Source organism: Monodelphis domestica, chromosome 1 (genome assembly GCF_027887165.1).
Source record: "Monodelphis domestica isolate mMonDom1 chromosome 1, mMonDom1.pri, whole genome shotgun sequence".
Lineage (NCBI taxonomy): Eukaryota > Metazoa > Chordata > Mammalia > Didelphimorphia > Didelphidae > Monodelphis > Monodelphis domestica.
This window is the reverse complement of record NC_077227.1, coordinates 390,250,555-390,352,953: the sequence shown is the minus strand read 5'-3', so window position 1 is coordinate 390,352,953 and position 102,399 is coordinate 390,250,555. Positions and strand designations below refer to the sequence as shown.

General features: G+C 43.1%; 2 protein-coding genes and 1 long non-coding RNA gene across 4 annotated transcripts in view; 2 read left to right on the top strand and 1 right to left on the bottom strand.

Moving 5' to 3' along the window:
* The first annotated feature begins 2,888 nt into the window (after positions 1 to 2,888).
* RGS14 (regulator of G protein signaling 14) lies at positions 2,889 to 31,751 on the top strand. 2 transcript variants are annotated; one of them, XM_056811699.1, is made up of 15 exons: positions 2,889 to 3,385; positions 17,582 to 17,603; positions 17,900 to 18,078; positions 18,187 to 18,279; positions 18,432 to 18,575; positions 19,426 to 19,572; positions 20,024 to 20,132; positions 21,430 to 21,542; positions 21,792 to 22,001; positions 22,825 to 22,901; positions 23,277 to 23,403; positions 24,304 to 24,385; positions 30,332 to 30,378; positions 30,464 to 30,575; positions 30,869 to 31,751. In XM_056811699.1, the coding sequence occupies exons 1-15, from the start codon at positions 3,341 to 3,343 to the stop codon at positions 31,099 to 31,101; spliced, it is 1,740 nt and encodes a 579-aa protein (XP_056667677.1). In that variant the 5' UTR covers positions 2,889 to 3,340; the 3' UTR covers positions 31,102 to 31,751. The 2 variants fall into 2 exon arrangements, with proteins under 2 accessions (XP_056667677.1, XP_056667676.1); XM_056811698.1 differs by having other exon boundaries at positions 3,092 to 3,385; positions 19,426 to 19,578.
* Positions 31,752 to 36,845: 5,094 nt separating this feature from the next.
* On the bottom strand, positions 36,846 to 68,819 carry LOC103105408 (uncharacterized). Its single transcript, XR_008915195.1, has 3 exons — positions 64,035 to 68,819; positions 59,560 to 59,664; positions 36,846 to 42,821 (listed from the first exon to the last, which is right to left on the bottom strand). It is a non-coding gene; the product is annotated as an uncharacterized LOC103105408 (long non-coding RNA).
* A 19,006-nt stretch (positions 68,820 to 87,825) lies between these two features.
* SLC34A1 (solute carrier family 34 member 1) overlaps positions 87,826 to 102,399 on the top strand; it is a 16,477-nt gene continuing 1,903 nt past the window's right edge. Inside the window, 15 exon segments of the mRNA XM_056811697.1 lie at positions 87,826 to 87,932; positions 88,391 to 88,503; positions 88,773 to 88,935; positions 90,171 to 90,225; positions 90,227 to 90,293; positions 90,553 to 90,603; positions 90,606 to 90,695; positions 92,946 to 92,975; positions 92,978 to 93,058; positions 93,874 to 93,914; positions 93,916 to 94,045; positions 94,048 to 94,067; positions 96,453 to 96,551; positions 100,252 to 100,321; positions 100,764 to 100,935. Coding sequence (XP_056667675.1) covers positions 88,392 to 88,503; positions 88,773 to 88,935; positions 90,171 to 90,225; positions 90,227 to 90,293; positions 90,553 to 90,603; positions 90,606 to 90,695; positions 92,946 to 92,975; positions 92,978 to 93,058; positions 93,874 to 93,914; positions 93,916 to 94,045; positions 94,048 to 94,067; positions 96,453 to 96,551; positions 100,252 to 100,321; positions 100,764 to 100,935 — 1,181 coding nt within the window. The 5' untranslated portion in view covers positions 87,826 to 87,932; position 88,391.

Sequence of the window (102,399 nt, the reverse complement as noted above, 5' to 3'; positions counted from 1 at the left end):
TGAAGATTTTTTTATACCAAGGAGTAACAAGATCACAACTATACATAAGAAAGGTTATTCTGTAAGTGTTCTAAAGTCTACACTTGGAGGCGTGGAGGAGCATGAAGATGGGCAGACCTAGAAGGAAAGTATTACATTCGTTTTAGGTGGGTAGAAATGAGAGTTCATACAAGGATCCTGGCATCTGGATCAGAGATGAAGGAGACATTTAAAAGAGGTTTCAGAGTAAAACCAGAAGGACTTGGTAACTGATTGCATGCTTGAAAAATGGATTGGGGAGAGTAAAAGATAACTGCAGGTTAGGAATATGGGAGATTGAGTAAATGGTGGTATCACAGACAAATAGAAAAGTACGAAGGAAGAGTGGGTTTGGAGGGAAAGAAATGGTTTGTTTTGAACACATTGAATTTGAACTTTAGGTAGGTAGCATGTCCAAGTTCATCGGCAGTGGAGACTAGTTAAGAGCTTAACAGAAGACTGGAAATGAGTATTTAGCAATCACTGGCATAGAGGTCATGGGTTAAAACTGTGGGTGGGAGTGAAATTTCTGAGGAAGGGAATGTAGAGTCAGTGAGTCAGACCATAAGCATTTTTTTAAATCACCAAATAACTGTGCTAACCACTGCAGATAGGGAAGAGAAGAGGACCAAGGACAGATCCTTGTGGAATATCCACTTTGAGGGATAAGGAAAAGAATGATAAGCCCGGTAAGAGAAATGGAAGGCTTCTTTAGAGAAATAGAACTGGGTAAGTGTGGTGAAGTCAAAGGAGGAAAGCATATTCAGGTCTCTAGATGGTCCATAGTGTCAGAAACTGCAGAAAGTTCCAAGAAGAAGAGAAAACCAAAAATGTTAAGGCATTGGATTTAACTATTGGGAAGTTATTTTTGACTTTAAGGAGAGCTGGGAAAGATGGCAAAGAATTGAGGGAGTGAGTCAGGAGGAAGTAGAGGCATTTTGTGAGGAAGACTTTTTTGTCAGCTAGTTTGCCAGTAGGAAAGGGGAAGAGAAAGAGGATGGGGTAGAATGATGGATGGGCTAGAATAGTTATTGGAAGGCATTTTTGGACATGGAAGACCTAAGAATGTTTACCTGAAGATAGAATAAGAATGAGTTAGTAGTTAGAGCTTAAAATATGCATGAGTGAAATGAAAATTGACTTCTACAGGGAGATCCCAGAGGGGATCAGGGTCCCAGGGAGAGGGACTGTCCCCAGGAAGCACTATTGTCTCTTCTCTGGTGCTTTGTTGGGAGAATGAACAAAAGGGTGATAACATGGGAAAGGTTTGAGGATTGAATGTAGGAAGTTGAGGGAATTCATTTGGCAAACCTCAGTCTTCTCAGTGGAGCAGAATCAGAGGTTATTTGCTTCTGGTATCAGGTTGTGGGTATAGTTGATGAGGCAGGAAGGAAAGAAAGATTTGGGATAGCTGTTGTGGGGAATGAGAAGATAAAAGAGCTGATTTTAAAAGGTTGGGAGAAGTGAGTGGGTAAAAACCCTATGGTCGAATAAAATGTAATGAATAACCTGACCCTGGTCAGCCTCTGGCATATCCTGGCTTTATGACACTAGGCAGGTTACTTAACCTCACTTCTGCTCTAGGCATCTCATCTTATAGGTGGCAGAATAAAGGTGCTGCCTTGCATTATTAGTAAAAGTTTCCTCACCTGGAAATTCCTCATTTCAATGACATTACACATTGTTGTTCAGTCATGCTCAATTCTCCATCAACCCATTTGGGTTTTTCTTGGCAAAGATACTGAAGTGGTTTGCCCTTTCCTTGTCCGTCTCACTTTACAGATAAGAAAACTGAGGCAAGCAGGGTTATGTGATCTGCCCAGGGGTATGACTAGGAAGTGTCTGAGGCCAGATCTGAATTCAGACTTCCTGACTCCAGGCCTGGTGATCTGTCCACTTCACCATCTAGCTGCCCCAGTCCTCCTGAGGGCCTTGCAGCAGCATTCTCCCCTGGCATAGATTTTCCAGTAATGGAGGAGGAAAGCTACTTTGTTTGCCAAGGTTATGGAAGGGGCCAGAGGAAAGGGAAATAGCAAGCCTCTATTCCGGGCCAGGTGACTCCCCTGCTGGCTGGCTGTTTCCCACAGACTCCTGGCAGGCTTTGGTCCCCCATGGAAAGGCAGGAGGCTTGGGGAACTGAGAAGAATGTTGTTTTCTGGCTGTGATACAGGTCAAAGGCCAGGAAGCTTCTGGGAAGGGAAAGGAGAGGCTAGGAGCTAAGAACCTGGTCCAGGCTTCCTGGATTGGGCGGTTTTATGCTCAGGGACAAAATGTCCATTTGTGTTGAGTTTTTTCTCAGAGTGCATATGTGTATGTCTGCATGGCACCATGTGCCAATGTTTGTGTGTGCATGTGCCCAAGAATGCATAGACTACAGTGAAGAGAGTCTTAGAATATCTGGGTTCAAATTCCAGATTATTCTGTCACTTCCTGAGTGACTTTGAAACAGTCCCTTGATCTGTGTGGGCCTCTGTTTTATTAGAATCTGAGAGGTTTGGACTGGGCACCCTTTAAGATCCCACAAAGTATTCAAGAAACTCTGTGTGTCTGTCCCTGCCTGGCATGTGTATGCTTGTGTGTATGCATCCACATCCCCATCCATCCAGAGGGGCGCCTGAAGGCGGATGTGTGCATTTAGGAGATGGGGAAGGTCACTGGGTGTGGGAAGGGCAGGGAGTTATCCCTGCCGCTGGTAAGGATTGGTTTAGTAGAAGTTGCTAAATGTGTAAGTGTGTGGGAAGGGGGAGTGGGGCTTGACTGAGTGTGTGCCCATGAACACAGAAGGGGAATTGATCTGAGTATGAGTGTGTGTGTGTGTGTGTGTGTGTGTGTGTGTGTGTGTGTGTGTGAGAGAGAGAGAGAGAGAGAGAGAGAGAGAGAGAGAGAGAGAGAGAGAGAGGGAGGGAGAAAGAGGAAGAGAGGGAGAGAGAGAGAGAGAGAGAGAGAAAGAGAGAGAGAGGGACAGAAAGAGAGAGAGAGAGAGAGAGAGAGAGAGAGAGAGAGAGAGAGAGAGAGAGAGAGAGAGAGAGAGAGAGAGAGAGGAAGGGAGGGAGGGAGAGAGAGAGAGAGGGAGGGAGGGAAGGAGGGAGAGTGTGTAGGAAGAGGCATTCTCTTCAGAGCCTACTTCTTTCTGTGGTTTTCGTCTCCATAGATACACTTCCTGTGGCAAAGAAAAGAGGTAGTGAGCGCTGTGTTTCAGGATGTGAGGGATTCAGAACAGAGCCGCCCCGTGCCTGCCGTGCTCCCCCTTTTGGCTGTGCCAGCTACCCCTCTCGGGACCCATGGTCTCTGCCCTCCTCGACGGGGCCCTGTGACAGGAGGGATGCCAGGAAAAGCCAAGCACCTGGGCGTCCCCAACGGGCGCATGGTGAGTGACCACATGGCCTCTGGGGCCAGCAGCCTGTGGGAGGGAAGGTCTGAGACACACCCAGGGAGGGACTGGGTGCCTGGGACAAGAGGACCAAGCAGAGCCTCTTGGCCCAGGGATTTAGGAACAGCTAAAACCATGCTAGGCTTCTGTTTAGGGTTTGAGAAGCTAACAGGAGGCAGTGGCTGACAAGGAGGTTGGCATTCCTGCCCAGAGAGCCCAGAACAACTCCTTCTGTATTGGCTGGCACAATACTGTTTAGCCCAGGAACCATCAACCTTGACTGCCTGGGGATCTGGGGGAGACAGCCACCGCCCTTTTCTCCCTCCTTCTCATCAGTGGGCACCCTCTGGGTGGATGGGGGTGGGGGGGTACGGGGCTTTACCTTCTTCCCATCCCTTTTGTAGGAGTGCTCCTCAGCGTTATCATTGTAGGTCAGGACACCCTCCAGGATGCTTCCCTGTCCCCTGAGCACCCCTTAAAGTGTTACCTTGTTAACCTAACAACCCTTCTGTACCCTCACCTCAACTGCCACCCTTCCTAAATGCCTGAGATGCCATCTTGTTGGTCTGCTACCTGCTGTTCATTCCTCTCCTCCCCCTTTGTTATCAGGAGCTGCCTGCCTGGCTGCCATGCGCACCAGGAGTCCCAGTGCCCCCCACCCACTTCACCATAGCACCAGGGAAGGCACCACCTCTCTCTCCTCTCTCTGGGCTCCTAGAAGGAAGGCAAGGAAGGGCCCAGGAGAGATGAGAGGTCTGAGAACCCTAACAGCTCACTCTCCTGGACTAACTGCTTTCCTTCTCAGGAAAGTGGAGTACACAACACCTCTCGTGAGTCCAGTGTACTCCACTGAGTGACTTATGTCTCTGTCCTGCTCCCTTGAGCCTGCAGGGCTGGGCTGGGGTGGGATAAATTTATAAAAATGTGCTGTCTGCTTGGCATGGGATTGTGTAAAGTTTTGTATGTATATCCCCAGCACCAAGGCAGTCCCTCAAATGTAGGAGGAGCTTAAAACATCGCTTGTTAGACTGGATTTTATTGGATTGGATTAATGAACAATAGGTTTAGAGTCAAGAGATGGATTTAAATCTGCGTCTGCTACTTACTAGCTTTGTGACCTTGGACAAGTCGTCTAAATATCTCAGGGCCTTGTTTCTTCCTTTGTAGACTAGGAGAATTAGACCTAATGATCTAAGCACAGAGTTGGTTTCAGAGTTGAGTCCCTGCCCTGCTACTTGTTCCCTATGTGACCTTAAACTAGTCATGCCCCTCAGCTTTGTTGTCACTGTTTGGTTGTTTTTCAGTCGTGTCTGATTCTCTGTGATCTCTTTGGGGTTTTCTTGGCAAAAATACTGGAATAGTTTGCCATTTCCTTCTCCAGATCATTTTACAGATGGAGAAACTGAGGCAAACAGGGTCAAGTGATTTGCCCAGGGTCAGTCACACGGCTAGTAAATGTCAGATTTGATTACAAGCAGATGAATCTTTCTGACTCCAGGTCCAGCACTTGATCCACTGAGCCACCTAGCTGCAACTTATTCATCTGTAAAATGTGGGAATTTGGGAGAAGAGATGAATGATAACTGCGGGCATTTATATAGGAATTTGAGGTTTGCAAAACCCTTTACACAGGTTAACTCACCTGGTTTTTTTCAGGTGATCTCTAAACTTCCTTCTAGCTCTACTTGCCATGATTTTACAAATTCAGGGCTACCAAGACAGAAAAGAACCCTAGTTCTGGAGCCAGAGGGTCTGATTTCATCTGTGACCTCAGTCAAGTTATTTAGTTTCTCCAGGTCTCAATTTACCAAAAATGAGAGGGCTGGACTAGATGCATTCTTGGGTCCCTTCCAAGTCTATAACTACAATTCTTTAAGGACAGAATCTGAGGGATGGGTTGGTAGTTCATCAGGAGGAAAAGGAGGGGAGTATTTGTATAAGTCTAAGGCAGCCAAGCTAGAGGACCAGAGAGGAGGCAGAAGGGGGCTGCCTGGGGTGAGATAGAAGGTTGGTACAACTTCTTTTTCTATTCGTAGCTTCACCAGGAGGTGGGTCATAGACACAATGTCCCATTAGCAAGAACATTTCACCATGGCCAGGTGCCTATTCTTGCATGCTGCCTTCAGCTATCCTCTCTCTTCAATCTGGACTCATCTCGCTCCAGGTCTCAATTTCTCCATCTGCCAAATGGGACTAAAAAGAATCAGCAGGAACAGTCAGGACCTGGGAGAAGGTCTGCTCCAAAAGAGCCCTGAAGTGATTGGCTTGGGACTAGAACTGGCCTCCTCAGCCACTTTCTTAGCCTCTGTCCTTGTTAGCCCTTAGGGAAAGAAGGCATCTTCTCAGACCCAGACTTACTCAGTTGGGAGGAGAGCTGCTCAACTCCCATACCACCTTTCAACTTGATCCCATTGTTTGGTCCCTAACTCAGTCCTGACCAGAGATCCTATGTGGAATTATATAGGAGGAAGCAGCTGTGTGTCCCCCCCCCCTTCTAGCCTCTTAGAAAGAGAATAGCTTAGTGGGCCCTGTATTGACCCCATCTCCCTGGTTCCAAATCCTTTCTGAGGAGCGACAAGCTTAACTCTAACCTCTCATCCCTATCGACAAAGCTCCCTCTCTCCAAATTCTCTTTATGTGTCCCTTCTTCTTCTAGATTAGGTGTGGGGAAAACCCTTTGAGTTAGATGTTGTGGGATGGCTCCCTGAGTGACATGTTTTGGAGGCGGAGAGCGGGGAGGGAGAGATGGAATGTGACATGGAGAGTGCTAGGACTATAACCCCAATAGTTAACTTCATCCTTCCCCTGATTTCTAACCAAATTTGAAGTTCACTAATGAAGCCAACCCCTTTCCCCACTTCCCAAACAAGCATCCAATACTCAGAAGAAGAGAGAACACTCTGGGTTCAGAGAGATTTGTTCCTGCAGAATGTCAGCACCTGGTATAACAGTAGGGGATGGGAGCTGGCAGCTGGGGCAGTGCCTGGCACATCCAGGCAAACAGGATGAGCCAAGGACTCCTGTGACCCACCCTATGCTCAGGGGCTTAGGGAAAGAAGAGAGAAGGGTTGAAACTATCCTTGCCCTTGGGATGGATATATATGCATGGAAATATTCATAACCCAAAGGGAAACAGTTTATTACTAAAGACTTAGCCAAGATAAATATTAGAGCTAAAGAATGTCAGAGCTGGAAGAGAGGGGCCTTAGAACACTTAGTATCCAGGAGGGTGAGGGAGCAGTTCTTGAGGCTGGAGAGAGCTAGTTGTTAAATTTTCAGTGGGAGCCTAAATTTATACCTCCAAAATTGGCAAACCCCAAAATCCAGACTTGATTTATGGTTTCGGTTGTCTAGACTTAAGAAAGGGATAGAAACAATGATAATAATGAAAATTAAAAGGAGGCAACTAGGTAGCTCAGTGGATTACAGGTCCTGTGTTCAAATCTGGCCTCAGACGCTTCCCAGCTGTGTGACCCTGGGCAAGTCATTTAACCCCCATTGCCTTGCCCTTACTGCTCTTCTGCCTTAGAACTGATACATAGTGATTCTAAGACAGAAGGTAAGGATTTTAAATAAAATAATAATAATAAAATAGTGGAAATTAAACTTAAAAAATGTGTGCCCATCCCAGCCCCCACAATAGTTGTTAAATATTTACCAGAACACTCCACATGGCTTCCAGCCCCTTTATTTTATAGATGAAGAAAATGAGTCCCAAAGGGAGCAAGTGGTTTGCCCAAAGTCATACAGTACAGAAGAGGCATTGCCTTGGACTCCAACACTGCCTCTCCTAAGAAGTGTTATGTATGAGAGAGTGTGGTAGAGGCATGGTGAGAGAGAGGACTTGTAAGCCAAGATGCAAGAAAATAAGCTGGGGACCTGACCTGTCAATCAAGAAGAATGTTCCAAATGGAATGTTCCCAGGAGAGGCAGTTGGGGGTCTGGCCACAGAGAGGAGAAGCAGGATCTTGGACTTTTGATTCTGTCTCTGGTTTTGGGAGTTGAAGCTGACCAGGGGAGAAACTGGGACTTCTGATTCTGTCTCTGACTCTGGCTGTTGAGCTTGACTGAAGGGGAAGAAGCTGAAAACTGATCCCGATTAGCTTCTGTCCATGAGTGAAGAACCCTTGTAGGGCTGGCTTGACTTTGGGCTTTCTGATCAAGGGGAAATCTCTGCTCTCTCTGAGATTTGCCTGACCAAGAGTTGGAGGAAAGCCAGGCTGAAGGAGAGACTTTTCTTGGTGGCTTTGTGAAAAAGAAAGAAGATTTGAAACAGTTGTCCTCCATTCATCTCTCTGTCTCTCTGTCACAGTTTGGGACAAGACTGATTATTTCCATAATCCTCCTAAATTCTCCTTGTAGTTTAGGGAAACCCTTATCCATCTTACCTCAGTTTCCCATCCTATTGTTATCCCAATAAACCCCTTACCTGAGAAAGAAAACTAGAGTATTTTATAGTCCACTCAGGGGGGAGGGAGGAAGCCAAAAGGCTTCCAGAAGTGGGAGGTTAAGGGAGGGAGTGAGGGAGAAAGAGGGAGGAGGAGGTTAGGAAATAGATCGATCCATCAGCCATCAGTAGGGATCCATCGGCAAACCCCAGAGCATTCCCCTGTAGCAGTATCCTTGTGGCAGCATTCCCCTGTAACAGCATCTCTGTAGCAAGTGTCCCATACTTAGTAGCAGCATTGTCTAGTCACAAGCCAAAGCATTCAGTCATTGCAACAAGTAATCGTTTCCACAGATCATCTTTTCTATTTCAAGAGCAGGGGCCAGAAAATGAGCTTCCTCTGGGCCTGCCTCTTCCTTTTGTTCTTCCACTTCTGGATGACCCATAGGCAAGTCACTTAACCACTTTATGCCTGTTTTCTCATCTGTAATAGATGATTTCAAAGGTCCCTTCCAGCTCTAAATCTATGATCTCTGTTCCAGGCTCTCTCTGCTGCTCTCATACCCTCCTTCTGGCCTTGCCTGAGCCCTTGTCTCTGCCCCAGGCCCAGCCCCTGCCCCTAGGCCCTGTGTCTCCCACTCCTCCCAGCTTTCAGCTTCAGATGTGGAGGGGAAAGGATGCTAAGTCCTCTCCCCACTAGAATAAGGGTGGGATGAGGTTCTGGCCTTCAAGGCTCATCAGGGAGTCAACTGGGTCCTTAGTTTTAGGGGCCAGGCAATCAGGCCATTTGAGCAAACAGGAACTTCAATAGAAGGAAACTAATTTTCCACTAAAGAAAAGTTAGGTAATGGGTATTAAGCCTCCTCTAAGGTCCTTTAGTTTGGAGGGAGGATTAGAGAAGGAACTGGGGACCCAGAAGATATGAAGGTGGCCCTCAGAGAGGGGTAGGATGACTTCTTGACATGGGTGGGGCCCTCCTCTACTTCAGAGTATCCTCTTGTAAAGTGAGGAAGACCTCTTTTAATACTCTTTTAATACTTTTAATTCTCTCTCTGGGCAGCTGTGTGGCTTAGAAGATGGGAGGTCCTGGGTTCAAATCTGTCCTTAGATACTTCCTACCTATGTGACCCTGGACAAGTCACTTACCCTCAAAGAAAAGCTGTTACTGCTGTTTTGCCTTGGTATAGATTCTAAGACAGAAGGTAAGGGTTAAAAAAATTTTTTTTTCTCTCTAACGTAGTTACCCCTTCCTACATACATATACTTTGGAACTCCCTGCCTGGATTCTAGGTAGCCCTGGTTAACCCCTTTGAAGTCACAGTTTCTCAAAACCACCGTGTAGCCCCAGCTCAAAGGGAAGCTACCTTATCACAAGAAGTCTCTCTACCCCAAAACAACCCTGCCCAAATGGGCCCCACTTCCTTTCCTGTCCCCGCTGTGCCATACTTTATGCTTTGTATCGGTCACACAGTTCTCACAAGCTGTGTACATCTTGAGAATGCCTCACGCAGGGCCCATGCCCTCTGGGCATCTACATACTACACAAGGAGGGGATGCTGCCTAACATACCCTGCACCCGGACATGCATACTCCACATCTGTCTGCAAAGCACAGCCCCCACACAATGCACTAAACACCCTGTACACGAGGCACAACTCACCTGCACCTCAACCTCCATGACCGCTGCTCATCTGTGTACAATACAGCTCTCTCAAAAGTTGTACATGTTGGGGCAGCTGCGTGGCTCAGAGGATGGAGAGCCAGACCTAGAGACGGGAGGTCCTGGGTTCAAATATGGCCTCAGACCCTTCCTAGCTGTGTGACCTTGGACAAGTCACTTACCCCATTGCCTAGCCCTCACTACTCTTCTTTTTTCTGGGAACAAATGCACAGTAGTGATTCCAAGATGGAAGGTAAGGGTTTAAAAAAAAGAGTTGTTCATGTCACATACACTATCTCCCACCCCCACCCCAAGCTCCACTGTATTTTCTATTTGTCTTGTGTACATTGGTGCCAAGGCCAACCACGGCATCTTGGGCCATCCCAGTCCTGCCTTTCATCTTTTCACTAGACTTAGAAGAGAGAGTGAGGCTGATGACTTTGCCCAACTCTGCCTCACTACAATCCAATTCATAAGAAGTCAAGCTATCACCCGTGGTGTCATTGGTCCTCTTCAAAAACAAGGGATGAAAAATAACATGCATTAGAGCAGGTTGGCAGCACATGGGCAGAGCACCAGTCCTGTAGTCAGAGGGACCTTCCAAAGAACCACCTTTGTCCAGGGATGAACTCCAAACATTCCAGTCATTCTTGGTGACTTATTCTGCACCTGCCACCCATGAATTTTACTAAATATTTCTTGAACTTATCTCTTTTTTTTCTTACTGGTATTGGTATTGTATTGGTCTGGGGATAACAAGTTGCATGATTTTACTGCCAGGTAAAGCAGAGCAGACTTTTATTTCTCACTCAAGTTTCAGAGGGTAAGTGGGAGGAGTACAGGCAGGACACCCTAGTGACTTGGATTTGCTCTAAGCCAGTTGTAATCTTTCACCTTTGACATAGAGTCAGTGTGGTCTGGAAGAAAGATCTCTAGATTTGGAATCAGAGGACCGAGGTTTGTGTCCTTGTTCTGTCACCTAAATTTATTGGGCAACATGGCTCAGTGGATTGAGAGCCAGACCCAGAGATGGGAGGTCCTGGATTTAAATCTGGCCTCAGACACTTCCCAGCTGTGTGACCTTGGGCAAGTCACTTGAACCCCATTGCCTAGACTTTCCCACTCTTCTGCCTTGGAGCCTATACACAGTATTGATTCCAAGATGTAAGGTAAGGGTTTTAAAAAACAAAACAAAACATTGAGCAACTCATTTCTTCTCTCTGGGTCTCCTTTTCTTCACTGGTAAAATGACCATCACTTGACCCTGCCATCCTTTCCAGCTATTTTTCCTTGTGCCCTCTCTCTTTCACAGCCAAACTCCTTAAAAAAGCTGCTTCTAATATATTTCCAATTTCTCTCTCATCACTGACTTCTTGATCCTTTGCAATCTGTCTTCTAACCTCATTATTTAACTGAAAGTGTTTTCTCCAAAGTTATTTCTTGAGGTCTTAATCACCAAAATCCACTGACCCTTTCTCAATCTTCCTCTTTCTTGATCTTTGTAGTGTTTGAAATGGATGACCCTCATCTCCTGGACATACTCTCCTCTCTGGGTTTTTATGGCCTTACTCCCTCTTTCTTGGTTCTCTTCCTCCCTGTCTCTTAGACCCTGTGCACGATCATCAACAATGTACTGACCCCTAACTGTGGGTGTACCTCAAGGTTCTTTCCTGGTACTTCTTCCCTCTATACTTTCTCACAGAATCACCTCATAAGCACTCTTTAAAAGGCAGTTGGTGCAGTATATAGAACACTAGGCCTGAGTTCCAATCTGCCTCAGATATTTGCTAGCTGTGTGACCCTGGGCAAGTCACTCATCTCTCTTGGCCTCAGTTTCCTCAATTGTAAAATGGAAGTAAGTCATCCCACTGGACATCTCAAACTTAACATGTTCCAAATAGAACTTGTTATCTTTCCCTCCAAACCTATCCATCTTCTATACTTTCTTATTTCTATAGAATGCACCACTATCCTTATAGTCACCCAAGATTACAATCTTGGTGCAATCTTGGTGGAGGATTATCCTCCACCCTTCCCTTTCCTTTCTCCACATATCCAGTCATTTGCCAAGTCTTGTTGATTCAAACGTTTCAACATCTCTTCCAGCTCTCCTCCCCTCTCCACTCCATGGTCACTGCCGTAGGCCATGCCTTTATCACCTCTTATCTGCAATATTGAAATAGTTTCTAATTGGGCCTCCCTGGCTCAAGCTTTTTTACTTCTCCAATCCATCCTCCCCACAGCAGTCAAAATGACATTCCCCAAACATAGGTCTGACCACATTGCTCTCCTTGCTCAGTTACTTCCAGTGGCTTCCTGTTGCCTGTAATATCAAATGTAAACTTCCCTATTCTTCATTTAGAGACCTTCATTTACCACCTATCCATCCAGGTTTATTACACATTACTCTCTTTTACATGTTCTTATCTTTACCTTTTACTTAACAAATTCCATCTCCCTTCTTCTATGCCTTGGCTGTCCTGGCTGTCCCCCATTTTTCCCTCCTTTTTTCTTTTTTAAACCCTTACCTTCTGTCTTGGAATTTTTACAAGTATCATTTCCAAGGTGGAAGGTAAAAGCTAGGCAATGGAAGTTAAGTGACCTGCCCAGGTTCACACAGCTAGGAAGTATCTGAGGCCAGATTTGAACCCAGGTCCTCTCAACTCCAGAATTGGCTCTCTATCCACTGTGCTACTTACCTGGTCCCCAGAAGTATTTCCGAATCCCTCTTAATTCTAGTGTCTTCCCTGTGTTAATCATTTCCAATTTATCCAGTATATAGCTTATTTGTACATAGTTTTTTGCATGTCACCTCTCCCAGTAGAATGTGAGCTTTTTGAGAGAAGGGACTGTGTTTTGCTTTCCTTTGGGTTCCCAGTATTTAGCACAGTGCTCAGCATATAGTGGATGCGTCATAAAAACCATTGCCTAACTGCTTAAATGATGCTTATTAATCAATCTCTGCTTAAAATGCAGAGACTGGACAAGATGATCTTATGTTAGATTCTTGTCAACATTGACATTCTGGGATTCCTTCATGATTTTCTAGATCTTCTCTGACCCTCTCAGCATCCATCTTTCCAAAGTGAAGAGGCTTTATCTCTTCAGATCATCCTCAGACTACCCTGAATGTCAGTAGCATCTAAAACCAAACTTATTACTTAGGAAACAGTTTCCTAGAGATAGTCACAGACTCAGTGACAGGCTCACAGACACAGGCTCAGGGTGACAGTCCTGGCTTCAGGCCCTGGTATACAGAGACAGCCCCACAATCAAAGTTCTCCAGTGACCAGAACTCCCATCACTTAGGTGTGAGGCTGTGATTCCTTCAGAGTTCAGTCACTACTTCTTTTTCTAAGCACACCAGGGCTTTCCTTTGTGTTCCAACGATCAGTGACATTTACCTCTACCTAGATGCTAAAACTCCAAGGATGCTGAAAGGGTCACAGGGCCATAGAATTGAAACTGGAGGAGACACTGAACATCATCTATCCCAACTGGCTCACTTTATAAATGAGGAAATTGAAGCACAGAGATCAATTGGATTGTCTAAGATTCCATGGATAGTACATAACAGCTGAGATCGGAACCAGCCCCTCTGACTTTTTCCATTGCCTTAACCTCATAAGGTAGAATGATGCCAAGATTGAACTGACACTGGCAGTTTCCTGGGTCAGACAACCAGGGAGTCTATGAGCAGGGAGTTTCTGGATGTGGATGAGGTGGTAAAGAGTGGTGACAGCCTTTAATGCCAGTTAGAGTGCAATCAAGAGTCAGTGGGGCAACCTAGGGAGCCTCCCTATGTCATCTCCAAAGAATTGTCACCACCAGTCTGTCATCTGTGCCCCTGTGGTCCAAGGTTCTTGGGGAGCTTGCCTCAGATAGGAGAGAAGTGTCATTGTCTCCTCTTGAATATGGGGAAATGGAGGCTCAGCTGCCTATGGAAGTGAGGTGAGGGTGGGGGAGGAGAGTCCTGGGGCCACAAACCTTCCAACCTCAATGACTCCACCAATTCTTCCTTCCCCTTTCTCTTCATGCACATTTCTCCTCCCAGTGGGCAAGGCTGGAGTGAGGTCCCTTCAGCCCTTACTTCCCCTGCAACAGGAAGGCCATAGGAGGCAGCCCCTGAGCTTTAGGAGACATAGGGCCAGATATACTGTTGGGAAGGTATCTCTGGGGGAAGATGCCTTGGGAAGTTTTAAGTCAGTGAAATGCTGGACTTGATAATTCATTATGTTCTTTCTACCATCTTTATGCCCATACCTCCTTCTTACCAACCTGCTTTAGTATCTTCCACTTTCCTTATCTACACCTTATTCCAATTTTGGTCCAATTCAATTTGACAAACATTAATTACCTACCATGTAAATTCACTATAGGGAGTTCAAATCTGATCTCAAACACTTACCAACTTATCTGTATGATCCTGGGCAAGCCACTTAACCCTGCTTGCCTCAGTTTCCTCATGTATAAAATGAGCTTGGGAAGAGATGACAAACCACTCTAGCATCTTTGCCAAGAAAAGCCCAAAGGAGATCATGAGTCAAACATGACTGAAAGGACTGAACAACTCCCTCCTACCCACCTGCATTACTACCTTCCACTCTCCTTATCTCCACCTAATTCCAATTTTCATCCAATTCAATTTGACAAACATTAATTACCTGCTCTGTATATGTTGCTAGGATATCAGTACTCCCTATCCTTGTGTATATCCTCATTTCCAGCCTTTCCCAGCTCACCTTCATGATTAGCCCCATCCCTGTCCTTATCCCAGACCTTTGCCTACCCTCTCCTTCATCTCCATGCTCATTCTCATTCTCAACCTTCTCCATCCCTATACTTATCCCTAATCCATTTCCCCAAACATTCCCATCTTTGTACCCATCCCCAATCCCACCTATCCCTTTCTCTAATCTAGTCCCAGTCCTGTCAAGTCAGAAGTCTTTAAATTTCAGCTGTGAAGTGCATTGGGCTCAGCACTGTGCATGGGAGGAGGGATTATAAAAAAAAAGAGGGGGAAAGACTGTCATTGATCTCATAGAGCATTCAGTCCAGGAGAGGATGAGAAGAAGAGAGGCACATACAAAAATAACTGGCAATATTCGGTTGCATCTTTGTGCCCACTGAGAATTCCAGACAACATGTACTTTAGGCCTTGAGAGGAGGGAGAGAACACAACTTGGCTTGGCTAAGTAGCCTAGAAAGGCTTTGTGAAGAAGGCAGGCAGATCCTGTGCCTAGAAGATTTTGGATAGGGAGGAGGAAGGATATTCTGGGTCAGGAGAAGAGGACAGAGAAGTGAGTCATATAGTTTGGTTGGATTTGCATAATGGAATAGTGAGAGAAGGACCAAAGGGAGGTTGTAGGACTGATTATGGAGAGTCTTGAATGCCAATGCTGCTAAGTAAGACTTATTCTTTGGGCCTCAAGAAGTCAGTAAAGGATTTTGAACAGGGGTGTGACATTAATGTCACGCTTTAGAGTCGTGCTTTAGAAAGATAAGGCTGGCAGCATGCATATAGATTGGACAGGGGAGACTAGAAAGAGAAAACTCAGGAGGTTTGGGCAATTGGTCTTGGATGGCAGGAAGCCATGGGGGATCTAAACAACAATGGGCTTGAGAAACTGTTCAAAGGGAGAATCCTTAAGTCTTTGCTACTGAGTTTGGGGGGTTTAGAGGGAAAGGAAAGATCCCAAAGCTACTTTTAAGTTTTGACCCTGGGTGACTAAGAAGATGGTGGAGTCATGGACAGAAATTAGGAGATCAGGAATTGGGGAGAATGATGGAGGGGAAATATGCATAACAAATACTCAGCCTTGGAATCAGGAAGACTTGAGTTCAAATCTTACCCATGCCATTTCTTGTCTATATGATCTTGGACAAGATACTTAACTTCTCAGTGCCCCAAGCCAGCAAGGTGGTGCAATGATTAGAGTATCAGGCCAGGAGTCAGGAAGACCTGAGTTCAAATCCCAGCCTCAGATGCTTCTTAGCTGTGTGACCCTGGGTAAGCCACTGAACTTGTCTACCTCAGTTTCCTGAGGGTAAATGAGGGTAATAAGAGCATCTACCCCACTGAGTTATTGTGAGGATAAAATTAGATCAGATTTGTTAAGTATAGTATCTGGAATATAGTAGGTTCTATATGAATATTTATTTCCTTCCCTTTCCCCAAGCTACTACTTTCTAAGTCCATGCTTCCTACCAGATGCTAGTCTGCATTGGTAGAGGGAGGTTCCTCGTCTGGGTTTTCTATAACAATGTAATCACAGCCTGTGATTTAAAAAATAAATGAACAAAAAACCTGCCCCAAGATGCTTTAATGTTTACAAAGCACTTTCCTCCCAACTACCCTGGAAGACAAGTGCTTCCTACCATATCCTCCTAAATATAATTTAATATTAATATTGATAATTAATACATATAATTATTACCATTTGACAAAGTAAACCGAGGCTCAGAAGGTTATTTGAGGAGCAGCTAGGTGGCTCTGTGGATGGAACCAGGCCTGAAGTTGGGAGATCCTGGGTTCAAATCTGGATTCAAACACTTCATAGTTGTGTGACCATGGGCAAGTCATTTAACCCCAATTGCCTAGCCCTCTTCTGCCCTGGAACTGATATGAGCAATGCTAATTTGGTCTTGTCCAAAGAATTGATTGACACTAATTTCATGGCAAGGAAACAAGCTTTATTATAAGAGAATATAGTAATAGTATGCCGTTGACATAACCTTCTGAGCCTCAGTTTTCTCCTTTGCTAAATGGTAATAAAAATACTCTTAAATAATATTTAGGGGATATGGCATTTGTCTCCCAGAGTAGTTATAAGGAAAGTACTTTGTAAACATTAAAGCAATTTGGGGCAGCTAAATGGTTTAGTGGACAGAGCCAGTCCTGGAGTTGGAAGATCCTGAGTTCAAATCAGCTCTCAGAAACTTCTTGGCTGGGTGACTCTGGGCAAGTCACTTAACCCTAATTACCTAGAATTAATTCTAAGACAGAGGGTAAGAGTTTAAAAAAAGAAGAAAAAGGTTATGTGGCTTGCTTAGAGTCATAAGGCTTTAGTAAGGGTCAGAGTTGAGATTTAAAGGCTGGTTCTTTGATTCCAATCAAGTCCTCTTTTGTCCACACCAATATGGTTATAGACATGCTAGGCTGGATGCGCTGGGGGTGGAGGACATCCATTCTGGTGTAGAGGTCTAGCTGGAAGTTGGAATTTTGGGATTGGAGGTCAGTAGAAGAGTTGGAGCTAGGGCAAAAGATCTGCATTTGGAGGTAACAATTGATGTCCAAAAGTCAGAGGAAAGGAGAGAGGGCAGAAAGTCTGAGGAGGACCCACACTTAGAGCTCAAGAAGAATGGAAGCCAGTGAATGAGAAACTAGAATGGGTAGAGAAATAGGAGAAGAGTCAAAATAGTTGTAATGCAGGGGCTCCCAAACTTTTGGCGGAAAGGAGCTACTTCTGTTAAACCAAAGTTTTGAGTCTTGTGAGCAGAGTAGGGACGGAAGAGGTTAATGGGAGACAACAATAGTCAGATTTGGGATTAAGAGAGGGCCAGATCAAGAGACAATTGCTATTGGATTTGGGGCCTTTCTAATAGGATATGGCTGAGAGAAGTCACTATGGATGGGGAAGCTATGCTGATATCCATCTAGTTTGGCTCCCATTCAAGAATTTGGACACTCTGGGCAGCTGGATGGCTCAGTGGCCAGGAGGTCAGGCTAAGAGATGAGAAGTCCTTGGGTCCTGGGCAAGTCACTTAACCCCAATTGCCCAACTCTTACCACTCTTCTGCCTTGAAACTGATACTTTGTACCAATTCTAAGACAGAAGATAAAGGTTAGAAAAAAAAGATTTGGGGGACTCCCAGAACTTAAATGTGGCCAAAGACAGGAGTGAATTCCATGCATGGGATAAATATCAATGCCAGATATTACTTACAGGACAAGGAAGTCAAGCAAGTTCCATATTAATTTCTGTCTCTCCCCATTCCGTCCCCTTCTTCTATCACTGACCAGGCACTCAGGGGTTTTGTACCTTGGGTACACTGTCTAACCTGAGGTTCGGGAAGTAGGAGCATGACCTACCCATCTCCTCCAGCTTGGGCCCTTCTCTAGCCTCTTCCCTCTTCTCTCTTGCAGGTCCTGGCTGTCTCTGATGGAGGTGAGTGAGGGAAAGGGACCTAGCCTGGATCCTGGTTAAAGGATTAAGAGGAAGGTCTCAGATTCCATGTTTGGGTTAGGGAGGAAAGAAGAGCCTACCTTGTGTATGTCTCTCCTCCAGGAACACTGAGGATGTGTGTGTATAGAATTAGGGGCATGGTTGAGGGGGAAATTAAAGGTCTGACAGGGGGTGGGGAATCATAAATGTTTATTGAATGAATGAATACATATATGATGAGGGGGGCTTCCTGGCCTAATGGATCCTTTCTCTTCTCCCTTTTCCTCACTTCCCCCCAGAGCTGAGCAGTGTGGTAGGGCCAGAGGGAGCTGGGGAGGGCCGGGGAAGCACCCTCAGTGTCCACAGCCTGCCCAGTGGCCCCAGCAGTCCCTTCACCCCAGAGGAGCAGCCTGTAGCCAGCTGGGCACTATCTTTTGAGAGGCTGCTTCAGGATCCACTGGGTCTTGCCTACTTCACGGTGAGTGTGGGAGCTGGGACAAGTATAGAGGGGTTTTGGCAATGCTGGCTGATTCTCTATCCCTGTTTACCTCTCTGTTCCTTTGCCTTGGACTGTCTATGTTCCTAGGAGTTCTTGAAGAAGGAATTCAGTGCAGAAAATCTGTCTTTCTGGAAAGCTTGTGAGCAATTCCAGCAGATCCCTGCCAGTGATACACAACAGGTTGGAAGATGGGGGGCCTGGTGGGATAGGAATGATGAACATGGAGGAAGAGGGGCAGAGTGAAGGATGGGGGTGGGGGGAGGATGGAGATGCAGGGCTGAGAGGTTGCTCCTGGTAACAACTCTGACACCTCCACTCTTCCCCCTCTCCAGTTGGCTCGGGAAGCTCGATGCATCTATGAGGAGTTCTTGTCTAGTCAGGCTCTGAGCCCTGTAAATATTGATCGGCAGGCCTGGCTTGGGGAGGAGGTGCTGGCCACCCCCAACCCTGACATGTTCCGGGTCCAGCAGCTACAGGTATGGGCCTAAGGAGAGATCTGGATTTGGGGAAGGCTGATTCGGGTTGTCTCCCCTTCCCCCTCTTCCTCGGCCCTTCCTCTTTTCTCTCCATCTTCCCTCATCTCCTTTTCCTTAATCAGCTTTATGATCCTGAGCAAGAAAGCTCTCTTTTGGGGGATCTTTGTTTACCTTTTTGTAACATGAAGGGTTGGACTTTCAGAGCAGGGGCTCTTTTTTTTTTTTAAACCTTACCTTCTATCTTAGAACTGATGCCAAGTTTTGGTTCCAAAACAGAAGAGAGGTAAGGACTATGAAACTGGGGTTAAATGACTTGCCCAGGATCACACAGCTCAGAAGGGTCTGAGGTCAAACTTGAACCCAGGTCTTCCCGACTCCAGGTCTGGTACTCTCTCCATTGGGCTACCTAGCCTCCCCAAGTTCTTAACTTTTTCTGTGCCATGGTGAAACCTATGGATCTCTTAGAATAATGTTTTTAAATAATTAAAGGAAATGCCCAATTTCATTTAGAGGTCAATGAAAATAAAGTTGTAATTTTTTTCTCATCCAATTTCATTGACCTCTGGAAATCTATTCATAGACTTTGTAGGGGTTCGTAAACCCCAGATTAAGAACCCCTGGACAAGATGATCTCAGAGTTAGGCACCATCAATGGAATCTGGCCCTTCCTCAAGAGTCCTACAGCTCCCTTGGTCTCTTGGGGGCCTGTGGACTCCCGGGGTTGAGAATCCCTGTACTAGAGTACTAGAGGATCTCTGAGTGCCTTCTGGCTTTGGATCCTGTGCTCCTATCCTCCCCCTCATCCCCACCCTTCTTACTGTTCTCTTTGTTCTTGCCTTCCTCCCCTTAGATCTTCAACCTCATGAAGTTTGACAGCTATGCCCGCTTTGTCAAGTCCCCCATGTACCGGGAGTGTCTCCTGGCAGAAGCAGAAGGGAGGCCCCTTTGTGAACCAGGCACCTCGGACCCTGGCAGCCCTAATACCACATCCCGGAAGGTGCCTGTAAGGGGAGGGAAGGTCTGGGTGGTGGGAATGAATCCCCATTGCCATCCAAGTATACCTAGAGCCCTGACTCTCTGTCTGTCTGTCTCTACGTCTCTCTCTCTCTCTCTCTCTCTCTCTCTCTCTCTCTCTCTCTCTCTCTCTCTCTCTCTCTCTCTCTCTCTCTCTCTCTCTCTCTCTCTCTCTCTCTCTCTCTCTCTCTCTCTCTCTCTCTCTCTTTCGGTCTATCTGTCTCTCCAGGTACTTATTTCCCATTTCCTTCCCTAAGGCACTAAAGTTTCCCAATCTGCCAACCTCAGTTCAGAGAATTAGGGTGGGCCAGTGATTAAAATGAGGACTGGACCCTGCCTAGTCTCCCCAATCCTTTGGGCAGGAGTTGGGGAGTTGGGGATGGGTCAGAGGGGAAAGGGTTCTAAATTCTGGGGCTCTCTTGACTCTCCCTCAGAAGCCGAAGCTGAAGCCTGGGAAGTCGCTGCCATTGGGAGTGGAGGAGCTGGGCCAGCTGCCAAACACTGAGGCTCTGGGCCGGGGACCCAGGAAGTCCTTCCGAAGGGGTGAGCAAAGGAATACCTGGGTGGGTGGGACAATGCAGGGTGGGGACAGGAGGGTGGTGATGTGATTTTAAAAGCCTCTTCTGGGGGCAGCTGGGTAGCTCAGTGGATTGAGAGCCAGGCCTAGAGATGGGAGGTCCTGGGTTCAAATTTGGCCTCAGACACTTCCTAGCTGGGTGACCCTAGGCAAGTCACTTGACCCCCATTGCCTAGCCCTCACCACTCTTCTGCCTTAGAGCCAATACACAGTATTGACTCCAAGATGGAAGGTAAGGGTTTTTAAAAAAATAAAATAAAAAAATAAAGGTCTTTTCTAGCTCCAACATTATTTCTACATAGAAGACCTGTGCTAGACTTGGAGCCAGGAAGACATAAGGGTTCAAATTCATCCTCAGGCATTTCCTAGCTCTGTGACCCTAATCCAGTCACGTAATCTCTATTGCTTCAGTTTCCTCATCTGTGAAATGGGTATAATAATAGCACCCAGGGTTGTTGTGAGGATCAAATGAGCTAATATTTGCACAGCGCTTTGGAACCTTAGGGTACTTTAGAAATGCTAGCTACTGCAATTTCTACTTCCTCCACAGACAGATCTTTGCCTTGCTGTGATGGTTCTGGGAATTGCTATTATCCATCTGTGATCCTAGCCAAAGTGGTCCTCAGAGGACAAACACAGGCCTGTTCCCAGCTGGCTCTCAAAGCAGTGTAGGACCTGCCAGAACCCTGGGCCATCTTCATCCTCTGCTGCATCATCATAGGGCCATAGTCCAGGCTGCTAGCTAAATTCCACACCCAGTAGTCATGGGGATGAGTGAGCCTATCCACTGGAGACAATTCCCTCCGAAGATACAGCTAGCAGCCCCTCCATTATTGTCCATCCTGCAGTACTCTTGTCCCAGTTCTCCCACAAATTCAGCTTAGAGTGACCACCCAATATTCTGGAGAAGTCAAGGAAAGTCTCCAGCTGGCTAGAATCCAGGTGTTAAATAGCCTCTCAGAGTACTAACAGACCTCCCATTGGCTCTTCCATTCTCTCAAAGTCACTTCTGTAGGATTCCAAGGTTTGGTTCTGACACAGAAATGTTTTTGTGTATGAATATATGCTTGTGTGTGTGTGTGTGTGTGTGTGTGTGTGTGTGTGTGTGTGGTGAGTAATCCTGATCTGTCTCAGCATCTTGGCCTCCCCCTCTGAGCAGAACTGGAAAGGCAGCTATAGGAAGTTGTTCCTTGTGAGGAGGCAGCCTGGGAAGGGGTCTTGGGCGTGAGTGAGGTGAGAGTACCACATCTCTCTTCCCTTCAGAGCTAGGTGCCACCAATGGGAACCCAGCCCTTCGCCGAGAGTCCCAGGGCTCCCTCAACTCTTCTGCCAGCCTTGACCTTGGTTTCCTTGCGTTTGTCAGCAGCAAATCGGAGGTGAGGGTCTCTCTCTTCTTCCCACTCCCCTCCACTGCCTAGGGCCTGCAGCTTTCACCTCCAGACTCCCTGCCCTGGCCCTAGTCACTCATAAGCCCCTCCCTTTCCCCAGTGATTTCTCCTCTCCCTTCCCCTAGGTAAACAGACCTTCTCCTCACTCTATGGTATATTCCCATCCTCTTTCCCCACACTCACGCTGTATCTATGTACATGTACATGTGCATGGGTATGCATTCATCATCTACTCAGTCTCAGAGTCACCGAAAGAGCCTGGGGGGCACCGAGGGTGAAGGTGAGAATCGGGTTGGACGTTACTGCTGCGTGTATCTGCCAGATGGCACGGCATCCTTGGCACTGGTCCGCCCTGGCTTAACCATCCGCTCTATGCTGGCTAGCATCTGTGAGAAACGAGGCCTGTCCCTGCCTGATATCAAAGTGTACCTGGTGGGCAATGAACAGGTAAGAACTGAACCCTAAATATCAACCGAGCACTTACCCCCAAGCCCACCAAGACTGACTTTCCCCCTGATTCTCTCTCCTTGCCCCGGATCCTGTCTGTGGGACAGATCAAGGAGCCCCCGCCTGAAAGTCAGCCTGCTCAGTCCCAGATCTGCCTCTGGGCACATTCCTTTTTCTCCTGGGCCTCAGTTTGCTCATTTACAAATGGAAGGACTGGGCAAAATGATGTCTAAGAGGGTCTTCCAGCTCCACCGTGCTATGATCCTAGGAGTTAATAACTGGCAGAGTTGGGATGCAGGCTGAGTTCCTCTGTTTCTAAAAGCACACCTCCATGCCCTGCCTACTAGGAGTTTATCATCTATCGTAGGTCACCAGCAGGGCAATGACTGTACCAGGCCAATTAGGCTGAATGCCACGTGGGTGGGGGGAAGATGGATGGGGGCATCAGGTGGGCCTGGATGAAGGAAGAGCTAGGAGGAGAAGGGTTTGTGGGAGACACAGACTTGAAGGATCCCCAAGACTTCAGTGGAAATAAGGCTAACCTTGGTTCCTGTCTCTCACTCCACTCCAACCCTTGTTCCTAATATTAATCCCTTCCCAACTCATCTCGGGGCTCAGAGCCCCTAGATTGTCACTCCTGGAAGGCATCAGAAGGCACACACGATCAGACCCTGACATCAGGATTTTATGTTTTCCTGAGCCTTTTGGTCTTTAGCAGTTATTCTTGTAATTTGGGGGGTTTGGGGGGTGGAGGAGGGTTCTTCTTTGGGTTCCCCCAGGCCGGGGTAGGAGGTCTTCAGAGCCCCTGGGTCTGTGTCCACAGAAGGCCTTGGTCCTAGATCAGGACTGCATGGTGTTGGCTGACCAGGAGGTGAAGCTGGAGAACAGGATCAACTTTGAGTGAGTGCCTTTCCCTTTTTCCATGCAAGTGAAGCCCAAGAACTTCTGTCTCTTTCCCTTGTCCTCCCAGGCAAGACCAACTCTGGAGATAATAGATCTTTGGGGTTTGTTATATATGTGGATGGGGGTAGGAGGAGAAAGGGAGGAGAGAGGGAGAGGAAGAGATGGAGAGGCAGAGACAGAGAGACCCTTTCCCATCCTCCAAAGAACAGAATACCTACACCTGAATTCAAGGCCTGGTTCTGCTCTTGACTTGCTGCATGGCCTGGAACAAGTCACCTACCCTTCCTGGGTCTGTTTCCTCCTTTGTCAAAGGAGGACTTGGGGAGAGAAGGCCTCTGAGATCCCCTCCAGCTGTGACATTCTGTGCTCTAGGCTGGAGATCACCGCACTGGGCAAAGTGGTGAGGATCACAAGCAAATCATCCAAGCGCCTGAGAGAAGCCCTGCTACCCATCCTGGGCAAACACGGCCTGAGCCTGCAGCAGATATCAGTACATCTGGTGAGGCTATTCCCCACCCTGGACAGTCCACACTTTGAACACACACACACTCACACACACACACCTGTGTTTGCATTGGCTCAGCCCTCACACAAAGCATTGCACCTGCCCTTCCCAAATGCCCCTGAAGCAGGAGGGATGAGTAAGGACCGACCAGGGCTTGGGGGGGGGGGTGCTAGGGGCAGGGACAGTCTGAGAGAGAGGAGGTAGGTGGGATACTAACTACAGAAGGAAATCTGGAGAGAAGAGTAAGGAGCTTCAATTCAATTAAATAGGCATTTATGTATTTATTTATTTAGTGCCTCCTCTGTGCCTGGCACTAGGAATAAAGAGACAAAAAAAGCCCAAACCAGACCCTATATTATTATAAAGGGAGTGGGGCACGCACCTTGGTGCTGAGTTTCATGAAGACCAAAGGTACATAAAGTGAATGCGAAGCAGACAGGCAGTATGATATCCCCAGATGACCTGTATGCACGCCCCAGCTCTGACACATTAGCTGTGTAACCCTGGACAAATCACTTAGATTCTCAGGAAACTTTTAGACTATAAATGGCAAAAAATAATAATAATTTCAGATCTGTACTGGCAGAAGGAATTCCCTCTAGTGATTAGGGTAGGGAGAGGGGAACGAGCATTTATTAAGCACCCACTATGTGCCAGGCACTGTGCTAAGCGCTTTATAGACATTATCTCATTTGATCCTCACAACAACCCCTGTAAGGTTGGTGATTAAATCACAGGTCTGGATCCAAAAAAGCAATTTCTGGCAAGGGTTGGGGTGGGGAGAATACAACACCCATGGGGATTCAGGAAGACCCCCTGCAGCAGGTGGCACTTGAGCTGAGCCCCAAGGGGAGCTGTGATCTCTCCCAACCCCCTGACCCTGTGCCCCTCCAGTCAGGTGAGAAGCGGACCCTAGATCTGGAGAAGCTTGTGAGCTCTGTATCCGCCCAGAGACTCGTCTTGGACACTCTTCCAGGTACAGGGGCCCACAGGCTCTGCGCCACCAAGGTTCTGCTACTTAGATAATCTGTCTAAGCCCTGTGCTGGTTACAGAGGGAATACCGAAGAAATGGGAGACACCAGAGGGGCGTTAATAGAACTCAATTGAAACCTATTCTATTCAACAGCAACAAAAAATCACATTATTAACACATCATTTGAGGCCTTGTTACAGTGCCAGTCATATAGAATCAGTGCCAAGTATGGAATACTGAAGGAAAAAAATGTCTTCCCCAAGAGAGGCAGATTGGAATAATGGGAAGAACACTAGACTTGGAGTTAGGTTTAAGCTTTGGCTTTGACATTTAATCACTATATAATGAATGGTCAACAAGCCACACTTCATCTTACATCTAACTCGGCCTGTTTCCTTATCTGTAAAATGAGAAGCTTGGACTAGGTAACCATTAAGTTCTTTCCAACACTAAAACTCTGATATCCCTGTGAGCTAAAGTAGTTGAGGAAGGTCACATGGAAGAGGCAGGCTTTGAAGGATGGGAGGAAGATGTTGAGGTTGGGGAGGAAGGGCATGCTAACCAGGGGGAAAGACTACAAGTGTAGATTAGGACTAGATGAGGAGGGCTTTGAATGCCAGGTTACAAAGCTGGACTTTATAGAAAATAATAGGGAAAAAATTTTAACCCTTACCTTCCCATCTTAGAATCAATTCTGTGTATTGGTTCCAAGGCAGAAGAGTGGTAAGGGCTAGGCAATGGGGGTTAAGTGATTTGCCCAGGATCACACAGCTGGGAAGTATCTGAGGTCAAATTTGAACCCAGGACATCCTGTCTCCAGGCCTGACTCTCAATCCACTGAGCCACTGCCCCAAAAATAGGTGTCAAAGGATCTCAGAACCAGTATGCACCTAAGTCTAACTTTTTACCTGATCAGGAATCTTCTCTGCAACATGCCAGAGAAATCTATCCATGCTTGACTTAAACACCTCCAGCCATGGTGAACTCACATTCTTCTGGCTTTTCTGATAGAAAAGCATTGTTGTTGTTGTTGTTGTTGTTGTTCATCCAATTTTCAGTTTTGTCCATTTCTTCATAACTCCATTTAGGGTTGTCTTGGCAAAAGATACTGGTATGCCATTTCCTTCTCCAGCTCATTTTATAGATGATGAAACTGAGGCAAGTGGGGTTAAGTGACTTACGCAGGGTCACACTTCTAGGAAGTGTCTGAGGCCAGATTTGAACTCAAGAAGATGAGTCTTTCTGACTCCAGGCCTGGCACTTTATCCACTGTACTTACTACCTAGCTGCCCTAGCTACCCTATGTCTAGTTATGAGAAAGTTTTCCCTTTTATTCAGTTAAAATTTGTCTCTCTACAACTTCTCATTGCTTCTTTTCTAATGAAAGCAACTCTAAGCCCCCTTTCCCCATGATATCTCCTCACACACTTAAAGATAGCGACGGTGTCCCCACTAGGGCTTCTATTCTTGAAGCTCAGCTGCCTCCATCCTTTCATCCGATCCTCCTATAGCAGGATCTCTGGGTCCTTTGGTCACCTAAGAGTCATCATGCTAGAAGCAGTGGTGGCAGTCATCATGCAGAGCCAGTTCACAGAGGAGAAAGAGAAGGACATTGAGCCAGCAGGACTGAGCTCTGGAGAATACTCACAGCTAGAAGCCAGTAAGGAATCTCAGTGTCATGGAAACCAAAGAAATCGAGTTTCTAGCAGGAAGGATTGGTCCATACTGTCAGCTTCCTTCCACAAGGAGGTAAAAGACCGAGAAAAGGTTAATGGGGTTTGGCAAGACTTCAAAAAGAGGCTTCAGTGGAGTGGTGGGAATGGAAGCCAGTTTAGAAATGCTTAAAGAGAAAGCAGGTCAGTCAGACATCAGTCTGTCAATAAACATTTATTAAGCACCTACTGTGTGCCAGGCACTGTGATAAGGAGTCAGGGGAGGTCATGGTTATCGACTCCCCACTTGAGACGTTTCACAGTGAAAAGAAGAAGGGGGGAGATGGTAGCTAGAGAAGAGGTGAGCAGGGTCAAAGGGAGATTTTTGTTGAATGAGGGAACAAACATAGTGGAGAAGGATATGGAAGAGATGGGAGAAAGAAAAGGAGGGATGAGGGGGAGAGTGAGGCCTCAGAAGATAGGATGAAATCTGGGACACATGCAGAGAAATTAACCTTGGAGAGGAGACAGAAGACATCTTTTCCTTTGAGAATGGAGGGAAGGATGAAAAGAAGGATAGAGAGAATCATATGGAGGTAATGACGCAGAGGTGAGAGAATGCAAGCTAGAAATGCTCCCCATCCCAAACACACATGCGCACATGCACACTCCACCCCAGGTTCTAATAGCACCAATTTCCTGACACTTTTAAGATTTCCCAAGCACTTTTCTCACAATAGCCCTGTCAGGTCTTGTGTGAAGTTATCTTTAACCTCATTTTACCCAGAAGGAAGCTGATTAAGAGATTAAGTAGATCATTCAGTGCCAAACAATTAGTAAATATAAGAGTCAAGATTCAGGCCCATTCTTCAAGGCTCCGAGTTTGTGTTTTTTTTTAAATTAAATTATTTGTATTTTTGTATTGTATTGGTATGTCTTTTGTTTTTAACACTTCCAAAATGTCTCCCAGTACTCCTCTCACTTCCCTTCCAGTGATCGATCTCATGTCAGAAAGAATATATAATTTTTATTTTTATTTTATTTTTCCTCAATTATACATAGTTTCAACATTTTCAAAAGAATTTTGATCCTCGAATTCCTTGCCTCCCTCCACCCCCTACCCCGGTGCTTAGTTTTTACATGTGCAGTCATATAAAACATTTTTCCATATTAATCCTTTTGTGGAAGGAAACAGACAAAAAAAAAAGAATGAAAGCAGAAAAAGTTTGCTTTGGTCTGGATTCAGACTCCATCATTTCCTTCTTTGAAAGCAGGTGGCATTGTCAACAATATTTTTTTCCATGGTTACATGATTCATGTTGTCTCCTTCCCTTCTTCCCTCCCCCATCCCGGAGTTGACAAGCAATTCCACTGGGTTATATACATATATAATTGATAACTCAAACCCTATTTCCATATTATTCATTTTTGTAATAATCTTTTAAAACCTAAACCCCAAACCATGTACCCATATAAACAAGTGATAAATATGTTTTTCTTCTGGATTTCTACTCCCACAGTTCTTTCCCTCGATGTGGATAGTATTCTTTCTTATAAATCTCATAATTGTTCTGAATCATTGCACTGCTTTCAGTAGCAAAGTCAATTACATTCGATCGTCCCACAATGTTTCAGTTATTGTATATAATGCTCTCCTTGTTCTGCTTATCAGAAAGAATATTTTTTCCTGTACATATATTTATTTATTTATTTTTTTAAATATTTTTTATTTGATCATTTCCAAGCATTATTCGTTAAAGACATAGATCATTTTCTTTTTCTCCCCCCCACCCCCCCACCCCCCATAGCCGACGTGTAAGTCCACTGGGCATTAGATGTTTTCTTGATTTGAACCCATTGCTTTGTTGATAGTATTTGCATTAGAGTGTTCATTTAGAGTCTATCCTCTGTCATGTCCCCTCAAACGCTGTATTCAGGCAGTTGCTTTTCCTCGGTGTTTCCACTCCCATAGTTTATCCTTTGCTTATGAATGGTGTTTTTTTCTCCTGGATCCCTGCAAGTTGTTCAGGGACATTACACCGCCACTAATGGAGAAGTCCATTATGTTTGATTATACCACAGTGTATTAGTCTCTGTGTACAATGTTCTCCTGGTTCTGTTCCTTTCACTCTGCATCACTTCCTGGAGGTTGTTCCAGTCTCCATGGAACTCCTCCACTTTATTATTCCTTTTAGCACAATAGTATTCCATCACCAACATATGCCACAGTTTGTTCAGCCATTCCCCAATTGATGGGCATCCCCTCGTTTTCCAGTTTTGGGCCACCACAAAGAGCGCAGCTACAGAAAGAATATTTTTTAAAGAAAAATAAGAGGGAAAAAAAACAATCATGCATTTAAAAAAAGTCTGAAAATACATGTAACGCTCCCAGATCTCCCACCTCTAGAAATGAGCGGGGACAGAATGTCTTCTCATAGCTCTTCCTTGGGGCCATCCTTGTTCTTTGTAATTTTGTAGCCCTAATTTAAAAAAAATTTGAGGTATAGTTGTTCTTTCCATTTACATTGTTGGAGTTACAGTGTATCTTGTTTTGTGGGCTCTGCCTACCTCACTCTGCATCAGTTCATGTCCATCTGTTCAAGCTTCTCTGTATTCCTTGTATTCATCATTTCTTACAGCATAGTCCATTGGATATTACATCCATTGACCCTACCTTGTTTAGCCATTCTCAGATTGATATGCATCTGCCTCATTTCTAGTTCTTTGCCACCACAAAACATACTGCTAGAAATATTTTGGTGTACTCTGCACAGGAACTTTCTTCTCCACGACTTTGTGATTCCAAGCTCTTTCTCTGGTGTCAGGTTGACTCTTATAGCAGCCCTTACCTCTGTGGCCATTTTCTGGCACTCAGGGACAGCTCTACTCACTTGGTCCTTAATCAGGTGTGGCCTCCCATCTCCTCTACTGCTGTCTTCAACAGTTACCTATTAAATATTTTATCATTGTTTAACTGTTAGCTGTTAAATCTTGTATTGTTGTTTAGCAGTTTAGTATTTGATATGTAATATTCTGTCTTCTCTGTTAGACTATTAGCTCCTTAAGGGCAAGGATTTTGTCTTGTTCATTTTTGTATCTCTCACGGTATAGACTGACACAAGACCCTGAACACAGTGGGTGATCCTTAAATTAAATCTTATTCCTGAGTCCCCATTATTTACTGTGTATCTGCCCTGTGCAAGGTCCTGTGCTGGAAGGCAGGCAAAGTAATAAGAGCTAGCATTCAGATAGTACTTTAAGATTTGCAAAATACATTATCTGATTTTATCCATACAACAGTCTTGAAGAGGTAGTTGTTTTGTTATCCTCATTTTACAGAAAAGTGAGACAGAGGTTACAAGCAACTTAACTAAGGTTACAAGTTGTCTGAGGTTGGATTTGATCTCAGGTCTACTTGACTCCTGATCCAATGCTTTATCATTGTGCCACCTAGCTGGATTTGGTTTGATGGATTCTAAAAGAAGACACTGGATTTAGAGTCAAAAGAACTGGATTTTCATCCTAGCTCTCTCTCTCTAGCTCTCTCTCTCTCTCTCTCTCTTTCTCTCTCTCTCTCTCTCTCTCTCTCTCTCTCTCTCTCTCTCTCTCTCTCTCTCTCTCTTTCTCTCTCTCTCTCTCTCTCTCTCTCTCTCTTTCTGTCTTATCTACCACAACCTCGCTGGGCCTCAATTTCCACATCTGTAAAATGCAAGCATTGAACTAGATGTTTTGAAGATTTCTTCTAACTCTAAATCTTATATGTAGGTAAAGTAAAAGGCAGTGTAGTGGACAGAGAGATAACCTTAGAGTTGGGAAAATCTGAGTTCAAATCTTGTCTCTGAGACATACTGGCTGTGTGCTCCTGGGCATTTAAATCACTTTAGTTCTCAGTATCCCTGGAAATTCTCCCTATAACATAAATTGTAGAACAGGTACCAATTTGTCCTAGTAGGTAGTTTCCCCACTGTGAATTCCCTATGTGAATGTAAACCTAATTTTAGTTCAAAGAAAATTTAAAGGGGTGGGGAAGAAAAGAAAATAGCAGTCAGGGTGTTCTGCTCTTTAGCTGGGGCACAAGAGGTTGGGATTTGGGGAGAGGATGGTATGGCATATAAACTTCCTTTGAGGCTTGGAATAGCTGAGCCCTAAAGGACCTTCCTCTTCTCTTTGTGTTACCACCAGAATTGGGAGGAATGCTAGCATCACCCCTGACTCACTCTTTTGGGGTTCATGGGGAGATAGAACTGGGCAGGGGAGAGTATGGGGGATCCAAACAAACCCCCTTGTCTATTGCAGGTGTGAAGATCCTAAAAACGGAGTCCACCTCCTCTAGTCAGAGTCAGGTAAGACTGGTTAAGGCCTGTTTCTTCTCCCTCCCCTAAGAAGTTGGCCCATCCCCAGATGACTCTAACACAATGGTCCTTGCAGGGTGGCCCTCTCCAAATGGAGGGAAAAACATCACAGCCTCCCTCCCTGCTCACCAACTCGCTGGCCGAGGGGCCCAGGAGCACTGGGAAGCGTCACACGTGCGACATTGAAGGTGCCAGGCCATCCTTGGTTCTGGGGGTAGTTGGGGGCAGGGAAGGGGCCTCGGGCCTATCTGAGAGGGAGGTGGACACTGTGGAGTAAAGTGGGGAAGGGGAGGCTGGGACTAGAGTGGTAGAGGCGAGAACACCCAGGAGCAGTAGGAATTGAGTTGAGCTGAGCTGTGAGCTCATCTGGGAATGAGTGAGCCAGGGATGAGGAAGAGGAGGGAGGCAACTAGGCACAGTGGGAGGCAAGGGGGAGGGTTATGTCAGCCCAGCTGAATCCCTCTTCTTTTGGCCACACCAGGTTTGGTGGAGTTGCTTAACAGGGTCCAGAGCAGCAGAGCAGATGACCAACGAGGACTGCTCCGCAAAGAGGACCTGGTGCTCCCTGACTTCCTGCAGCTGCCAAGCCAAGAGCCAAGTCTGTCTGAGGAACAACCCCATTCCCAGGCTCCACAGAGTCACCTGCCACAGACTGAGCCCCCTGCCCCTGCCCAGGGGGACCCAGCAGACTCCTCGACCTCCCATGCCCTCTGACCCCCAGCCAGCCTTCCCTCCCCTTCCCCAGGCAGGGCCTGGGCTGCTTCTTTCCACCTTTGCTACTGCATGGGGCCAGGCCCAGGGCTGTGCCCCTGGCTAGCTAGCTGTGCATGCCATTGTGGGCACGCTGTCTGGGACACAGCATGAGCTCCCACATCTATGTGCGCATGCATTCCGTGTGTGTGTGATGCCCCATCTTCACCAACCTCCCAGGGTTAAGACAAGCCAGACTAGAACCAGGGAGGCCATCAGAGTCCCTCTACTTCATCACCCATTTGCACATCTCCCCTCCCTTTCAGGGCATCCTTCTGGCTTTGCACAGGTACTTGCCAATAACTGGAATTAGAATACCCGTCTAGTTATTTGAGTGGGAGGAAAGGTCCATGGGGAGGTGGAGGAAGTTGTGTAGCCTCCATTCAGTGCCCTCCACCCCCACCACCTCTCTCCTTCCCAGCAGGCTGGCCTGGAGGAGTGGGTTGCCAACACGGACTTGCCCCTCAACCCAGGGGGCTTTGAGGGGCTGGGGTGGATGGCCACCACCCTACTTATATATACTGTAAATATGTAGTTTGTGGATGCTTTCGGGCAGGTAGGTGTGGACCTAGATGTAAAATATTGTTATTATAATAATTATTATTCTTCTGCCATGGTGTGTGGTATTGTGTTTGTGACAAAGGACATCCATCCTTGTTGAACAGTGAACACCCATGTGATGGAGGGGAGAAAAGCTCGAAAAACACACTTTTGGGAAGATGATGCAGAGTCCCATGGGCAGCTAGGTAGTACGGTGGGTAAAGTGCTTGGCCTGGGATCAGGAAGACTCATCTTCGTGAGTTCAAATCTGACCTCAGACACAAGCTGTGTGACCCTGGACAAGTCACTTTACCCTGGTTGCCTCAGTTTCCTCACTTATCAAAGGAGCTGGAGAAGGAAATGGCAAACCACTCCGGTATCTCTGCCAAGAAAACCTCAAATGGAGTCACAACGAGTCAGAAACACAACTGTACGACAGTGGCAGCAGCAGAGTTTTAGAACAATCTCCATGTCAGAAATGCAGCCTGGGCTGTCTTTGAGAGGCTGAATCAAGTCCTCATACAACCCTGACCAGAAGATCGACTCTCCACCCTTCATCCTGCCTGTTCTCACTAGGGAAGGTACTAGATGCCAGATACATTATCTCCAGCTGTTGCCCTGCCACTGGAGTCATACCCATGTCCCTTTCTGAAACTCTTACCTTCTGTCTTACAGTATCAATTCTAAGGCAAAAGGACAGTTAAGGATAGGCAAATTGAGTTAAGTGACTTGCCCAGGGTCACACAGTTAGGAAGTGTGTGAGTCAGATGTGAGTTTTTTGGTTTTGGCCATGTCCTTTCTGAGAGCCAAAGCTTATCTGGATTTGATCCTTGCTGTACAAACAAACTCCTAAAGACAAGATTAGAGCCATCTTCGTGGTTCCCTGGCAACTAGTCACTCACCTTCTTTCTTAAAGGCCTTCATCCATCATGCTTTTATGATGGGGGCAATGTGGCATATACTTGCACATATTTCACTTCTTTCCAAGGCATCTTTCAAGTTCCAAAGCTCACTCCTCAGACCTCCCCAAAGCTTCATTATGTAACAGCAGAGCACATCACTAAACTTCCATGACCCCCTCATTTCCATCTACCTCCAAGCTTAGATCAACTGGCATCAGAACCAGGAAGTGGCACTGCCAGAGTGCTGGGATGTGACTAACATTCCCGTGGCAGGTTCTGACAGCTCAGAGTAAGGTAACTGGCAAATTCTCTTTGTTGGGTGTCCCCAAGGAACTGGAATTTTGACACTGATTTGACTATGATGCTCTGCGTGTCTGTGTGTGTGTGTGTGTGTGTGTGTGTGTGTGTGTGTTCATGGCCCTTGTATGTATGACTAGTTCCTTAATTCATTGACTATTTATTAAGCACTTGCCATAGGTATTAGAGGGAGCTGGGGTGAATAAGACCCTGCATATACCATCATAGAAACTTGTAGCCTAGCAAGGGAGATAGGATGTGAATACACAGAACTGAAACACAAAAGTGATACAAACAACATGGGAGATTGGAAGTTTACTAACAGGAGAGATCATTTCTAACAAGGGTGCCCAAAGGAAGGCTTCCTTGAGGAGGTGGCAAATCTGTGACTAAATAGATGGGGAAGATATAGACTGGTGGAGATGGGAGGAGATTATTACTGGTGGAAAGAGTAGCACAAACACAGGCAGAGTAGTGGGAGGCAGAGTAACACCTTAGAAAGAGAACTGGAATCAATATTAAGTATTAGTTTCAAGGCAGAAGAATGGTAAAGACTAGGCAATGGGGGTTAAGTGATTTGTCCAGGGTCACACAGCTAGAAAGTGACTAAGGCCACATTTGAACCCAAGATCTGTCTAAACCTGGCTCTCCATCCACTGAGCCACCTACCTTAGCTGCCTCCTATTTTTAACATTCTTTTAAAAACTTTTTGACTTCTGAATTTTCTCCCTCCCTTTCTAATGAAAAGGCAAGCAATATGATATCAATTATACATGTGAAAGTCATGCAAAACATATTTATTTCCATATTAGCCCTCTTGCAAAATTAAGAAGAAGCCAGAAACATAAAGTGAAAAAGTATGCTTCAAACTGCATTTAGAATTGGAGAGCGTTTTGCTTCATGAGTCCTTTGGAATTGTCTCAGATCATTGTCTTGATCAGAATAGCCAAATCTTTCACAGATGATCATTGTTACAATATTATTGTTATTGTGTACAATGTTATCCTGGTTCTGTTCACTTCTATTAAAGGGATTTTCTTAATCTCTCCCTCTGTCTCCTTAAGAGGCTAGAGAGCAGGGTTTCTAAGTAGATCAGAACTGACAGGTCAGTGAGTCAGTGAGCCAGAGCTGAAGATTCTGTTACCAAGGAGACCAGGACGGAGGAGAGGAAGTAGCCAGCCCTCGGACAGGAAGTTGGGGGAGGAGCAGTTGATCAGTGAGGAGAAAAAGGAAGCAGCCTTGGACAGTTGAGGGTCTTTTGCCTTTGGGATCTCTAGAGAGCAGGAGGTCTGTATCTGAGGCAAGGATCTGTTGGCAGTTGGCTACTGACAGTTGCACTGTTATAAAAAACTGATTGAAGGAGTGAGTGAGTGGTGGTTATCTATTATTTTAGGGAGTTAGGTAGTTATTGAATAATTTATAGATAGAGTAGGTTAAGATGAGCCTGATGAGCCAGGCAGAAGAACCTGTCCTAAGAAGACAGAGATAATTTTAGGAAATGTTAGGTAGTATTAGAAATTTTAGGTATATTTATAGGATATAAGATTAATAATCTCTTTCCTCTTTTCTATATTTCTATCTGTACCTCTTTCTTTAATTAAACAAAGTTTCTATTAAACTGCTCTCCTCACTTTGTCGAACTCCTTAATTTAACCCTTACAATACACTTTGTATCAGTTGATATACTGTACATTTTCTTACTAGGTTTTTCTAAAACTACCCTGCTTGTCATTTCTTATAGCCCAGCAATATTCCATCACAATCATATACCACCACTTTTTCAGCCTTCCTCTCAGTTTCTAATTCTTAGACACCACAAGAAGAGCTGCTATAAATATTTGTGTACATATAGATCCTTCTGCCCTTTCTTTACTCTCCTTGTGATACAGACCTAATAGTGGTATTGCTAGGTCAAAGAGTAGGTATAAGAAATAGATGGGAGGTACAGTGGATAGAGCACCAGCCCTGAAGACAAGAGGTCCTGGGCTCAAATCCAGACTTAAACATTTCTTAGCTGTTTAACCCTGGGCAAGTCACTTAATCCCAATTGCCTAGTTCTTACCCTTCTGTTTTAGAGTTGCTACTAAGACAGGGCATAAAAGTTTATTTTTAAAGGATATGCACAGTTTTATAGCCCTTTGGGCATAGTTTCAAATGGTTCAGAATGGTTGGACCAATTCATAACTACCAATAGTGCATTAGTGTCCCCATTTTTCTGTAATTTTCCTTTTCTATCATGTTAGTCAATCTGATAGGTGTGAGGTGATATCTTGGAGTTATAATATGCATTTCTCTAATAAATACTGACTTAGACAAGTTTTTCATGTGACTTTTTTGCATTTTAAATCTTTAAATATATTTATTTTTAGCATTCTTTTAAGAGAATCTTGAGTTCCAAATTCTCCTCTTACTCCCAACTCTCCCCTACCTATTGAGAAGTCAAGCTATATGATATAAATTATAAATGTGAAATAATGTAAAACATATTTCTATATTAGACATAACACAAAAGTGAGAAAAATAAAGAAAATTATATTTCAATTTGTACTTAGAGTTCATCAGTTCTCTCTCTGAAGGTAGATAGCATTTTTAAAAATATATTTTATTTGATCATTTCCAAGCATTATTCATTAAAGACATAGATCATTTTCTTTTCCTCCCCCCCACCCCCCATAGACCACGCGTAAATCCACTGGGCATTAGATGTTTTCTTGATTTGAACCCATTGCTTTGTTGATAATATTTGCATTAGAGTGTTCATTCAAAGTCTCTCCTTTGTCATGTCCCCTCAAACGCTGTATTCAGGCAGTTGCTTTTCCTCGGTGTTTCCACTCCCATAGTTTATCCTTTGCTTATGAATAGTGTTTTTTTCTCCTAGATCCCTGCAAATTGTTCAGGGACATTACACCGCCACTAATGGAGAAGTCCATTACGTTCGATTATACCACAGTGTATCAGTCTCTGTGTACAATGTTCTCCTGGTTCTGCTCCTCTCGCTCTGCATCACTTCCTGGAGGTTGTTCCAGATTCCATGGAACTCCTCCACTTTATTATTCCTTTTAGCACAATAGTATTCCATCACCAACATATACCACAGTTTGTTCAGCCATTCCCCAATTGATGGGCATCCCCTCGTTTTTCAATTTTTGGCCACCACAAAGAGCGCAGCTATGAATATTTTTGTACAAGTCTTTTTGTCCATTATCTCTTTGGGGTACAGACCCAGCAGTGCTATAGCTGGATCAAAGGGCAGACAGTCTTTTAGTGCCCTTTGGGCATAGTTCCAAATTGCCCTCCAGAATGGTTGGATCAGTTCACAACTCCACCAGCAATGAATTAATGCCCCTGCTTTGCCACATCCTGTCCAGCATTCATTACTTTCCTTTGCTATCATGTTAGCCAATCTGCTCGGTGTGAGATGATACCTCAGAGTTGTTTTGATTTGCATTTCTCTGATTATAAGAGATTTAGAACACTTCTTTATGTGCTTATTAATAGTTTTGATTTCTTTATCTGAAAACTGCCTATCCGTGTCCCTTGCCCATTTATCAATTGGAGAATGGCTTGGTTTTTTGTACAATTGATTTAGCTCTTTATAAATTTGAGTAATTAAACCTTTGTCAGAGGTTTCTATGAAGATTTTTTCCCAATTTGTTGTTTCCCTTCTGATTTTAGTTACATTGGTTTTGTTTGTACAAAAGCTTTTTAGTTTGATGTAGTCAAAATTATTTATTTTACATTTTGTGATTCTTTCTATGTCTTGCTTGGTTTTAAAGCCTTTCCCCTCCCAAAGGTCTGACATGTATACTATTCTGTGTTTACCCAATTTACTTATGGTTTCCTTCTTTATGTTTAAGTCACTCACCCATTTTGAATTTATCTTGGTGTAGGGTGTGAGGTGTTGATCTATTCCTAGTCTCTCCCACACTGTCTTCCAATTTTCCCAGCAGTTTTTATCGAATAGTGGATTTTTGTCCCAAAAGCTGGGATCTTTGGGTTTATCGTATACTGTCTTGCTGAGGTCGCTTTCCCCCAGTCTATTCCACTGATCTTCCTTTCTGTTTCTTAGCCAGTACCAAATTGTTTTGATGACTGCTGCTTTGTAATATAGATAGCATTTTTTAAAAATCATGAGTCCTTTGGAATTATCTTGGATCATTGTATTTATCAGTGTAACTAAGTCTTTCATAGCTGATCATCATCCCAATATTATTGTTACTGTGTACAATGACTTCCTGGTTCTTCTCATTTCACTTCATATCAGTTCAAATAGATCTTCCCATGTTTTTCTGAAACCATCCCCTTGTCATTTCTTATAGCACCATAGTACTCCATCACAATCATATACCACAACCCAATTTATGGATATCCCTTCAGATTCCAGTTCTTTGCCATCACAGACAGAACTGTCATAAGTATTTTTTTAATATGTCAATCCTTTCCCTTTTCCTTTTACTTCTTTGGGGCACAGATCTACAAGTGATATTGCTGGGTCCAAGGTTATACACGATATTATAGCTTTTGGGGCCTACTTCCAAATTGTTCTACAGAATGATTGTAATCTACTAAGAGTTCATTAGTGTAGCTATTTATTTTCCTTCATCCTCTACAGTATTTATTATTTCTGATAGATGTGAGGTGATGACTGAAATACCTAATTGAAATAACGAATTTGACACTTGTAGGTTCAAGGGTGGTATTATAGGGCCAGTAATCTGGTTTGGGAAGGGTATACCAGTCCAGAGTCAGACCCTGAGTTAATAAACACAGATACTACATAATAAAAGGACAGTTTGATTTAATAACCAAGGAAAATATAAAAAGATTATGGGATAACTAAAGAACATAAATAAATCTCCCCTCAAAACAAACTGATAAACCTCAGAGAGATGGTATCTGCACTGTCAGTCACCTCTCTACCTAAAGGTCCCAATTCCTATAATACAATATACTTCTCTAACCCAAATTTCCCCTTGGATGATAGAGGTAGTAGGGTAGGAAGGTAAGCAGGAACAGGACTCAAAGGGATGGTCTCACTGACAGATGGCTTTTGGTGTCTTCAGCAGCTCAGTAGGAATATCTCAATCAGTCCACAGGATACACAGGAACAGGTTGGATCACAAGGAAAGTCACAGGAGAGAGAATATCTAGCTCTCTAGGTCCATCCTAGAAGACTAGACAGAAACTCAACCTTCTGCCTGCTCAACTTTCTCTTAGAAGAAGCAACAGCCCTGTCACTTCTCCAGAGTTCTAGAACCTTCCTGCTTCTGCCTTTGCAGGATCTTTTGCTCCTTCCTTTCCTTATAACACAACTCAGAGTAGTTTGTATATCTCTAAGCAATAGTGATTTAGAACATTTTTTCATATGACTATAGATAGCTTTAATTATTCTTCTGAAAACCACAAGAAGAGCTGCTATAAATATTTGTGTACATATAGATCCTTCTGCCCTTTCTTTACTCTCCTTTGATCTTTTATCAATTGGAGAATGGCTCTTGCTTTTATATTTCACTCAGTTCCCCATTTATTTGAGAAATGAGGCCCTTATCAGAGATACCTGCAATAAAAAAAATTTATATTGCTTCATTGTCTATGGTGCTTTTTTAAAGCAAAAAATAGTTTTCCTAATTATCACTTTTAATTAGGTCTCCTTTTGCTTTAATTTTGTTTGAGATCATGACTGCCTTTTTTACTTTAGCTGAAACATAATAGATTTTGTTCCAGCATCTTATTTTAAATCTGTGTGTGTCTTTCTGTTTCAAGTGTCTCTTGTAAACAACATATTGTTGCATTCTATGTTCTAATCCATTCTGCTATATACTTCTGTTTTATGGGCAAGCTCATCCCATTCACATTCCCAGATATGGTTACTAGTTGTGTAGTTCCCTCAATCCTGTTTTCTTTTGTTTATCCTTCTCTCTCTCTCTCTCTCTCTCTCTCTCTCTCTCTCTCTCTCTCTCTCTCTCTCTCATTCTCTCTCTCTCTCTCTCCCCCTCCCCTGTTCCTCCTCAAAATTGTGTTGTTTCTGACCACTGCTTCCTTTAATCCACCTTCCATCATTCTCCCCTCTTTCTCCTATCTCCTTTACCTCATATTTCTGTTGGGAAAGAGTGATTTCTATATTGAACTGAGAGTGTACATAAATACTTCCCTCTTTGAACCAATTCTAATTCTGATGAGAATGAGGTTCAAGCATTGCCTGCCACCCTGCCCCATTTTCTCTACCTTGTGTGTTTCTTTTATGTGAGAAAAATTTCCCCATCTGTCTCTCTCTTCTCTCCTCTCCCAATGCATCCCTCATTCTCACTCCTTTTTTTTTAGATCATTCCAACATAATTGACTCACAACTATGCCTTCTAACTACCCTAATAATGATAAAGTTCTTAGGAGTTATATGTACCATCTTTCCATAAAGAAATGTAAGGAGTCCTTATGATTTCTCTTTCCTGTTTATGTCTTTATGCTTCTCTTGAGCCCTGTGTTTAAAAGTTCAATTTTTTTAAAATTCAGCTCTAGTCTTTTCATTAGAAATGCCTGAAAGACCTCTATTTTATTATATATCAATTTTTCCCCTGAAGGATTTTACTCATTGTCACTTGGTAGGTTATTCTTGGTTGTATTCATAGCTCCATTGTCTTCTGGAATATCATAGTCTAAGCCTTCTACTCCTTTAACATAGAAGCTACTAAATCTTATATGATCCTGACTGTAGGCCCATAATATTTAAATTCTTTCTTTCTGGCTACTTGCAGTATTTTCTCCTCTATCTGAGAACTCTGAAATTTGGCCATAATATTACTGAGAGTTTTCATTTTAGGATCTTGGGAGAATATTTCAATTTCTATTTTATCCTCTGGATAAAATTTCATAATTTCATGAAATATAATGTCTAGCCTTTTTTCTCATGATGGCTCTCATGTAGTCTAATAATTCTTTTTTTAAAAAACTCTAACCTTCTTTCTTAGTATCATTTCTAAATAGGAGAGTCACAAGTGCTAGGCAATTGGGATTAAGTGACTTGCTCAGGTCACATAGTTAAGAAGTGTTTGAGATCAGATTTGAATCCAGGTCTTCTCAACTCAAAGCTTGATGCTCTATCTACTATGCTACCTAGCTTCCCCTAGTCCAATGATTCTTAAATTACCTTTAATCAATCTATTTTCCAGGTCAGTTGTTTTTTTTTCTGATGAGATATTTTATGTTTTCTTCTATTTTTTAAAATTCTTTTTACTTTGTTTTATTGTTTCTTGATGTTTCATATAGACACTAGCTTCCACTTGCCCAATTCTAATTTTTAAGTAATTGTTTGTTTCAGTAAGTTCTTGTACCTCCCCCCCCCAATTTGGTCAATTTTGCCTTTTAAGAAATTATTTTGATTAGTGAAGTTTTGTATCTCTTATACCATTTGGCCAATTCTGTTTTTTTTTTAATGCTATTTTCTTCAGTAATTTCTATGCCTCTTTTACCAAGTAATTAATTGTCTTTTCTTTCTTTCATTTTTAAACCCTTACCTTCTGTTTTAGAATTTATACTGAGAATCAATTTTAAGGCAGAAGAGCAGAAAGGGCTAGACAATTGGGGTTAAGTAACTTGGCCAGACTCACACAGTTAGGAAGTGTCTGAGGTCACAGTTGAACCAAGACCTCTGGTCTCCAGGCTTGGCTCTTTATCCATTGAACTACCTAACTGCCCCTCTACCTAGACTTTTGCTAAACTTTTTGAGAACTAACTTCTAAAAATCTAGGGTACAGATTGGACTCTGCCTGACTGTTTCCTCCTCATTCATTAAGAATTCTAAAATGGTGCAGTTATTTCTTGCAAGTTTCCCATTGTTTCTGATTCAAACAAAAAGAAACAATCAATTTATTTTTACTGGTCACAATCAGGCCCAGAATAGTGGTTCTCCTTGTAACTTCCTTTATCTATAGAGAAATGAAGTGATCATCAAGGTAGCAAGAATTTATTAGCTGCTCTGTTTTTATGAGATACAGAGAAAGAGAGATAAACATAGACAGAGGCAGAGAAACAGATATGCTCCTATGTAAAGAATGTTAGATCTGGAGTCAAACAGCCTGAATTTGAATCCAGGTTCTATTATTTCCATATTTATATGACCTTGGGCAAAGCATTTAACCTTTTGGGGGTCTCATTTTCTACATCTGTAAACTGACAAGGTTTAGAGTTGATCATCACTAAGATCCCTTTTGGCTCTACTTGTATAGGTAATAATCATAGCAAATGAATGGATAGTTAGGTGGCATAGCAGATAGAGTTCCAGGCCTGGAGTCAGGAAGACTGCTCTTCCTGGGTGCAAATTTTACCTCAGATGCTTCCTACCTGTGTAGCCTGGGCAAGTCACTTAACCCTTTTTTGGTCTCAGTTTCCTCATCTATAAGAAGAGCTAGACAAGGAAATGGCAAGCCACTCTAGTATCTTTGCCAAGAAAACCCCAAATGGGATCACATAGAGTTGGATGTGATCAAAATGACTGAACAATGGCAACAACAATGTTCTTGGGTGACACTCATACTGTGTTTTAGCAGATCCATCCTTAAAAAGGTTTTTGGGGAAACTGGGTGGCTCAGTGGATTGAGAGCCAGGCCTAGAGATCAGAGATCCTACGTTCAAGTCTGACCTCTGTGTAGAGGGAATTTAATCCCCTCCCCCTCCTGGATTGCCAGCCTGATCCATTCCATTTTTACATGCCAGCACTGCCTCTGGGCACCTAAATAAAAGGGTATAGGTGGTCACTCTCTACTTCCTTGAGGAGGCAAGTAAAGGTCTGGACCAAGGGATCTGGCAGAATGGGCTACACATGGTCAGACTTAGAGTAAGGAAGAGACTTTAAATCTATGCTTATCTCCCTTATCTATTTCAAGTGAATATTAATAAACTTTATGGAAAATAAGAACTTGGAGATATTAATTTAAATATAATACCTCAGACACTTCCTAGCTATGTGACCCTGGTCAAGTCACTTAACCCCCTTTGCCTAGCCCTTGCCACTCTTCTGCCTTGGAACCAATACACACTATTGATTCTAAGAGGGAAGGTAAGGGTTTAAATTTCTAAAAAGGGGGATTTCCATTGTTCTAAGACCTAATAGAATTTGTACTACAGTGCTGAAGTCCAGTGAAGACAAAGGACTGCTTCCATGCCATGATCAAGGCATGTTTTTTTTTAATTTAGTAAAGGAATACTTTGAGTTATGTTATTATTAGTCCAGATTGGAGCACAAAATGACTGTATTTAATTACTAGTAGGTATGATGATCATTTGGGTGGATTTATTATGCATTAATAAAAATATTTGCTTCAGATTATTGGATAATTTTCATCAAGTAGCATTATGGTATACCTTTTCCTAACCCAGGTGATCTTTTTTTAAATGAAGTATTTTTTAAAATGAAATATTTATATTTATTTTCTTTCTCTTCCATCATCTCCCCTATGCTCCTCAATCTACCCCCATTAGAAAAACAAAACCCTTGTAACAAATATCCCTAGTAATGCAAAACATCCCTCCATGAAGTCTTACTTATCAAGAGTTTCAAGAACATTGTGAAAATAAAACTGATATGAAGTCTTAAATATAGTGGGAATGACTATTTGACTTGTGGTATGAATTCTCTTATGATTATCAGATCATGTCTCCATTTCATTAGTCTTTCAATTTTAATGTTAGAATATTTGTGGCTGAGATCATAGATTAGTAGATGAAAATCTGTTTATGGCCAAACTAGGAAATATTTGCCTGGTAGCCACCATAGAGATCTTTCTGACTTCAGGTCTAATGTCCACTGTGCCATCTTGTACCTCTCTTGGTCGTTGCTGCTAGGGTGGTTGCAAAATCCCACATGAGCTTAATTCCAGACACCTGGACTTCTGATAGCTCATTCTCCTGTCTTTTGAAACTTCCAAGGTCAAGCTCTTCAATTTCCCTTACCTAAAACAAAAAAATAAGAGCCAAAGTCACATATTGTCCTCAGGTGAGGTTGAGTGGGTGGGTTAGGCAGAAACTTCTCCCTTTACAGCACTGTCTGACAAACTGCCCAGAAGTCAAAACCAGAGAAAGCAGACCAACCAGGCTGACTAATGCATTCCAGCTACACAACCACAGTCAACCAAAGAGATATCGTGTAGCTGGTTGTAGAACGTCTATGTATGCTACAAATTTCTCCAGCAAATTTTTATTTCATGTCATCACGACATTCCCCAAAGTAAACTACCCAACCTCTTCCATAAGGAAAATTGTATCAGAGGCACTTTTCTGTATATCCTGAGGGATGAGCTTAGTGGCCAGTCTCCTGTTACATTCAGAAGATTTCCAATTTTATATAAATGAAGACTTGTCTGTTTTATCTTTTATGATCACCTCTGTCCCTTGTTTAATTAAGACTTTTTCCTCTAGCTATAGTCATGAAAGGTATTGTCTTCCATTCTCTAATTATGTTCATGATATGACCTTTTTTATTTGGGTCATGTTTTTATTGTGGTACACGATATAAAAACATGTTGGTGAACCTAAGGCACATGTGCCGGAGGAGGCTGCTCCCTTCCCCCTCTCTACCATGCCTTAGGACATTTCTCTCATTGCTGTCCCTTTGCTCAGCCACCCAATGGGAGTGCTTCCTTCCTCCCCTGTCTGTGGCAATTCACATGTGGCATAAAGGTTGCAGTTTGGACACTCAAGCTCTAAAAGGTTTTCCATCACTGGTATAAGATATTGATCTCAATCCAATTTCTACTAAATTATTTTCCAATCTTGTTTTTTCCAAATAGGGAGTCATCATATAAAATGGCATCCTTAGGTTTTTAAATATTCTATAAATGATTTGATATTGAACAAAAATTTGACTAAATTTGCTTAGTAACTATTTACATTTAAGTTAATTTCAATGCATAAAATCCCCACATATTTTCAGTCACTCCTTCTGGCCTTATCATTCTTTGTGCATTTATTCTCACTCACTTTTCTTTTTTCCTTTTTTTTTTTTTGAGGCAAATAGGGTTAAATGACTTGCCCAGGGTCACACAGCTAGTAAGTGTCTGAGGCCAGATTTGAACCCTAGAAGATGTCTTCCTGACCACCTAGCTGTTACTCACATTAACTTTTCACTTTAAATTGTATAAGAGAGAGAAACCCAGAGACTTTGGGAATAAAAGCCTGAATGAGCTGCAAGGATTCTACCCGCAGCGGGGGTTGGGGGCAGAAAAGGTTTGGAACTTTGAAAGGAGAGAAAACCCTGAGAGACAATTGGATCTGCTCTCTTGACTTGAGACTTCCTGAGGAGAGGGTTCAATCTCTGACTGGATCTCAATCCCAGAAACCTTGCTCTGAATTCCTGAGTCCAACCCCCTTAAAAGACCAAAGTGGAAAAAGACTTGAAGAAGAGAGCAGTTCAAAAAGAAGATCTGTTACAATCTCCCTTTACCCTCAATTTGGGAGCCAACCAAGAAGCCAGGGTTCACTACTCTGAACCCCTCAGGGCTCAGACCACCAGACCTGAGTTTCCTAACTTAGGGGGAAGGGTATTATCTAGATAGGGACCCCTTTCTCCCTCCTTCCCTCCTGAACCCCAATTTACCTTCCATTCCACCTTGTCCCTCCTGAAATAAGCCAGTTGTTAGGACCCAGAATTGGCTAAGCTTCATTGAAAGGCAGCCCAAGCTGAGGGGAGAGAGAAGTGCCCTCTGTCTCCCCAGAAGAAAGAAGCTTGTTACCTTAGGAGAGCCTGACAGTTGAGAGTGAAAGGGCAGCCATAGTGAGAGGGCTTAGTCAGAGAGGACTGAAGGGGGGAAAAGACAAACTCAAGCTTCCTTCTCCCATTTGGCTTAACCACAACACCTCCTCCTCCTCCTTTATCCCTGCCTTAGGACTCCATTCTCTCTCTCTCTCTCCCCACACCTTTATTCCAATGGCAATGGTTTGTGGTTATTCCAATCTTCTAGTTCTATTTTTTCTTCTTCATAGAAAAAGTATTTTCAGATGTCCTTATAGATCTCACATCTGGAAATACAGTATTCTATTACAATGATGAATCACAATTCATTGACATTAAGTTGTTTTCAGGTCTTTTCAAGGACACATCATACTTATATGAAAACCTTTGTACAATTAAATGCTTAGATGGAGCTGAAAGGTCTTTTTTATTTATTTTAAAAATATTTTCAGGGTACACTTCCAACAATGGAATTATTCGGGGTGGGCAGTTGGGTAGCTCAGTGGATTGAGAGTCAGGCCTAGTGACAGGAGATCCTGGGTTCAAATCTGGCCTTAGATACTTCCTAGTTGTGTGACCCTGTGTAAGTCATTTAACCTTCATTGCCTAGCTGTGACCTCTCTTCTGTGGAACCAATACTCCGTATTGATTCTAAGACAGAAGGTAAGGCTTGAAAAAGAAAAGAATTATTGGGCCAAAGCCTATGATTATTTTTCCAACTTTTAGTCCGAATTGCCAGATTGTGTGCTCCAGAGAGTCTACATGTTTCGATCAGTAACAGAGGAATGTACCCATTCTACTAAACCTCACCAGCGTTGAATTATGTGGCAAATGCTAATATTTAAGTCCTGCTGGGAAGAATGAGGTATTTGCGCCTTCCAAGTTGCTTGCCATTTCTCACAGGTCGATTGTTCTCACAACTGCTGCCACCCACCCGAGACCCCAAAGCCACCATGGAATCTACACTGGAGCGCTTAGTCTTGGACTAACCTTTCCAGGGCTTCATTTCGCCTCTGCTGGGGTTCAGAGCTAGGATGGCTATTTTAGTAGAAAGAACACTTGATTTTGGTTTAGTAGAGTCTGAGTTTGAAACTTGCCTCTTGATACTGGCTGTATAATTATGGGCAACTTTTAAATCATTCATTTAGATCTGGAAGGGACCTTATAAGCATTTAGTTCAATTCCTTCTTATTAACATGTGAGGAAACTAAGGCTCAAAGGTCATTTTGTTGTTGTTACTCATTTGTTTTTCAGTTGTGTCTGATTCTTCATGACCCCTTTTGGGTTTTTCTTGGCAAAGACCCTGGAGTGGTTTGCCATTCATTTTTGGCAAATTTTGGCATTTTGGCAAAAAAAAAAAAACACTCCAGTAGCTTTGCCAGGAAACCTGCTTAAATGCTTGTTGATTGATTGTTCAGTCATAAGTCATCAGTCATTTCTGACAAGGGAAGTAGCCACTAGAAACCCCTCTCTGGGCAGCTAGAGCTAGCTCAGTGATTAGAGTGCCAGATCTGTATATAGGAAGTCCTGGGTTTATATCTGGCCTCTGATGCTTCTTAGCTGTGTGACCCTGGTCAAGTCACTTAACCCCTATTGCCCAGCCCTTTTCACTCTTCTGCCTTGGAGCCAATGCACAGTATTGACACCAAGACAGAAGGTAAGGGATTAAATAAATAAACAAATAAATAAATGAAATTTAAAAAAAAATAAGAGAAAATAAGGTGTTTGGTTTTTTAAATGATTTGCCCAAGATCACACAGCTAGTAAGCATCTGGGCCAGTTTGAACTCAAGTCTTCATGACTCCAGGCCCAGCACTATCCATTTAGCCATCTAGCTGCCTCCTAGTCCTCATTGCTCATTGACGGCATATAGCATCAAGTAATTTTGTCCACCAATTAGGAATGATTTATAGAATTGCGTCAGAATTAAACTCTTGGTTACAATTATTATCATTATTTTAAACTCTTACCTTCTGTCTTGGAGTCAATACTGTGTATTGGCTCCAAGGCAGAAGAGTGGTAAGGGCTAGGCAAGGGCTAGGCAATGGGGGTCAAGTGACTTGCCCAGGGTCACACAGCTGGGAATTGTCTGAAGCCAGATTTGAACCCAGGACCTCCCGTCTCTAGGCCTGACTCTCAATCCACTGAGACACCCAGCTGCCCCCACAATTATTATTTTCATTGGGCCCTAGCATCAAGAAATTCCAATATGTATTTTTCCCCTGGCTTTCTAACTTCCTTTCAACTTTCTGAACCTTCTGTCCTGCTCTCTCTCTGTCTTTTGCACACTCTAGGCCAGTGGTGGCAAAACTTTTAGAAAGTGAGTGCCCAAACTGAATCCTTATACCACATGGGAACCTCCCTAACACACACACACACACACACACACACACACACACACACACACACACACACACACACGTCTTACCCCAGATAGGGGAGGGAGGAAGTGCTCAAGGTGGGTCATGTGAAAAATGTCCTCAGACATGGTGGAAAGGGGGAGGAGAGTAGCCCCCTCTGGCACACTCTGGCACATGTGCCATAGGTTCATCAACATGGCCCTAGGCAGTTTTTATACCTGCCTCCTAGCCTATTGCTCTTATGGAGCTGTGGATCCAAGACTCTAGTTCCCATGCTGACCAACAGATTTGGGGATAATAGCTTTAGTTCTAGAAGGGTTGACCTTAGTAATCATCTAGTCCAATGAACTCATTTTACAGTTGATAAAACAAGCCAAGGGAGGTTAACTGATTTTCCCAAGGTCACACAGGTGGTAATTAGCAGAAGAGCCAGGACTTGAATACAGGCCACCAGCTTGTCCCTGATTCATCACACTGGCTCCCTGGACCTGTCCTGTAATGCCTCTGTTCTCTTAGTGCTCAAATGAGAAGAACATCCTTCCAAAGCTGTTTCTTATTGTTCCTCTTAGTTCCCGCCTCTGAGGATACTTCTAAAGCTGGCTGGGTGACTTTCTCTATTTACACCTATCAAATCCCTATTAACCAGTGGGAGGGATCCAGACCTTGCTGAAAACATCCGTTTCTAGGGCACAGATTTCCCTCTCAGAACCAATCTAGGGGACTTTGTCCGACGCTTTTCCCTTTACTATTTTCTAAACCTTATACCCATCTCTGACCCTTGACTTGACTTGAGGGACCAAGTACCTTTAACCTTCATCAGACCCAAGTCTTCTTGGCCACTTGGACGACCCAACTCTGAGTCTGTGTGTTCAATCTGTCTCTTAGCCATCTCCATCTTAGAGGGAAAAGGCCTCCCAAACATTCTTTGACCTTGTAGGATTCAGGGATCTGCCACCTCTCTGCCATGCAGAATGGCCTGCTCCCTTCCTCTGCTGCAGCTGCTGTAAGTGGATGCCAGGCTCTCTCCTGGGCTCCTTTTCCTTACCACATGCAAGCTATCTGACGTGCAAGGGAGGCTATTTATTTACAAGGGTAAAAATAATATTGGTTCAAAAATAGAACATGATGGAAAGGCACTTAAAGCATATTGCAGTAGGGAAAACAAAGCAGACATGACCTTGAACCACAGTTTTGCCACTTTCTATCTGTGATTATGGGTGAGTCCATTTCTTTCTCTGTGCCTCAGTTTCCTCCTCAGTAAAATGAGGGGTTTGGACTAAATGATCAGTAAGGGTCCTTCTAGCTCTGACAAGTCTATGAATCATGAATCCAAAAGTGGGTTTAAACATTTTTTACTCAGGCTAAGTGGGTGGTTCTCATAGAGAAGCATAGATTTAAATCTGGAGGGAGGCCTAATAGTTACTTAGTCTGATACCTCCATTTTACAAATGAGATAATTGAGGACCAGAGTGATCATAGGTTCATCACAAGATTTGGGGCTAGATGTGACCTTAGAGGACATCTAGTCCAAACCCCTCATTTTGCAGACAGAGAAACTGAGACTCAGAGAAATCAAGTGACTTATCTAAGGTCATATAATAAAGAATAGAGCCAGGATTTGAACTCGAGCTCAGTGCTCTTTTTTTTTTTTAATTTTTACTTTCTATCTTAGTAATAACTCTAAGCTAGAAGGGCAAGTGCTAGGGAAATGGGGTAAAGTGATTTGTCCAGTCACACAGCTAAAACATGTCTGAGTCCAGATTCAAACCCAGGTTCTCCCACATCTAGACCTGGTACTCTATCTACTGAGCCACCTAGTTGCCTTAAACTCAGAACTCTTTCTATTTTCTTTTTTCAGTGTCACACACACACACACACAGAGCAAGTGACAGAACTGAGATTTGAATCCAAGTCTTTGGACTCCAAATCTAATAATACTCCTACTGCTCCAGGATTTCCCTCAAATTGTTCTGTTTGAGTAAGTGCCCACCCAGCATCATTTCCCTACTGGCTTAGAATCCATGTCCTGTATCCATCAATCTTACTACTTCTCAGACAGAGTGCTGACCTTAGCCTCGGAATATCCCAAGCTGACTTGGGCTTTGTTCACTGAGGCTGAGCTCCTTTCCCAGTTTAGAATGACAAACTCCCTGTTACCCAATTAGGAAGTCTGCTGATTGTTGGCAGACTTCTGGCAATCCACCCACATTCCTAGGTAATTATTAAGCAACTGCTTCTTCCTCCTACAATCATAGATTTAGAACTGAAAGAAGCCTTAGAGATCACCAAGTCCACACCCCCCCCTCATTTTACAGATGAAGAACTGAAGCTCAGGGAGGGCAAGTGACTTGGCTGAGATTCCAGACAGTAAGAAGCAGAGCTGAAATTTGAAGCAAGATCTTTGGACTCCAAATCCAACAAACTTTCTTTCCACTACTTCTTGCTGTCCCAGCTCCTCCCAAGGGAATGAGTAGAAAAGCTCAAGTGAAAGATCCTAGAATCATAGAATTTACACTTGGAAGAAACCTTAGAGAACAGTCTTTAGGAAATGGACCCAAGGTCACATGATTAGTAAGTGACAAACTTGAGATTTGAGACCAAGGACTCCAAACCCATCTTCTTCCTTCCTTCCTTCCTTCCTTCCTTCCTTCCTTCCTTCCTTCCTTCCTTCCTTCCTTCCTTCCTTCCTTCCTTCCTCCTTCCTTCCTTCCTTCCTTCCTTTCCTTTCTTCCTCCCTCCCTCCCTCCCTCCCTCCCTCCCTCCCTCCCTCCCCTCCTTCCTTCCTTCCTTCCTTCCTTCCTTCCTTCCTTCCTTCCTTCCTTCCTTCCTTTCTTTCTTTCTTTCTTTCTTTCTTTCTTTCTTTCTTTCTTTCTTTCTTTCTTTTCTTTCTTTCTTTCTTTCTTTCTTTCTTTCTTTCTTTCTTTCTTTCTTTCTTTCTTTCTTTCTTTCTTTTTCTTTTTCTTTCTTTCTTTCTTTCTTTCTTTCTTTCTTTCTTTCTTTCTCTTTCTTTCTTTCTTTCTTTCTCCCTTATCTTCTGCCTTAGTAACAATTCTAAGAAGTGTCAAGGGGCTAGGCAAATAGGGGTAAGCAACTTGCCCAGAGTCACACAGGAAGTATCTGAGGCCAAACTTGAACCCAGGTCCTTATGCCTCCAGGCCTTGAACTCTATCCACTGTGCCACCTACATTGTGGTAGTTCAACATATAGTATCATCAGTGTGCCCAGGGCTCAAAAAAACCAAAAACTCTACTACTCAGAAGGATCAGAGAAAGATTCTTTCTTTTCATTGTATGGCCCCACCTGCTGTCCTTGAGTAGCAAGCACTGATAACCAGGAATCTCCTAGAAAGATATCCATTTACCTTTGGACCACATCAATCTTTGGTTTTAAATGATAACAAATTTAATTTTGGTTTTTCCATAAACAAATATATATATTTTAAAACCCCTTATCTTCCATCTTAGAATCAGTACTATGCATTGGCTCCAGGGCAGAAGAGCAGTAAGGGCTAGGCCATGGGGGTTAAGTGACTTGCCCAGAGTCATATAGCTTGGAAGTGTCTGACGTCAAATTTGAACCCAGGACCTCCTGTCTCTAGACCTGCTCTTAATCTACTGAGCCATCCAGCTGCCCCCTCTTTTTCTTTTTTCAAAGGAAAGGACTTTAATGAAAAAGCTTAGGGAGATTTACAATTTCCTCCATAAGTACAGAGCACATTCTCACAGTACATATACTGTCAGTGGGGAAATGGACCATACATTGGGATCATGCATTGAGGGCCCACATGTGGGGAATCCAGAGGGAGACAGCAATGTAGAAGGATTGAGTCATCCTCACTATCTCTGCTCTGTTCCCCACTGGACAAACTGCCTCTGCTGGTCCTTTTTTTTGTTGTGTTGTGGATTCATTTTTACACTTTCAGGGTTTTTTAAAATACAGTTTTGTTTTTATGCTACAAAAAGTTATAGATTATTCCTACTTCATGAGGGGGCTTTTGTAACGCCAATAATACAGTGACCTGGTCTGAAAGTAACATTTCACATATTTTAGTGCTCCCCACCGCCTCTCTATTTGAAACAGAATTAATGGAAATTTATTTTCTCTCCCTCCTACTCCCAATTCACTGACAAAAAAAAAAGGAAAGGAGGAAAAAAAATTTGGGGGGTAACAAATATAGTGACTGTAGCAGAAGAAAGGGGCAGGTCATTCTGCATAGTAGAAGGGCAGTATGGGAGACAAAAACAAGACTAATCCCTTCAATAGCTGCAGAGAGAGACAGAGAGAGACAGAGACAGAGAGACAAAGGAGATAGAGGAGAGAGAAAAGGAGAGGGGAGACAGAGACAAAGGCAGAGATAAGGAACAGAGAAAAGGAGAGAGGAAGAGAAATATTGAGAGAGACAGAGGAGATAAAGAGAGAAAATGAATGAGAGACAAAGGAGAGAGAAAAGGAAAGGGAGAGAGGAAGAAAGAAAGAAAGAAGAGATAAAGGAGAGACAGACAGACAGAAAGACGGAGACAGAGGGAGACAGAAAGACGGAGACAGAGGGAGACAGAGAGACAGAGGCAGAAAGACAGAGAGACAGAGGAGACAGAAGAGAGACAGAAGGAGAGGAGACAGACAAAGGCAGAGATAGAGGAGATAGAGAAAAGGAGAGGGAGAGAGGAAAAAAGAAAGAGAGAGAAGATATAGAGGAAAGAGAGCTAGAAAGACAGACAGAGTAAGAGGGAGACAAAGAGACAGAAAATAGATAGAAAGACAGAGAGACAGAGGAGATAGAGAAAAGGAGAAGAGAGAGAGAAACAGAGGCAGACAGAGACAAAGGCAGAGACAAGATAGAGAAAAGAAGAGAGGAAGAGAAATAGAGAGATAGAGGAGAGAGAGAAAATGAATGAGAGACAGAGGAAGAAAGAAACGGAGAAAAGAGAGAGAAGAGAGAGGAGAGAGGAGAGAGGAGAGAGGAGAGAGAGAGAGAGAGAGAGAGAGAGAGAGAGAGAGAGAGAGAGAGAGAGAGAGAGAGAGAGAGAGAGAGAGAGGACTTGGTAGCACAGTGGATAACTGCCAGATCTTGAGCCAGAAGGATCTGGTGTCCAATCCAACCTCAGATATTTTCTAGCTTTGTGAGCCTTGGTCAAGTCACTAACAATTTTCCTCTATTCCCTCATCTGTAAAAGGATCTGGAGAAGAAAATGGCAAACCACTCACTGGAGTGCCAAGAAAACCTCAAATGGGGTCAGGAAGAGTCAGACATGACTGCAAATGGATGAACAATACATTTACCTCATTCCTGGCCCTAAATCCTTCGCTGCCCTGTTAGCATATGTAACAGCAGTAAGGCCTCTGGCCCCTACCATCTGAAGGTCAGGTGTGTTCCATTTCACCTCTCACGCCTGGGTTCTCTGATATTCTTCACAGAGTTTGGAGTATCTAGTTTCTCTGCCATTGGCTCAAACCTCTACTGATGCTATTCCCCCCAGTTTTAGGAGTTCCCTGCACCCCAGTTCCAGTTGAACTACACAAGTGGAGCCACTTTTACAAAGGAGTATTTCCTTCAAAGGTCTAGCAAGAACAATACAAACATCCCTCCCCTCCTGGGGCCTAATCCCCACCTACACCACCTTGGTCCCTGGGAGGAGAGAGGAATTAGATTGAGGCTTAACTCAGTTCCCATATAGCTTAAACGTGTGTGGTTCTAAATCCAAAGTCCCCAGTGGTCTCTGTCCTGATGTTCTGGCTTCTTAGGGCTTCCCTGCTAGGCTGGCAGCAATATCTAGCTTGGAATCAGGTCTCCAAGATGACCATGGCCCAAGCTCTGTCATCAGGAAACTCAACTGTCTATGCCCAAAACTGAAAAAGGAAACAGACCAAAACCCCAAGCCTGATTTGGGGGATTTTGAAGAGGGGAAGGAAACTAATCCTTTCTCCCACTCAGTTAAGTTCATGGCACCTGTGCTGTGGGTGAATGGATCCTTCACTCCTTCTGGACAGGACAGGAAAGAAAAAAAGACTGCCCTAAAGTGATAGTTTTTTTTTTTGTTTGTTTGTTTGTTTGGTTAAACTCTTACCTTCCATCTTAGAATCAATACTGTGTATTGGTTCCAAGTCAGAAGAGTGGTAAGGGCTAGGCAATGGGGGTTAAGTGACTTGCCCAGGGTCACACAGCTGGGAAGTGCCTGAGGCCACATTTGAACCCAGGACCTCCCATCTCTAGGCCTGGCTCTCAATCCACTGAGTTACCCAGCTGCCCCCTCAACATGATAGTTTTAAAGACATAGCCTGTCTTTAAACTTCTCCCACCTACTTGGCAGGACCACACAGAATGAATTCTCCCATGATCAGGTTCCTGGAATCTCCCAAGGTGGTGGGTTCCTTGATTTTAGATGATCTGAGAATGCATCAAAAGCCCTGTTACAGGGGCATCTAGGTAGGACAGTGGATGGAGAACCAGGTCTGGAGTTGGGAGGTCCCAGGGTCAAAAAAGTCCTCAGATATTTGCTGGCTGGTTGACCCTGGGCAAGTCACTAAACCCATTTGCCTAGCCCTTGCTACTCTGCTATCTTAAAATTGATATTAAGACAAAAGGTCAGGGTTTTAAAAAAAGGTGCAATACACTTGTCACTGGTCCTCTGGAATTTTGGATGGTCATTATATTATAGTTCCTATAGTTTTCAAAGTTGCTTATAGTTTATTATTTTATAGTATTGTTGTTATATAAAAAATTAATTTCCTCACCTCGTTTCCTCTCTTTATTGAAGAAGTAAAACAAAATCCTTATAACAAATGTGCATAGTAAAGCAAAATAAATTCCTACACTGATTGTGTAGAAGAAATATATGGCTCCATCTGCCCTCTGAGTCCGCTAGCTCTCTCAGGAAACGGGTGACGGGTTTCATCATGGAATCATCATTGGTCATTGTGTTGATAATAGTTCTGAAGTCTTTCAAAGTTTTGTCCACACAGTTGTTGTTTAAGTGCATCAATCTTTTTTAAAATGGCTTTATCTTCCCCTTATATGAGTAAAACCAATTTCTAAACATTCTTTTTTCCCCCCAAGTATTCAGTTCCAAATTCTCTCCCTTCCTACCTCCCTCCCTCAGACTATAAGCAATCCAATAGAGATTTTACAAAAAGGGAATTGATCTTTAAAGAGCTATTGCAAGTGAAATTCAAGGAAATCTTCCCTGCCTTCCTGGGCCCAAGAAGAGGCGGTCAGCCTGAGATTTCTCCCTGACCTACATTCATTAGGAAGCTTCAATACCCCCCCCCCCAGTAAGTTCCTGGGTCCCCTATCTATTTCTCTTTCTGTTCTTAGTCTTTGGTGAGAAAGGCCCTAAAATGGGAGGATCTATAATCATATTTATCAAGAGCCACTCAGCCAGGAAGATTTCTGAGCCCCCGGCACTCCGATATTATATGTTAAACTACCAGGATATGATGCTGGAATTGGAGTGAGAAGACATAGATTGGATTTCTGCTCTACCACTTATAGCTGCCTAAAGGAAAGCTAGAGAAGGAAGTCTGTAAAGCAATTCCCAAACAAGGGGCTCAAGAGAGTAGAGGCTTCTTAGGGCTTCCCTGTTGGGCTGGCAGCAACATCTCAACATCCCCAGCCATTTCTGTAATGCCCAGAGTAAGTGAAGATTTGGTTTTCTTAGGCATTGTGAGGTGGAAAGGGCAGGAGGGAGAGCCTTAGAATAGAAGACCTCATGGGGCAGCTGGGTGACTCAGTGGATAGAGAGCCAGGTCTAGAGATGGGAGGTCCTAGGTTCAAATGTGGCCTCAGGCACTTCCCAGCTGTGTGACCCTGGGCAAGTCACTTGACCCCCATTGCTTAGCCCTTACCACTCTTCTGCCTTGGAGCCAATACACAGTATTGATTTGGAGACAGAAGTCAAGGGTTTAAAAGAAGAAGAAAAAAAAAAGAACAGAAGACCTCAGACTGAGATCTGGTCCTTAAAAGTTGGAGGGGTTTGGGGGCAGCTGGGTAGCTCAGTGGATTGAGAGCCAGGACTAGAGATGGGAGGTCCTAGGTTCAAATGTGGCCTCAGGCACTTCCCAGCTGTGTGACCCTGGGCAAGTCACTTAACCCCCATCGTCTAGCCCTTACCACTTTTCTGCCTTGGAGCCAATACACAGTATTGACTCCAAGAAGGAAGGTAAGGGTTTAAAAAAAAAAGTTGGAGGGGTTTGAGTAATTCATGTGACTCCTCTAAGACTCCATTAGTTACCTTTTTGGAAAAGTGGGAGCATAATACTTGTTTCTTTCATGATATGGAGGGCCCTGGTATCTGCTGAAGCATTTTTCTCACTCTTGAGGAATGATAAAACCAGTCTGTGGTCTACTGAGATCCAATCCCCACTGGCAAGGCATACTTTTCATAGTGCTATAGAGTAAAGATTTGTTTAAAGGAAGACAACAGAATGGAGATTCTTGATGGATAAACCATTAGTCCCAGTGGGCTCTAGTGACTGATAGCCCCCAATACACTTTGCTCCTCTGAGAAAGGCCCCATGAAAATGAGTTCTTTCTCAGTCCATGTCTCCCCACTATTTGTCAGATGCTGGTCATCCTGACAGCTAAAGCAGTCTACGTAGCACCCCTAGAGGGGGCAGGAGATTTTGTCAAAGGTTCTATGACTCAGCCAGCAAACACTATCTCTGATCTGCAACTCTTGTGTTAGGGTAATGGCTGCTTTCTTAATGTAGGAATATGTGTGTGTGTATGCATTATACAATTAGACCTTTATGGCTTATAGTGCCCCACCCACCAGAAAATTGCATTATCTTCTCTTAACCTCTGCATTTCCATGGAATCTAATATAAAGCATGACATAATGGAGTCAATTAAGTAGGAATGGTTTAAGTGTATACTCATAACCAGAAATAAAGGAATGAAAATCAAATAAATACAGTCTGCCCTGCCTCAATGCCCACATTTGCAATCACTCCTCCTAGAACCCGGAATCCAGGTACTTTTTGGTCCACAAGCAAACCAATCCATGGATTTAAAGGGATATACTTTAAGTACTTAGATTCAAACTTGCCCATTGTCTGTAAGTAACACCCAAAGAAAGCCTAGGAATTTGAGGACCATAGTTCAGATACTTGGAGTCTAGTCTCCCTTTTAATAAGGACCACAGACAGCTAGAAGACACCCTCTCCATCTTGCCCCAAGCAGTTTTCATTAATGATTGAAGTTCCCAGAAAGTCAGCATCTAGTCAGGAGACCCAGGATATTCTGTATCTCCCAGGGTTTTGTGGATTACCATCCCCATACTTGCCCTCTGACTACTCAACAGCATGGCTGGTTTATCAGCTGCCCTCAACAGGAGCCCTGTCACTCTTCACTGCATGCTCACCATTTATGGAAGAGTGAAATTGGGCAGGACTAGACATGAAGAGAGGCTTGCCCCATGCCCACCCTCCTTCCTTCTCTCCTTGCGTGCTGGTGGCACCCTAAGCATCTTCCAAGTAGGTCCATCCATTCTTTCTAACTCCTATGCTAGAAAGGTAGGCAAGCACACCCTGAGAAATTTTATGGGTAAAGCTGACCTGACACATGGATGCGGAGATCAAAACAAATTGGCATTCTTTGCTGCCTTTTTTTTTAAACCTTACCTTCTACCTAAGAATCAATACTATGTATTGATTCCCAGGCAGAAGAGTGGTAAGGGCTAGGCAATGGGGGTCAAGTGACTTGCCCAGGGTCACACAGCTGGGAAGTGTCTGAGGCCAGATTTGAACCTAGGACCTCCCATCTCTAGGCTCTCAATCCACTGAGCCACCCAGATGTCTAGTTCCACCTAGTTTCTTGGTAGAATAGTAGCTAATGGCTTAAGTCATATATTCTCTGCCATTTTGAACCCAGTAATCTGTGAGAATTCCAAAATATTTTGAACTCATGTGTTCCATAAGAAGGGGCTGTTGCCCACTTCACTGATCCTGTTCAATTAGTAAGACCAAACACTGAGGAGAAGACGCCCAAATCAAAGGGATCTCTGGAAACATGCCATACTCTCTATGGGTCTCAGGGAGCTGGCTAGCTCTTGTTTCACCCCCTTTGGGAATGTCAGTATCCACTTTGTTAGCCTAGAGATATGGTGTTTGGATTTATCTAACTAGATTTGTGTGGTTTGTGGTGCCTCCTTCCACCAAGAAACTCCACCTTCTTCCCTTTCTTTTTGTATTTCCATGAACTTGTTCCCACTGATATAGTTGAACTCTGTAGCTTTTTATTCATAAAGAAAGAAGCAAAAATAATAAAAAACCAAATACATTAAAAGAACTACAGCGTGAGGGACTCACTCATGGCTCCTCCCAAACTCAGGCAACCCTAAAGCATTCTATTGTCAGGACCCAAATCGAGGACTCTCAGGAACCCTGGATGCTTAGACTCAGACCTGTCCCTCAGATGTAACCAGAGTATCAATTCCCCAATGCCTTTTCCCTCTCAGCCATAATTTCCAGAGTCAGTTGAAAACCTTGGCTAGTCTCTTTCTCCTCAAGGGTATCCATTTGTTTCTAGATTGGATCCTGATTCCTCCTCTAGCCACGCTGGCTGCCCCCTCTGCCACTCTGCTCTAGGTGTGCTTCCAGCTTTTCCTACCACATACATTCTCTGGTCACTTTGTGGCACCCCCTCTGAGTTACTTCTTAATTTCTCTCACACTGGTTGGTCATGTGTCCAGATAACAACTGACTTGTCCTCCCATCAGAGATTTAAAAGTGGCCCTCATGTGCTTGTGGTAGTGGGAGAGGAAGTGGAGTCCCAGAACTTTTGCTCACAAACCCCCATCTGTTGTGTTCCCCACGGTTATCAATTAGCCAGTCTTTTTAAAATGTTTTTATTTAAATAATTAATTTAGAATATTTTTACATGGTTACATGAATGATATTTTTTCCCTGTCCTCCTCCCAACCCCCTTCCATAGCTGATGAGCAATTCCACTGGGTTTTACAAGTATAGTCTTTTTTTTTTAACCCTTACCATATGTCTTAGAATTAATACTATGGGGGGCAACTGGGTGGCTCAGTGGATTGAGAGCCAGGCCTAGAGCCGGGAGGTTCAGGTTCAAATCTGGCCTCAGACACTTCCCAGCTATGTGATCCTGGGCAAGTCACTTGACCCCCATTGCCTAGCCCTTATCACTTTTCTGCCTTGGAACCAATGCATAGTACTGGTTCTAAGATGGAAGATAGGGGTCTAAATAAAAAAGAATTGATACTCTGCATCAGTTCCAAGGAAAGTGGAAGCAAAGCATAGACTCCCCACCTCCACATCAGGAATTCACCACCTGAATTAGTCCATTTTATCATTGATCAACTCCATTAAAAACATTTTCCTTTTATTGAGCTGAAATTTTCCTTTCTCTAACTTCCACCCATTGCCCCTAGTTCTACCCTCTGGGGCCAAAAAAGAACAAATTTAATCCTTTTCCACATGACAACCTCTCAAACACTTAAAGGCAGCTATCATGTTCCCACTGTCTTCTCACAGCTAAGTACACCCAATTGAATTGGCCAAGAAAGTATGGCATGCTCTCTCCTGCTCTCACCCTCTTAACTGCCTTCCTCTGGATATTCTCTAGCTTGTCAATGCACTTAAAATGTGGTGCCAAAAATGAACTCAATACTTCAGTAGTCTGAGGTCTGATCAGAGTAATGGTAACTGACAACAGGACTTTCATCTTCCTTATTCTGGACGCCAGGATGCACTTAATGCAGTCTAGGGTTACGTGAGGTTTGTTGGCTGCCATATTGTAGCTGCTGATTGCTTGGTGACCGAACAATTTATTGACTGACTCATATTGAGCTTTTAAAAATGTACAAACACAGAAACAAATATAGTAAAGGAAGAAACCTCACTAAAGCCAACATAAGACTTCGGTTAGGTGGTACAGTGGATAGAGTGCTGGGCCTGGAGTCAGGAAGACTTGACGTCTTGAGTTCAAATCTAGCCTCAGACACTTACTAGCTGCATGACCGTGGCCAAGTCACTTAACCCTATTTGTCTTAGTTCTTCATCTATAAAATGAGCTGGAGAAAGAAATTTCTGCTCCAGTGTCTTTGCCAAGAAAATCCCAAATGGGGTCATGAAGAGTTGATCACAACTGAAAAATGACTCAACAGCAACAATAAAGACTTCTCAAAGTGGAGACCCTTCTGAAATGTCAATGCCACCTTTCTTCTTTTTGATATACAGATATCATAATAAATTGTTTTTCTATGGCCTGTCAGGGTATGATGCATATGGAACACATGTGCTCCACTTGCTTCATAATTCCTATGTGCTCCTGAGATCAGTGTGGAGCTAATATATGCCCTAAAGCCCCCATCCAGTACCTTCTCTATTAATAAACCAAGCAGCAACCATAAATCAAATAGCCACACATTTAATTGAGATCTAAAGGGAATAAAGAGAGTCAAGAGTAGAATCATTTTCATCCCTTCCTTTCTACAAATTAGTACAAATCTCCCACTGACAAACACGCTGTTAGAAAGAGACCTGCCTCCACAAGCAGATTTCCAGAAAATTCATACTTCAAGATGAGTATCAAAGCCTCCATGGTAACTGACTCGCATTATAGAGAGATTTCTCCTACCTGAGTCCTTAAGGTTCCATTTCCTCCCAGAAACCTCAATGCTTGTTGACTCCACCTCTTACAGCTCTTTAGCAGGGTCCAAGAACTCAAGGAAGCTAGGTAGCACTGTGGATAGAGTGCAAGGTCTGGAATCAGTAAGATCTGAGTTCAAATCCAGCCTCAAATCCATGCTAGTGGCATACCTCTTGGCTCATCACTTCTTTCTGATTCAGTTAGTCAATTGATAAGCATTTATTAAGTACTTACTATCTACCCAGCACTGTGCTAAGTTCTGGGGATACAAAGCAAAACAAAAGATAATTCTTGCCCTCAAAGAGTTCTCAGTCTTAAGGGAGAGATACCAAGTAAATGTCTAAGTTAAAACAAGCTATATACAGGACAAATATGAAATAACGAATAGAGGGGATGCCCTGGAATGAAGAGTAACTGAAAAAGGCTTCCTTAGGTGATGGGGTTTTAGTTGGGACTTGAAGGAAGCCAGGAAAGTCAGGAGATGGAGGTGAGGAGGAGAGACAGAGTTCCAGCATATGGGGCAGGCAGAAAAATGCCCAAGGCTGAGAGATGGAGTGACTTGTTCCTAAAACAGCCAGGAGGCTGTTGTCACAGAATCAAAGACTATCTGGGGATGTGTAAGGTTTAAAACCAGAAGGGTTGGAAGAGGTGGCTAAGGTTTTGAAGGGCTTTGAACACAAAACAGAGTGTTTTCTGTTTGATCCTGGAGGCAATAGGGAGCCACCAGAGTTTCTTGACTAGAGTAGTTATGGGTCAGCCCAGCTCTTTAGGAAAATCACTTTGACACCTAAAAGGAGGATAGGTTGAGCGGGTGATTGCAGCAGTCCAGGAGTGAGGGGACGAGGGCCTGTGCTAGAGTGGTGGCAGGGTCAGAGGAGAGAAGGGGGAGAATTCAAGAGATGCTGCAAAGGTGAAAAGGCCAGATCTTGGCAACAGGTTGGTTATGGGAGGGTAAGAGCTAGTGAGGAATCCAGGATGACTCCTACGTAGTGGTACCCCTGGCAGCAATAGGAAGTTTGGAAGTGGAGATGGTTTAGGGGAGGGAGACTTTAGTTTTGGGCATGCAGAATTTAAGACGTCAACCGGACAACCAGTTTGAGAAGTCTGAAAGGTATTTGGAGATGTGAGCCTGGAGGACAGGAGAGAAATTAGGGCTGGATAGGGAGATTTAAGAAGCATCAATATAGAGTTAGAGCACCCATCGAAGCTGTCCTGTTGTCCGCCTATTGCTGCTGGTCTCCGGAGCCACCTCTGCAGCTCTCTGTCTCCAAAATTGCCATCTTCTGGAATTCAACCATATTGTCACTACTGCTGCCTCCCCCCAATAGAACATGTTCCAGAGGGCAGGGACTATTTCACTTTTGTCTTCCTAACCTGACACATAGTAGGTACTTAATAAATGCTTGTTCAATACCACCCTTAGATCTGGGCAAGCTTGCTTTGGAGGACTCTGTTCAACATTAAAAAGGCGCAAAGAATATTAAACTATAAATGATATACATAGAATAAAACAAAATAATTATGAATTATCTACACAAATAAGCAAACGTTACCCTATTTATGTGGAACATATGGTATGGGATGCGGGAATATCCAAATACACCTAAATTAAATCAGGCAAAATGTCCTGGGTTATATGGTGTGAATGTAATGCAAAGGCTGCACAAATGTGGCCTGAGGGCTGCTGGTAGAAGACCACCATATAGGGAATCAAGTTGGGAATTAAGGTGGCTTGCTCCATAGTGGTGGGTCTCCATTCCCTGGACCATAAGGATGAGTGGTTGGGATTTATCCACTGTGTCGTGGAGACTTCATGCTATTCTGGAATCCTGGGGCCAGACAAATGGCTGGAGGGAACCATATACTGGAGATGATATAATGGGCTGCTCTCTCCCCCATGATTTTTCTAGCGATCCCTGAAGCCCTCCTCCAAGGCCTACCATGATGCAGAGCCACACCCTGTCTAAGAACTCTATCCAGATGGCTTTTCTCTGGATTTACAAAGTCTTCTGTGTGGAGGAAGGAAAATGATCCCCCAAAACATTGAAGATATTCTATCTAACAGCAGGATGAAGTGTATAAGCGCAGGAGTGACCTGTCCATGTCGTGCTCCTGCTCCTTCCACCCACAAACACCATGGGAAGGGACCAACCATACAGTGGAAGAAAGGACAGAAAGTTTGGGGCATTTATTAAGCACCTACTACGTGCCTGATTGTTCAAAGTACTTCACAAATATCTCATGTGATCTTTTCAACAGGACCCTGGGAGGTAGATGCTTTTATCATCTCCACTTGACAATTGAGGAAACAGAGGCATACAGTTAGTGAGTGTCTCAATAGAATTCCAATTCAGGTCTTCCTGACTCCATTGCTCCCTCCACTATGTCACTTAGACTAGACATTTCAATCACTTTCTTTTGGAACCTTACAAATACCAAATTTGGATTTTGAAATACACTTTTCCATCCTCTGTTACTTCAAGGACCCATTACGGGGTGGGCGTGAAAGCAAGGATGACAAAAAGTAGAGGGTATAATCTGCAGGGAGGGAAGTTTCAGTTCAATGTAGGGAGAGGCTGAGAAACAACTTGATTAAGAGCAGATTGGTCCCTGACATATGCTGGAGTCATTCCTGAATCAGCTGTCTGTGTGCAGTCAGACCACTGGCTAGTTAGGGCAAAGGTCAAAATCAACACCACATTAGAAGAAAGGATAAAGGTGAGAAGACGCTGTGTACAATTAACAGCTCCCACCTACCCTACTTAAACTAACTCTTGGCAATTCAAAGTGGGAAAGGGCTGAAAAGTCACGGCATTGGCTGACCATCATCATCTGTTAGGAAAATTTAATCAGCAATACTTGCTATAATCAAGAGGTCAAAAGACCCCAGAAACTGTCTTAGCCAGCAAAAATTTGATTTCCTTGCCAAGCGGAGTGACATGGTAGCCAAGGACAACACTTCTTTTAGAATAAAAATTCATTTACAAAACATTGCAGGGTAGAAGTGCATAGGATTACAAGCAATATCACCTTACAAAACAGCATAAAGCAGTGGAGAGGAAAATATGTTTGCATAGAGCTTGGCAGGAGACCCCACTAAACCAGGAGATATCAAGAATCATTATGGATGAAACAGAAAGGAGGACAGAGACCTCATAAAAGAGATTAGCTAGAAGTTTTATAGCAATTTATTTTTACCATTAATCACAACAAACACACCCCATTTAGATTCTAACACAGGTACTATATGAAAATATAGAAATAATATTTAAAAATTTTAAATTGTGAAGAACAGCAAGACGTAACTAAATATATGTTCAAGAATGTACTCAGGGATCCATTTTTGAAATTGCTTAAAGGGGGGCAGCTAGGTGGCTCAGTGGATAGAGAGCCAGGCCTGGAGATGGGGGGTCCTGGGTTTAAATTTGGACTCAAACACTTCCTAGCCGTGTGACCCTGGACAAGTCACTTAACCCCATTGCCTAGCTCTTACTGCTCTTCTGCCCTGAAACAAATCCTAGTAACAATTCTAAGACAAAAGATAAAAGTTTAAAAAAAATAATGTAACTGGTAATTAAAAGTTCCATAATATCTATGTCAATGTCATTCTTACAATTAAAAAATTATCTAAAGCCAAAGAAGGAACTGTTGGAATCTGATTGCAGATCAAACATACCATCTTTCACTTTATTTCCTTTATGAGTTTTATATTACATGTGTAATAAGTGTCTTCTGTCACAGCATGGAGAATATGGAATATTGTATTGCATGAAAGCACTGGTATAACCTATAATATTTGCTGTCTGCAGTCAGGTGAGGGGGGAAGAATCTGAAACTCAAAATTTCAGAAAACAATTCTCAAAAAGTGTTTCTACATGTAAGTTTTAAAAATAAAAGAAAGCTAAAAAGAATATGATAGAAATAAAAAGAAATTGCTTAAATAGAAGAATTTGTCAAAATGACAGAAAAAAAGTGATGTTCCTTTAATGAGAGACTGGCCTATCTGTGATAGATAACCTAGGCTTTAGCAGCACGCATGGAGTGCTCTGCCTAATGCAATTGCCCTGATGGATGTCTGGCGAGCCTGCTTCCAGGCATACATAATGAGGATCCTGCTTTTTCCTTTGGAACATCCATGTGGATTTAATAATTGTTTTCTGTTCACTTACTCTGTGGTAAGGAAACGCTTTTCAACTGGCTGCTGAGCCAGTACCTGGCCAGTCCCCTGTAATATTTTTTTAAGTATAACTGAGAAGAGATTAGCAACATATATATATGTATATATATGCCTACTTTATTGACTTTATAAAGTACTTATGAAGAGGGCTTGTACATACCTCAAAAGTATTCTTCATGAAAATTTGAGAAATAATCCGACTTTCATAGAGAATTTTCTAAAGTAGACCATATCTTCAGTTATTAAAAAACTAAAATGAATGGCAAAGTATTTATTAAATGCTTACCATGGGGGCAGTTGGATGGCTCAGTAGATTGAGAGCAAGTCTAGAGACAGGAGGTCCTGGGTTCAAATTTGACTTCAGACACTTCCTAGCCATGTGACTGTGGGTAAGCCACTTAACTCCCATTGCTTAGTCCTTCCCGCTCTTCTTGGAAACAGTACATAGTTTTGATTCTATAGTGGAAGGTAAAGGTTTAAAAATCTATATTTACCATGTATCATATACTTTATTAATTATCAGGAGTACAAATATAAAAAATTAATACAGTCACTGCCCTCAAGGAGCTTACAGTCTAATAGGAAAAGTCAATATATATAGGAGAATCATGGGCAGGAAGGAATATTTTGGCCTGGAAAATCATAAAGATGCTGAAAGTAGCAATTAATTGACATAGCCTTTCTTTTTTCTTTTTAAATCATTACCTTCTGTCTTGGAATCAATACCATGTATTGACTTGACTGACAGTAAAGGAAACTTCTGCATCTGTAAGGACAGCTACTAATCGGAGAAGGGCCCCAAAGTCCTGACCTGGCTTATTAAAACACATGAACTTTGAGGGAGACAGTGCAGAGGCAAGGTGAAAGGAGAACTTTCTAATCAGCTGTCCTGCAAATTGCTTCTTATTTACATGAGGATTAAGTATCAGTCTCCCAACCAATTGTAGTCACTATGTTTACTGTTTTAGAAGTCCTTTAAGTTGTTCTGTCTTTTGTGTCTGTTAGTATTTCTTTTGAATAAAGAAAATAAACATCTGTCTCATGTCTGATTTTCTATGTCCATTAAGTAACATTTTTCCCCTTTGGGGAGACTGAAACATAAGTCCAAATCTAAGTAAATAATTTTTCTCTAAGATGTCAGGATGGGTGACAGTTAGATGACTCAGTGGATAGAGAGCCAGGCCTAGAGACAGGAATTCCTGGTTTCAAATGTGGCCTCAGACACTTTCTAGCTGTGTGATTCTGGGCAAGTCACTTAACACCAGTTGCCTAGCCCTTGATGCACTTTTGCCTAGGAACTAATACTTGGTGTCGGTTCTACGAAAGAAGGTAAGAGTTAAAGAAAAATGTCTGGGTGGAAGTTTGACAAATTGAAGAAGGTGAGAAAAGAAATCTGTTTATCTAAGTGGTTCAGATGCCTTAGAATAAAAGCTATAAAGAACATGTGTAGGGGATCCAGAGAAGAGGGGTTCTTTAGAGAGAGGGGGGGATGCAGGATCTAACTCAGCCTCTCTGGGTCCAGCAGGGGTTCTAATGTTAGATATGCAAGATTCTTTGATGGATAAAACCACAAAGAGAAATTCATTCAATGATTCTTTGACTGTAAATTTTGAGCAATGTGTAAAACAGGGAAATGCATGCTCATCTGCTGGGAGCCATCAGACCACAACACCTTGACAGAGTCATGTGTGATAGCTGGGGAGACCACAGAGTGGTCCTTGTCAAGATGTGATTGCCCACTCAACCCCCCTTTACATGACCTCTTTCATCAATGGCCCTTACCTATGAATTGGCATGATTATTATTCCCCCTAGTCTCAAAAGAAATAATGCAAGAGCAAAACACCTGTACCCTAATTCTCCAAAACATCACTAAAAGATCAGACCCTTAAACCCAACCCCAAAAAGACTATCATGGGTTAACTTTTACTTAGGTACATAATTCCCAGCAAAACCACAGCTACAGGCCAAGCCCAGAACTTCTCCACTCATAGAAACCTATTCTCATGAAGTCAGCACACAAATCAATCATAGAGGCCCAATTGATAAGTACAAGTACATCAAGCTTCAGTATGCCTCAGTGATTCAATTACACAAATCAGTAACAGAGAAACTCCCTAGAAGCCACCAGTCTACATTTGAATTATGTTCCCAGTACCCCTCAATCTCAGTGATATGATTGTTGAATTGTCTTTTAAGAACTGCTGATTAATTATTCCATTTTATTAAAAGCAATAAGTAATTTTCCTTGATTGTAAGCTCAAAACTTCTCACAGGGTAATGAGAAAATTAAGCTACCTGTGACGAAATCATTTATCTTGTGTGTAACCTTTATTCTGTCTTTAATCACAATACAAAAATATAGGATGTTAATCAAGTGATTTGTTAAAAGTTGATGTATCACTTTTCCAATTATCTCTCTTTGATTTTGCATATTTGCATGCCAAGAAAATGGGTATAAAAATAAAGATCAGACATCAGGATGGCAGAGCAGCTGTTACATGCAAAGCAATCCCATGGCTGTTATGATTAAGCTGTCTTCCATTTGTTATTTTTGTTGACTGATTGGTCCGGAAACCCTGGAGTCATGGGCAAGGCTGGACTTTGCCCATGGCACTCATCAAAGTATTAGCCATGGTTATAGAGGATATCCAGTGCCTAATACAAATGAATGAGAAATTTCTTCTAGATGACCTGTTTGTGAATGATACCAGACTATTTGTGCCAAGCCCCAGGGCTTCTTCAATGAGGAAAATCAAAGGAGCTTGGACTAAAAATGCACATAGAAAAAGCTAAATGAACAAAAGATGCCTGTTGCAAGGATGACATATAGTTGGGTAGGTAGTCATTGAGAATTAGTTGGGCAGTCACTCCAGCTGGGCAAGGAATGGGACCCATAATTGAAGAGAATTTGAAGAGTGGAATGGAAAAGAGTGGATTCAATTGCTTTTGAGACATTGCGAAGTACTTTCAATGATGCCTTTAACACCAAGATTCTTTTGGTGATGTTATATACTTATGAATCATGGAATACCAAAATCTCCAAGGAATCAAAATTATAGGTCACCTAATTGTAAGTGACTCGTGATGGGCAGAAGTAGGCTGTAGCATGTTACCAATTATACCTTTCACTCCAGAAATGGCAGAAAAGACATCATCATGGAATTGTGTGATCAGAAAAGTCATATAACATAAATTAAAAATGAGGAAATACAGATAAGCAACCCAAGTTCTCCACTGGTACTTAGAAAATGTCAAAACACTTAGGCAAAGTCTGGAGAAAATAGGAAGGGGTCAGGTTGTGAAGACCTTTGAATGAGAAACAGAGGAGTTTATATTTGATCTTGGAGGTAATAGGAATCTGAGGAGAGTAACAAGGACACATCTACTATTATATTGAGTCTGAGGCAGCCATCCTAACCTCCAGTACTGTGATAATGAAAATGACTAATCCATCATAAGCAAAGAGTCTATTTAAAAGGATTTACTTAGTTAAGTATGTAATGCTCAGCACAGGGCAAAGATAAATGACACAAGATCAGACCCCATAAATGACAGATGCAATCAGTAAATAGATCCCTCTCTGCTTCTCTCTGTTCCCCAGGGTGAAGCTCATCCCCACCTCCTTCGGATCTTATAGGAGCTTGCCCAAGGCAAGGGACTCATCTGATCGGAAGACCTATGACTTTTCTCCCTACATTTGCTTTTCTCCCCCAAGCCTGGATGTTGTATCAGCTCCAGAGTAGTCAAGACAGGGTTTATGTGACTTGAAGCATGTCTATTTTACATTTTACAGCCTTGTTTTTTTTCCTGCTCTCACCTAGTAAAATTCTTACTATGTTCCCTGTCATCAGCATGTCTTTCTATGGGGGTTGCCGAAGGGCCTGGCCAAAGCCCATCATGTACACTTAGACTTCAGGGCAATCACGTTGGCAAATAAGTAAGGATAGATTCAATTGGGGAGAGAGTAAAGGAAGGGAATCTTATTAGAGGGCTTAGTGTAATAGCCCAAGCAAGAAGTAATGAGATTCTATATGAGGGAGATGATCACGTGAGTGCAGATAAGAGGACAGATGCAAGAAAAGTTGTGAAGTTAGAAACCATAAGATTTGGCAATGAATTGGATATGTGGGGTCCATGGGAACAAGAGTGAGCTGGAGGGGCAGCAAGGTGGCTCAGAGAAAAGAAAACCAGACCTGGAGACAGGGTGGTTCTAGATTCAAATGTGGTCTCAAATACTTCCTAGCTGTGTGACCCTGGGCAAGTCACTTAACCCCCATTGCCTATCCCTTTACTGCTCATCTGTCTTAGAACCAATACTTAGTACTAATTCTAGAACAGAAAGTAAGGGTTAAAAAATAAGCAGTCAAGAACTGATTGTTATATTTTCAGTGTGAGCATTTAGATTTCAGAAATCAGCAATTACTACAAACCGGGGCTTGATTTATTGTTTTGTTGATCGTCTAGACTTAGAAAAGCGATGGAGAAAACGTTAATTATGCAGAATAAACTTTAAAATGTATCCTGTGTACTTTCCCAAGAATGCATTGTTAAACTTTTACCAGCACATTGATGAGTGAGAGTGAAAAATGGAAGATAACAAGGTTTCAAGCATGGGTGACTTGGAGAATGGAGGTGGCCTCAGCATAAGAGGAAGGTTCAGAGAAGGAGAGAGCTTGGCAGGGGGTGGAATGGGGCTGACATAATAAGTTCAGTTTGGAAGATGTTGAGTGTGAAATACCACACAGCACTCGACCCACTGATAGACAAGGCTGCTGTGTTGGTTAGTTTTGCTGAATTTTTTTTTTGTTTGTTTGTTTTTAAGTTCTTGATCTCTAGAGTTGGCTCACTGGGCAGGAGAGGAGGGAGGGATGTATACCCGAGGACAGTGATGTAAAAACAAAGAGATCAACAAACATTAAGAGTGCCAATAAAAGACACTCAAGAGGACTGGTCAGCTTGATGGCACCAAACCAGAGAGATGTATGCCAGAAAGAGACTCTGTAGCCAGCCCCAATGAGCACTGATAAGATAGCAGAATCACCTACTTTGCTTCTCTCTCTCTCTCTCTCTCTCTCTCTCTCTCTCTCTCTCTCTCTCTCTCTCCTCCCATCCCTCTCCCTTCCTCCCTCTATCCCTTTCTCTTTCTCTTTCTCCCTCCCTCTCTTTCTGTCTCCCTCCCTCTCTTTCTCTGACTCCGTCCCTTTCTCTGTCTCTCCTCTCCCTCTCCCTTCCTCCCCCTCTCTCCCTCCCCCTCTCTTCCTCTTTCCTTCCTTCCTTCCTTCCTTCCTTCCTTCCTTCCTTCCTTCCTTCCTTCCTTCCTTCCTTCCTTCCTTCCTTCCTTCCTTCTTTCTTCCTTCCTTCCTTCCTTTCTTCCTTTCTTTCTTTCTTTCTTTCTTTCTTTCTTTCTTTCTTTCTTTCTTTCTTTCTTTCTTTCTTTCTTTCTTTCTTTCTTTCTTTCTTTCTTTCTTTCTTTCTTTCTTTCTTTCTTTCTTTCTTTCTTTCTTTCTTTCTTTCTTCTTTCTTTCTCTTTCTTTCTTTCTTTCTTTTTCTTTCTCTCTCTTTCTCTCTCTCTTTCTTTCTTTCTTTCTTTCTCTCTTTCTTTCTCTCTTTCTTTCTTTCTTTCTTTCTTTCTTTCTTTCTTTCTTTCTTTCTTTCTTTCTTTCTTTCTTTCTTTCTTTCTTTCTTTCTTTCTTTCTTTCTTTCTTTCTTTCTTTCTTTCTTTCTTTCTTTCTTTCTTTCTTTCTTTCTTTCTCCCCCCTATTCATTTTCTCTGTCTCTTTCTCACCCCTCTCCTTTCCCTCTGTGAACTATTTTCAAGGACAACCACCTAGAAGGGAAAGTCCACAAGAGCTTCAGCAGGGATGCCAAACTAGAAGCCTGCTTGTGTGAACCCAGGCTTCAGGACTTCAAGTTGATGTTGGTGAGAGAATTCCTTACTTTAGACCAATTTGAGGGGACTAGGAAGGTTTCTCTAACAAGGCTAGCCTGAGGATAACTCCTCCAAACTGGGAATAGGGAATCGAGGTTGGGATTCATCTCTGCTCTTTGGAGTGGTAGCAGCAAACCTTTTACCTGAGAGATGTAGGCAACTCCCAGTAAGGAAGTTTCCTCTACTGATGAAGGTTGGCAACTGCTTTGCCAAGACCACTGAGAGGTTACCAGGCAAAGAGCATCAGGGATTGAACTAGGGTGGTACCAGGGCACTTGGACAGGAAGAGACATGGCTGTGTACAGTGGACAGAATTTAACAACCAAGTGGATGTAGGGAGGAGTGCAGTCAAAGATGATGCCAAGAGAGGCAGCTGGGTAGCTCAGTGGATAGAGGGCCAGCCCTAGAGATGGGAGGTCCTGGGTTCAAATCTGAATTCAGACACTTCCTAGCCACATGAGCCTCTGCAGTCACTTAATCCCTGTTGCCTAGGCCATGGAACCAATATTCAATATTGATTCTAAGATGGAAGATAGGGCGTATTTAAAAAATGATGCCAAGGTGTGGAGCCCATGTGAAGAGATAAAAGGAGAAAGAATTAAAGATACATATGGAAGGGGCAGTCATTATCACTGGGCATTGAATTCATCCTGTCCTGGGCTTCATAGGGGCAATTGGAAAAGGGAGTTGATGAAACCCTCCTGAGCATTTTCATTCTCAATGAGCAATGAAGGCTCCTCTAAGCAAGTGATCCTGTCTATGTGCATACACATGAGTACGAGGCTGATGACTCATTGGTCACCCTGGGGAAGAAAAAACTTATGGATCCTAATGAGATTAATTAAAGGCTATTTATTATTTATAGCTAGACAAGTCCTCAGGAAGGCTGGAAACCAAGGTGCTAAGAGTCCTTAGAACTCACCCACTGAGCTGAGTTTATAGGCAGAACTATATTTGTATTGTAGCCATCTGAAGGGTCAGATTAGCTGATAAAATGTGGTGTCAAGCCCATATGGTTCACAGGTATCAGAACATCCCTCAATAGTTAGTCAGATTGGGGTTACCAAGGCTAGCAGTAGTTTTTCCTGCTTATACATGAAAGGTTCTATCTCTGATGAGTGCCAGTGCCATTTTTGTAATGGTCCTTACTTCCCAGTGTAGCTAGGTGGCACAGTAGATAAAGTGCCAGATCTGGAGTCAGGAAGACTCATCTTTCTGAGCTCAAATCTAACCTCAGACACTAACTAGCCATGTGACCCTGGGCAAGTCACATTTAACCATGTTTGCCTCAGTTTCCTCATCTATAAATGAGCTGGAGAAGGAAATAGGAAACCACTCCAGTATCTCTGCCAAGAAAACCCCATAACTTCCAAAGCTTGAGCCTGGGTCATCAAGTAATTATGTAGTATTTCATGTATGATCATGACAATATATGTTAAAAAAAAAAAGAAAGAAAGAAAACCCCAAACAGGGTCACAAAGAATCAGATACATGAACACCAAGAACCTTACTTCCTAGGGTTCTAGGGCAGTGATTGGTAAGGAAATAAATTGTTATCAGTTCTCTCCACTCCCAGATCTTTACTTTTGAGATCTTTAAGAATTGTAGTTGGGAGGGTCAGCTGGGAAGCTCAGTGGATTGACTGTCAGCCCTAGAGACAGGAGGTCTTGGGTTCAAATCTGACCTCAGACACTTCCCAGCTGTGTGACCCTGGGCAAGTCACTTAACCCCCATTGCCTAGCCCTTATCACTCTTCTGCCTTGGAACCAATACACAGTATTGATTCCAAGAGGGAAGGTGAGAGTTAAAAAAAAAAATTGTAGGTGGCTGATGTAGCCGTCCACCCCTAGCTATGGGCAAGGGGAACAGTTGGTATGTACAGATTGCCTTAGAAGAGAGCATGCTCAGTCTTGAGCATGCTCAGTATTGCACATGCCTGGGAAGGCCTCTGACCCTTGACCCCAGCTTCCCCCAGGTTAGGCTGGAACATAGGTTTCTTTGTGCTCACCTGGTTAAGAGAAACCACACTTATACCTTGTCATTAACCAATGATGATCATCCCTGTATACTGTGTACATTTGCATATCAAAGAATATATATAGCCCAGCAAGCTCCACCTCTCTCTCTCTCTCTCTTTCAGGCTAGCTGATGGCTGTCCTGGCAGGAGCTTGGCCTCTGGCCAAGCTCCATCTTTAAATCTTCTCTATCTCTCTTTCATCTCTCCGACCTGTGTGGTATTAAATGTGGATCTCTGGACTGGTAAAAGCCTTCGGAAGGGTCCTTTGATCAGAGCTTAGCTGTGGCTCATGGAAAATTAATAAAGACTCATTCCTGCCACCTCATATCTCTAATTTGACTCCATCATCCCCCTCATGGTATCTAAAACTTCTATCCTGTCTCTATCTTCCTACCTTAAAGCTTCTCTCTCCTCAGATGAAGCTTTAGCTGAAGGGGCAAAGGGAGGAAGAGAGTATGACTCATTCCATTGCTGACTTTACAGATTTATTGGGCCTTTTTTCATGCTCTTGTCTATATCTAAAAATTTTTTTTCTTATACCTCAGGGGCTCATTTTTTTAACCTTTATCTTCTGTATTAGAATCAATATGAAATATCAATTCCAAGGCAAAAGAGCAGCAAGAGCTAGACAATTAGTTAAATGACTTGCCCAGGGTCACACAGCTAGGAAGTGCCAGACCAGGTCTGAACCCAGGACCTCCAATATGCAGATTTGGCACTCTTCTATCATACTACCAACTACTGCAGGAGTTCATTCTTCCAGACAGATGATTATAGCTCATTAGATAAGGGGCGTTTAGCCTTAAGGAATACATTGACCAAACTGGACCAGACCAAGCCACAGGGATCATTAAGTTCTTTCATGGCTTTAATTTCTGGTTTAACTCTTACCTTTCCATATACAGCCTATGTAGGTACCCCAAACATCAACATTCATTCAGGGTTTCTGTTCAGCACTTCAGGAACTGAGGTATCCTGCAATTCTAAGATGATCAGGAGGGAATCACTGACTGCAAGAATGGATCCTAACAGGCCGCCATGACAGTTTCCCTTGGACCCATGGCACAGTACAGAAGCAAAGGACATCTAAAATGGGGAGAGGGGAGAACAGGACTATCTTAGGCCTAAAATAGTGTACAGAGGGTTGATTTGTGAACTCTGGCCCCAATGGGGGAACACAAGCTGCTGGCCTACTGCCCAGGCTGGGAGAACCACTGGAGCCTGGCAAAACTCCCTGGCGTCAGAGCAATGATCAGCAAGAGGTCAGCAGGCCTTCACCTCTCAGAACATGAAGTCCATCTAGACTTCCCCCAATCGCATGCTTGGGGACCTTTGGTGGAGGGAAAAGCTGTTGCTCAGGGACAGAGGGCTGGACCCAGAGAGGAAGCCACCTGTTTGAGGGTGTCAGAGGGTAGATTCATGCATTGGAGAAGAGTTGGACAAGATGATCACCCAGGTGCCTCTTGGGTGTGAAATTCTCTGCCCTGAGATAATCCCACCAAGGCTTAGTAAAAGGGTAACAGTACCCACTTCGTGCCAGAGAGGTGAAGTAGGCAGACTGAGACGCACATTTTGAACATGGATAATGTGGGAATTTGTTCTGCCTAACTCGGCATATTTGTTACAATGGTTTTGTTTTGCTTTTTTTTTTTCCAGCAAGGGAAGAGGTGGGACAGAGAGAAAATAAATGCTTTTTAATTGAAAAAAGGGAAAAAAGACAGTAAGCATTTATTAAATGTTTACTATTTGCTAGGTACTGTGCTAAAGCACAAAGATATTCCCTGACCTCAAGAGGCTTACATTTGGTTCTATTTTTAAAATATTTTCCCATGTTTACAAGATTCATTTTATTTCCCTCCCCTCTTCCCTCCCCCCCTCCCAGAGCTGACAAGCAATTCCACTGGCTTATACATGTATTATCACTCAATACCTATTTCCATATTATTCATTTTTGCAATAGAGCAATCTTTGAAAACCCAAATCCCTAATCATATAAACTCATATAAACAGGTGATAAATCATGCTTTTCTTCTGTGTTTCTACTCCCACAGTTCTTTCTCTTGATGTGGATAGCATTCTTTCTCCTAAATCCCTCAGCGTTGTCCTGGATCATTGTATTAAAGAAGCTTACATTTGGGACAATTGGGTAACTCAGTGCATAGGAAGCCAGGCCTGAAGAAAGGAAGTCCTGGATTCAAATTTGACCTCAATCACTTCCTTGTTGTGTGACCCTGGGCAAGTCATTTAAACCCCATGGGCAAGTCATTTAAACCCCATTGCCAAGCCTTTATTGTCCATCTTAGAGCCAATACTTAGTGTCAAGTTTAAGATAGAAAGTAAGGGTTGTTATTTTTTTTGTTTTTTTTTTTTAAGAGAAGTGGGCAGCTGAGTGGCTCAGTGAATTGAGAGCCAGGCCTAGAGATGGGAGATTCTAGGTTCAAATCTGGCCTCAGACACTTCCTAGCTATGTGATCCTGGGCAAGTCACTTAACCCCCACTGCCTAGCCCTTACCATTCTTCTGCCTTGGAACCAATACACAGTACTGAGTCTAAGGTGGAAGGTAAGGGGGAGAGAGACAGAGAGAGAGATTTATGTTCTTTCTTTATTTAATTAATTTAGAATATTTTTCCATGGCTTCATGATTCATGCTCTTTCCCTCCCCTCCTCCCACTCCCCTCCCATAGCCAACAAGCAATTCCACTGGGTTTTACTTGTGTCATTGATCAAGACCTATTTCCATATTATTAATATTTGCATCAGGGTGAATGTTTAGAGTCTACATCCCCAATCACATCCCCATTGACCCATGTAATCAAGCAGTTGTTTTTCTCAGGTGTTTCTACTCCCCCAGTTTTTCCTCTGAATGTGTATAGTGTTCTTTCTCATAGGTCCCTCCAAGTTGTTCAGGATCACTGCATTGCCACTAATGGAGAAGTCCATTACATTCTATTGTACCACAGTGTATCAGGCTCTGTGTACAATGTTCTCCTGGTTCTGCTCGTTTCACTCTGCATCAGTTCCTGGAGGTTGTTCCAGTTCACATGGAATTCCTCCACTTTATTATTCCTTTGAGCACAATAATAGTATTCTATCACCAACATACCACAATTTGTTCAGCCATTCCCCAATTGAAGGGCATCCCCTCATTTTCCAATTTTTTGCCACCACAAAGAACGCAGCTACAAATATTTTTGTACAGGTCTTTTCCCTTATTAACAGATTAACATTCTAATGAAGAATATGCATAAAAGAGAGATGAAAGGGGTTGGGACAGAAAGATGCCCTTGGAGGGGGAATGGAGGCAAAGCTTTGAGAGAGAGAAGCACAGCTGAGAGGAGAATAGAGCAAAGAAGACCTACAACTGTCCTCATTGTGGAATGCCCAGAAAGAACTGGCCAGTGGGGAAAGATGGTTGCCATGGCCATTCTATGGTTAGAAGGTCTTAAGTGTTGAGGAAATCCCAGGGTGAAAGGGCAATTGAGGCATGGAGGTGAAGCCAGGAAAGGAAAGGCAAGGGAAGGCAAGAAAGGGAAGAGGACCACTGAAGTTTTTTCTGGAAAGGATCTCAAAAGTTGCTCTCATCCAGTCTTCTCTATAGATAGGGAAACCAAGGCCCAAAAAGGCAGATATTGAGGTCACACTGATAAGTTTCTGATTGAAAGGCTAGGAGTACAATCCATGATCAAGCAGGCTCTAGCCTTTTAAGCCTAGAGTTGAGAAAGCAAAGGATGCTAGGCACTAGCAATTTGGACAAGTGGGTGGCCAATAGATGTAGACTTCCCAAAGGGACTTTAAACCCAGGAGGCAGATTTATCTCATAATTTCTCCTCTTCCACTCATCCAAAACCTGCTCCTCCTCTAGACTTGAATGTCATATCACAGGTGTCACTGCTCTTCCAGTGGGAAACCTCAGTGTCACCTTTAACATCTCCTTTCCCCTGCCCCAGCACACATTTCGTGCTGGGTACCTAGTGTTTAATAAATGTTTGGTGGCTGATTGAGTCACTTCTTCCTTTTTTCTTCTGAAGTATCCCTGTCCATACCTAGGATTCCAATTCTAGTCAAGATCCTCAAGGCCTCCCAACTGGCACTCCTGCTTCCATTCTGTCCCCTTTCATTCCTCTTGTACACATGGCCAGAACTCCATTATTTACTACCAGTGTGACCATGGGCTTCCCTTCCCCAAACCTTTATTTCCTCATCTATCAAGAGAGAAGGTTGAAATAGACAACCTCCAAGGTTCCTTCTAGCTCCAAATTCCATGATTCAATGAACCCATAAGTAATCTTCCTAAAGTCCCTCCCTGAACATGTGGCTCTCCTGCTGAAAAGTTTTTCATGATTCCTCATCGTCTCTAAGATAAAGACCCTTCACAGTTTGACTTTGGCCTCTCTTCCCATCTTATCTCATAAAGCTCCCCTTACCACTTTTCTGCCTTTGGAACTGACAGTATCAATTCAAAGACAATTATAACATAAAAGAAGTGTTTCTATTTCTGTCATTTTCTTTTAAGTTCTAAGTATACAAAAGAAATATCCTTCTTAGTCCTGTGAATTAGGGAGTACAAGGGTTCCTTTCCTTATTTTATGGATGAGGAAGCAAGAGGAAAGAAGGGGAAGTGTCCAATTTGGGGAAATGACTAGCCCTGGGTCACTGTAGCCAGATTTCAAACCCAAGTCTGAACTCAAAGTCTAACCCTTTTTCTCTCATGCTGTCTTGCCTCCCTACCCCATTCCAATCAAGCCAGATTAGGCATCATCTCTAAAACATATCACTCCTGATTTTCTGCCTCTTAGCCTCAGGCCATTCTCTAGAGCAAGAATGCCTTTTTGCCTGCTGTTTCTACCAGTTTGATTCCTTTATATCCTGTAAAGTCACCTCTCTACCATCTTTTTAATGATCAGTCCAGCCCCAAGTCATTTCTCCCTTTGCAGTGTCACTATAGCACTTTGTATCTAACTTACTGAATTAATGCCTTCAATAGTTATTTCTGCATGTAGCTGACAGCATCTTCTTAGAGTAGTAACTAGGGCAGAGCAACTTGGGCTTTGAGCCAGGGCACAGATATTTAAAGGTATGGACAGCACTTTGCATTCCTTCTGCAGCATGGAAACAGCTGAGTTTAGGACTTAATTAGCAAGAATTAGTTAAAATAAGAAACTATCATATGGCCCATTTTCTCCCCTGCCAGTAGCTCTACCCTGAATGGGAGATGTTGGCAATCCCAGGTGAGCACTCTTCTAATCCTCCCTGCCTCTCACTCTGGTCAGCTCTCCAGCAGTAGTCTACTTGTGTCCCATCGTCTTTGACCTCCTCTCCCAAATGAATAGACCCCTAAAAGCTCTCTTCCTGCTAGATTGTTAGCTCTGTGAGGGCAATGACTTAGTCTCAGAGTCTTAGTCATCTCTTCCCCTTAGTGACCTACTCTCACCAAATGTTTGTTGAGTTGAATATAATTAAATTGAATTGAGTTGAACTAAGATAAGTTGAACATGGGTTGGCTCACAGAATCTGGTTCATATTCATTCGACATTCACTCAACATTTATTAAGCACCTTCTAGGTGCAGAGTACTGTGTTCTGAACTGGGAGAGGTATAAAGTTTGGGTGAGATATGTTCCCTGCCTTCATGGAGCTCATAGACTAGTAGGAGAAGGATGATAATACACGTGCTCAGAATTCTGCACTGGAGAGGTGCAAAAACAAATGTCATGGGAAGTCCTGAGGGGACTGGAAGGATCAAGGAAGGCTTCCTGGAAAGGGTGGCATTTGAGTTGTATTTTGAAGGATGGGTAGGAATTCCATAGGCAAAGGCAGGGAAAGAGGGTACTTGAGGCATAGGAAATAGCTTAAGTACAAACACAGAGTTGAGAAAATGCTGAGCATTTTCAAAGCATAACCCATAGGATCATTGATCCAGAATTGGAAAGAACTTCAGAGGCCATCTCTGAAGAGTTCTTCATCTGACAGATGAGGAAAATGAGGTCCAGGGAAATAGAATGGCTTGTCCAAGATGGCACCGGTAGTCAATATCAGAGCGGGGATTTGAACCCAAGTCCTCTAACACAGGAACCAGTGTTTCCACTGTGCCTCACTGCCTCTTTATTAAAGATACACCACTTAGGGACAGCTAGATGACTCAGTGGATTAAAAACCAGGTCTGGAGACCGGAGGTCATGGGTTCAAATTTGACCTTAGACACTTTCTAGATGTGTGACCCTGGAAAAGTCCCTTAACCCCCAATGCCTAGTCCTTCCTGCTCTTCTGCCTTGGAACTGATACTTTGTATTGATTTTAAGACAGAAGGTAAGGGTTATAAAAAGATGAAACTGAATTCCAGAGTAATTAAGTGTCTTACCAAAAGTTGTCTAGCTAATGAGTGCTTGAGAAATTTGAACCCACTTTTACTACTCTTTTCATTGCTTTGTGCTGCATCACCTTTAGAGCATGGTAGAGAGAAACAGCATGAGGAAAGTCTGGATAAATAGTATAGCATTAGGTTATGGAGGGTTTTGAAGACCAAGCAATAGAGTCTGAATTCAATTCAGGATGCAATAGGGAGCCACTGAGTTTTCCAGGAGAATGTAAGCTTCCTGAAGGCTGGGAATGTTTCACTTTTGTAATTAACACCCCTCAATACCAGCACGCACACACAGTAAGCACTTAATAAATAATTGTTAATTAATTTTTTGAGCAAATGAATGTCACTATCGAATCTATGCATAAATTGTTCTGGCAAAAAGTGAAGGCCAAATTGTTAAGGGAAAGACAGTAGAGGTGGGAAGACCTACTAGGAGATTTTATAACTGGAAACACTCCAGCAGGGCTGGGCATCCTGTTTTGACAGTCAGTTTGCTTCTGAGAATATGAAGCAGCAGCCTCAGCTAATTTTGGCTGGGGACTTTAGCCCCAGGAGACATCAGCCCATCTGTGGGGCCAAGGCTGGATTAATGATTGTACAGGTCTAGCCAAGGGGACTCAGGCAGAGAGGGAGATCTTAGCACAACTGACCTTACCCAGCTTCTCTGAACCCGGAAAGAGCACCCACAACACACCCAGAGCCAGGACCAGTCCCTGAGGGGGAAATTTAGGGAGATGGATCTGGGCGTGTCCAGACTCCCTGTGGGAGAAGTACAAAAATAGAAAAGGAGGCATGATGGGTTGCTCCTATGACATCTGTATGGGGTATACTTTTTTCTTCTAAAATTTGAAATATCTTTATCAATGCCTTTTGCCATCTAAATTATATTCATTTCCCACCACACCCTTTTCATATTGAATCCATCATGACAAAGGAAAACAATTAAGCACAAATGTCTCCTAATTGGGTACATGATGTAGACATAATGGGTGAAACCATAAGCAGATTAGGGGAACATGGAATCGTTTACCTATATGGATAAGTGAAGAATTTAGAACCAAATGAGAGAGAACATGACAGGATCTAAAATGGATAATTTTGATTATATTAAAAAGATTTTGCACAAACAAAACCACTACAACCAAGATTAGAAGGAAAGCAGAAAGCTGGGGGTAGAGGAACTTTAAAGTAATGTTTTTGAGGAAAGCCTCATTTGTCAAATATAGAGAGGATCCAGTCAAATTTATAGGAATGCAAGTCTTCATCCAGTTGAAAAATGGTCAAAGGATTTGAAGAGGTAGTTTTCAGATGAAGAAATCAAAGCTATCTATAACTATATAAAAAAATGCTCTACATCACTATTGATTAGAGATAGGCAAGTTAAAACCACTCTGAGGTACCACCTCACAGGCATCAGATTGGCTAATATGACAGAAAAGGAAATTACAAATGCTGGAGGGAATGCAGAAAAACTAGACACTAATGATGGAGTTGTGAAATAATCCAACTGTTTTGGAGAGTAATTTGGAACTATGCCCAAAAGGTTATAAAACTGTGTATACCCTTTGACCCCCAAATACCACTACTAGGTCTTTTTCCCAAAAAAGATTTTAAAAAGGGGAGTGAACTTATTTGTACAAAAGTATTTATAGTATTTCTTTTTGTGATGACAAAGAAATGGAAATCGAGGGTATGCCCATCATTTGGGGAATGGTTGATAAAATTAAGTATATGATTGCAATGGAATACTATTGTGGTATAAGAAATGATGAGCAAGATAATTTCAAAAAACATCTGGGAAGACTTATATGAACTGATGCAGAGTGAAATAAGCAGAACCAGGAGAATACTGTACACAGTAACAGCAATGTTGTGGAACAATCAACTCTGATAGACTTAGCTGCTCTCAGCAACGCAATGATCTAAGACAATTCCAAAGGATTCATGATGAAAATCCATCTCTAGAGAAAGAGCTGATGGAGTCTGAATGCAGATAGAAGCACACTATATTTCACTTTGTTTCTTCGTTTTTTGTTCAAATTTTCTTCCACAAAATCAATAATATGGAAAAGTGTCTTACATGATTGCATATGTTAAATCTATATCAGATTGCTAATTGTCTCAGTGAAGAGTATAGGAACAAGGAAGAGAATTTCAAGAGGAACTTGAAATTTTTAAAAAACATAAATGTTAAAAATTATTTTTACTAAACATAAAGAAGGAAACCATAAGTAAATTGGGTAAACACAGAATAGTATACATGTCAGACCTTTGGGAGGGGAAAGACTTTAAAACCAAGCAAGACATAGAAAGAATCACAAAATGTAAAATAAATAATTTCGACTACATCAAATTAAAAAGCTTTTGTACAAACAAAACCAATGTAACTAAAATCAGAAGGAAAACAACAAATTGGGAAAAAATCTTCATAAAAACCTCTGACAAAGGTTTAATTACTCAAATTTATAAAGAGCTAAATCAATTGTACAAAAAATCAAGCCATTCCCCAATTGATAAATGGGCAAGGGACATGGATAGGCAGTTTTCAGATAAAGAAATCAAAACTATTAATAAGCACATGAAAAAGTGCTCTACGTCTCTTATAATCAGAGAGATGCAAATCAAAACAAATCTGAGGTATCACCTCACACCTAGAAGATTGGCTAACATGACAGCTATGGAAAGTAATGAATGCTGGAGGGGATGTGGCAAAGTAGGGACATTAATTCATTGCTGGTGGAGTTGTGAACTGATCTAACCATTCTGGAGGGCAATTTGGAACTATGCCCAAAGGGCAATAAAAGAATGTCTACCCTTTGATCCAGCCATAGCACTGCTGGGTCTGTACCCCAAAGAGATAATGGACAAAAAGACTTGTACAAAAATATTCATAGCTGCGCTCTTTGTGGTGGCCAAAAATTGGAAAATGAGGGGATGCCCATCAATTGGGGAATAGCTGAACAAATTGTGGTATATGTTGGTGATGGAATACTATTGTGCTAAAAGGAATAATAAAGGGGAGGAGTTCCATGGAGACTGGAACAACCTCCAGGAAGTGATGCAGAGCGAGAGGAGCAGAACCAGGAGAACATTGTACACAGAGACTAACACACTGTGGTATCATCGAACGTAATGGACTTCTCCATTAGTGGCGGTGTAATGTCCCTGAACAATCTTCAGGGATCTAGGAGAAAAAACACTATCCATAAGCAGAGGACAAACTGAGGGAGTAGAAACACCGAGGAAAAGCAACTGCCTGACTATAGCGGTTGAGGGGACATGACAGAGGAGAGACTCTAAATGAACACTCTAATGCAAATATTAACAACATGGCAATGGGTTCGAATCAAGAACACATGTGATACCCAGTGGAATCACGCGTCGGCTAGGGGGGATGGGGGGAGGAAAAGAAAATGATCTGTGTTTTTAATGAATAATGCATGGAAATTATCAACTAAAATACTATAAAATTAAAAAAAATTATTTTTACATGTAATTATGGAAAAAAATAAAATAAACAGTGACTAACCATCATGATGAAACATGGTATTCATTTCCTGGCAAAGAGATGATGACCTGAGAGTACAAATTGAAGCATGTATATATATATATATATATATATATATATATATATATATATATACACACATACATGTTTCTATATGTGTGTGTATATATATCATATAGATGATATAGATATATATAGAAAGAGAGAGGGAGAGAGAGAAAAACGTGGCTAGGATGGGGATTTATTCTGCTCAACTACATGGGCAATTAGGTGGTTCGGTAGATAGAACACCAGGCCTAGAATCAAGAAGAATTAAGTTCAGATGTGATCTCAGACACTTTGTAGCTTGATTCTGGACGATTCACCTAATCTGTTTGCCTCATTTTCCTCATCTGTAAAATGGGGATTATAATAGTGCCTACCTCCTGGGACTGCTGTGAAGATCAAACAAGATAATAATTATAAAGTACCCATGATAAGCGCAATATAAATGTTAAATATTATATTTGTATTGAGTTTTGTTTTTCTCACTTTCTCAGTAAGTGAGAAAGAAGTACTTGAAAGGGAAAGATTTCAGAAATAAAAATAAAAATTAAATTAAATTTATTATTTTTAAAAGTGCATCAGATATGAGTTAGAAGTAAGGTTCTGCAGTTACTATCTGTGGGACTTTGGATAAATCATTTAATTTCTCAGGACCTCAGTTTCCTTCTCTGTAATGAGATTATACTCGATCACAGGTGTCAAATGTGCAGCTGGCAGTATGCAGCTGGCAACATTCCTTAGTACAGCCCAAACTAGATGAAAATGTAACTGGGAAGTAGTTAACAAAATAAATAAAAAATACAGTAAAGTACAGACAACATTAATATGTGGTTTTCTAAGTCAAGATGTGCCTTCAAGGGTCTTTATGTATGGTACTGAGTTTGACATCTCTGCACTACAGGATCACTAAAATCCTTCCCAATTTTGAATCCAAAGGTCTTATATTCCTATTAGCTATTCTCTAATCTAATCTATTACTTATCCTTATCTTACCTTTTTTGGGCAATAGTACATCCAAACCTGTAACTTTACTGATATGAGGAGCTACCGGGTATGAAAACTTCCTCCACTGCAGTAGATCTGCATCTCATCTCTGTACCATATAGTGTTAGAGGGTTGCTTGGGGTCCCAAGTGATTCAGAGACTTATCCAAGGTCACAGATATAATATGGAGCCAGAACATGAATCAAATGTTAACCTAAAAATAACCGAGAAGAGCAGAATCTCAGTTAGAAGGCACCTCAGAAGTCATCTAATCCAGAATTTGTCCAGAAATGTCTTTAAGACCTCTATCAATCAACTGTGAAAGACTCGGCTACTTAGATCCAAGATAATTCTAAATGACTCACTATGAAAAAATGCCATCCATTTCCCCAGAGAGAATTAATGATCTCTGAGTGCAAACAGAAATATAATATTCTCCCTTTCTTATTCATTTTTGCTTTTGGGGGGTAATATTACTAATATGACATTTTGGCATAATTTTACATGGATACTTGATATAATTTTGCTTGCCTTATCAGTAGGTAGGGGAGAGATGGGAAAGAAGGAGAGAGGGAGAGAATTTGGAACTCAAAATTTATAAAGAAAAGAATAAATAATTTTTTAAAACTTCCATTGGAGCAGGTAGGTAGCTCAATGGATAGAATGCCAGGCCTGGAGTCAAAAGGACCTGGGTTCAAATTTGACCTCTGATACTTTCTAGCTGTGTGACCCTGGGCAAGTCATTAAACCCTGTTTGCCTAACCCCTGACCTTCTGTCTTGGAGAAGTTACTAAGACAGAAAGTAAGGGTTTCAAAATAAAAAAAATAAATAAACCTCCATCAATGAGGAACTCATTACTTCCTAAGGCAGCTCATTACACTTTTGGAGAGCTCTGATGGTTTGAAAGATTACCCTAATTGAACCTAGGTCTGCCTCCCTGTAACTTCCAGTGTTCTAAGTTCTGCCCTCTGGGGCCAAGAAGAACAAATCTAATCACTTTTCTTGAAGAGTTCTTCCTAAAGAACACTACTTGGAGACAGTACCTTTTCTCCCCTAAGTCTCTGTTTCTTCCAGATAAACTTTCCCAGCTTCTTCCATATAATCTTGCTCACCCATCTCTGGACTCTTTCTGGTATTAATATTCTTCCTAATATGGTGTTCACCAAGATAAGCAGAATTGGGGAAATATTGTACACAGTAACAGCAATAATGAACGATAATTATCTGTGAAAAATTGGCTACTGTCAGCAATGCCATGATCTGGGACAATCCTGAAAGACATGACGGGGAATGCTCTCCACCCCCAGAGAAAGAACTGTTGGAGTTGTCTTTCACATCGGTGTATTTATGGTTTATTTGGGGGTTTTGGTTATGTATGATAGAAATGTGTTTTGCATGACAATAAAAAATGAAAAATAATATGGTGCTCACATTCTGTGCTCTAAGTATTTTTCTAGCTCCTACGTGCTGGTATTATAGTTTATATTCTAAGTGGTCAAAGGATTTAGGCAGTTTTTAAAAGAAGACTTGCAAACTATTAGTAACCATACGAAAGGCTGTGCCAAATTGCTAATAATGGTAGAAATGCAAATCAAAACGTCTCTGAGGTTTCACTCATACCTAGTAAAGAGACAAAAAAATGACAAAAGTTGGAAATAGTCATTGTTGGAGAGGCCGTGGGCACAGGCCCAAAAGGTGTGAAGTGGTCCAACCATTTTGAAAAACAAACTGGAATTATGCAAAGAAAATAATGTAAATGTCCATACCTTTTGAACCAGAGACTCCATGACTGGATTTCTATCCCAAGGAAACCATCGTTAAGAAGAAAATCCTCATATACCATAAAATATATGTATTTTTTAATAACAGCATTTTTTGGTGATAAAGAATTAGAAACAAAAGAGATACCTATCAATTGGAGAATGACTAAGGAAATTGTGGTGCCTGAATGTAATTGAGTATAACCATGTTATAAGAAATGATGAATATGATGATAGAAGCGTGGAAAGATCTATATGAATGGAAGCAGAGTGAAGTAAGTAGAGACAAGAAAACAATATATACAGTAACTACAACAATGCAAATGAAAAGAATGAATGACATACCAAATAAAAAAGTAAATATAACAAAATTGTAAAAATAAAATAAAACTTAAATGAAGAGCTATGAGAAGACATCCCCAGTCTACTCCTTCATGGATCTGGCAGATCCACAGGTGTAACATACTGCACACAGTTTTTGGACTTTTGCAAAGTATTGATCCGTATTGCTGATTTTTTTTCACCTCTAATGTCACTTGGGATGGCTCTCTGGGAGGGGGAGCAGGAAAGATTCTTAGGATAACTATGAAATAGAAATAGAATAAGAAAAAATAGAAAATATTAATAAAAACTTATTTAAAAGTAATAAATCACTAAGATGTTCATACACTTTGACTCAGAGATCTCATTGTAGATGTATTTCCCAAAGAGGCCAAAGACAAAGAGAAAGTCTATCATGTTGATTTTGACATTCATGGCAGTACCTTTGACATTATCAAAGAAATAGAAACAGAATAGATGCCCATCACTTAGGGAATGGATAAACATATTGTGGTAGCTGACTTAATGTGGTACTTAATGGAATTTTACCTTGTTGCAAACTGACAAATGTAATAAAGTCAAAGAAGATTAGGAAAACTTCTAGGAAATAAAATAAAACAAGCGAGAAAATCAAGGTACATGTTGGCGATTGAACATTATTATTGTACTATAAGAAACAATGAGATGCTTTCAGGAAAAGCTGGAAAGACCTTCATAAACTGATGCAGAGTGAAATAAACAGAACCAGAAAAACTACACAGTAACAGCAATATTGTGGAATCAACTGTGAAAGATGTGACTATTCTCAGTAATATAATGATACGGAACAATTCTGGACTCATCACAAAGAACGCCATCCACCTCTAGAGTTTGGTTTCAGATGCAGATCAAAGCATATGATTTTTCACTTTAGTTTATTTGTGGTTATATTTTGGGGTTTTGGTTTTATATGAGTATTCGTGATGACAATGTACAATGACCAATATGGAAGCGTGTTTTTTTGTTTTGTTGGGTTTTTTTAAACCCTTACCTTCCATCTTAGAATCAATGCTGTGTATTGGTTCCAAGGCAGAAGAACAATAAGGGCTAGGCAATGGGGGTTAAGTGACTTGCCCAGGGTCACATAGCTAGGAAGTGTCTGGGGGCAGATTTGAACCCAGGACCTCCTGTCTCTAGGCCTGATTCTCAATTTGCTGAGCCACCCAGCTGCCCCATGGAAGTGTGTTTTGCATGATGATATGTGTATAACCTAGGAAAAAAATAAAACAAGCACAATCAAGAAAATAATATACCCAATGACTGCCACAATGTAAATAGAAAGAGCAATAATAGCAGCAACAACAAAACCCCAAATCAAATCTATGTAATTGCCATGACCAAGCCTAGTCAAAGAAAAGATATGTAAACCTCCCCCCCCCCTTATTTCAGATACAAGGAATTATAGAGAACAACTCTTGCACATGCTATCAAACACAATTGATGTCATTTAATTTCAATGAATTGTCTTTTCTTTTTGAAAAAAAAAACTTTACAAGGGATAGTTTGCTATATAAGGCAGAAAGATATATTTGGAATCAAATATGATATAAAAACAAAAGATAACAGTAAAAAAAAATTTTAAATGCTCCAAGTTTCCTTTCACCTTCAACATTCTGAGTTCCATGCTCCCTCTTAAGCACAATTCCAGCCTAGCCCTGGTCGTGTTTCCCCAACCTGAACCTCAATAAGACACCTGCCCCTAGTCCTACAGCAAGTCCTTAACCTGTCAGTTTCCCTGATCCTCTCTCTCGCCATCCTTTGCCCTGGTTTTTTAGCTGGTTCCATCTTTAGGCCCCAATTGGTCCTCAGGCTATAGAATCTCTGGCCTATCAGGGATCCAGAAGACAAGGATGAGTTTGGCCAAGATCCCCTACACAAGCACAGCTAGTCCAGATGGTCCATCCCTCCAGATAAGCCACAGCCACATCTCGGAGTTTCCAAAAGTCTGTCCCATGGGTCCTCATTCTCATCTCAGGCCCAAGCTCCACATAGTAGAGCTTCTCAAGTAGAGGCTGTGTCACCATGACTACACATAGACACATTCACAACCCTAGGCTCAGAGACATGCATTCCCTCAGTGGGTACTTAGAATAGTGCCCAGCACATAGTGGATATTTAATACATGTTCACTGCCTGCCTGACAGAAATGAATTCCTAAAAACACACATACAAACGCAGATATGCATATGCAGAGACTCACACATGCAAAAGATATATGTATAAATGCACAGCCAAGAGACAGCCCATTTGGAGAAATTCTTGGTGGGGAGGGAGGGAAGGGAGTGATAGGAGAGAGGAAAGGGAGCCTCTCCCTGAGGAAAATATGAGGTATGGAGCAGCTAGGAGGCTCAGTGACTAGAGAGCCAGGCTTGGAGTGGGGAAGACCTAGGTTCAAACATGACCTCAGACACTTCCTAGCTGTGTGACCCTGAGCAAGACACTTAACCTTAACTGTCTAGTCCTTACTGCTTTTCTGTTTTGGAGCCAATACTTAGTAGAGAAAGAAAGGAAGAAAGGGGGAGGGGGGGAGGGAGAGAGAGAGAGAGAGAGAGAGAGAGAGGGAGGGAGGGAGGGAGAGAGGGAGGGAGGGAGAGAGAGAGGGAAGGAAGGAGAAAGAGAAAGGGAGGAAGGAGAAAGAGAAAGGGAGGAAGGAAGGAAGGAAGGAAGGAAGGAAGGAAGGAAGGAAGGAAGGAAGGAAGGAAGGAAGGAAGGAAGGAAGGAAGGAAGGAAGGAAGGAAGGAGGGAAGGAGGGAAGGAGGGAAGGAGGGAAGGAGGGAAGGAAGGAAAGGAGGGAGTGAGGAAGGAAGGGAGGAAAATCTGAGAGATCCTAAAACTGGTTGAGGACAGTCCTCAGTGTCTGGGGCCCCAGGCACAGAAGGTTGTAGACTTGGGGACCGTTTTACTACCTAGAACCTAGGCAGTTCTAGGTGTGGCAGTGGTGGTGGGGAGAGTGGGGAGCAGAGATTGCCCAGAAAGAACCTGAGGTGGCTCCCCCCACATAGGCAAAGACTTCTCCTGACGATTAGCAATTAACTGGGAGGAATTTTAGGGGAGGAGATTAATTAGGTAACTGTAGAAGGTGGCTGGGGTCTGGAGGGACTTTGATCTTGGCTTGAGAATATAAAAGGTCTCAGCCCCCCCAAAACCTTTTTACTTTGGCCACGAGGATTTTCCCATAGCTTTCTGGAGTCAGAGTACTGGAGTTAAGGCCAGCCAGGTGAGTGGCTAAGGCAGCAGGCACTCAGGCAGGCTTCAGGTCCCAAGTTTCCCTCCCACTGCTCCTTCCCAATTCTCAGACTCAGGCAGCCTGGACTCCACTTGCCATCCTTGTCTCTTTCTCCTACTCCCCAGACCCCTAGCGCTGGCTTCCCAGGCTATTAACCCCTCAATGCCCTTTCACCTCACCTCGTCCCCTAGCCCTCATTCCCCGGCCACCAGGACTCCAACATAACTTCAGTCCTCACTGCTGTCCCAAAGTCCATCAGTCTCCAACCCCAGGCTGCTCCAGCCCCAAGGGGCCTCCTGCCCCAGCTCTCAGGAACAGTGTGTGTAGGTGCACATAGAGGAAAAGGAGGTGGGGATGGGGTGGGGGAGATTCAAGGCTCTCCATTAGGGAAGGGGGAACCCAAAGAGGGAACATCTGGTCCTAGGGACCTCTCTGGTGTCTCTCTCCAGGATGATGCCTTACAGAGAGAGACACATGTGTCCTGGCCTATCCCCACTGCCAGCTGCCAGCCCTCGCTGTGTGATCCGAGGAGCAGCCTTTGCCTATACACCCAGTCCTCAGGGTAAGGACAGAGTATTCCTGACTCCAGACTTCCTTCTGGACAGGGTTCCACCTGTTGGGGGGGGGGGGGGCGGGGAGGGGCTGGCCACAGATCTTGCCCTAGTCTGAGCACCTCACTGTGGAACAGAGATCCCCTCCAAGAGTGTGCTCCTAGAGGACTGCCTAGGGGCAGCATGCTATTTTTCATTGTCCAGCTCTGTACATCCCACACCCCCAGAGCTGAGGGTCCCAAGGGATCTCAGTCACTTATCTCTCAGTATTTCTCCCTAGTTCTACACCGGATTCCTGGAGCCCCAGCCTATGCCTTCCCCACCATGGGGCCAGGGGCCCTTCCTGAGTGTGGCTGTCTATGTGGAGACACCCTGGAACGCTATGAGCCAGACCCACTGCCCCCCAAGTTGGCCCTGGAGGACACACAGAAGCCAGGTGCTGGGTTGTGAAGAGAAAGTGGGTAGGGGTTCTGATTGTTTCAGCAAGGGAAAAGGAAAGAAAGAAGAAAGAAAGAAAAGAGAAAGAAAGAAAGAAAGAAAGAAAGAAAGAAAGAAGAAAAGAAAGAAAGAAAGAAAGAAAGAAAGAAAGAAAGAAAGAAAGAAAGAAAGAAAGAAAGAAAGAAAGAAAGAAAGAAAGAAAGAAAGAAAGAAGAAAGAAGAAAGAAAGAAAGAAAGAAAGAAAGAAAGAAGAAAGAAAGAAAGAAAGAAAGAAAGAAAGAAAGAAAGAAAGAAAGAAAGAAAGAAAGAAAGAAAGAAAGAAAGAAAGAAAGAAAGGAAGGAAGGAAGGAAGGAAGGAAGGAAGGAAGGAAGGAAGGAAGAAAGGAAGAAAGGAAGAAAGGAAGAAAGGAAGAAAGAAAGAAAGAAAGAAAGAAAGAAAGAAAGAAAGAAAGAAAGAAAGAAAGAAAGAAAGAAAGAAAGAAAGAAAGAAAGAAAGAAAGAAAGAAAGAAAGAAAGAAAGAAAGAAAGAAAGAAAGAAAGAAAGAAAGGAAGGAAGGAAGGAAGGAAGGAAGAAAGGAAGGAGAAGGAAGGAAGGAAGGAAGGAAGGAAGGAAGGAAGGAAGGAAGGAAGGAAGGAAGGAAGGAAGGAAGGAAGGAAGGAAGAAGGAAGGAAGGAAGGAAGAAGGAAGGAAGGAGGGAGGGAGAAAGGGAAGGAAGGAAGGGAAGGAGGGAGAAAGGGAAGGAGGGAGGGAGGAAGAAATATGGCTATCCACAGTCAGAGAAGGAACTGTTGGAATCTGATTGCAGATCAATGCATGCCATCTTCACTTTATTTCTTTCAAGAATTTTTTATTCTATTTTGATATGTGTCACCTGTCATGGCATGGGGAATCTCTATCAGACCTATATCATAACCCAATATCAGACTCTTTACCGCCTTGGGGAGTGAAGGGGAAGGGAAAGAGGAGAGAGTCTGAATCACAAAATGTCAGGAAAAAAATCATCAAAAATTGTTTCTATGTGTAATTGAAAAAATTTAATTAAAAAAAAACGAAGGGGAGGGGGCCTATATCATTGGGGCCAATAGGAAAAGACTCTGATATAGGAGTGGACTCCTGGAAAAGTGAATCCATAGCAAGTGGCCTGGGGAAGGAAACAGATCATATGAAAATGTTATTGGTGAGGAGAAGAGTAGCAGGAAGGGAAGGGCTCACTCTAGAGTTGTGTCTCCCCAGAACCAGGGCATCCCAGCGGCTCCACTCAGCCTGTGTCACCCTTCTCAAGATTCCCATGATGACTCGTCTTCCTCTATCTCTTTGTCTGCTCCTTGGATGTGCTCAGCTCAGCTTTCCAGCTGGCTGGGGGTACGTAGAAGAAGAAGGGATGGCAGGCAGAGGCAGAAGAGAGGTCTTGGGTCGAGGAACCTCCCCATCAGGTTGGGAACAGGAACTGAGGGACACTGGGCCAAGAGAGATGGAGACTCTGGCTCAGAGAACCAGGACATGGCCTGGGCCTCAGAGGCATGGAGCCATCTTTTGACCAAGAAGGTTGGAAGGTTGAGAGAACTGAGAGCAGATGGTGGGGCTTATCCCCAACCCTTTCCCCTTTACTTTCCTGCCCCAGGGAAGGTGGCTGGAGATATCTTCAAGGACAACGCCATCTTGTCTAATCCTGTGGCGGCCTGGTGGTGGGGATTCTGGTGACTGTCCTTGTGCAGAGCTCCAGCACGTCTACCTCCATCATCGTCAGCATGGTCTCCTCAGGCTGTGAGTATTGGCGGGGGAGAGGCTGGGACCTGTGGGAAACAGGGAGTAAACCAGAGGACCAAGGCACAGGGCAAAGGGACAAGGGAGTCAGTAGTAAGAATTTGGTGCTCAGAGGAACAGCTAGGTGACTCAGTGCACAGAGCACCAGTCATGGAGTCAGAAGGACCTGGGTTCAAATTTTGCCTGACATTTCATAGCTGGGTGACCCTGGCCAGAGTACTTAACCCAAATTGCCTTGTCCTTGCCTTTTGTCCTAAAGTTGCCCCTGGGACAGAAGATAAGGGTTGTTGTTTTCTGTTGCTAAGTCTCAGCCTTCACTTATACAGTCACCTTCCAGGAATCCCAGGTCCTCTTTGGAGTTTACCCAGGCAACACTTGGCCTGTCCTCCCAGGACCTTCACTTTTCCTATTTTCTAAATGTCCCTGGTCAGTAACTCTAACTCTAGGCACTGAGCCTTCCAGAGGGGCTTGCTCCCTGAGCTATTGCCCTTGGTTCCTAACTTCTCTTCTTCTCTCCTTTTTCCTTCCATTGACACTAACAACTGATTCTGGGATCTGTTCTCTCTCCTTCTGTTTCCACAAACTCAGCTCAGAAGAGGAAATTTTCTTTTTTTCTGAGTCAAAAACTGACCTTTGTTGTTAGATTAAAAATCATAGAGTCAGGGTTTAGACATGCCCAGCATGGTCAAAGATCCAGAGCCCATTTGTCAACTCATATATACTTTATTCAAGAAAGTCAGATACACAGACACTCTCTGCCCCCACACATATGCCTTAATGGGGGAATGGTCTATTGAGTATTTCTTCTCAGAGGGGGGAACCAGAATTTTGTCTTTTAGAAGGTCTCCTTCAAGAAGGTCAAGTTTTTTCTTATTTCTATTTGTGGCGTAAGCATCTGTTCCACAAAGGGTGAAAATAAAGATGGCCATGGTCATTCTGTAGCTTCAAAGCCAACTGAGATATAATGTCTGGATACATTCCAAGACACTGGAGGCATGCATAAAACTCTAAGGGTATTTTCATAAAAAGAGAAAAAAAGTGGGCAAGGACAGCTAGGTGGCTCGGAGGATTGAGAGCCAGATCTAGAGACATGAGGTTCTAGGTTCAAATCTGGCCCTCAGACACTTCCTAGCTATGTGACCCTGGGCAAGTCACTTAACTCCCATTGCCCAACCCTCACTTCTCTTCTGCCTTGGAAACAATACATAGTATTGATTCTAAGACGGAAGATGAGAGTTTAATTTTTTTTTATTTAAAAGACCTTTTAAATTAAAATTTTTATTTTTATTTCACCTTTATCTCCCATTTCAGCAAAGCTAACCAATATATTAACTAAGTCTGATAGTATACCCAAGGTTTCATATCTATACCCCCCCTTCTCAGCAAAGAAAAATGGAAGAGAAAAGAAGAGGGGTATTGTCTAAAGTTTATAAGCAGGAATAAACTAATAAATAACTTCAGAAAAATAAGCAGGGATAATTAAAAGATCCCTCTTTGCCAAATGGTGCCATCTCTAGTGCAGGGTGAGGAGGGAGGTACCTGGGAACTTTAATGCAATGAATTAATTAACTTAATTCAACAAATAAAAGGATCCCCCAAATTTCTAAACCATTTATCAAACTAGCTAAACTCAAGCTAGCTTGGCTCACGGTCCTCTCTTCCTTATGAACCCCATGCTAAGGGCCCCTAGCTTCCCCCAAGAATATCATTCTTTGCTTGTGCCCACCTGGCATTGTACCCTATGCTCACTGATACATCCTATACTCCTTGGTTCACTCTCAACCAATCAGAAAAGCTCGGTTCAACCAACACTGCCTTAATGCTTCACTAGCTAATTTCCCCTTCTTTTTCCCTTATCGTCTTTTGGAGACAAAAACAAGGAAATATGAACAGGTACAGACAGGCTTGCCATTACTTTGAAACAAAATGAGAATATTTCAGCCTAACACACTGGTGACAAGTTCATTTCATTTTAGCTGGCGGCAAGACTGATGGCCTGTCACTACTTGGGCTTACTAGGTTACAAGCTACTAGGAATGGGGAGTTCTTGGGGAAGACTAGAGCTCAACCTCCCCTGTCCCATGGCATTGAGCTTTTTTGTGGGGGGTAGATTGGAGGTAAGGGCAAGTATCAGATCCAGCAGCCCAAGGAAGAGTGGTCCGACATCTTTCATCATCCGCAGGAGTTGGGAGGGGGCCAATGGTGGTGCTGGAGATGGCGGCTAAGCCTTTGTTCCCCTCCTGCCCACAGTGCTAGAAGTCAAGTCAGCCATTCCCATTGTCATGGCTCCAACATTGGCACATCTGTCACCAACACCATCGTGGCCTTAATGCAGGCTGGAGATAGGAGTGACTTCCGAAGGTGAGAAGGGAGGGGAAAGGCTGACTGGGTAGTAGCTGAGTGGTCAGAAGGGGTGTGGAGCCCTTCATGATGTCTCCTCACTGAAACAACCATTGTAGAACTTATTCTGGGCTCTATTTTCACTCTGAGCCACTTCCAAACTTCCTCCTTATCCAGTTCCCAGACTCCTCTGCTCTAAAAGCTGACCCCAAACCCTCCATTCTGACAATGATCTCTTTTCTTCCCTATCGTTACCCATGCACTGACCATCACCTCATAATCATAGTTCCCCAACTTCTCCCTTCTTAACTCTGATCCCCACCCAAACTCTGTGTTCATCCCAATAGCAAACTCTCATAAAATAGCTTTGAGCGCCTCTATTTCCCCAGCCTAATTCTGACCAATAAATTACTTTCATCCTATCCTGGCTCCCAAATGCTAATATCCTAACTGACCAAATTCCCACTATCATAATCCTCCTTCCCAAACTTGCTTTGGCTCCCAAATGCCCATATTGAATTCTCTTCTGAGAATTTTCCTGTTCTAACTCAATCCACAAAACTCCCTCCATCCCAGTCTCATCCAGATTAATCCTAACCTCCCAAATTTGCTCATAAGATTCCCCAAATTCCCTCCCAACCTAGTACTGATCCCAAGAATCTCCTCAAAATTTGCCAATCTAGACAGACTCCCCCACTTCCCTATTTTTCTTTGTCCCTTTCCCAAATTCTCTCTTCCTATCCTTGACTCACAGACCCTGCAAAATTCGTCCTTCTTCCATCCCTCTCCAGTTCTGGTTCTGGACTTAAAGTCCTTCCCATTCCCCCACCCCAGGGGCCTTTTGCAGGGGCTACAGTCCATGACTGCTTTAACTGGCTATTCAGTTCTTGTCCTGTTGCCCCTGGAGGCAGCTACTGGCTACCTGCACCACCTCACGCACCTGGTGGTCACTTCCTTCAAAATCCGAGGTGGCCGAGATGCTCCAGACCTGCTTAAGATCATCACTGAGCCTTCACCCGACTCATTATCCAGGTGCGGACTGGGGATCTTCAGGTCATTCTTGGGCCAGGAGAGGGTCTCTTCTTTTGTTGTTCCTCTCTAAAGAAATCCCCCTTTCCCAGGTGGTGGCGGGAGGCTTTCACAGAGAGGAAGAAAGTGCTGTGACTGGAGACAGAAAACCTAGTTTGTAGTCCTGACTGCCATATTCTTAAACTGATGAACCTCAGTTTTCTAGTATGTAAAATGGGGTCAATAATACTTATATTACCTGCCTTCCTAGGGAAGTAGTGAAACAATGGCTTTGTAAACTCCAAAGAGCTATAAGATGTTATTAATAATACATGGGATGGTAGAAATGGAGCCAGGTGTGAATTTAGTCTGAGAGGGTTGGGAGGCAGCATGAATCAGGGGAAAGAAACACTGACTCAACTGAATCACATGTTCTTCTTGTTCAGGTCATGCCTGACTCTTTGAGACGCTGTTTGAGGTCAAAGATACTGAATGGGTTGGCCATATCCTTCATGAGCTCATTTTACAAATGAGGAAAACTGAGACAAATAGGGTCAAGTGACTTGTCCAGGGTCACACGGCTAGTATCTAAAGCCAGATATGAACACAGAAAGGTGACTCTTCCTTACTCTTGGCCCAACACTCTATCCATTGTGCCTTGAGTCAGATGAATTGGGTTCAAATCCTACCTGTGATACTTAGCTATAGGATCTTGGGGGAAGTCCCTTATTCTCTCTGGCCTCACTTTCTTCCCACGTACAGCTAGGGAACTGAATTAGAAGCCTCTGAAGTTCTTCCCAACTCTAGAATTATAATCTGACTAAATAATTGCTAAGGTCTCTTTGAACTTTTGTGTATATGGTCCTCTAGGAGCCTCCAGCCCAGAGATTTGAGTTCAAATTCCAGCATTGGCAACAACTCATATATGACCATGGACTTTAGACAAATTTATTTCATTTCTTTGATTTTGTAGTACCCTCCTTGTAAAATGAAGAAATTAGATTAGCTCATCTCAAAGGACACTTTTTCAGCTTGAGAAATCTATGAGTCTATCCTACGACTGGTGTGTTGGGATCAGCAGAAAAGAGTTCTAATTAGGAGATCAATGACTCATAAGGCTAAGAGAAAATGTTGAACATGGATTGGATGAATGGTGGCTGGAAGCACTGGTCCAGTTACTAAACTAGTCAATAAGCATTTATCAAGTATTTGCTGTGTATGAGGTAAAACACTAGGTTCTGGAATGCAAATATAAGGAGAAAGAGAAAGAAAGAAAGAAAGAAAGAAAGAAAGAAAGAAAGAAAGAAAGAAAGAAAGAAAGAAAGAAAGAAAGAAAGAAAGAAAGAAAGAAAGAAAGAAAGAAAGAAAGAAAGAAAGAAAGAAAGAAAGAAAGAAAGAAAGAAAGAAAGAAAGAAAGAAAGAAAGAAAGAAAGAAAGAAAGAAAGATAGAAAGATAGAAAGATAGATAGATAGATAGTGCCTGCCAGCAAGGAGCTTACATTCTAGTGAGGGAAGACAATATATAAAGTGGGAAAGAGGAACCCATCACTGAGGTTTTAGGGTGGGCCAGGGTGATTAAACCATGAAAAGAGAGAAGACACTGAAAGCCAGGTTTAGGGAAGGTGAGAGAGAAGAGGTTGGGCTGAGTCTTTCTTCTAGAATAAAATCACAGGGCTAGGTGATGAGAGGCTGGGCCAGGAATGGAGTTAATAAAAGCAATACTGATTAGCTAGGGAACTTGGCTGGCCTTTAGAATGAGATTGTAGACTTTGTAATTACACAAGTTTCTCCTCTATACATTTGGTTCACCTTTTTCTTCTCAAAAGCACACTTTTTTTAGGAGTAGTGAGGTAGCCCAGTGGATAGAGTACCAGGCCTGGAGTCTGGAAGTTCTGGGTTCAAATCTGCCCTCAGACACTTCCTAGCTGTGTGACCCCTGGGCAAGTTACTTAACCCCAATTCCCTAGTCCTCACTCTTCTTCTGTCTTAGAACCAATGCTAAGACAGAAGGTAAGGTTTTGTTTGTTTGTTTTTAAGCACAATTTTCTCAGGGAAGTAAAAGGGCATCCTGGCCAAGCTTGGCGTGGGCTAGTGGTATCATGAGAGGGCCAGAGAAAAGACCATCAATAGCTTTGGAGGCCAAGGAGCTGCCAGTAAAAAGTGCTGGATTTGGAGTCAGAGGACATGAATTCTGCTTCTTCTTACTTGTATGACCTCGAGTAGGTTACTTCACCTCTGTGGGCTTCAGTTTCTTCATCTGTAAACTGAGACAGTTAGAGTAAATAAGCTGTACGAGTCCTTCCAGGTCTTGATCTGTGGTCCTAATAACTCTGTCCCTGTCCTTCTTACCCAGGGTCAGATTTCCTCCTGCCATTCTCTCAGTGCCTCTCATGTCCCCCCCCCCCCCAGTTGGATAAATCGGTGATCAATAGCATCGCCACAGGAGACGAGACACTTCGAAACCACAGCCTCATCCGGATTTGGTGTGACCCCAGTCCCCCCTCAGAGGTGAGTCCCCCTCCACAGGTAAGGCTTAGTCCCAAACACCCTCTCCCAGGTGAGTCCCAGCCCCTACCCTCACCCCAAATCCAAACTCTACTCCCTCCTCTCCCTCAGAGGTAAATCTGACCCTTTGGAGGTAAGAACCAGCCAGTGAACGTCAGGGGTTAGGCACAACTCAAAGGGAATCCTTCGAGTCCAGGCTGTGAGTCCTCACATCAACTTAATACATATTTAGCCTCATGCTAAGCACTGCTGGGAATGCAAAGAGAAAAACAGAAGCCCCCCCTGAACTCCAGGATTTACCTGAGGTGATACCACGGGTATCCAGAGAAGTACCAAGTGGTTCCAAAGTCACTCTAAGAGGGAGAGGGCTGAGAGCTGGTGGCCCATGAGCTAGTTGTGCCTTGAAAGAAGCTGGGGAATTCTACAAGGCAATGGTGAGGAGGAAGGACTCTCCAGATATAGGGGTGGTCTGGGCAAACGTATGGAAGTGGGAGATGTATTACTGGGTTCAGGGAACAGCTCAGCAGACCAGTTTGACAAGAGAGGAGCATGGGGGGAAATACTGTCAAATATAAAGCAATGCTGGAAGAGGATCGGGAGCCATATGTTAATGGCTTTTTTGTTTTTGAAACCCTCACCTTCTGTCTTAGAATCAATACTGTGTATTGGCTCCAAGGCAGAAGAGCCGTAAGGGCTAGGCAGTGGAAGCCAAGTGACTTGCCCAGGGTCACCCAGCTAGGAAATGTCTAAGACCAGGTTTGAACCCAAGACCTTCCATACCACCCAGTTGCCCCATTAATGGGTTCTAATGCCAGGCTGATGTTTTAATATTTTTTCATAGAGGCAATAGGGAGGCATTGGCCATTTTTGAGTCAGAGGATGATATAACTATATCTGAATTTTTTAAATATCAATTTGGTAGCTGTGTGGAGAAAAGATTAGAACTGGAACCAGAAAAACTATTAGGAGGTTAATGTAATAGCAGTGATGAAAGGTCCCTGAACTTGGGCAGAGGTGGACGGGTATCCAGAGGATAAAGCGCTGGACCCAGAGTCAGGCAAAATGAGTTCAAATACAACCTCAGACACTTCCAGCAGTGCATGGTTTGGGGCAAGTCACCTAACCTGTATCTCTCAGTCTTCTTATCTGTAAACTGGAGATAATAATAGCATCTACTCCTAGGGTTGTTGTAAGGATAAAATGAGGTCATATTTGCAAACAGTAAGGTAGAGACAACTAGCTAGGTGGCTCAGTGAATTGAGAGTAAGGCCTAGAGATGGGAAGTCCTGGGTTCAAATTTGACCCAAGACACTTGCTAGCAGGATGCCCCTGGGCAAGTCACTTAATCTGAATTGCCAAGCCCTTGCCACTCTTCTGCCCCTGGTCCATAGTCCCAACCTGACTGGACCGGGTCCAATTGGGTTCAGGTCATACATATATTGACTGCTTCATTATTATATTTATAATATATTCATATATATAATTTTATAGTATATATTATAATTGCATATATCAGTGATGACAAACCTTTTAGAGATAGAATACTGGGCCCCACCCCCATCCCAACCTCCTAAAACAAGTGCTGTTCCCCTCTTTCCACATCTAGTGTCCAGTGTGCCCTATCCCTACCCTTACCCCACACAGGGGAGGAAGAAAGCACTCTTGTTGGACTGCTGGGCAGAGGGGCAGGTAAGAGTGAGGAATGTCCTCAGTGAGTGTAGAGAGGGGGAAGGGAGGGTTCTGAGTGCTCTGCTCCCCTCCAGCTCTGCCACCTGTGAGCTACCCACCTTGCCCTGTTATGCACTTCCATTTGCTGCTGGGCAGAGAGGTGGGGATATGAAAAAATGTCATCAGGCACAGTGGAGAGGGGGAAGGGAACAGCTCCGTGCATGTCCCTCTGCTTTTCTAGTAATGAACTGTGAGGAGGGGCTGCATACCCACAGAGAGCACTCCGCATGCCATCTTTGGCACCTGTGCCATAGTTTTGCCATCGCTGGTCTAGAGCATATAGTATTACTACATATATAATTATATACGTTACATACCATAATTATATATTATGCTTGTTTTATGATTGTATATATTATAGTTATAATGATATTTTATATATATTGCCATATAGCCTAAGGTTCTATGAGAAGCCCTGTGCTGGGGTGGGCAGGGCATTTGGGGAAGAAAAAGAGAGAAAAAGGAGGCTCACTTCCTCCCTTCTGAGAACAAGACTCAGAGCCCTGGAACCAGTGGCAAGCATGACACAGCAGAGAGAAAGCGAAGGTCTGGTCAGGTGCTGCACACAGTAAGACAGAACCAGCAGGGCACAACTCAGGCCAGTTCTCCCTCTTGCCATTCTCAGGCCTTCCTCCAGAGGGCCCCCGGGCTCTGAACTTGTGGTCTAGATAGCCATTCTGTGCTAGACCAGTTCCCTGGGAGTGCCAAAAGACTTCTACTTCCACAAAAAGGATGGCTTTTATTAAAATCACAGCACAACGGAATTATTTATCATTAATGACTCTAGATTAAAAGAGATCATAGAACAGAGATTTAAGAGTTCAATGGAGAGAGCCTTCCTACATTGTGGTACCCACCCTGATCGGTGGTACCACCCAACTCATCCTCAGACTCCCATGGCTTCCCACCCTCACCTCATCCCAATCCCTTTCTTCCCCAGTCCTGTCCCCGTGTCATCCCCATCTTACTCCTATCCCTACTTCACTCCCATCCGTCCTTTCAGCTTAACCCTGTCCCCCACCTTGCCTTACCCCAGTTCTCAGTACACCAACATCTTGTTCCCATATCGTCCCCATCCTTCATTTCATTCTATTCTTAGCCAAGTCAAATCTAGGTGGCTCTGGTAGTTCAGTTCCAGTGATGAGAAGGCAGAGGGGCATCCATGGACCACAAAATTTAATAGTCAACAAAATAACAGATTTTTTAAGATATAATTTCTAAAGTTAAAAGGGAGATGGGAACAGCTAGGTAGCACCAGGCTTAGAGTTCAGGAGGACTTGGGTTCAAATCTGGTCTTAGACACTGCCTGTGTGACCCTGCATAAGTCATTTAACTCAAATAATTAGCCTTTGCTACTCCTCTGTCTTAGAATTAATACTGAAACAGAAGGTGAGTTTTGTGTGTGTGTGTGTGTGTGTGTGTGTGTGTGTGTGTGTGTGTGTTTAAAGCATACAGACTCAAATTAAATACCACACCCTTCTACCTCCAGGCACCCCAGCAATCAGTCAGGCTAGGTCAGGAAGAGGTTCTCTGCAGACCCATAAAGGTTCTAACCCCAACTATTTGTAGGCTAGACCTTTTAGGCCACAGGCAACCCAGAAGCCAAATGACCTCTTTATCCCCTTCAAGGACCAGCTCAGCCTACGTTAAACAGGTGTTACTCCTACCACACACTCATCTCCCTCCTCACCCCATCACTCACTCATCTAATTCACATTCCTTTCCAACAGCACATCTCCATCCTCCTACTCACCATCATTCCCCCAGCCTATTTTTCACCTCTCCTGTCTCACCCCCAATCTTACTCTTTTCTAATCTTATCTTCCATAACTTTATTGCCACATTTTGTACCCTTCTGCTCCCCAAGCTCCATGAGAAGGGCTAAGGGGTGCAGACTTGGCCCAGCAAAGAGGGGAAGAGATATGATTCTTTGGCCAAGTTTCCTGACTCTGCTGCACCTCATCCCCTTTTCCAGGTTATTACTGACATGCCCCGGGCAGATGCCAATATCAGCTGGACCCTGGGGAACACCACTGGGGAGAAATGTAGGTCATTTAATTGTGGGGCAATCCTGGTGGGGTGATGGGCAAAGGGAAGGGCGGGGGAAAGATGTGCTCCCAGAAGGCTGGACTACAAATCCCTGATAGTCTCTGTTCTGGGAGAGCAAAAAGTAGGACCGAAATACTTCCCTTAGGGCATCAGTGGGTACAAGATGCACAAGAGGGGATGGATACAGGTAAGAGGGCAGGCATGATGCAGGGATAGACTGATTGTGCCCTTTCCTGGTAGCCCTAGATGTGTTTGGGTGGAGCAGACCAGTTGGGCATTCAAATTAAAGACCTGGCTGTGGGTTCAGGTTGAAGATCTGGGTTAGGAGCACTAGTTGGGGCTCAGGGTGATATGACGGCCAGCTAAGGGGTTTTCCTGGAGGGAGGTTTCCAGGCCTGGCTGCCAGGCTCTCAGCAGTACTGCTCCTACCCCTGTCAGGTCAGCATCTATTTGTGGACACCTCATTGCCCGACCTGGCTGTGGGCCTAATCCTGCTTGCTGGCTCCCTCACCCTCCTATGCACCTGCCTTATCCTTCTGGTGAAGCTGCTGAACTCTGTGCTCCAGGGACAGGTAGCCAAGGTGGTCCAGACGGTCATCAACACTGGTGAGCTGGCACTGGCCGTGACTTAAGGGAAAGTGGGCATAGGGCAAATTGAATTGGTAGAGATGTACCTTGGTATCCCAGAGAACAGTTCAAGGTCAGAGGATCAATATGGCAGAGAAGGGACATCCTGGGGTATGGGGGACAGAGGGGAGGAGAGGTTCATATATTCTTGTCTCATGACGGGCTCTGGAAAGGCTATTCCGTCTGTTTCCTAACAACCTAAAGGAACAGGATCAGCATTTATAAAGCACCTAATATCTGCCAGGCACTGTGGCAAATGCTTTACAAATATTACCTTCTCTGATACAACAACCAGGGGAAGTTAGTGTTATTATCCCCATTTTACAGTTGAGGAAACTGAGGCAAACAGTTTAGTGACTTGTTCATGTCTTTTTCCTAAATATACTAGCTGTGGACATAGGCAACTCACTTAATTTCCCAATGCCCCAGTCAAATCTATAAGACCACAAATTTAGCTCCCAAATGTGTTATGTTTTGTTGCTATTATTTTGAATGGGATTTCCCTTTCTAATATTTTTTGTTATTATGTAGAAATATTATCTAAATATCTGTTTATTAAAACATCAAAAGATTACTTTTTGTGGCTTTATTTTGTAGTTTCATAACTGGGCTGAAATTATCGATTGTCTCAACTTGTTCCTTTTGCTGACTGATTCCCTAGGATTTTTTTAAGCAAACTTTATAGCATCAACCAATAGGAATAGTTTTGTCTAAGACCATAGATTAATGATAAGTTGTCTCTAGATTTATCTATTGTAGAAAGAATTTTCCCTTAAGGAGTTCCATTCACCAGTGAAATCACAGGTCTGGAAGAGCAGCAATAACAGAGATGCCAGACATTGTACTTAAAGATGGCTGGTCTGACATTAGCCCTATAGTTATTATTTGGGTTCTCTGGTCATTCAACGAGTTGTAATTCTACCAAACTCTATGTTTATCCAGCCTCTACTGCTCCATTTTGTCCCCAAGGATACCATGAGACTTTGTCAAATGCTTTGTTTATGTCCAGGAATCATAGCATTTTCTTGGCCTAGTAACCATATAAAACACAGAAAATAAGGTTAGTCTGTCTGGAGCCAATCTCAGTGATGCTTAGTAGTCATTTACCAATAATCCTCATCGCTACCTAGCACTCGGTAAACTCTAAACCATCATGAAGATATGAGCTACTATAATTTTCCATCTTACCCTCCAGTTCCCAGCTATGGGATTCATGGGAATTCATCAGCACTTCTTGAGGTACGTGTGACAACTAATAGGCCACTAGCTCTGTGTCCTCTGTGGACTTCCAAGTTACCATTTTTGTTTCTCTGGGCTTGGCTTTTCTCCACCAGTCAAATATAGTTTAAAGGAAAGAGGTCTAGATTTGAAATGAAAAGACATGTATTTGAATCCTTGCTACTTATTAGCTGTGTGATTTAGGGTAAATCATTTGACCACTGTAGGC

Coding starts and splice junctions, on each gene's coding strand:
- RGS14 (XM_056811698.1), top strand. CDS start 3,341: ATGCCAGGAAAAGCCAAGCACCTGGGCGTCCCCAACGGGCGCATG. Junction 18,280..18,431: donor CTGCCAGTGATACACAACAG/GTTGGAAGATGG, acceptor CCCCCTCTCCAG/TTGGCTCGGGAAGCTCGATG. Junction 30,379..30,463: donor CCTCCTCTAGTCAGAGTCAG/GTAAGACTGGTT, acceptor TGGTCCTTGCAG/GGTGGCCCTCTCCAAATGGA.